General features: G+C 41.7%; 2 protein-coding genes, 1 long non-coding RNA gene and 1 other non-coding gene across 20 annotated transcripts; 1 reads left to right on the top strand and 3 right to left on the bottom strand.

Moving 5' to 3' along the window:
• Window positions 1-6,060: 6,060 nt before the first annotated feature.
• Window positions 6,061-47,849, bottom strand: EMSY (EMSY transcriptional repressor, BRCA2 interacting). Of its 16 annotated transcripts, none has more exons than XM_054628543.2 (21): window positions 47,694-47,849; window positions 46,621-46,729; window positions 43,186-43,285; window positions 42,474-42,548; window positions 40,111-40,286; window positions 38,721-38,873; window positions 34,021-34,151; window positions 29,287-29,554; window positions 26,958-27,239; window positions 24,650-24,799; window positions 22,702-22,902; window positions 20,172-20,308; window positions 18,484-18,657; window positions 17,385-17,583; window positions 15,923-16,087; window positions 15,510-15,668; window positions 13,761-13,820; window positions 12,572-12,723; window positions 10,560-11,123; window positions 9,206-9,574; window positions 6,061-7,604 (listed from the first exon to the last, which is right to left on the bottom strand). In XM_054628543.2, exons 2-21 carry the CDS (start codon window positions 46,688-46,690, stop codon window positions 7,410-7,412), a joined length of 3,780 nt encoding a protein of 1,259 aa, XP_054484518.2. In that variant the 5' UTR covers window positions 46,691-46,729; window positions 47,694-47,849; the 3' UTR covers window positions 6,061-7,409. The 16 variants fall into 16 exon arrangements, with proteins under 16 accessions (XP_054484518.2, XP_077030588.1, XP_054484517.2 ...); XM_077174473.1 differs by having other exon boundaries at window positions 15,510-15,665; window positions 22,729-22,902; window positions 33,892-34,151; XM_054628542.2 differs by having other exon boundaries at window positions 22,729-22,902; window positions 33,892-34,151.
• Window positions 47,850-52,012: 4,163 nt separating this feature from the next.
• On the bottom strand, window positions 52,013-56,255 carry LOC129134926 (uncharacterized). The gene is made up of 2 exons (XR_008536243.2): window positions 56,130-56,255; window positions 52,013-53,996 (listed from the first exon to the last, which is right to left on the bottom strand). It is a non-coding gene; the product is annotated as an uncharacterized LOC129134926 (long non-coding RNA).
• THAP12 (THAP domain containing 12) lies at window positions 55,581-70,300 on the top strand. 2 transcript variants are annotated; one of them, XM_054654674.2, is made up of 5 exons: window positions 55,581-55,957; window positions 64,418-64,538; window positions 66,045-66,152; window positions 67,083-67,119; window positions 67,403-70,300. In XM_054654674.2, the coding sequence occupies exons 1-5, from the start codon at window positions 55,869-55,871 to the stop codon at window positions 69,346-69,348; spliced, it is 2,301 nt and encodes a 766-aa protein (XP_054510649.2). In that variant the 5' UTR covers window positions 55,581-55,868; the 3' UTR covers window positions 69,349-70,300. The 2 variants fall into 2 exon arrangements, with proteins under 2 accessions (XP_054510649.2, XP_077030600.1); XM_077174485.1 differs by lacking the exon at window positions 55,581-55,957 and adding an exon at window positions 56,160-56,446.
• A 31,408-nt stretch (window positions 70,301-101,708) lies between these two features.
• Window positions 101,709-101,890, bottom strand: LOC129117726 (U2 spliceosomal RNA). The gene has a single exon (XR_008533891.2). It is a non-coding gene; the product is annotated as a U2 spliceosomal RNA (small nuclear RNA).
• Window positions 101,891-144,179: the final 42,289 nt, after the last annotated feature.

The following is a 144,179-nucleotide window of genomic DNA, read 5'->3' on the forward strand; positions in this document are numbered from 1 at the left end:
ACATGAGAAGTCACTGAGAAGGTATGGAACTTTTGTAATAAGATGACAACAGACACCCTTCCTGCCTGAACCAAGATCAAGAATGTGATTTGTAATGAAAATGAACCTCACTCTCCTAAAAAAGCTGTTGGACAGGAAAAGTGATTCCAGTAGCTTTAACAATGAAGTTGGGTAATTTAAACTTTTTTCTCTAGGTGTGGAAGGTAAGGAGAAAAGAGGCAATGGGGGCATAGCCCACCTCGGTCAGGAACTTGGTAATTTTTTGAGTTCTTTTAAGTTTTGCAAACAAGGGTACCACTACCAAATCAACCATCTAGGTGCAAACCATGGTTTGTGTCTCACTATAACAGGAGTTGCAGCTCTCTGTAGGGGATTTTTGTTGATCCCCTCCAGTTGTCCTGCTGGCATCTGTACATACCATGTACATCCAAATAAAACAATTTATCAGATCAACTCTTCCCCCCAACTTTTGCAATGGGACTGAAGCTCTGGGGCCAGAGTTGTTCTTATGCCATCTGCACCTTGATTGAAAGAATTCAAAGGATCCAGGTTATATTTATCTTTAAGTTTAAAGTTTGCAACCCCTGTTCCTCAACCTGTTTCTTTCAGCTTGAGGTTCTTATTTTATTTCCATACAATAAATTTCCATAAATGACCTGTGCTAACCCCAACCAAAAGTAACCCCAAGCCCTGGAGTACTTTCACAGTGGCTGATCAGACGAGGCCATTGCTCACTGAGTCCATGCCCTACTATCAGTTAAACTTCATAGCAATTATTTATAATACAGCCATTTGATAACAATTATTTGTAGCAAAGCTTTATCCTGTGTTCTCTGTACTTATCAAGCTCTGCTTTGCAGCATCTTCCTGGGTTAAGATGCTTTAGCAGATTTTTATTACGATTTTGGTCTCCTCAATTCTATTTATTACAGGAGAACTCATTCATGCCTCAGGACAAACTCAGAGGGGAACACAATCTGCAGCTAAATGAGTATGAGCATCTTCAAGGAATGGATCTAGCAAGGCTCCACCCTGACCAATATCCCTGCTTCACAGGGAAGGCAGCCCTCCAGTTCTCAAATTAGTAATGGTGGGCTTGAATATGTCATATTTACATGGTATATTTGAACAAAAGATGTAAATCAAGAGCTAAAACTGTGCTGTGGTCACCTAGAGATCTATATTATATATTTTCATGCAAAAACCAAGGCTGCACAATGCCCAGTAACAGCTATTGTATCCACCTGTAAATTGATGCAGATGGAAAACATTTTTAAGCATTCAAATCTTTCTCTGGACACCTTTTTAATATTAAGAGATACTGGAAAGTGACATCTGATGACAGTGTTTTGTTGGTAACCTGTGTCTCTGCAGTCCTGAAGTGGCCGCAGGGAGAATTGAACAAGCTGAAGTCTGGAGGGGAAAACAAATATCCCTCCTTCTGGGAACATTGCAGCTACAACACTTTGTTCTCACTAAATTTGTGCTTCTTCCCTGTGGTTTGCTCTTATGTCATTGTGAACCTCTTCTCAATACAGTATTTTTATTTCACATCCAAAACAAACCAAGAGAAAAACCAGAAAACATAGCACAGACCAGGAAAGAAGAAAAAATAATGCACAGGTGGTCACTGAAAAAGGTTGTTGAGTTTCCATCATGCTAGGATTCCAAAAACCCCCCAGGGACATGGTCCTGAGCAGTCTGACCCTGCTTTGAGCAAGAGGGTAGGACCAGATAATCTCCAGAGCTTCCTGCCAACCTCAGTGATGTGTGAGCACCAAGAACTGTTTCCCAGCTCTTTCCTGTATGCAGGGCTTGGGCAGCATCCTGAACAGTAAAAAAACCTGTGCAAAGAGACTTCCAGAGCCTTTAGCTGGCTTCTGGTAGAGCCTGACATGAAGGAAGTCGCAAAGTACTGGAGATCTATAATCCTCTGGGACAGTTCTAAGAGCTGTAACAAGCTGATTTTTTTTTTTTTTTACCATAAAAGACACTTTCTGAACAATGTTTGCTCTAATGAGTAATACATTAGGCTCTTAAAAGAAAGGACTATCAAAGTTTTACTAAAAGTGTCATCAAAAACGATTCTCGGTAGTTTGGGCATTCAAGTGACAGAATTAGATAAGCTTGGTTCCTTCCATCCAAGTCAAACCATTCTATGGAGTCTAAATCTCATATGTAGTCCATAAGAGACTGGTTGATATGCTTACCACTTCTGAAGGGTTCATTAATAGCCCCAAAAGCCCATGGTCCTAATCACCCACTCCCAGCTGGGTGACAAGAGTAGCTTTTCTGAATCCATCTAATAATGGCTACAGGAAATAGGATCACAGAAAATTTCAAAACTGCTAAAAACCTTACTGAGCTAGAAAGCTAATGAAAACACCGAGAAACCTAAAAAAACCTCAACCAAAAAACCCCAAGCAAACAAAAAACAACAAAAACCACAAAACAAAAAAAACCTCCAAGGCTTTTTTGTTTTTTTGAAGAGGCCAAATATTAAGCAAAACTAAAATCATAGGAACTTTTAAGAAGAACTAGGTCAGGAGTATTGGACATTTCTGACAGTTATCACGGAATGGTTTGAGCTGGAAAGGACCTTATAAATCATCCTGTTTCAATCCATTGCTAAGGGGGCAGTCCTGGGCTTCAAAAATGATTTAAGACCATTTGATTACTCTTCAATCCACAGTGCTTGAAAACTTCTTAATATCTTTTCTTTACCAAGTAAATTCAAAGGCCCTTTTCTCTAGCATTAATGAGCAATTTTCCAGGTACTGATTTTCCTATTTTAACACTTCAGCAACTTTTTACCAAAGTGCAGTAAAAACACCACCCCCCAAACCTATCCAAGATGATCAACTATCTCTGCATGCCAGTCATAGCTCTACATGCCTCAAGGTACCACCAAGTTCTCCTTTTTTTTCTCAGTTTAAATCCTTAGCATACTAATGCAACTCTCATTTGCCAATATTGGAGATACAAGGCCAGTAGATTTCAAACTGCAGCATCTGTGCTGATTGCAGAGAAAAGACTGCAAATGATAGAAAATACTATAGCCCTTGTCAACCCCAGTTTAACTATCCTCAATCTTACAACTGATTTTTTTTTTTCAAGATTTTTTTTTTCCTGTCAGTGTCAAGGTCCTGGCACAGCTTCCCCAGAGAAGCTGCCCCATCCCTGGAAGTGTTCAAGGCCAGGCTGGACAGAACTTGGAGCAACCTAGTAGAAGGTGTCCCTGCCCATGGCTGGAGTGTTGAACTGGATGAGTTTTAAGTCCCATTCCAACCCAAATCGTTTGATGATGATACTGTGCCTCTATACCAGACTGAAATGCCCCAACAACAATTTCTTCTTGCAACAGAACCCACAAATACACCTAAAGGTACCTCTTCCCTAACTTTCTCTTTGATAAGCTATGTTAACCTATAAATTTATCATAAGATGTTTCTTTTCTGCTGGAAGAAAACAGATTCAAAGATTCTCAGGACAGACTTGGAGTAGGGGAAAAAACTCAGTCCCACAGTTTGGATGGAAACCATGCACATGTAAACATTCTTCATGGTTTACTTCAAAACTTAGGGAAAGGAGCCAACCATAGACATGCAGGTGCTAAACATACTTTTTTTCCAATACAGGCAAAACCCAAAGCAGTATTTTTCTAGTTCATTATTCTATATTATGACCAGTTTTCTCTGGATTCAATGTTGCCAAGCTGAAATCATCTGCCTTTGTGGGGATGCACAACCACCTTCACCTGTGAAATCATTAGACTTCAGGAACTATTTCTGCATTAGAAACAAAAGCATATTGTCTCTATTCAAAATTTTTGATTTTTTAAAGAAGGTTTTAGATAGATGGTTTTGGTTTTTTTGTTTTTGTTTTTTTTTTTTTTAAATCCCATTGATTTAATAATTTATGCTGTTCAAAGGGTCCTAAGGGCCTTTTTTCTATTTTTCCCTGAAATTTCAAAAGCTCAGGGCTTTGTTTTGTAAATCGGAGAAAGACTGAGACTGAAAATACAGTTACCACAATGGTTTAACTTTTCCAGAAAAGATGCAGTCTTCTGTGATTCCCTGCATTTTTAAAGGACACATAAATTCCCCCTAGTTTCAGTACTTCCCCTAACTTGAGTTCACTTTCTTAGCATCCTTTTTTTGAAAATTCATGTGTGTTGCTGCAGCACCAGAGCACATTCATTTAACTGCTAAATTCCAAGCAACTCATTAATGCCATTTCACTTGCTCTACAATTTATCCACATTTTTCTGATAAGATACAAGCCTATTGCCTACTAATTCCCAGGACCAAAAATTATCACAACCATACCTACTCCTTCTTCCATTCTAAGAAAGGACATCAAATTAATTTCAGGAATGAAGATGCAGCTTATGAGGGACATGGGATATGCAAATATTGTTTTACATACTGATGGTTTATTTTCAGCAGTTTGATGATATTTATAGGGCTGTGAGAAGTGGATACATGGCTGCAGGGGGATGAAGTATCCCAAGGGCAGGTAGGAAAAAAGCTGCACATCTGGCAGGCAGGACAAAAGAACAGGCCTGGAGTTCATGCAAAGGAGAGAAGGCCAAATGCTCCAAGCACCTTACCTTACTGTCCTTGTAAAAATAATGTTTAAAAACACCCCAACTGTATCTACCCTACATTTTAGCTCATCTTGTCTATTTCTTATTTGTAAAGGTATTCATATGATGAAGTGCTGAAACACACAAATTCAATAAAAGAATCTGAAGAAAAACAAGTTGAAATTTGGGAAAGCAGCAAGAGAAGAATGTCAAGAATGAACACACTGATTACCAAAGTTCCTCCTTCTAAATTTCTCACATCACCCCTAGATATCCCCACCATATGCTTCAACTTGCCAACCTTTTATCAATCCCTTCTCATAGAAACATGAAAAGCTTTCAGATGTTAAACAATCTGCTGTCTTCACAGAACTGTCAAATAGTCCACTAGAGTTGACTATAGTGATGACTTTGCTCCAGTCATCACTAAAGAGGCAAACAAAAGTCTTACATAAAACATCAGGATAAATTGGACCACAACTCAACAACAGAGTGAATCCATTAGGTGTTCAATTCACCTTACACTATTTCTTGGTATCTATTTTTGGCTGGGGAGAGCATATGCCTTCACCTAAAACTGAAACTGTAACTTAGGGCAATGTTATTAGTTGTCAGTTGTAAGTGTTTAAGAAAGTCTTGCTCTCTCTTATATTCTCATGGCCTTCCAGTCCTACATATACCAGGGACACTCAAAGCACTGCAAGAACCCAGGTGACAATGAAAATTTGATCCAAGCCAGAAGAACTGTGTGTGTCACCTGCTTTGGACCCTTCACTACTGGGTATGGAAATACAGACCACTCCTTATGCTGACTTATGCAAAGCACAACAGACTGTCCACTGTCAATGACATCAGTATTAAGGCTCTTTTTGTCATCCTGTAGCAATGGGGAACTTTCACAACTTAAAGCATAACTTCTTCACTTTTGTTGATTGCTGTGGTTTCATTAAAACAAGAGTAAAATCTCCTGAATAGTTATCAAAACCCTAACTACCTACAATGACATACTGGCAGGGTTATTATTTAACTAAAGAAAGGAATGTGGAATGTTTCATTTAAACATATTATTCTCTTCAATCCTGAGCACTATGGACATCAGAATCCAAACCAATACTTATTTCAATACAAAGGTAACACAAAAATCGTTAGTTTCATAACCCATTATTCCAGTATTCCCATGTCAAATGTGTCAGGACATTTCTCCACAATTATATTCTACACTATTTTAGAACTAACACTGATGGAAAAAGAAGACAGAAGGAAAAAAGAAGTATATGAAGATCCCAGTGACTTAGTTTATAAGACAGCTGACGTTAGAGAAAACCAAGAGCCCCCTCTAGGGGTTACTGGAAGTTCTAACATTGGTGGATTCAGAACAGCTTAGATAATGGTTTTCAGGATTTGTATTTTTCAGTTTGAGTTACTTCAGTTGGAATTCCACCTTAACTATGATATCAACAGTAAAATGACAATTTAAAAAGAAAAGACTGACGCAAAAAGCTGTATTAGATTTTGGATGAAATCTACTTACAGTACTTCAGCACCAAAACGTGGGCAGTTAGGCTTATACATTTATATACAATTAAATGATGTCAAAGTCATAAAATGCTTAGTTATTTATAATGAAATCTATACAAAACAGTTAAAAACATGGTTTTATATACATTTTGAAAAGAAAAAAGTATTGTCTCGATTACCAGAATGTATTTAAAACTGGTTCTCTTGTCCCATCTGAACCCAAACTGCTCTCTGTGACTTGTAACTACCACAAAACCCCAATGTATTGCTTCAACAAGCCAAGGCATAAGGCTAATTTTGGAAACCCACCATTGTACACCCATTTAACCTTTTAAACTCCCCAAACGGTCAATTTTAAAAACAGCATGTAAGAGTAAAATATAAATTTTTAGAAGTCTTAGCTCACTTCTAAATTCTTAAGTTCAACTTGGAAAGATGTTGAACTATTGATCCCCAATTTTGAAAAACTGATTATAGCAAAATGCACCTCCTTCTCCCTGGTTTGTACTAGAATTAATACAACTGCCTGTTTCACAGGAACTTTTTTCAACAACTTGTCTCACTTTAAATTTCATATTTAAATAAATAATCAAAGGTTAACTAGAGTAGATGAGCATTTTGTATGCTTATGGCAGAAAGAAATGCCTCATCTACTATTACCCTACATCTTGTAAAGCATGAAAACAAAACTCCACTAGCAAATCCACTTTGCTACCAGTTAGCAGTTTTGCTTATTTCCAAACATTCACCAACAAGAATTTTAAAAAAATATTCTAAGCTTTTGAAAAAAATTTTTAAGTGAGCATGAGTGCAAGAAAGCCAACCAACTCCAAAATTCCTGGGGCTTTTCCAGCACTGTCAGAGACATTTTTTCTCTCACATGCTATTTGAAAATAAAAAAAATTATTGAATGTTTTCTTTTTTTTAATGGTGTTTTGCTCAACAGCTAAAAAGACACAGCAAAATAATGATCCCTTTTCACTTAAAGCTGTTTCAGTATCTGGGCAAGGGCTTCAATAGCACAAGCTGTAGAATTCATTACAGATTTGTTTCTGAACAGGAGTACATTCCACTGTCACAGGTTTACTAAATCTTGGTACCTACATCTTCTCTTCTTTTTTTTTCCAAAACCATTTTTAAGATTCAGCTTTTGCAATACTGTCTTGTTAAAACCTACTGATGCTTCAAGAGTCCAATGAACAATTCTAATAGGCAAAGTGCTCTAAGACATCACAATAGAAGGGCATCTTGGATGCTCAAAAATCCCAAGATATTTTAAAGTACACTCCAGTGTCTCTATTCTTTAGGATTGTTCAAGAGAACTTTGAGAGGGGCTGGGCTCAGTGCCATCCTCAGTGCTGCTGTCCACATCTTGCTCCATTGCTGTCTCCTCATCATCGAGGCGCTGACTGGTGAAGTTGTTGAGCTCCAGGAGCCCGCTGGGTTCCACCACCACATTGGAGCTGGAGTGACAAGGGATGGGATAGTGAGGGATAGTCTGAAAGAAAGAAAATATTTAAGTTTAATGAACAATATTGAAGGTAAAGGCATCTGTGCAAGCACAGATTTGTGGAAAAGGGATTATTTGGTCTCCAAGGGCAATTTTCCCTAGCTGAGGCTTCAAAGCAGCCTTTCACTGGACTGGGTTTTGAAAGGTAAAATTTGAATAATCTTGCTCTCCAGGCCTTTGATCTTCCCTAAAGGTCTGTGACAGCATAACCAATGCCCATCATCCACCATTCTGCAAACCCAAAGCAGAGATAATATTTTCTTCAGCCTGATCTTTTTTAGACAAGACATGGTGATAAGAGAATAACCTGAGTTAAAATGACTCACAAGGACCATCGAGTCCAACTCCTGGCCCTGCACAGGACAACTCCAAGAATCCCACCAGGCAGTGCATTGTCCAAGCACTCCAGGAGGATTCTGTTTCTTGTGTACAACAGAGTTCAAGCTCTGGCCCTGCTCAGAGCTGCAGCTCAGAGGCTGAGGAAACACAATTGCTATTGATTTCTATTATTTCTATTATGATTTCTATTATTATTATTATTATTATGTCTATTTTTACTTGTACTTTCACAGGTTAAAAAGCTAAATCTGTGACTTCATACAACTGAAATTCTGGGCAATAATTGACTTTTTAAACAGCTCATAGCATGCCACAATGATAAATAGCACCAATTCTCAAAAGATACAGGTTTGAAGTAAAACAGAAATCTATCTTTGTCTATATAAGGAGGACTAAAAATGAATACAGAACTGGTAATTGCTACAAAAGAGAAGTTAGCCCCAGTAAAGACTTCACAAAGTATCATGAAAAAATTGAAATCTTTGTACACAAATTGTTTCCCACATCAGAAGTATTTTCACTGTAACACAAGCATGATACCTATTAAAACAATTTCAGTCCACACTACTATTTGTGTGAACATAAGCCATACCAACTTGTCTACAAAAATTCACATTACAGCACTTGGAAGACTTACATACACTCCTCAGTTGACACTGTGACAACTTATTACAACATAAACCATCATATTTAAGGCAGCAGAATCAACGAAAATATCAAGCATAGCAGTTAGGAAATGATTCAAAGCATTTAGGCTAAAGATCAATAGGAATTTTATCTCAGAAGTGCTCTTACCCTAAGTGAAGTTAAAAAGTTTTCTTCTGATTTCAGACCTTATTTGCTGAACCTTTCCAGTAAGCAAAGCCTACAATGTCAATAATTTTACACTCAGAAGCAACTTTAATAGATAGTATAAAGGATTCTAGAACATAACTCCATACTAAGTGTTGAAGCAGTTTTAAGCATTGCAAATGAAAGTACTTTGTAAAATGGGATGAGTTTGGTTGTTTTCTTAGAAGAAGGAAGACACTGAGGACATAGTAAATGATACACAGTACTAGAGAAACCTGAGCCCTATTAAGAAGAATTACACTTCAATGTAGCAATTGATTACAAGCTAAGAGTAGAAACAGAACCAAAACCTGGGGAATAAACCCAGGAGTACTCAAACATCATTCAGTGACTATCATCGCATCAGACACGTGTTTGCTGTGCTCAATCTTTGCCTTATTTGCTCAGTCTTCTCTTACCTGGACAACAATTTCTGAAGAGCTCTCTTCAGCTTTCTTTTGTGATATATTCTGAATGTGTATAAACTGGTTTGTTGTAGGTATTCCTCGTGCCTCGAGTTTCCTCTCTGTTAAAGTAGGACCAACAGCAGGAGGACTTGAGCTGGATTCTGCATGTGTCTGTTGCTGGGGGATGGAAGGTGCCGTCATCCCTACTGCAGCCACCCTCGGGCCCTGGGTACAAGGTGACGACTCTGCTTCACTAGCAGCTGTACTAGTGGACGTGGCCTTGTTTGGGGGATCCACTACCGTGTGCTCTATGTTTGCATCAATCTGAGCTTCCACCATAGACACTCTCAATATATCTGCTACTGATGTCTCCGTGGATGCCTGCATGGGAAATAGGCTGGTAACCAGCAATGCCTGTTTGGGCACAGAACTGCCACCTGCTACCTTTGAAACAAAAGGAGGCTCGTGCCCCTCTAAAGTTAGCTCTGTAACAGTGGATCCTTGCATTACAGTTAGATGTTGCACCTGAAAATCAAATTTTTGTTGTGCATATTACAGTTAATATATTTTTTTATTGAAATCCTCATCAAAATTTCCAAGGAAAGAATAGCACAAACAACATACTTGCTATTAGGAAGACAATTGAAACTCAGTGTTTTAACAAAGGAATTAGCAATGATAGGGCAACAGTTAATTGAAGCCTGGGGAAAAGCAGCTTTTTAGGCTGCTAGATAAGGATTGTAGCAGTATAATACCACAGCAGCGTAATTTTCCTTTGGGATTTACAGCCCTCTGGTATGTTTGCTAGTTGTCACATCTATTCCTGAAAGGGCCAGAAAAATTGTACTTTTCTGGAGTTAGTCAAACTACATTTTTTCCCATGTTCCTCAGTCTCTGCCTTTTTCCCTCCCAAGGAAAATCAAAATACTCCTGTACGTGAAAGCCATATAACTTCAGGAAGATGTAAACTATAAAGGAAGAGGAACAATGGAGAGCCTTCGGAGACTGCAGTGTATTCACCTTTATTTCTACAGAAATAAAAAGTGCTACGGGAACGGAAATTACGAATGCATCATTATCTAAAAATTAAAAGAAAATAACTAGGGACAAATTCCGTGCACCAGTGGTGGCTGAAATTAAGAAAAACTGTCCAACAAAATACATTTGTGAGCTCTATGGATTTTTCCCCTATAACATGTGCTTCTCTCTCCTAGTGTCAACCTTCTGCTGGGCTAATTACTACCAGCGGAATGAGGGATTCTCTCTTGCCAGGACAAAACACTGCTAACAGCGACAGGGTCGGTGTTTTATTTTTTTTTTCCTTGAACAGCGACGTGTATTTTGCATGCTATCAATATTCCGTTACCTGGCTTGCTGGCTGTTTCTCTGAAGAGGCAGGTAGCTGCATTTGACTCTGGGGGGGCTGGGGTTGCACGTAGATTTTTTGTGCCGTTGGTGCCTGTTGCAGTTTGGGCAGCTGCTGCGTGGTTTTTACTGCAAGCACCTGTACTACAGTTTGCTGTGGCTGTGCCACTAAGGTAGGGAGTTGCCTTTCTTTGGCCATCATATGATGTGGGGGGTGCTGTGCATCTGGTTTGGTCTGTGCTTGCTCTTGCTGCAGGGGGGTTAGCTTTTGATGCCTTATGGAAAGTTGGGGCATTTGTGGGAGTTTGTGCTGGATTTGATCAGCCTGCAGGTGGATTGTCTGCTTCTGCTTAGTCTGGAAACACTGCAGAGTTTTCACTTGCAGTTGAGTCTGTTCCAGCTGTGGCTGACTCAGTTTTTGCTGCTTTTGTGTCTGCGATTGTGTCAGGGCAGATCTGTAAAACAGGCCAGTCTGAGGATCTAAGGTGTCCATCTCTTCCACTTCTCCCTCCTCAGTTCCAAGTTGTTCACTGTGTTTGGTAAATGCAGTGTGACTGCTTAAGGCCTTAAGAAGAAGAATTTAGAGCAAGTTAGTAAAGAGAAATATAAGAACAGAAATAGAAATAATAGAAATGTTATAGAATAATTTTTATAGAAATAAATCTTAATGTTTCAAATGGACTACTTCAACTTTTTTTACCATTACAGACTTCCAATGCATGTATAAAAAGATACTCTTACATGGGTATTTCACAATATATAAGCAATCAAGATCTATTATTATAATGTTAAACTGTGATACATCTCTATGTGAGAACATGAGCTTCACAACTAACCCTCTGTTGGATTATGTGGATCTTGCTTGTTTCAGACTGAGGCTCAAAGCTCCCTAAGGTTGCCTGGCAGTTGGATATGAAACAGCAGGGAGTAGCAGGTGGCTGAGTCAGCAGCTCCTCATTCAAGCTAGAGTCTCTCTGCAGAATAATTTTTTATTCTGCCTCTTGAAAGCCTAATCATCTTCTCTAGGGTCTCTTCTGCAGGGCCCCCCTACAGGCTGTCCTATTTTAGCAGAGATCCTCTCTTCTTCTTCCTTTCTCAAAATTGCATTGCAATTTTTCTTGGACATTACACAAACATTTGTCTTTTTGAAGGAACGAGCAACCTATGCTTTGTAAACCAAAATGTATAAATGCACTGAAAAATGGTGTTAGCAAGATCAAACAGCTTAATACACCTGTAAAAATATACTGCCTGACATGAGTTTTTAACTCTAATGCAGTACTGTTCTGGACTGCAGCTGAAGTTCCACAAGTTAAAGCACTGCAGAGTTGAGCAGGTCCTGATCAAAGTCATCCAAGTGGTTTCAGCAAGACTTCACCACAAGCTGCACTTCTTGTTTGAATAGTTTAGAATCCCCACAGTCCTGATCTAAATATGATCTGAGTTTTTGATTCAGAGAAGCTTTCCTATCCACAAACTAAAGACATCAAATGGAAAAGATACTACGTGCTCTGTATACTGACCAGTTTCCATTTCAGCCCTCTTCCCTCTACACTATCACCAATATAACCTAATGAGGTCAGGCCACTGCAATACTGCAACCACCCTCACCACCAAAACACAGCCACAGAATGGTTTGGCTTGGAAAAGACCTTAATGACCACCTAGTCCAACACCCCTGCCATGGGCAGGGACATCTTCCACTAGACCAGGTTGCTCCAAGTCCTGTCCAACCTGGCCCTGAACACTTCCAGGGATGTGGTATCCACAACTTCCCTAAGCAGCCCATGCCTATGCCTCACTAACCCTACAGTAAAGAATTTATTTCTAATATTTAATCTAAACCTCCTCTCCTTTGGCTACTGAAGTGATACTAAAATAATTTATTTGCCTGTATGCTGAACATTTTTGGTGGCAGCACCATGATACATCCATTCAGAATAAGCCCTGGTCCTAGGCAATTTATATGACCTAGTGGTGTTTATAGCCTTCTGGGAAAAGAAAGGATCCAACCTGCTGCATGATATGGGTAATGGCGCCAGTGGAGGATGCAGGAATAGATTTCACCACAACAGAAGTCTGCGTTGCTGTCTGGGACTGAGCCACGTGCTGCACCAGAGTCCTCTGGGGCTGAGATGACTGGTGGGGCTGGGACCGATGACTGACTGAAAGTAAAGAGGTCAGTGGCACTTCTCCAGAACTAACTGCAGGAACTTCAACTGTCTGCTTTGCAGTTAAGCTTCAACTGAAAGCATACATGAGTGAAAAAGATCTAAGCATGGAAAATGTTTTTTACTGTGGGCTAGTGTCAACCTTCATGATCTATTCTGAGAAACCTCTTAAACTGAGATTTTGCTTTTGTCTGTTTCCTAACGACACTTGGTCCAAACCTCCTCTGGCCACCCTTTCCCAATACATCAATTTTGCAAGCAGAGTTTATATGTGATGTTCAGCTGGGTTCTTTATACAGCACTAGAATATTGCTGTAGAACACAAGTTATTATGTCATTTTTACACTGTTAAAAGCACGTCCACAATTGACTGCAATTACGAACAGCAAGCCTTGCTCACCAGGTGAGCATAAACTAAATTTGGAAAATTAACAAGATTAGATTAGCAAAAGAAGATAGATTAGAAAATGTTTGGGTTTTATTAAAGCAAATGAGGCTGATCAGAAATGATAGATCAAAAAACGTAGACCTTGTTATGGGTCTATGTCACTTTTGAGAACAGATCTAACTTGAGTTACAGAGCTATAGTGATAGGCCTGTAATTAAACAGTGGATTGATAGAAAAATCATGTGCTGCTGAGGGAAAAAAAAAAAAAAAAAAAAAAAGAAAAATTCTATATTCCAGTCACTGACAGGATATGAATCCAAATCTCTTTATGTCTGTCCATACTAACATGCAAATATTTGTGCAATCTAATTTCTTAGTTACAAAGTATTTAATCACCGAAGGAGAACAAGCACAGTTTAAACTCAGTTGTAACGTAACTTAAAATTAAAAAGTTTCTAGTGACCTTCCCGAAATGTCTTTTTTAAAGAAAGGTCAAATTTTGAATTAATATAATTTTACTTTCTCACTCCAAGAAAGTTGGTTTACATCAATACTGGCCTGCATGCTGTGCCAGATTTATCCTGGATATCTCCCAACAATTCCTACACAATTGAAAACTTAATTTAAAAATAAAGTTTCTAACCTATATGGTTGTGTAGATATTCTTCCGAATGTGAACCAATACAGTGTTGTCTTCCTGAGTCTGCAGACAGACAAAAAACGGTGACACTAAGATGTGTGAATTGCTCCCTTCATCTCATGAGGAAGCACACTCTGAATCCCAGCTCCCAAATCCTTTGGTCTAGGCACATGCAGGACACTTCTCAACAGACTATAGGTTCTTTACTACCTTACTACTGAATTTTTAGCAGAAAATATAGCTATGTGGGTTACTGATAAATTCAGAGAAGCACGAATCAAACCAAAATGAAACTCAAGTTACTTGCATTCCTTGGCAATGTTCAGAGAAACTGGGGGAAGGGACAAAAACCTAAGTGCAAAATAACCAGTTTAGTGCTGCAGCAGAACCTGCTGCTGCCAGCCCATAGAGTCTGCACTTCTCTGGAAGATTGCCACATTTCAAGTCAATGTTTACAGAAATCCTAATACTTAAAACAGTATCTCCATATCTCCAGGAAATTTTTAGCCATTGCACTTTGTATGGTTTCTAAGAAAAAAGAAAAGTACTGAAGTCTACAAAGACACTGACTGTAATTTTCCATCCTCCCTGCAAAAGGCCCTCTTGTACATCAATTTTCACAGCAAGACCTATCAAAAACTGGAACCTTGAAGAGAAGCCCAATGCACAACATCTGCATCAGTGAAGATATTTGACTGCTAATTGGAAAGCACTGTAACGCCATTTATTATACTTTGGAGTTTGTTCTAAAGGAGATCCAAGGGAGCATGATTAAAATATTTGAAATTGAAGCCAGATACAGTAAGTGCTATTCAAAAGAAAAAATAATAACATCCCCCCAGCCCAAATTTCACACAACTTAAATTCAGGCCATTCAAGGGATGGGAGCAAGGGGAAGAGTACAGAACAAAATGAAAAAATCAGATTAGATATTTAGCACTAAAATCATGGAGCTACAGATATGTAGTAATACAGTTTAATACAATTAAGTTTTATTTCTCTTTTCCAATGTAGAATTTGTTTTTGCTTTCATTTTCCAAATAATATAGAGGCCAACAATATGGGTTGAGAAATGAAAATGGGAAACAGGTAATCTGATCCTTTCATGTATGTATGGGAAGTGTCTCATAGCTAGTGTTCTGGGGTAGTAGGGAACATCAGAGAGACAAGAGAAAGGACTTACACAAAATGGATGTCCAAATAGGAGTCAAGAATTTAAAGAGATGAATTTAAGTAACTTATATATTTTAGAAGGGCATATTTATTAGTTCAAGGCTTTCTTGAAAATGAAGAAACTGGGGCTACATTACCCTGTTATATGCACACCTTGCTTTAAGTCGGGACTAAATGGATTTTAACAAACTCAATCAATGTCTGACTCATTTCAGTAAGTACAAAATCTAGCCTATGGTTCCTCTAGCTTCATTTTCTACTTTCTTCTTACTGTACATTTTCCTTTCAGGGTGCTGGGACAGTCTGTCTTCTACGTCCAGGGAATGGAAAATCTACTCAAGTGGGCTATCTTGAAGCAACCACTCTGTTTCAGTTAGAAACATTCTCCCCTGTGGCCCAGCAAGGCAGATGCAATCTCTGTCCCCTGCACAGGGTCTCAGGAGTGGAAGAAAATACTCATTTCCTCTACAGAAAATTACAGCAAAAACACAAAAGTAAAACCTACTGTAAGAAAACTCTAAAATTAAGTCCTCAGACTTCAACTGCAAAGCCACCCTCACACTAACCTTAGACACTTACCAGTAGTGATATATTCAGCCACTAGTTCTGACTCTACAACAGCAATTGAAGGGCTTTCTGGAGAATGCCTCTTTTCTTGAGTCATCTGGATTGGAACAGCCATTTGGCTCAAGTCAATGGTAGGCTGCCTTGGCTTTGATTCCAACTTTTCCTTCACTGCTTTAGAAGAAAGGCAAAGCATAAAATCAACGCTAATATTTAAACCTTCACAATAAAATAAACCTATAATATAAATGTACTAGTTTAATTAAATATAGTGAACACTATAGATGCAAACAGATACAGGATAAAAAGGAAGGAATCAAGTTGATTCAAGATAAGTGCTTTTCAATTACAAAACTTATTACAAAAAGCCTGCTTAAGCAAAAAATGACCTCTGAATTTATCCTAAACAATCTTATGGGTTTTCAGACCTGTTGTCTGCTGAAGTTCCAGCAAAGCTTTTATTGTGGAAGTAGCTGACTGAGATTCACTGGATACATCCTGGTAAATTATTGTAGGGTTTGTGTCCACAGGAATTTCATGTTCTGACCAATCTTGACTTCTTGAGGCAATCACATGGACTACAGGCTGAGAATCTGTTTGCAAAAAAACCAAAGGCACATCATAAAATCATGGAATGGTTTGGGTTGGAAGAAACCTGAAAGCTCATCTCATTCCAACCCCCTGCCAAGGGCAGGGACACCTTTCACTAGACCTGGTTGCTCCAAGCCATGTCTGACCTGGCCTTGGACACTTTCAGGGATGGGGGGCAGCCACAGCTTCTCTGAGCAACCTGTGCCAGTTCAAGTCATCATACAACCATTTTGGGTTGGAGGGCTCTCATCCAACTTCTTGCTTTAAAGGAGGGTGATAATTCAAAATTATTCCAAATTACTCATTACTTATTAGTTTTGAACATTGCCAAGGATGCATACTCTCATTCTGCAACACTTTAGTTTCTATTTCAATTGATTCTTGAAGTAAAACACTGTTGATGTTATGAACAGTTTCCAGCAAAAAACCAAAAGTTCTCTATCTTAGTTTTTTGTAAAAGATTTTGTTTGAAAAATCAAGCAGGTTTGTTTGTATGTTGAATTTGCCTTGGATTAAACTTTTTTTCCAGAAGGTTTCAGCAGTTCAGGTGATCAGCATGTATTCAGTATTCTCAACTAACAGCACTAAATTTTGGTAAGTTGGTTGAATCTTCAGAACTTTTTTAAAACTTACTTAGATGGCCATATAGACCAACAGTTACAAAATTATATAGAAAAGGAACAAAGGTTTCACTGAGACACCTGCTTTAATTTTCTGTACTGATATGTGTCATGGTCACTCCCAAACACAGGTTGGATTTTGTTTATGCCCTATTATTTACTGCTCCTCTTACACACAAAGAGCTGGATCTGTATCATGGCTTGAAGCCAGGGCAGAATTCCCATCAGGATGTATGTCTGATATATGTCCTGATGCATGTACACATCTATAAAAGGACCAAGATCTGTGCTGGTCCCATGGCAGCTTTCAGACATGCAGCAGAGAGATGCTTTGATACAATCTGGAAAGGCAGTGGCAGAGCATGGACTGCCAAAATAACCTCCATAACTTGCTACCCTGCCCACCTCTGGCAGATTCTGCAGGAAGAGGCAACAGATTGCATTCTAACAGCAAGTTGGAGCCCAGCAAGACACCTTTATCACCACTCTTCAGGATTAATGAAAGCATATAGTAAGTAGCTCAAAAGAAAGAAAAATATAAAAGTACGGGAACAACGGTGCTTCACTGCAAACAGGTGGGGTGAAACCTGTGCTAAAAGGAGACACATAGAGCTCTCTGGAGCAAGCTGGCATGCTTGGAAGACAGTCCACTCATACATTATGTGACACCAACACAGACCTTGAGAGCTCTGGGAAGACTCTGTAGAAGAAGAACTACTGTCAGTGTAGGTTTGTGGTTCTTCTTTAACTTCCGGGAGAGATGAGTTTCCTGTCTCTGCTACCCTTGAAGCCTGCTGTAACGTTTCAGTCACCAGCTGTCTGGTTTGTTCACTCACAACTGTTGCTTGAAATGTCACTGGCTTTGGTTTTATGAGGACCTAATTAGAAAGGTAAATTTTGTTTATAGTAAAAGCACTCAAGAAAATAGATCTGAGCAATCAGAGTACAGGGTGCCATTCAGATCTATGTACACCACCTACATAATATTAATATTTTACTTAGAAAGTCTACCTCTAAATTCAGCGACTTTGATTATTAAACCAAAAAGTCCCAGTAAATGGCAATGCACAAGAATGTACTTCTCACTCAGTAATTCAGTGTTTAACACAATAAACCACTAAACAGTTATTTTTCAGGACTAGATAAAACCAGTGTGGTAAGAGAAAGCTATGCAAGTGAGCTGGAACATGCACTGCACTGATAAGGACAAGCACTTCCACAATAAATACAGTCTTGAACAACCAAAACACACAAAATGTTACATCTCATAAAAGCTTAGTTCTTCCAAATACTAAGTGCAGCCAGAGAAAGCTGAAACTGAAAGCATCCAGAAATAAGCCAGATTCTCTGTATACAGCCCCACCAACTACACAAGGTTGCAGGGACAGCCAGAACAGGTATTAAGCAGAAAATAAACTTCAATAAAACCTCAGATTTGATGAATGACCTGTGTCCAGATTCTGCATGTTTATTTCTAATGGTCTAACCATCAGCTGTAAGATGTAAACAAGTATCTGGAGCCATGGCCAGACAGTTTCAGCTCCAGAAAAGGCTTAGTAAATCTTTTTGGCTTGCTCTAGGCCTTCACAAAAAGCTAACAAATGCAGATACTGTGCTTGAGAAATCAGGATCGAGGCCACCTCATTACGCCACTAATTCTCATTCCCCACAGATATATATTAAACCTGGAACAAATGAGGAAACACATTGAAAAATTATTTACTTCCCATTAAAATTTAGGGGTACATTCCAAAAAATGAAAGGGGTCCTCACTGTACCTGTGTTTTCCCTTGTTGACCATAAACAATTTTAGTTGGGATGATTTTGGTGGCTGGCTGGACCGTGGACCCTATTCCTTTTGGCTGTGTAACAATCATTTTTGTGATGGGTCTTGTGGCAGTGATGATAGCAGGTTTTGCTCCTGCTGGCACTGCCTGAATAGTTTTCTCCCCCTGTAGAGAAGTCAAAGTTTACAGATTAACTTAATGGAATTGTTCAGTGAGACCCAATTTTCCAAAAAAAATATAGTTATATGTGAGTGTGTGTACCATGAAATAAATCTGCTGCTACAACTACATTTATTTGATAGAAAATACATTACACAATCAAGAACAAAAAACCCCTATGGTTTTGAATGGAAAAAGCTACCAAAATCCACTTTTCCATTACCTTATCTTTCAAGTAGCTCTGAAGGGGTGAATAAAAAGAAGTAACTAAAAGACATGGAAGTTTTTAAAATTGGAACTTTCTTCAAATCCTTCACAAATGTTTTTTAAAGACCACGAATTTCTGTTAACACTAAGTTTGGCAAGACATCTACAAAACTTGAACTGAGATTCTAAAAAAGATTTAAATTGAGATTCTAAAAAAATCATTTAAATATAGATTTTTGCATTGTCTGCAGGACCAAGATATTAATTATGCATGGACTTTTTTTCAATTAAAAGTTCACTTCAACAAAAAATCCAGATTCACAGCACTTTCACAGGAATCATTCAACTACAGAATAGTGTTTACATATGACTAGACTCCTGATAGCTTAAGAAGAGCAAAGACATTGAGCATGATTTTTTAAGCTCTGCATAGTACCAAACCAAGTGAGTAGCACAGTAGTAGCCAGTTCCTACCAACATCCATGAAATAGCTGGAAATCCCACCATACATGTTTCAAAAATACCATCCCATTTTGGTAGCTACTATTGTGTAACATCATAATATTTCCACTTGTCTGCAAATACACCTTTAATTCTAAAACTAGGGAAGTTCAAAACTTAAAAAAAAAACCCATAAAAGATTAAAAAAACCCCTTTCAGTAGTTCTGCTACTCAAGCAGCCTTTTAAATTTTTATAGGAATAAGGTATTGAATCCCACAGTTTTATCTAGGAACATTGATCATTTTTATTTGCTAGTACTTACAGATAAGCTCAGTTGATGCCAGAAACTTGATTTTATTCTTGGGTATACCTCAGGTTACCCAAAAAATAATTCACCACTATGCACTACCCAGGGCACAGGATGCCACAATGTTACACACCACATTAACTGAAAGTGGTTCCCCTACTGTGAGGACACAGTTTATTTCTGCCCTTTATACCCAAATGAAAAATGGCTGGAGATGCAAGTTATTAACACAGGACCCTGGTTCTCACTGGAGCAAACAGGCTAAATTATTCTAGTAATTTTCATCTACTTATTTGCTTCAGCAATACAAAATCATTATCCATGGGAAAAGAAGTTCTAAAATTTATATTTTCCTTTATCTTTGAAAACATCCCCAGTTTGCTTTAAGCATGTTCTGCAAACCACAGTCAGTTTTTAAAGATCCCTGACATCAAGGCATGCCAGATCTGTTAAGGAGCTCATGCACAGTTTGCTTTTAATTGAGTCTTTAGCAGAATGGAGGACAAGCAGCAGCCACCACACAGCTTGTCACCAGGCTCTTAATTTGAGACTTGAAACACTTACCCCAGCATTCAACAGTGTTGTGACAACATTTTTGCCTGGAAGCCCTTGAATTGTAGTTCCTTTTCCAGTAGTTTTTTGCACAACAATCACATTGGGTTTCGATGTCATTGGAATTGTAGTGATTTTGGTCGTAGTTCCTAAATTTTTGTGGGAAAAAAAATAATGTGCAATTTATCACATTTTGTATATTTCCTTTCACCACAGAAGCTGGTGAGCTATAGAAGAATCATTGTCTTTAAATCTGACAGCACATCAAGAAACCAGCAGCATCTGGAGGGGGAATTCATGTTACCCAACTCAGCATGGAAAGATTACATGCCAACTCAAGAAATCTTTCACCTACAGTAAAAACTGGTGTGCCCAGGGGAATGTAATGTATTCTACATTAGGACAGGCAACCCCTTCTCACAAGGTACAGAGCAGACTAACACAGCTTTCTCAGGCAAACATGTAGAACTTGTCAAAGGCTGGAGTTAGGGTGGGATAAGGACATCATTAATACTCAACTCAAGCTCCTATTTGCACAGACAAATACATCCTTGGTACATAGATTCTTCTACAGATGACCTCTGTATCTCCAGTCAAGAGAAACACCACCTCTTTCAGTTGTAATGTAAGTGATGAGTAGTGGATTGAAAGGAGAAAAAAAAAAAAAAAGCTATTGTTTCACAACCAGTCCATAAAAGATAAGTTTAGAAGTGTGTTGGTTTTGTGTTTTTTGCTGGTTTGTGTTTCTTTTTTCCTTTGTGATTTTTGGGGGTCTTTTCTTCTTTTTTGGTTAGTTGTTTTGGTTTTTTTTTTTTTTTTTGGTCCTGTTTTTTTTTTTTTTTTGTGTTTTGTTTGTTTCTTTGTTTTTTGAAGAGCTGACCTGGCTATAGCTGTTCCTATGTTAGTATTTAATTCGTTCCATTCCCTTTATCAGGTTTTCAGTTACCTGCACTGACAGGTAATTCTGGTCAGCCTTCCACAGTCTACAGAAGTCTATACACTGGAATCAGTCATCAGTGCTATCAGACTACCATTGCAGTAGCTACTGCAGTAGCTACAGTTGATGATACTGTTGATGATGTTGTAGCTACTCAATGATGAAAAGCTACAGCTTTTTATCAACAATTTCTCCTTTCTCCAGAGGAAAACACCATTCAGTCACAACAGAGCTGCAAACCCAAGGATTCCCTTTACTACCTTCTACTCACTAGTCATGCCTGTAAATTCTTCACAACCTATTTCAGATTAACAATTCTACCAATTCTGGGAAAGGGAAGGCATGTTGAGACAAGATTATGATTTATTTAATCCTACTGACTTCAGAGGCATCTAAAGACTGCTCCCTTAGCAAAAACAATCAGGCAAACAAAAAGAAAAAAGCAGGCATGATTTCCAAACTTGTGTTCTTTCAGGACAACCATTATTATCCTCATCAGGATCACTCACAGGTTTCCCCACATTAGCTGCTGCTCAGGAGAATACTTCCACTTGTGTATAATTTATTACAAGTGTATATTACAAGATATTGTCTTAATAATTCACCATACCCACAAAAGGCTAAAAAAATTTACTTGTTGCCAAAGAAGATGCTGTATCATCAGTAAATATAATTCTGTGGAAATCAAAAGCTGTAAAACTGCTCTACCAGGGTACAGCCCAAGAGTGCATTTACTGGATGGCTTGAGCAGCACCTTGACTGGAGCTGGCTGGTGCCATGTTGGGTCTTTGCTAAACAAAGTCCTAAATTATACAAGAAATTGTCACTGTTATCAGTGTGCTTGGGCCTGGTCCCAAAGAAACCCTATCTTCAGAGATGATAGAACCACCAAATGATTTGTGTTGGAAGGGACCTAGAAGCTCATCCAGTTCCACCCTTGTCAAGGGCAGGGACATCTTCCACTACACCAGTGCTCCAGGCCCCATCCAACTTGGCCTTGAACACTTCCAGGGTTGGGGCAGCCACAGCTTTTCTGGGAAACCTCCACCAGCACATAACCAGCAGGGAGACCAATGGCTAATCAGCAGACTAACAAAGGTAACCAGCACAGTCTGCACAAAGCTGGGAGGGAAAGCTTAAAGGAAACATGACCTAAAGGAAAGACAGGCTGCCACTGGTAAAATACCAAAATAAGGTGGAGACTGCATGGCTGAGTTTAACATACACAGTACATTTTTATTCCAGTTCTTTGGATATGCAGTGGAACAGAGAAGGGCAGCACTGAGATTATAAAATGTTTTGAATTTGGGCCAATAGTGTTTTCTGATCTTTCTGTCCTCTGTACAACATACCCCACCCCACATTTCTCCTTCCTCCCAGTTTTCCTTCACATTTGCTGTTTCCTTCTTAAACGTAAGAACTACCACAATCCTTAAGAACACTCCACCTTCCAACTTCTACCTATTACCTTCTTCTTCACGCTCAAGCTATTTTCCTTTTGAATTCTCCAATAAAGGTTCTAATAACTATTTGAGCATGTAACCCACAGAAAAGCCCTGAACAATTAAAGCAAGCCCAAAGTTACTTTTGAAATGAAAGTCTTACCAGTAACAACAGTACTCATATGCCTACCAGAAACAATATTACTGCTGATGATCTTTCCTCCTAGAGTAGCCAGGGATTTTGGTACTACAGTAATGATGCTACCACTTGTAGTTTTCACATAAGTAGCAGCCCCTGGAGTTCCAGCCATCCGAGCTCCCAGAGAGGGGCTCACTGTTGGCCGTGTATAAGTTGCTTGAGTTCCTGTTTTAAAGAGAGAGAAAAAAAGAGTTCACTGTTACAACACAATCCTCTACTAATGTTTGTGGAAAAATATGTTAGTTTAGGAGAAAAGTGTCAGATTTATTTGAAGATATCCCAGCCTGCAATCTACTACCACCCTTTAAAATTCTTCTAGTAATTTTTAAATCCACAGAGCAATATTCAAGTATATACTAAATTTAAATTGAACACAACAGTCTTCTGAGTATTTTAACAAATGTTCCATGACTGCCTTATTTTAATTCATGTCCTTGTGTGTAAGACTGTAATTTTTAATAGATGTGCAGATTCTGCCTGTAGGTTTGCCTCTTGCTCTCTTAGATGCCCAGGAGTCAGGCATCTGATGACACAAACAGAACTCATCCCTTCCTCTCAGGAATGACACTTCTCCTATATGATAGATTGCTTAAAAAGAGAACCACCAATGTTTAGTTTAAGTAACACCCTTAGAAAAAATATTTGCAACAATGATGCTATTTTATGGACTTAGCATACAGCAGCACAAAAGAAACCTCTCAACACAGTATAAATGCTGGTTTTTAGAACTAGTCCTTTTCTGAAATGCAAAGGGAACTGAGTCCACAAAAGAAACTTGTTAAAAAATAACAACAGCTACACAAACACTGAAATTCCATTTTGCTTGTAATGCTGGAGATAGTGCCCTTAATTGCTAAAGATCAAGGAGGAAAGCAGTTTTTTCATCCAGAAAGATGTGTTCACATCCAAGAGAGTACAATACAGATCTTACCAATGAAATGAAACTGCAAAACATTTGTTTTGTCTAATGCACTCAAAAATATATCTGTGGGCTACTTTAAAAGTTATAAACAGAGTATTAACCATTAGTTTATGCTAAGGACATGAGGAGATGGCCTCAAGTTGCACCAGGAGAGGTTCAGGTAGGATATTATGAAAAAATTGCTCATGGGTAGGGTGGTCAGACATTGGAACAAGCTGCCCAGGAAAGTGGTAGAATCAACATCCCTGGAAACATTCAAAAAGCCATGTGATGTGGCACTTGGGACAAGGTTTTTAGTGGTGAACACGGTGGTGCTGGGTTAATGGTCAGACTTGATGATTTTAGAGGGCTTTTCCAACCATAACAATTTCATGGTTCTAATATTCCCAGCCCATGCTAAAAAAAATAAGGAAATGAAGAGTTTTCTGAAAACCAGGATAAAGCTACCTTTCAAGTTTTCCTCATGCAAGTTTACCATCAGAACAGTCTGCATTATTATCTATTAGAAACACAAATACAACCAGATGCTCAGAAAAACACCGGGAGCTTAAATTTTAATTTACTGGTCTTTTTATAATTCACTTTAAATTCACTGCAGGACTATGAGCAAGTCACATTTCTTTTGAAGTCCATCTATGCAAAACAGGAATGGTGCTGACCTGTCTGCTTGAGTTAAATCAGTATAAATCATGTAATATAAGGTACTACAGAAGTGCAAAGTATCTGTATAGATTGCATAAAAACTTCCTTTAAAATAAACCCAGTGGGGAAGGAACATTGGTATTTTTGTGTACCAATTCCAACAGTGGAATAAAAGAGCACTCAGTGAAAAAATCCTGACCTAGAATAAAAAACAACAGGATTGTGAATGTGCTGTTGCGCCCACTGTTCAGAAGAGGTAAGTGCCTTTTTTTTAACCCTAGGAAACCATGCTTGATCACCTGTATGTCTGGATTTACCCTCCCTTCCCTTCTCAGAGCCATAACTTACCAGTGGGAGTAGTGACCAGTTTAGTTGTCATGATAGTCCCATTACTGCTAACCACCATAATGGGTGAATTGCTACTGCTGGGCAAGGTCGCTGTAACTGGTTTGGGAAGGATTTTACTGGGCTGCACCTGTTGAGTGATTATTTTAACACCTAGGAAAGGAGAAAGGTCACTGTTAAAATACAGGCACGATAAGTTACTTTCTGAAATGCTTTCTCAGACCACGGCCTAGTGGGCAAGTAGCCCCACAAGGCTTCAATTCTGAGCCCATATATTCTTGATAATGAAAAAAATTATTTACTTTTTGAGTTTGGTTTGGTTTTTTGTTTTTTTTTTTTTTTTGCTTAATTTTAGTTGGGTTTTGTTTGTTTTGCAATACCAAGAAAGTCATCATCTTTGCCTTTCATGTGCCTGTTTCAGTTCTTAGCTACTTTCACTGTCCGTTCCATCACTGATTTGTTGATGTTATTTTTTATTTTTCCTGGTACATGATACAAAAAAAACAGAACTTTCCCAGGAGCCAACAGGTTACAACCAAGACTGAATAGGTTCATATACTATGAACCATCTAGAAGCAAAGTAATTCTTCATCAATTCAGTCTATAAATCCTAATGTGTCATAAGCCTAGACAAACTTTACCATCCTGAATAAATTATAAAACATTTCTACAAGGAGTATTACTGACTATAAGGAAGCAACTGTGACACTGGCTAGGGAAGGTTACTTAAGTAAACTGCTCACTTTCCCCTTGATTTACTGGTCATCTTAAAGCCACAAAGAAATTTGGCTTAAGCTATGAGTAGATCAGTAAGAATGAAGGATGAGGGCACCTTAGTACCTCCAGGATTCTGCTCCCTTTCTCTTCATTTTATGTTGGGGAATGGTACCTCTGTGAGATTCACTTCTCAGATTCACTTCTCAGTTGCAAACCAGTGGATTCACAACATCTGTTCAAAAGTACATCCAGGAGATGTGCATCTTATGATCTGTTCCATGATGAGGTAAATGCATGGCATTGTGGTGGCCAAATGCCATGGAACATACAGCCTGAATGAATCCCATCTAGATGAAGCACTTAGGTTTGTACACAAGTATTCCTAGGTGAAAAGTCTTGTCCACTTGAGATGTGGAACATCCTCCACAGAGGTTTTCTTCTCTCTACACTGACTATAAAAGCAGTACAGAGCAAGTAAGCTCCAAACTGAAAGAGAAATTGAAGTCTCTGTATCATCCAAACTGGATAAAAAGTCTCGTCTCCATGAAAACTGATTCACATCTTCCATAAAGAATTGGTATCAGATGCTATTTACAAAGAAACTTTTAACTAAAAAGCACAATGAGCTGAAATTCATTGTAGAAGATGAGGAAATGAAGCTCACATTGATATTGTTCAGTGGCTGGAAGCCTTTTTTATGTCTTAATTAGTAGCTATTACTTTTCTTAAGCAATGGTCCTATAATCCAAAAGGTAGTTTTATCAAAGGACAGGAGTAGGTAGTTTTATCAAAGGACTAGGGGTTTTATCAAAGGAGTAGGGCTGTTTATTTTTTCATTCCATGGTCTATTTTCATTGTTTGATCTAAATAGTATGATATAAAATAAGATTTTTACTGACTGGATTAAAATAAAATACTGATTTTATATTAATATACATAAAAATACTTTGCACTTTTATAGCACTTATTTGAGAACTGGTTAACTTTGCAAACTTTATTTCTTACTACTTCTTGCTGAGATAAAAACTGTGTGCTACAGCAGAGAGAAGCCAAGAAAGAAAGATAATATGACTTGCCCAAAGTCAGCTGAATGAATCAATATCACAAAAAGAATCCAGTCTAACTTCCAGATCTAATTATTTGTTTTGACAAGTACCTCAAAAGTATGTTTTGATTTCTGGACCAAAGAAAATAATTAAAACATGGAGTAACTTCTTTTTCCAGGTGATATAGTTGAACAACTCTTGGATCTTCAGAAAACTGGTGTGTTTTAGGTTGCCCATCACATTATTTTTGAAGTTATTTACATACCTCTCAACCTCTAAGATAAAAACATATATACCTAAAGCATAGTCTGTAATACCTGAACCAAACAAGAAGAGTGAAAGAACCAAATTCTTTAATTACTCTTACTTGAAAACATTAAAACATCCTTCACTATCTACTTATATTCACGTTTGAAGCCAAATCCTCTACTCAAGAGATCATGCCTTCATGACCACTCCCCCATAAACATCTTGGGGCAGAATTCTGCCCTACTTTCCTGAGTTGCAGCCAGACCTCATCAATGTGACCCAAGATCAACTCCAACTACCTGATTCCTGTTTGATCTGAATGGTGGGCTTGATGCCAGCTGGCAGCTGAGACTGCTGTGGCTGCTGCTGGGCTGCAGAACACGGCACCAGCTGCTGCTGCTGCTGCGATTGCTGCGATTGCTGCTGCTGCTGCTGGGCCTGCTGGACTTGGTGCAGCTGCTGTTTGGGAGACTGCTGATGCTGTTTGGGAAACTGTGCTAAGATCTGAGTCGGATTCCCAACCAAACCTTTCGGGGAAGGTAGTCTGGTAGAGGCAACTTTAACTGCTGATGTAGATACACCTGTGAAAGAGTAAAGGGTTTAAGATTCACCAGTGCAATGAGAAAGAAAAATACTATTATTTCTAAACTAATCTTACATTTCAATTATCTTTACTACTGAAAAATACATATTGAAATATGTAAGGAAATAAAGCTCCCATGTAGCAGAAGTGCTCTGTTAGGAGGCAATGGAGCTTCATACAGATTTTCAATGTGGCAGCAGAACAGCAGCTAATGGAAAGATCACAAACCCAGTTTATTTCTGCACCTTTTGTAATATCCATAATTCAATAATATTTTCAAAGTCTCATCTTTAAGCTTCAAGATAGCAAAATACCTATAGAGAAAGTATTTTAAATATAGATATAGATATATTTGTATTTATAAATATTTATAACAATCTAGTTTAGTGGAAGGTGTTTTAGCCCCTGGCAGAGGGGCTGGAACTAGATCTTTAAGGTCCCTTTCAACCCAAAATATTCTGTGATTCAATGATTCTAAAATCACAATTGCAAGAAGTTGGCATTAGGACAATGTCAAATATCAAACCCATCCTCATTGGAAGGGAGTATGTGCTAGCTAAAGAGTTGTTTGGAATTAAAAAAAAAAATCAAGTGATTATATGTAAGTTATAAAACTGGGCAACCTGTTTTGGGCTGTTAGGTTAGGTGATCTTATAAGCAAAAGTAATTAAAAGAAGTCTGCAGTAAGATGGAAAGACAAAGTTCCCAAATAAATCTTATTACTGATTTCTGTCATTCCCTTACATAGATGTCACAGCATTTACAGCAAAATCTGGCTTTGTATATAATTGTAAACTACACATCCATAAACACCAAAACAGACAAATAAAGTCCATATCTTATGAAGTAATTTTTTAACTAAATCCCAGTTGCAGTGGCAAACAGAAACAGATGGCAGTGATAATGACCGAAATCATAGTAAAGATACAATTTTGGCAATCTAAATAAGCAACCCTTTTCTCACTGCATCATTTAAGGTGACTACACTAGTTCCTTGGGCAGCTCTTTTCATTCATGAGTTTAACTTTACATTTGAAGATATTACCAGTTCATGTCACACAACTTTTCACCAGCATCTTCTGCAATGCCACTGACAGTCTTGGAAAAAAAACTGGTGGAGAGATACTCCACCTAATGTACTTTAGAATTAAAGCCTCCTCCATGATCAAACCCAACTAAGAATCAACAGTTCAAACAATATGAAAGCCTGCTGTGAGCCCTTCTGCTCCACAGATTAACATCTGATTATATCAATATAAGCAATAGGGAAGGAAAATACCTCCTTAGCCTTGATATGGCAATCCAATGTTTTGTGGAATGGAGCAAGAATAGAAAATACAGACCAGGAAAAATTGTGATGTGACACTTGTAATTGTCAGGCAGTTTTTCTTTCAAGTGCTGCTCACTAAGACTCATTCATTCATTCATTCATTCATTCATTCACAGCTTCCCTTTTAAATGCTAGCTGGTGGCTGTGAAGCTGAAACAGTCAAGCTAGCATACACAGTTGGAATTTGAAATCAGAAACCTAAGAATTTTAATCAGGCCCACTCAGGTCTTAATTATAAGGAACTTTAAAACTGGCATACTGATAAAAGATACTGATAAAAAGGTGTAAACACTTCTACCTTTCAGAATTGTCATCTGGGCATGTTAGTAAGTTGTATTTACTTGATATTAACTTCACATGTTTTTGTAAATTGAGCTTTTAAAGATGCAATCACCTTGAAAATGTACATTTTTCTATGCACCAGACAAAGTTCTTGAAGCCAGTCATTTTGAGGTCATATTGTTTTAGAGCTAGGTCACACCACTGCATCACATCCTCTTTAAAAAGAGGATCTGCGCATTAACTATTGAAGTACAGAGGAAAACAGTTCAACAAGAACTTTTGTGAAGCCTCTTGGATCAGTTTCATCAGCAGATTTCTTTCACATGGCCTGTGCTTTACTCATATGTAAACAAAAAGTGCATCTCCCCAATGCTATTCTCAAAGCAAAGTCCAATTCCTCTGTGAAAGAGCCTTGGTAAGAGAATTGCCATACCTTGTGCTACTGTTGACATAACCACTGACGGTGTGGATGACACTACAGCAGTCACAGCAATGGTATTTGCAGTGCAGGAGGGAGTGGAGCAGCTGCTGCTGCTGCTGCCCACAGAGGACTGGGAAGCAGTGATAACCACGGGCTGCTTTTGAGTAGTTGAGGCAATGACTGATGTTGGGACAAGTTTTGTAACTGCTGCATAGTTGTGGGACTTGGAAAGGATGTTGGGTACAAAAGTTGAGCTTGGAGAGGTGGTTACTATTATGACCTAAAAAAAGAAAAAAAAAAAACAAGAAGAATTTCATTTGCTCCTTGTGTCTGTATTTCAGTAACATGTTCCTTAAAATTAGGATTTTTAAGCAAAACAATTACTATTGAATAAAGTAAAATTATCTCATGTCTGAAGGCAAACAGACAGGAATGAACTTGACTTCATTAAACTGGGCCAGGAAGCTTGAAATCCATTTTAAGAGAAATTGAATGGATTTCCAGCAAGTTTTAAGTGTCACTCTTCCAAACCTTGCAAAAATATCAAGAAACAGCAACGAGAGAAAATAGATTATTTTTTTTTCTTTAACAATTAACAAGCACTTGCTGAGTCAGTAATGAGAAATGCTTTTGATCTACAAGGCTGTAAATAATATTTCATCGGTGAAAGAAAAATGCTGTAGGTTTGAAGCAATTTCTGCTATTTACCTAGTGCTCTCAATAGCAAGAAATTACTTCATATTTGTCTGAAGAGAATAAACACCACCCCAGTGCAAAGTTACAACTACAACTCCACGAATCTGATCTGACATAGAAAAACACAGAATTCATGACAGCATTGGAAGAAGTCTGTCCTTGTGCAACTCACCTAGGAAACTAAACATTTATTAAGTATTGAATATGGGTACTATTTACATTAAAAAATCCTTTTTGTTCAACTTATATGTCTCTCCTTGTACTTACATAGTTAAAATAGAAAAAGAAGCACAAAAATACAACATTTTCAATTTATCATGCAAGAATATTGACAAATTACTTTAATAATGCTGTTGTCCCAAGAAATATTTTGTTTATTAAAACCTTGAAAATTTAAAATTATTAATGATTCAATGTAACAAAATCCAATAGAAAAAGAAGGCACAAAAGGGGCAAAGAAAACCTGTGTCAGCTCACACAAAGTGTTATGTTGCTAGTCAAGCACTACTGAAACCTTGCCTGATAAAGAAATAATATGATAATGGCACCAGAAACAGACTTAAGCAACAAATCAAGCATCAAGAGATTACAAGTTTATAATTTGCTTAAAGAAAAATAAGAAAAGAAAAAATAAATAAAAGGGAAATAGCCACATGGATGGAATAAAAGCAGCAAATTTCACCAATATGGCTGATTTGGCCTCTCCTTTTGCCTCAGCTCTTAGTTTGATGGTCTCTGCTGCTCAGATAAATATTTAATATCTTGATCTGAGGAAAATCAAAACCTTACTACCCTACAAGCTATAGCAGGTTGACCACAAATAATCTGTGTCTGAAGGACAAGGTTTCCACATTCTGCTGCTTTTCTACTTGGTTGCATTCTCCAGTGAGAACATTTTCTCTTCATCAGTCCTATTGTTGCATTCTGCCTAATTTTGATTTAATTAAAACACCTTTCTCAAATTGCTCTTAGGCTACAACCATGCAGATGAGCTGAACATGACACAGCTTGTTCTAGTGTGAGAATTGGAAGTGAAAGGATTCTATGATATGCCTCTGGACTTTTATCCTGTTTCTTAAACTGTCAGTTTTACACTAGGAATACTTCCAACTGTCTGAAGTTTAGGGTCAGCTCCATTCCACCCAGACTAACTAGTTTAGGAACACAGTCAAAGGACAACTTGCAGATTAAAAAGGCAGATTATAGGTTAGAGTGAATATGAACTATACTAAACAGGGCAAGTTCAGCATCAAAACTAATACAGATATGTACAATGAAACTGGGCATAATCACAACTCCTGTAGACAACTGCATTTCCTTAAGTCCATGATTATCATTTAAAAATACTTTATTTAATCAAGGAAGGAATAAAGCCTTTAAAGCATTACAGTTCAACAGTGACTGCTATACTGTGACTAAGCAGGTTTGTGTCTGTCTATTCTATCTCACCTTTCAAAATTAACAGAGCAGAGCAAAGTTCAGTACCTTCTGTGTTGTGGTGTTTGTTGTCTGTGTTGAGGGCTTAGTGAAGGTTATTTTCACATGCATGAAGTATATCCAGAAAACATAAAATCCAGGTAAAAAGGTAAGTTTTAAAGTTCAAATCACAACCACTGTATTTCTGAAATACTATTCTGTCATATATGTTGAAATGATCCAAATAATCTCAACATGGGTACCAAAACTGCATCCCATGTTTTACAGCAGAGAAACTGCCTGACTTTAAACATACACACACACACAAACAAATCAAGGTGGTAATTTTGTTGTTAATGGTTCTAGCTGTTACAGTAAAATCTAATTCCCAACATATACTGAATTTAGTCCTGTCAGCTCTATTTTGAGAGATGTCAAAACTCAGTCCCTGAAAAAATAAGGTTATTATAACTGCCAGAAACTTCACTAGCTAGATTCCTTCCATGTCCTACACAGGTGACTTTATTACAAGAGAACCCAGAAACTGGAGCTGTGACATTTTAGTTGTTATGACAGCTCTTCCTCCAACCTACTAAAATGTCGAAACAATTCAAAGAGGTTGCATGCAGAAATAAAGAATTTCATTCACATCTAACAAATTACACTCAAATTGGAAATGTCCTGTTGGATATGAATGAACAAAACTGACTTTTAATTTAAAACTACTAAAGGGGATTTCTTCCACCAAAATAATCCAGTTATATTTTTTGGCATATCTAAATCCAACAAAAGAGGGCACTGTGACAAGTTCAGATACAAACACTACTCTGGCTAACAAAACAAGCACTGATTTTCCTGTCGCTGCAGATTAGTAAGACAGTCAAATAACAAAATGCAAAGTGAACTCTCAAATTTCCATGTCAGAACAAGTGGAGAGGCATAACTGCAGGAAAGGTCCTATCAACAGTCCACTCTTCTGGAGACTTGGTACACTTCATCTTTAACTTCCATGATATAACACACCCATACTTAATACAACCCTACAGATGTTTAAAGGCAGAAAATTATTCCTGCACTAATTATAACCCTAATATGCAACAGGATGGATAGGTGAAGCCCTGCAGTAGCTGTGGACTTGCTGCACTGAATTTAATTTGATGGTTTATGCTCACACATGGATTTCTCTAATACACTCATGTATTCAGGGATGAAATTTGATTAAGGACACTGTTAAAGAAGAGTGAATCAAATGAAAGCATCTTCCCTGGAGTGGGAAGAGGTCAGAAAGCCAATATCTTTATTGCACATTACTTGGTTTTAAAGTTTCCAAAAATCAAGACACAGGAACTCTGGTGATCCGAAAAGAGTCATAAAGCAATTGAGAAGACTAGTAGGACAACTGCAAATGTTTGAGCTTAATAGTCAGACTCTCACTGTTGGAAAAAAAAAAAGCTTGTTAGTGGCCAGCCTAGCGTAAGTCTGTTGGTATTGAGGCAAAATTAATTCCACAGAGACTCTATGTCTCCCTGGAGTCTGCCGTACTTAACTGTACCAAGAATCAACTTGGTCTGAAACATTCATTTTTTTTTTTAATCTTAAAAATAGAAAAATAGACACAACTGAAGTGGTAATATAGTCATGCCATACATTAGGCACTTAAAAATCGAAGTCCAGTACAAAATTTAAACAAGGAAAACCTTTTCTGCACTTTGCATTGTGGTGAAAGCTAAGCACACTCAGCTGAAATAATGCAACTGATTTTGACCACTGTAACACTGTTAATGTAGAATGAGAAATGGCACACTAGTACTGAAAGGAAAATAAAGCCCCTGGACTTTGACCAGCTCCAAGAATAAGCATTATAGATCCCAAAACACTAGTCTCTAGATAAAAGGCTCGGCAAGAGAAAGCCCATGCCACCTCTCCTGGAATTCTACTACTGCAAAGAGTAATTATAAATAAGGAAAATAGAAATAAGAAAGATTACCTTTGACCAACAGTTGTTACCATCTGAAGGCTGTTCAGTGGCCTATGTGATCCAGTTCTCAGTGGACTAGTGTCCATATCACAAAACCCAACACCACAAATGGTACTAACTGGTAACCTTGTTGGCAGTCTCACCAGACAGGCCAAGAATTGAATGAGCATGGAGACTGAATCCCCTCTCATCCCTAGAAGTGGTCCCTTCAGGTCAGGGTTGAGGCACATTGGTGGGGCAGTCTGGGGGAAGCTTGCACTCCCGCTGCCTGTGCTGTACCTGTTCTGTGGATAAAAAGAGGGCTTCAGTCTCCACGGCTGTCAATCCAGGTCCTTTCACACACAGGTGAACTAAATTCATACAAGAGTTTGGTTTTCCCTTTGCTCGTTTTAAAGAGGGATTATCTTATCCCAAGCGCAATCCTTAAAAAACAGCTAGTCAGATCACAGAAAGGAAGAGTCAAACATCACATCTTATTCATTGATAAAACCAGAATAAAGGAACATTTGGCAGCTTCCCCCACATACCTTCTGTGTTGTGGTGTTTGTTGTCTGTGTTGAGGGCTTAGTGAAGGTTATTTTCACAGGCGACATGTGTGGTGGTAAGGAGTTGGCAATGCTCTGCATTATATTACTCATTTTGGGGCTCCCACTTACAGGCACTGTGATAGTTTTAGTGACAGGAGTCACTGCCTTCGGGACTTCTTTCAGGAGAACAGGGGAAGAACTAGAAGAATTCGTTCGCCGTCTTTTGCGGGGCTTTTCATCGTCATCTGAGCAGCTGACACCTGGAAAAGAAACACTCTCTCTAAATTGTGTTTCCCCTGTCTGCAGATCTCAGTGCCTTCTGAAACACTACATCCTCTTTGAGTCTTACACCCTCTTTCAAGTAAGATAAAAAGAAATAAAGGATAAATTACATCTTATGGTCACAAACAAGCTGTATCACACCTCAGATGCTCTTAGTCCTTGATATGGGCCACACTCAGTGCCATGAATCAGGGACAAATCACCCAAAACCCCAAGCTACTCAGTTACTGGGTTACTTCATTCAGTCTGAGAGATTAAAAGAACATAAGAGCCAGTACAAGGCTTTCATTCTGTCTGCAGAAGTTCGACTAGAAGCTACACACACAAGGGGATTGGGATCATGCCACACACATTTTAGTTTAAACTTTTACACTACTTCAGGTGTTTTTTTGGTGGTGGTTTTGTTTACAGCAACTGGACTATCGAAGTTTATCCTCCTATAGCTTCCTTAGACTTCAGCTTTGCACCTACTTTCGTGTCTTATTTACCCTTACAGTACTCTTCTGCCTTTCACCTTAATACAGCATCTTGATATATAATTCTTTTTTTTATTATATAGTTTAACTGTGAAGGTCGATCCTCACTTCATCAGCTTTTGCCTTCTTCGGTGCATTTTGTGCAACAGATATAAAATGGCACCTAGCACACAATAATGAAAACCAAAAGAAGTCCAGGTTCAAAAAGAGTTCTTTCTTCCTCACAATCATATACTACACACATAGAAAAAAAAAAATCTGCTGCAATATTCAGCTCAGGAAAGGATAACAGCATGATTAATGGATCTTAAATCCAAATGAAACTTGCCGAAGTAGGCAACAGATTCATAAATTACGGAAAGGCACACGTGTCACAGACATATTTTATGAAAAATCGTTTTGCTAGGATCTTTTCTCCTGAGAAGCTGAGAAGCCTCAGAGGAAAAGAAAAACAATAATTATCTTCTGCTGTGGAATGCAACAGGTGCATCTTTGATTGGTCTCATGTGGTTGTTTTTAATTAATGGCCAATCACAGTCTGGCTGTCTCGGACTCTCTGATCAGTCACAAGATTTTATTATCATTCCATTCTTTTCTATTCCTTGCTAGCCTTCTGATGAAATCCTTTCTTCTATTCTTTTAGTATAGTTTAAATATAATATCTTATCATAAAATAATAAATCAGCCTTCTGAAAGATGGAGTCAAGATTCTTGTCTCTCTTCTCTCGTCCTGGGACCCCTGTGAACACCAGCACACACAGGTTAGTGACTTTGCAAACCTCTCGCAGCTACTCAGTAGCATTGAAGGCAGGAAGGCTCTACAGAAGGATCTGAACAAGCTGAATCCATGGGCTGAGGTTCAGCAAGGCCAAGTGCCAGGTCCTGCCCTTGGACCACAACCATCTCATGCAGAGCTACAGGCTGGGGGCACAGTGGCTTAAGGGTGGCAAGGCAGGAAGGGACATGGGAATGCTGGCCAAAGCTGTCTGGATATGAGCCAGGTGTGCCCAGGTGGGCAAGGACAATGGCACCTGGGCTGTATCAGCACTGGTGTGGCAGCAGGACCAGGGCAGTGACCATTCCCTATGCTGGGAACTGCTGAAGTACCTCCAGTCCTGGGGTCACTTCTGGGCACTGCCTTACAAGAGAGACACTGAGGTGCTGGAGCGCTTCCAGAGAAGGGAACAGAGCTGGGGAAGGGTCTGGAGCAGCAGGAGCACCTGAGGAAGCTGGGGGGACTCAGACTGGAGAAAAGGAGGTTATGGGAGGACATTCTTGCTCTCAACAACTCCCTGACAGGAGGGTGTAGCCAGATGGGGGTTGGGCTCTTCTCCCAGGTAACAAGTGAGACGACAAGAGGAAATAGCATTAAATTGTGCCAGGGGAGGTCCAGAGTAGGTATTAGAAAAAAAAACAAAAACCTCACTGGAAGAGTAGTCAGGCATTGGAATAAGTTGCCTGGGGAGACAACAGTCTGGAAGTGTTCTGGAGGTATCTGAATGAGACACTTGAGGATGTAGTTTAGGGGTGACTATGATGGTGCTGGGTTGATGGTTGGACTAGATGATCTTAAAGGTCCCTTCCAATCTTGACAAATCTGCAATCCTGTTATTTATGTTTACCATGCTAACCTGTGTCAAACCGTTTAAAAAGAAAAACAATCAAGGAGAAGCTGAACAGATACAATCTTGCCTATGCAAATGATGATTGAAAATCTTGTTCCATGTGCATGGAGCTTAAAGACAAAGAACACCACCACAGCAAAAAGCAGTCTTGCTGGTAATCAAAGCAAACTTGGTTGGTAGTCAATCTCTAGTAAGGGCCAAGATCTAATTATGGCCAATCTCTAATTAAAATTAATATTCTGGCATTCAAAAAGTGAAGATGCAAGACCTAACATGGACAAGAAACTGCCCAGCACCACAACAGGCAATTGTAGAAAAATGGTATTCTCTCTCAGCAGGAGTAGCAGCTCATTTGCAGGTACCTGTCCAAAGGCTGGCAACTGTATCTACAGAGACAGCAAAATGAACTAGGGAAGAGAAGCAAACTTCAAAAATGTAGCTTTAGTTGGCTAGAGCAGTACAAGTGAAGTGTGGATCTATAAAACCAGATTTCAAATCAATATATTATATCTTATTCTCAATCAATCAAAATATTCTAATCAATAATTTACCCTATGCCCCTGAATAAGCCTATTGGTGATCTCCCTCTATAAAGCAGAGGTTTGATTACATAACTTTAAGGTTTATTATGGACAGGCTTCTAAGTATTACTGTGAGTGCACTATAGAAACTTGTAACTATGACTGCATTAATCATATTGAATGTGCACAGTCATTTTAAAATCTCAGAATCCATTTAAATCCAAAATCCACATGCAGCTAGCATGTTAGGACACAGTTGTTATTTTGGTGGGGCACCAAGAAATAGAGAAAACTTTGTTTGTGGTCCTCATCCACAAAAAAACCCCATCAACCAATCCATCAAGACATCAGAAATTAACATTAAACTAGCAGAGCATTATTTTATGTTAAGTACAGCTCATTTCACCTCCTGTTTTCACTGCTGGGGTTTTGCAAGAATATTATTCTTATCATTTCATGTTAGAAATTGCTGTACAAGGTTTTCCACTGACATTTAGCTAAAAGGTAATACAGCTTTGACTGTAACTCACACTTGATAAGTAAGGAAGCAGAGTCATGGAAAGGTTAATGGCTCAATCAGAGTGTGACTTGGAAGAGGTTACACCACAGACCAGTGGCAAAGTCCTGACTGTAACTCAGATCTCCCAAATCTGCTCCTAAGCAGGTTTGTTAAAATCAATGCGACTGGTGTAACATACTCTGAAAGACACACAATTCTTTAAAAAAAAATAATAAAAACAATAACAACAAAACAAAGCACATGAAGTAGGGGGAAAAAAATTAAATCTAGGGACAGACAATGAAAATTATCATCCCTGTATCATGTGCCTAGACTTATTTGATATTCATTATCATGTAGTAATTCAATAAAGCCTACATTAAAATTTTTAAGATGTTAAGAATGTTTTCCCCTGAATCTTCAAACTAAACCCAAGTGATTAGTGCATAGATCAGAAAAATGAAAACTCAATGGAATGGGTTTCATGGGTTGACAGAGCCATTAACAAGGGGTTTTTTTTGCAAGTAACATTAAATTTATGTACTAAGTGGCATTTCTGATTAGCTAGAAGCTTATACAGATGTATAGATATAGCATAAAGATAATAATTTTTAATAATTAAATATTTTTAAATATTAAAGGTACACAGAGCAAGCATAAAAATAGCATTTATCTACTTCTAAATAGCATTTATCTACTATTAATCTTTACTTGTTGTTTTGATAGAATCAAGTAAGAACTGAAGGAAACATTTGAATAGTAAAATAAAACTACCCATGATGGGGGCATATATATGAGAACATAATCTGCTTTTAGAACTAGCTGACTTGCTAGCCAAACAAAGATGGGGACACATACACCCTCTGAAGAAAAAAGACTGTTTCTAGATTCTATGTCCTGAATTTCCATATTTAATTACATGAAGATGGGTCTCTGGTAAGAATTCGTAAGAAGTTTCTGCAGCTGCCAAGGAACACAAGCTTCACTAAGACTGACTTCCAGGTAAATCACAAAATGGTCAGATACTGTATGTAAGCATAAACCCCTGCCAAACCGCATCCAAAAATAAAAAACTTCTATGTCAACTGTGGAAGTAGAAAAGAGGGACCTTTTCTAATTCAACTAAGTGACTACTATGCATAATTCTCAAAAAGATGGATCAGAAATTCACTGATATACAGAAATGTCTACATTTAATTTTCAAACTATTTTTCACTTGTCGTCCTTGCAGCATTTTGCAGTGAGTGGATTTATCCTGACCACTATTTATCTGAAAAAGGGAAGCAATAAATTCATTCTCTAGACTAAACGAAGGCACAAAGGCCTGAAATGACTTGCCCAATGTTGGAGTGTTTAATTTGGTCTATGCCTCAGCCATGTTCTCCCTTTCTTTCCCTTTTGTTAATCAGGTGCTAGTATCACTTACTTTTGACGTAAACAGTACTTCCACTTGGCAAGACGACTACATTGGAGGCTGGACTGGCAGGTCTGGGGGACTTCACTGTCGCTACACTGCCACTTGGAACAGGGGTAGATGTTGGGGTTGAAGTGGTACTTGTGTAGGAATAGCAAACCACCACTGAAGAGGAGAAAAGACACCTTCCATATAACTGAAGTGCAGAATCCCATTATTCTATCACTATTTTTACAACTGAAATGGAAGCCAAAGACTCACTGGGTTTACTATCTGTGGTTTTGCCTCTGCATTCCTGTTACTGCGGAATATTGCCCAGTTTGAGCTAAGCATGGCCATGAGATTAATGGTCTTCAAAGACAACACAAAAATCTAAACTCCTGTCCTCCCATCCCCAAAAATCTGTGCTGCCAATGTGAAAATTTTGTACTGATCTTTGCTTTACTTTATAATTTGTTATTTTTACTTTTAGCACTAATTCAATATCTTGATCTTTTTGCTTTTCTATAAGTGATCACATCTAGACAAGTAACTGACAGAAAAGTGTTATTGTCTCAACAGTACATCAGTTGAAAAAACCAAAATATTCGTTCTGTAGTGAAGAACTGATTGTGCTCATCAGCTTTTTTAAACCACTGCTTTTAAGTAATAACACAATGAAGCAGTACTTCTCACAATACCAGGGTAAAACAGCTTGTTTCAAGAAGTGCTACACATTCCCCAGTTGTATGAAGCCTAATTCAAGCCTGCTGAGCCAAGCTAGTTGGAATGTGTACTACCATTATTTAGAAAGCATAGGAAAAGCAGAAAGCAACCTTTTTACTTGTTCCCACAGTACATTTAATCTGAAGGAAAAAACCCAAAGTTGTATTTTCTTGATTTTAACCAAAACCTACTTGCACTCTTAAAACAAAACATTCTGAAACAGCTTTCATCACTTACAGAGCTTTACAAAATCTAGCCATTAGTCCAAGTTTTTAAAGTTTACAGAGCTGAAGAAGTTAATCAGTGAATGTCATTTCCTGACAAACTGGACTCTTTATATTTCAGTTGCTAGAGTGTCAGTAATACAAAGCAGTCAGATTAATGCTGCAGATACCACAAAGGTATCTTTGAAAAAGAGATATTTTATATTTCTGTGACTAATGTTTGGTAAGAAAGATTTGGATTTTTTTTTATAGGTTCATAGAATGGTTTGGGTTGGAAGGAACTTTAAAGCTCACCGAGTTCCAACCCCCTGCCATCAGCAGAGACTCCTTCCGCTAGACTGAGTTGCTCCAGGTCCTGTCCAACCTGGCCTCAAAAAAATATCTTTAACACTTAAAATCTAAGACACCAGTTTCTATTGTGACGTTGTTTTTACATTCCCATAGATTGAAGCAGAGCTCCATCTTTCTCTCACCTTCTTTGTTTCCGGTTTCTGCAGGAACTGGCAGAGACGCATTGTGCTGGATGGCTGCGTTGGCAACAGCGTTGGCGGTGACAGTGAAAGCTGTTTGTGGCACGAGCCGTGGCATCAGCGGCACCAGCCGACGACCTTCTATGGACCACTCAGAAGAGCTGTTTGGTCCAGACATACTAAACAGAAATGCATACTCTGTAAGTATTTTGGCTTTCGAGTACATTTCTTTTCAATAGTGCAAGTGTAAAAGGCAGTTTAAGACATACTAGAGCACTAATACTCAACTTTCTTTATTTCATGAAAGCCCTTCCATTTTTGTCACTTGATATAAAACCCTTCCCGTTTTAAATTGAAAAGTTGACTCTTCTTTTGTTGTTTTGTTTTACAGAGCTGTTCAAGGGCCAGAGGTGTGTGAATGCCATACTCAAATCTCCTACATTAGGTTAGCTACTATTCAGTTGCTGTACTCTCTACTTCTGGACTATGAAAATACCAAGAAACCAAACAGATATCATAAAATACTATTGAAATGGATTATGTTACAGGGAAAAACTCTCAGTTTCTAAGGCAAATTTTGTTTTACCTGAACAGAAGAGTTTCTGATGCTTGTAAAAGTAGTCCCAAACAAGGTGACAGAACATGAGATGATTTAAATGCACCCTCAGCATCTTTCTGAACAGAAAGCTGTCTTCTGCTCTAGTTTGCTCTTAATCTCAGTACTTACACCCACACTAGAATGCTTCATAAAAACACCATTCTTATCTAGATGGAGAAATATTTTTGACTGTTTTACATGAGTCATTTGTCAAATCAGCAAAACCAAAATGGCAAATTATTTTTCAATGCTATGATGTTTTTAAGCAAATCAACCCGTTTAATGTATTAATATATTCTAAAAGATAACTTCTCACATGAAATATTTCAAGCAAATTGCAGCAAGAGCTACTACAAAGTAGTTTGTAAAATGCAGAGTATCTGCTCTGTTATTAAATCTTGGTATGCTTCAGCATGCCTCATACATATGCATATTGTATAAAGAGAGCTACATAAGCTAAGGAAAAGATACATTTTAAAAACAAAAAATAAAGGGTACAAAAGGTAGCAAAGTAGCTTTCCTAATGAGTTAAGAGAATTATCTAAGTCAAATACTATATTACCAACCATCACTCATAAGGAATCACCATAGGAAAAATAAAGAAAATCAGCAGTTCAAAACTGCACCTTGTCTGGATTATAATATTTCATTGAAGTGCAAGACCTCAGGACAAACTATTCATGCTTTGCAAAATGCTAAGACTAGAAGTACTACCTAAAAGGAAAACTTGATTCAGGAGAAGAATCCTTATTTGATAACTACATGCTTTTCACTATTCCCCCCCCTTTATTTAAAGGGGTGTAAGGACGTTGGTGGCTTTTGTTTGGTGAACAGCATACTTCTAAATCTTTAAACTTGAAAATTAAAACTTAAAGTCTTTCCACAGCACTAAACCAGTTTGCTGATTTTGACTAGACTTGGATCAAACAATTGCTAACTACAAGTGTCCTGCTATTCATATTATTTCCTTTCTTTTCTCTTCACAACACCAAAGCTACAACAGTCAAACATAAAAAAGTCAACGGCTGTAACACAGAATAAGAAAAATATACAGACACAATGCAGCTCTGTTTAAAGACAGTCCTTAACAGTAAGACTATTAAGTAATTACCAAAAATACAAAGCCACCTGGTCTACTGCTCCTCCACCTCTCAAAATCGTGTGGAGCTTGTGAAAGCAAATGCAAGGAGGAACCAGCCCAGCTGATGCCAGCACAGCAGCTGCATCGCTGAGAGTGGTGGACACTGATGTCATCAGCTTGCTGCAGCTTTTTCTACTCTGATCATTTTTTCCTTTCTATGCTGATACTCTGTTTTACACTAATCTGCCACCTTTCTTCCTCTCTTTGTCTTTCTTATGTAGTTTTCTCTTTCTTCTTAATACAGCCTTTCCAAACTGATTAAAATAAAACTAAAAGCAAAACAAACAAACAAACAAAAGCAAATATGTTCATCCTACTTAGGAGTATCTGTATTTTCTCCATTCTCTGTTTATTCTGGTCTATCTTACAGAATGGTCTCCATGCCAAAAAACTGTTTCTTACATTGCACTTGCACAGTGAATGGGATAGCCTTGGATCCAAAATGTAATGGTACAATGTAAATGTAAATAACTGTTTAGGTCCTTGTATATCTTCATCCATACAGTGTTTTAACTACTGGTTCTTTAAACCACCATCAAGCCTCAAAATTCTACCATTCAGTTAAGGCATAATGGATTTCCCAAAAGGTACTTTTGCAAATCAGTGACAAAATTACTTGGAACTTACTTGTGTGCAATTGTTGTTAATCGTTCATCATTTACTGCTCTCCGAACTTCGGCACGATGTCGCTCTGTTGAAATACTATTAAAAAAACAAGTGTATTTTAATCAGAGGAAAATATGAGCATTCATCTAAAAATTCCAGCTAAAATTAAACTTATGAATAATTTATCTAAGAGAAGAAAGGGGACAGCACTTTACACTTAAGAGACTGTCACTTAACCCTTGCTGTCACAGAGAGAATTAATCGTATTATTGCTCAAAAATATTACTGAAGAATGAAAAGAACATTACTGTTCAAAGGGTATCCTTGAAAAACAGCTAGAATCCAACCTCCTAATGAGATCAATACATTTAAAGGATAAGGCAGAAAAGTTCACACAGGACACACAGCATTCTTTCTTGAGGTACCTTGGGTTCAAAGACCTAGGAGTTCCACCTAGACAAAACCCCAAGCCAGTGTACATTCACAACCTGGCTGTAACCCTTTTAACATTCAATATCCCAAAAAGTACCAACGAACCAGTAAGGCTTCTACCACTGAAGGATGGTTGTTTTCCTAATTAAAAACTCCAAGGAGAACAGGAATGAAACCTTGGCAACATGGAGAATTACTTCTCCAAATTTGGATTTACGTTGTGATCCCAGTGAAAGAAAAAGCATGTAACACCTTAAAAGAAAACAGGTCATAGTTCTTAGTTTGAAAAGACCAGGTTTACCTAAGCACTTTAGAGAGTTCTCCAAGAAGATCCTTCTTCTCTTTTGTAAGGTCTCCCTGTGCACGTAAGGCACTGATGACACCTGCATAGGCCTCCAGCTCTGAAGAATTAGAGTGAATAATATTTCCATTTAATGCTCACAGCAAAGGGGAAAAAATATTGTTTTTCATATTACTGACAGCATTCTAATAATTTTCAAAATCATTAAGTGTAACATGTCTTTCAATTATTTAGTGCTATTTCAAAAGAGATTGATGATTTGGAACTCTCTCGGTCAATTACTCTGCAGCATAAAACATTTCTATGAAACAACTGTCTCATCACAGAGGATTATCCAGTTTACAAACCCAAATGAATGTGTCAAGCTCTCTCTGACCTGACAATTCAGGCAAAAAGCTTGAAGAAATTGTTTGGAGAGTAGTTCAGAATTCTCTTCACACGTATCATTATTACGAGTTCTATGGAAAAGCTTGGCTTGAGATAAAAATACACTATCAAAAGAGCAACTGGTTTTCTTGGAATGCCTTTCCCTAATCAGCATGGAGAACATCAGCTCTAGTTTGTTAAATACGATCATCATAATCTTTTTTGCCTATTTACTTGATATGGTACAACTGCTTGAATCTGAAAGAAACGCAACACAATGAATTAAACCTGCTCAACACAAAGTAAACAATCCAGCTATTCTTAAACACAGAACTACCACAAAGACTAACTCACAAAAATACAGCGCTGATTTACCAGAAATGTGTAATTCCAGGTGACTGAGATGTCATGTCAACAGCACTTTAAAAAAATCAAAACGTAAAAGGCTACTGATATTTTTGAAATTTTTCCTACTAGCCAGGGTGAGGCTACATCTAATGCAAATAATGAATCCTGCTAATTTGGCAAAGAATGACTCGCTATTCTCAGCTTCACACTGTTTAGGGAAACCCAAAACAAAAATTCTCTTGATCCTTACACAGGTGCCTTTCATTTGACACTTCCATTTCAGCAGCTAACCCCAACAACCCCACAACAGATCCCAGTTACCCAAAACCAAGAATAAAAGGTGCAGGCCAAAACCTAACATTGCTGAAATTTGCTGCAAAAAAAAAAGACTGATGCTTTTCTGAAAAGTTTCGTTTTAGGATTCCAAAGAGCTAATTTCCAAATGAAATCAAGGAATTGTGCTGAAAAGAAGTTCTACTCTCCTGTCCCAATTAAGCAGATAAAACAAAAAGCAGAGTAATTTTGGTTAACTATGCAGCCTGCACAGGGATGCTGAGTGACCTACAGAAGCATTTACAGCTTCAGTTATAAAACATTCACTAATTAATGCAATGGTTATTACTAATATCAATATTTATTTAGACAACCATGGTACAATATTCATGATACTTATTATTTTCCTCTGTTAACAACTCGAAGTAATTCTCAGATGCAACCATATAATTATTTATCGAGGGCAGACTTTTTTTTCTTTTTGCATTATAAATAAAGAGCCTCTACACTATAGCTATAAAAATGCACATTCTGGTCTTTTGGAAGCTAGCAAGGATTACAGAACAGCTGTAACTTCCTCTCTTTTGTGTTTATGCAGCAACACAAAACACATGAACTAGCTAAAATGGGTTTGGCAAGTAAACATCATTATTGCTAGTGTTAGGTGCTACAATCATCACCTCGTTCAGTAATAAACCACAACGAACACCAGGTCCTGCATTCCTCAAGATGCATTTCAGCCTCACCTACATCCCTGCTTCACTCTTTACAGAGCATTCCCACTACTGCTGTGCCATTAGCCAAATTAGGTGTTGGGCTGTGAGCTGGAAAAGCAGGACCCTCTAAAGTAGATGGCTATTGCTGCATGTGACTGTCACACAGCTACCGCTGCCACTGCCTGTGCTCCTTCACCCCCAGTCCCGCGGTGTGCCTCCTCTCAGCCCACAGAGGCAGGGCCCCCTTGTGGGGACACAGCTCATGCCAGCAAAACAAAAATTAGTATTTTTGAATTTTTTTCCCTTTCTTTCAGCGTAGGTTATGTAATAGAAGGAGGTGTAGCTGCAGTTCTGCTTGGCTCAGCTGCACCAGCAAGGTTCTGCCAGCACACCACTGTTAGCTCGGGTGAAAGTTTTTTTTCCAGGCTTCCAGCCAGCACAGCTACGTTAATGAAACTTAGTAGCACAAATCTGGTCAAAAGCTTTTGGCACTCTGAGCTTTCTCCTAGTTTCTGTACTTCTTGAGCCTTGCTTAAGACTTAGGGTTGTCACTTTAACAGACAGTACAGCTTGTTGCAACCTTGTGTGCAACATGTATCACTGTTCCGACAGCATGCATACCCCACATTGCCAACAAATTAAATAAAAAGGGCAAAGGGAGGGAAAATAAATTCTCAACTCTCAAAAAATAAAGTGGATGGCTCCACCATGTATGAGAACCTTGGTACAGTTAAGAAATACAGCACACCATCTCTTAGCAGTCAAACAAAATGAGAGCACGAAAAGCTGTCACTTGACAGTCACAGGAAGTTAGAGGGAGCCTCAACTTTCTTCTTGACATCATCTCCTAGATTATGGTCCTCAGAAGAAACTGAAAAATATAAGGCTTTTTTCTTTTCTCATCTAGTATCATTTAACTGGCAAAACTCTAAACCCTTAATTACACAAATTCAGCCATAAGAACTCAAAACCAACTATGCTGGATCAGAGCAAAGGTCTAACAAAGGATTCTCTCCCCTGCAGTAGCCAAAAGCAGGTAAGTGAGGAAAGAGCAAATGTTTTTAGTACTTTCCAAAACACAGAAGCATCTCCCTCATACACTTAGATCTACAAGGACAGAGCACAAAAATATCTTCCAGTGTCTTGGGGAGGGGCCTCAAATACTGAGCTACATTTGAAACAATGAAAAAGATTCCTGTGGTTATGGCTGTTGAGTGAGGACATCATTTTCCCACTTCCCTGACAACCTGTGTAACTGCAAATCACAAACAGCATTTTTTTAAATCCTGTTTTATGTCTTCACAATAATAACTTCAATACTTGATTCATCCCTACAGGGACAGTTAAACCAGGATTCCACTATGTTTTTTTGGGGTACAAAAAGGTGTCTAATACAGAACTGGGGGAAAAAAAAACCAACCCCAAAGGTTCTCTTTGAAAATTTTGCTGCATGTTAATAGTGACAGAAAAACCCAGCCCTGCAACACAGCAACTAGGACATCCAGGAGAGATTCAACCACATCAAAACAATTCTTCTCTACTCATTTTGCCAGGGCTGAGAGTGTCAGCCAAACATAACTTTAAGCCAGGGCTGTCAAACCAATGACACATGGAAAACACAGGAGATAACTTGCAAGTTGCCTGTAGACATATTAAAATATTTCATGCAAGCAGCATGAAGGCAAATCTTAAAAGGGCAAAATACAGACCCACAAATTGTATCTTACTGTACCCAGTTTGCGAAGGATCCTCTTGCACTCATCCCTACTGAGGTCCAGAAGAGTAGGCCACACCACAGGCATCCTTCCCTTGTGTCTGTGCTCCCACAGAGCTCAGCCTCGCTGCAAAAGGAATATAAACGCTCAAGCCCATCATTTATTGATTTCCCAAGCCGATTAATGTGAACTCCTCAGCCTGCTCACAACTCCACCGACACATTCGCTCCCATCCCCGCCACAATCTTTGTAGTGGCATGAAGGAATTCGGCAGTTTCACAAGAGCATGCACTTCCTATGCTCTCTAGCTCAAATGCATCACACAAGCCTTTTTACAGTGTCCTATCTCCTTCTGAAGCCTATTTTTTTTCAGGCTGAAACGCTCTCCGAAATGATGTTTAAGTCTCCTCCCTCTCTTTATGCAGAGTACCTATTAAAAGAATTCTTCCAGCGAACCGCACGCTCCCCTTCCCCCCGGAGAACGCGTTTTGCGCCAGCCTATATTATATGACAGGATAGCAAAAACATGATGTGTGAAAATTTGCTCTCCACATACCAACACCAGCCCCCTCCCCCAAAAAATCAGCCAAACACGGGAACCCCTCGATCCCAACGAAGCGAGATTTCGTGGGTGGCGGGGAGAGAGGGCGCATCTCCGCGATGCGACGAGGATAATAAAGGGAAAAGCGCAGCCGGAGGCGAGTTGGGCAAGGGGGGCTTGGGCCGGGCAAGGAGCGGGGGTGGGAGGGCTGGGCACCGGGAACAAAAGCCCCGACGCCGTCGCAGCTTCCAGCGTGGGCTCGGAAGGGGGGAGGGTCTCCTACAAGGACGCCCGAAGGCAGCCGCCACCGAGGCATCCCCGCCCGCCCTGCCCGGCCCAGGGCCCTGGCCGGAGCCAGCGACGCTGCGTTCCCGCCGAGATCGGGGAAAGAGAGAGAGGGAGCGGGCGGCGGCTGGCGCTGCTTCCCGGCATCGGCCGGGGCGCTGCCCTGGGCCCGTAAGGGGGCGGCGGGTCCCCGCCGTCCCGGAAACGGAGCTGCCCCTCTCCCTGAGGCGGACCGCCCCGGGTGTGGCGGGGAGCAGGACCCACCTGCCCGGCCGTGCCCAGCACATCGAAGGCTCCGCAGCAGCCGCACCCCTCCCCCCCGCCGCTCGCCAGTGCCGGGCTCGGGTTTGTTTAGTGGCGGCGGCGACGGCGTTTACTCGGGCCAAGATGGCGGACGGGAGCGCTACGCATGCGCAGGCGCCCCGAGGTACGCTAGGAATTGTAGTCTCTGCCGCCCCTCTGCCGTGAGGAGCTGGAGGAAACGGGTGCCAAGATGGACGCTCGAATGAACACTGCGCATGCGCATTGACGAGGAGCATGCTGGGAACGATAGTTCTCTCGGTGTTAATGCGTAGGAAGCGGCGCCCACCGTCCCGCCGTGGCTCGGCGGGCGGGTACGGGCAGCCGGAAGGGACAAAACACGTTGCGCGTTCTCTGCCGGGCTGGGGCGCGCTGGGGCGGTTCGAACGCAGCCGCGTATCGCAGAAGTCTAGGAAATAACAGCTGGCCACCACTCCTGGAACGAAATATGGCAGGGGAGAACATCATCCCGACGCCATTGGGCTATCTGCAGTTTTCTAACTTGAAACGGATGCAGGTGGCGCGCGGGGCTGCAGCAAAGCGCTTGTAGGGAACAATAAGGGAATAAATTCCGCACCTACAGCCCCGTCACAGCCGCTCCGGGTGTTTCTGTTCCCCCAAGAAGAGCAACCACCTGTGAAAAATGCGTATTTTATGATTGGCTTTCGCAAATATTAAAATGAATATTATATGTGTTATGTTAGAAAGTTATGCTGTATTAATTTCTTAAGTAGTGTCTTAAACATAGTTTTAGGTTATAAAAAATGTTAAAATAGAAACTATGCTATGTAAGATACTTTTTTAAAAGAAAGGACTTGCAACGAGATAGCAGCCACAGGACACCTAAATCTTTCAGAGAAAGAGAATTTATTGCCCCATTATCAAGAGAAACGAACTTCTTTCCGCCTTGCTCAGGATTAGAGATGCCGTCAGGATTCAGAGGAAGAAGTTGACACTGACCAGACAGAATCCTGTGTTTGAATGGAATTTATGCATCATGTATGAGGTGTATGAATATGCAACAGGCTGTTGCTTTTAAGGGTTAATCCTCTGTTAATGGGTGTACTTTTTCGGGCTTATTTTGCCCAGAAAAAGGTCCCTGGACGTCCGTAACTCTTTGTTTTTATTGTCTCATATTATCCTAATCCAAATTTTCCAAAATTTTATTACTCTAATTATATTGCTATTTTTATAACCAAATGATCAAATTTTTTGTAACTCAAATGATCAAATATTATGGTGACCTGATGAGCAACACTCTTCAAGTTGTTGTGATCTCTCTTGTGCCTTCATTTCAAATTTTTATAATGCACTTTAAAAACTAACAACAGACAATGATATATAACAGCTAGGCATTATGTGCAGGGTGCTGAGGCCCTGGCACAGGTTGCCCAGGGAAGCTGTGGCTGCCCCATCCCTGGAAGTGTTCAAGGCCAGGTTGATGGGGCTTGGAGCAACCTGGTCTAGTGGAAGGTGTCCCTGCCCATGGTAGGGGGCTGTAACCAGGACATCTTTCAGGCCCCTTCCAATCAAAATCACTCCAGGATTCCATGATTAATTTTATAAAAGCATGCTGCTGGGTATTCTTTTTAAGAATTTGCTCAATTATATACATTTAAACAAAATCTCTTCCTCCTTTCAGAAGGGGAAAGAAATGACCATCAATCTCTACTTCTTTTTAATATGTTCTCTACAACCCAACAATTTCAGATTCCCCATTGGCTTAAGCAATATGAATCTCATAAGTAACTGGTCTAATTAATCACACTTTTTGGGTGCTAAGAATATTCTGTCTCACCACACTTATTTTTGTCCTCAAAGACAATGGAAGAGAGAAGGAAGCAAGCTTGGAAGCCTCAGCTGTGAGATGGCCCAAGGAAGAGCTCTGATTTTCCCAGAGAGGTGATTTGTATGCAGCTCAGGTCACCGGGACAAAGCTGTGTTTCTCAGCTCTTTAGGGGCTCATAGGAAATGAGTGGAGCAGCCTCTCCGTACTTCTCACTGGGTTATTAACTGCATCTCCCCTGCATCACTGCAGCCTGATTGATACAGGCTCTGCAACAATCCCTTTTCTTCAGAACAGCTTCTCATGGATTGAAGAGAGGTGCTTCAGCTTGGTACTGTATGGGAACCAGGCACAGCTACGACAGCTGCTGCTTTTATTAGGTAAACAGTGAATTTCCAGCTTCCAAGAGACTTATGCTAGTAATTTTAAAAGTATAATTGGAAAATCAAAGGAAAAACTGTATTGGTTTCAGTATGCCAGCAATTGAGAAAGAAGTAGAAAAAATCCACTATGCTTTTGATACTAAGATGAACGTAACACGATAGATAATTTCAAATATTAGGGAATTTAAGGATAGTTTAAAGTATCTTCCATGTCTTGCATAAGAGAGAAATAGACTAGATTCTAATATGAGTTTAATTGACCTTTGTTTCCCAGTGGCTTAATCAATGGAGTTTCCACTTACCCTAATAGGTTATTCAGTGACTCAATACATTTTCCTAACATGAGCATCTCTGTTTTAATGGCATTCTTCTTCCCTCAAACCACTGGTAATCTCTCTTCCTCCTCAAACACTTTCCCATCACATTTTTCCTCCTGGCTAAGAGAAAAGCAGAAGCCACAACAATACCTCGGTGCTGGCAGCTTACAGAGGAGCTTTTTATACACAGCCTTGTAAGACAGATTGTCAGCCAGGACTATTTGTATTTAAAATCACAAAGATATTTCAACTACTTTTACTAAAGATAACTTTGTGTTGCCAATCAATAGATATTTCCCCCCCTATTGTAAGCATATTCTATTCATCAAATGCTTTGTTTTAAAAATCCTAAGAGCTTCTGAGCTGTAAGTATCTTAATTCAGCAAACATTAAAAAATGCATCAAAATGCCACTGTGTATAGAGTTAAGCATCTATTTAAACAGTTTGCTACACTGAGGCAAACTCAACAACGGAACCTCAGCTAATGAAAAAATCACTTGTGACATTTTGTGACATATCAAAGCAGGAATTAAACCTGGTACCCTCTGCAATCTTGGGAGGCAGATAAAAACCTCAGTCCTCTTTGTGGCTTGCTGTATTGGCAAAGAACATATAAATTTGCCTGCTCAGAACAGGAAATTAAGGAATGAAGCAAAGTATTGAAGTTATTGCTCCACTGAGCCACTTGAGTCCTTATCTATGGCCACATATGTGTTACACAAACACTGGGTATCTCTAACAAGCTTCTGCCATTCAAAGAATATATATATATTCCAGATATATATCCCAGACCAGCAATTAGCAGAATTCAGTCACACTGGGAGCCAATTTGCCCTGTATTCTAGGGAAGCTTGCATTTTCTTTTTCAAGTTGCACTTTGAACCCATCCACAGAGTGTCTATTGCTTTAAAGTTCAAATCAACTCACCAACAAATTACTTGCTGGTGAGGGGCTTGGAACACAAGCCCTGTGTGGAATGATTGAGGCAGCTGGGGCTGTTTAGCCTGGAGAAAAGGAGACTCAGGGTGACCTTATCACTCTCTACAACTTCCTGAAGGGTGGCTGCAGCCAGGTGAGGGTTTGTCTCTTTCTCCAGGCGGCAACTGACAGAATGAGAGGACACAGTCTCAAGCTGCATCAAGGGAAATATGGATTAGATATTAGGAAAAAGTTTTTTACAGGAAGAGTGATAAAGTACTGGAATGGTCTGCCTGGGGAGGTGGTGGAGTCACCATCCCTGGATGTGTTTAAAAAAGACTGGATGTGGCACCCGGTGCCATGGTTCAGTTGAGGTGTTAGGGCTGGGTTGGACCCAATCTTGAAGGTCTCTTCCAACCTCCTGGTTCTGTGATTCTGTGAACCCTGTGGACAAAGTTATCTTGGGGTTCACAGAGTTATTGTGCATAGATACTTCTGGATACAAATCTACAAAACTAGCTCTGTGGGATTAACCTGATGTCCATTTAGGTCTTACACCCGGGTTATCCCAATAGGGCTGTAAGGCTTGGAAAAGAAATGTAGCAGTAACAAGAATCATGGAAGCATTTCAGACTCTAAATATTCTCTTGCAAATAAATTTTTCATAGAAGGAAACCTGCAGGTGTACTCTGTCACACTAACAGTACTCTCAGAAAATTAAGGCATATGAACATTCACCTTGGGAAAGAAATACAGTCCATTTCCAGAAGCAAACAGAAAAAGTTATTTTATACCCACTATTATGTGAAAGGGAATCCTGTATTTAAGATACAACTAACCTTTGAAAACACAGAGAAAAGCAACACTAACACACAAAATTCCTTTAAGAATAGTTTATTAGAATACAGCTTATATGTTCAACACTAATACAGTATATAATCCCTGTTAAATGTTCTATAGACACACTTGGAAACATACTGTGAATAAGACTTGAATAATCAAGAGGATTATTTAAAATATATATGTACACTTCAGAGGCTACTGTGCAAGAAGAACAGTTCCATGGATTTCTGCACTCTACAACAGAAGATAATTTTTGAAATTTCCAAATAAGTAGTAATGTAAACTAAATTTTATTTTTAAAGAAAGTGCTTCTAGTATCACTACTGGGTTTTGAAAACTATTAGGTCTATTTTCTTTCCATTATGTAGAAAGCACTTAAGAATAATGTCCACATAAAAACCACCATCAAGCAGTCCTCAGTAAGTCCACTTTATAAACAAGTCCTTGCCTTAATTTCATTTAATTTAATTTCATTTCATTTCGATAGCTCCTATGCAAATATACACATATCTAGAGGGTAACAGCCACAACATACTTGTATAGTCCTTCAAATGATACAACCAATATCAATGGAGACTTTGGTCAGAAGTGGCAGCTCAGAAATATATGCAATGGCTAATTTAATTTTAATATTGCCATTCTGGTCTGGCTTGCTCAGAGCCCCAGAAAGGAGTTTAGCATGCCAGTACTTCTGTTTCATGAAGCAATTTGGAGGTGAAAAGGTCTTTCAATATTGGCAGAACATACAATTTTCTTATTAGTTATGAGAGAAGTAATTTTTTCCTACTGAAACAAATTTTCAGTATTTTAAAATTCACTCTAACATTATGCAATCATGCTCCTATACTATTGCTACAATTGAAAATGATCCTGCTCTCTTTTTTATTGTGTTTCCTTGTATCAGCATGAACATTTATGCAACCTGCACCACAGATCAGATGGCAGTTATCTGGACTAAATCTAACCTGAGTTTATTTTAAAAAAGATTACTTATCTGATTAACACATTTATACAGTTCAGTGTCCATGAATGTTGGTGACTGCCAAGTAAAGTCAAACCAACGGGGTGCAGCAGTTTTCTTTAGTATTAGCTTAAATGACTACTCAAAACTACTTCAGCTACATATCCAAGGTAGAATTCAGGCAAACAATTCAAGCAGATGTTATTATGATAGGTCAGGACTACTTGATGACAAGACTTCCTCATGTAAAAGACAACTTTAATCCTGCTCATACTAAACAAAGAAAGCTTAAAATATTTGAAGCTCAAAAGGAATCAAATAAGTAGGGGTTTTTTGTTATTTTTCCTTTATGCACTTTTTTGAAAACTTATACACCCAGCACATCTCCAGGACAGTAGGACTTTTTATGTGAAGATACATAAAGGGTGTATCACAGCTGAATTCTTAAAACTACAGCAGTATTACACCTGAAACAATCATCACTTGCCATCAGCATTTTTAATTTCACAGGTGCTCTACCTACTTTTAAACAGGACGTATTTGGTGAGGGAGCCCTTACCCACTTCCTACCATCCAGTTTTCTGTATCCTGTTTTTTTTCTAAGCTTTATTTTATTTTTACCTAATAATGTCTTCTGACCAGTACAACCTCTATTAATTATTTCCTTACTTGAAAAGCTTGTGGCTTTCACCATTATTTCTTCAACTACCTGAAAGGAGGTTTAGCCAGGTGGGGATTAGCCTCTTCTCCCAGGCAACCAGCGACAGGATGAGAAGACAGGGTCTTAAGCTGTGCCAGGGAAGGTTTAGGTTGTACATCAGGAGGAATTTTTTTTCACAGAAAGGGTGATTAGATATTGGAAGGGCCTGCCAAGGGAGGTGGTAGAGTCACCATCCCTGGAGATATTTAAGGAAAGCCTGGATATGCTGTGGTCTAGTTGACAAGGTTATGATCCATCATGGGCTGGACTCAAGTGATTGCAGAAGTCTTTTCCAACCTAATTGATTCACTGGGTCTGTGTGGGATCATCCATCAGGCTGCAGCGTGACAACATCCTCCTAGAAGCAAACAAAAGAAAGTAAGACAAAAGAACACCATTACCACCTCGATGTCCACCCTATGCCTGGTGTTAAAGCAGACACAGTGTAGCTCATATACAGATAGGAAGCAGCCCTAGGCAAAGGCACACCAGCCCTAGGAAAAGGCACACCAGCCCTGCCCTGCTCCATTCACCCCTCTCTGAGTTTCCTCAGGGAAGGAAACTAAGGGAAACTTAGTCCCAAATGATCAGAACTGTAACAATGAGGTCAGCTGGAGGGCTGGAGACCTGTGGCTGGTGACCAGGAGCTGTGAGCAAAGAGAGGGGAGAAACCAGTCATGGAATTAATGGGGGAATGGGAGGTACTTGGAGAGTGGGGGTTAGATGAGAAAACTATGTAGGGCTGCAAATACATGAATGAAGAAAAAGGGATAATATGGAAGAAGAGAGCAGGGAGACCAGGCTGGCATGAATAAGCTGGACTGGAGAAGAAAAAGCTGTAGAGGAGAGAAAAGTGCTTGTCTGTACAAAAAATGTTATGATCCCCCCTCCTACACTGGGTTTGGAGTGGTCACGGTGTAACACACGCACGCTGTAGCATGTGCACGCACACTTGGCATCACACACGAGCACATGGCATCACATGTACAGTGCAACACATGCATGTGCTGTAACACACATGTGGGCGTTACACCCCCGCTGTAACAAGTAGGCACACAGCGTAACACACACAAAGTGTAACATACACACTCTAACATGTGCACACACACTTGGTGTCACACACGAGCATGTGGCATCACATGTACGGCGCAACACATGCACGTGGTGTTACATGCATGGTGTAAAAAGTATGCACATGCTGTAACACACACACACACACACACACACACACATGGCGTAATGCCTAGCGGTGTCACACAGCCACACACATGGGGTGGCACGCACGGTGTGACAAATATGCAGACACTGTAAACACGCACGCATGGTGTGATGGACCCACGCACGGTGTGATGGACACATGCATGGTGTGTGACGGACACACACAGTTAACACACACACACGGTGTGATGGACACGCACGGTGTGATAGACACATGCAGTTAACACATGCACAGTGTGATGGTGAAACACACGGTGTGATGGACACATGCACGGTGTGTGATGGACACACTTGGTTTAACACACTCAGGGTGTGACAGACACACACAGTTAACACACACACACAGTGTGATGAACACACACGGTGTGATGGACACACACGGTGTGATAGACACATGCGGTTAACACATGCACAGTGTGATGGTCATATACACGGTGTGACGGGCACACGCGTGGTGTGATGGACACACTGGGTTTAACACACACATGGTGAGACGGACACACACACGGAGTGTGACAGACACACACTTGGTTTAACACACGCACGGTGTGATGGACACTCGCACGGTGTGTGACAGACACACACCTGGTTTCACACACGCACGGTGTGATGGACACTCGCACGGTGTGTGACAGACACACACCTGGTTTAACACACGCACGGAGTGTGACAGACAAGCGCGGTTTCACACACGCACGGTGCAATTCACACGCAGACCCCGACACCTCGCGCATGCGCGCCCCCGCCGTGCCCGCTCCTCGCGCGCACGCGCAGGGCCGTGCCCGCCGCGGGCGCGCGCGGTGCAGTGTGGGAAGGAGGTGGCCCCGGCCCGGCGGAGCGCGGCGCTGAATCCTCCCGGCCGCTCACAGCACTGTGGAGCCGCTTCCCGCCCTGCCTCCCCTCCGGCCGCCGCCACCTCCTCCTCCTCCACCCCACACACGCACCCTCCCCCCCCGCCCCCCTCCCGCCGGCCCGCCGATTTAAAGGGGCAGCGGCGCCGGCCGGGGGAACCATGCCGAACTTCTGCGCGGCGCCCAACTGCACCCGCAAGAGCACCCAGTCCGACCTGGCCTTCTTCCGCTTCCCCCGCGATCCGGCCAGGTGAGACCACCGCGGGAGGGGCGGGCTGGGGGAGGCGCGCCCGGCTCTCCCCCTCAGGCCCCGCCGGCGCACAGCGCTGCCTGTCTGAGGAGACATCGTGCGGAGAGCCGGCTCCCTTCCCCCTGCCCGCTCTGCCTGCCCCGCGCCTCCCTCACCGCTCCTGCCTCCTTACCCGCGGGGCCGGCGGGCGCCCGGACCTCCGATGGTGCCTGCGGAGGCCGCGCTCGCTGCGGCGGGGCGGGGCCGGGGGACCCTCCGGGCGGTGGCGGCGGGAGGCGGGCGGGCGGCTGCGCCTGCGCCGGGGCGGCGGCGGCTGCGGCTGCCGCCCCTCGGGGGAGTGGTGGGGACGGCGGCGGCGCCGCTCCGCGATGCGGAGGGAAGAGAGCACCTGGCCGAGAGTGGGGTGGGGCCGTCAGTGGGGTGGTGCCATGGCATGTACGGCTGTGAGAGATGTGGGGAACTGGAGGGGTGCCGGAGCTGTGGGCTCAGGTAGGGAGCCCTGCACTGTGGGAGCCCGCGCAGGCTCAGCGCTGGCTCAGGCAGTGAAGGTCCATCAGTCCTGCTATCAGTCCTGCTGTGTGTATTAGGCGATGTGGTGTGTGCGTGGCAAATGGGGCACTCCTGCGACGGGAGGAACTGTCACGGGATTACTGGGATGGTGGCAAAGCGTCATGACCGACCGCAGAGGTGATGGGAGAAATTCCCAATGGGTGAAAAGCAGGGCTGGTGTACTGGTAGAGTAAAAAGTGTGTGAGTGAGAGACAGTGGAAAATACTACGAAAAATAAATAGTGTACACAGACATAGAAACCCCCATGTAAAGGTTCACCCTTAAATTGAGATGACACTCTTAAAATCACTTGATTTAACATGATGCTCACAATATTGAAGGGGGCATAGGGCAATACCAGTTACCTCTTTTCTAACAGTCGATAGTTAAGGCTGGACTTTTCATGATTTATACATGATATTTACTTCCTTCCTTCCTTGAAGCTGCTTGACCTGAGTTTTGGAAAAATCAAAACCCCATGGGAATTATGCAGATGTAGTATTTTCTAAGGAAACAGACCCTCCAAGCAATTTCAAATGAAGATGCAAAAAGCTTATATTGGTAGAAGCTGCTCTCTAAAGTTGTGATTTTGGATATGTTATGAAGTTCTCCTGGATGAATGCAAGGCCTTGCTGTAAAGGCTATCCAGACCTCTTGATGTCTAGTACATGCAAGATATTGTAATACAATCCATATTCTATATACTTTTGCTTTAATAAGAACTGAAATAAAAGTGCTTGCTTACCTACTCTTATTATTTCATTTTCATGATTTGTTCTTACTGTTGTCTCTTTCTGCCATCTGTCCTGTGAGCCCCTTAAGATCTCACACAAAGAAATGTCTGCAGTTTGTGTTGGCAATGTCTGAGCTTCAGTCTTAATTTGTAAGAGGTCCATGCTGTAAAATGTGAGTCACATCAAGCTGTACAGAATTCCTCAGTAGTTTGCTGTATGAAGAAAATACCCTCTGCAGTTTATAATTTTTTTTTTATTAAAGGACATTTTGAATGAGTGTTTTCTGTGGTAGCAGTGCAGAGAGGTAGTTCAAGGTGTGCGACTAAATGATTACATTTTAAATATTAATTTTTTTAAAACTATTTTATAAACTTTAGGATAGTTTAGGTTGGAAGGAACCTTAAGGCTCATCTCATTCCAAGCCGTGGGCAGGTACACCTTCCACTACATCACTTTTCTCCCAGCCAACCCTTGAAACACTTCCAGGAATGGGGCAACCTCAGCTTCTCTTGGCAACCCATGCCAGGGCCTCCAAACCCTCACTGTAAAAAAATTTCCTTTGTGTATCTAACCTAAATTTCCCCTCTTAACAGTTTGAAGGCATTTCTCCATGTCCTGTCACTACAGTTCCTGATGCAGAGTTCCTCTCCTCTGTAAGGCCCCTTCAGACACTGGAAGGCGCTGTGAGGTCTCCACACAACCAGGCTGAACAGCCACCAACTACTTCCTCATCCTGTCTCCATACGGGAGATGCTCCAGTCCTCTTGCCAACTTTGTGGACCTGGTCCAACATCTCCATGTCTGTCTTTATATTGGGGCAGACTATACACAGTATTTCAGATGGGGTCTCACAAGATGGGCAGGAGAAGGAGAAACTATACATAAACTGTTTATAGCACCTTTGTACTCTTAAAAGCAGTCAGTGACAAAGATGGTGTTCTAAGTTCTCTATAAGTTTCCCCCTTAATATTTTACAACTTTCTGTCCAAATTTGATCATGTATTCTATTTTACCAAGAGCATTTAGAGACTGATAAATTTGTGCATCCTTTTGGTTTTACAGACTTGAGGGTGTTTTATTCTGTGGGTTGGTCTACAGATGGAAATGAAAATATGTTCCTTGTACTGCTTGCTCTCACTTTTGTAGGTCAGATTGGGATGGTGAGCAAAGTGCATTGTCTCAAAATGTTATTTGCACTTGGCAGCTTACAGTGGGAAAGCTGAAAATAAAGTTGTTAGAATACATCTTAAAATAAATTTTAATTAAAAAAAATCATTGATGGAAAATGTGCAGTCTGGGTAAATTGTTTCTGCTACTTTACTGTTTTCAGTGTTTTCCATAATAGCTGGGTAATTTCATTTAATGTTTTCTCAGCTCAGTGCTAAGCAGTTCCAGTTAGACATTCCAAGTCTGATCTTTCAGGTGTTAGGAAGTCAGTGAGAGCTAACCTGCTAAGACTACCTTCTTTCATTTTGGCTTCTTGAGAAGATAAAGGGTTCAGAGATTAGCCTTTGGAGAAGAACCACCAGTATTTAATGGGTGGTATATTGTCTTTTCATATCAAACTAGTGTAAGTAGCCTCTGCTACCTCCATAAGGTTTACAGTTTTATGCAGTCTAGGCAGTGATCCTCACAGTAAGATATGTTTGTTTAACTCTCATCTGTGATTGTGGCTCTGCTCATCATGTTTGCTCAAGTTGCAGTTGAGGTATGAGTGTTTGTTTAGAACAAAATACTTCTTAAGCAAAGAGATGCTGTTCTGCTGCAGTTGACCAGTAGTGAGGTAATGTATACTCTAGCAGCAACTCAGTAAAATGCCATTTCAGCTTCCATGAGATGTCAGCAGATCTCTAAAAATAGAAAGTTTGTGACTGAAGAAAACTTTCTTAAAAGCTAATGAGCAATGCCTAAGAGGTATGAAGGAAACTTTCCTGCCTGACCATTCAGGAGCCACACTGGGCGTCCCTTTGCACAGCCCAGTGCCTTTAATTGCTATGAGCAAAGCCCCTCCAGGGCAGGTGGCTCCGGTGAAACAGAGTGCCCTGGATATGTCTCATGGTGGCAGACAAGTTTCCCTTTCAGCCTCCACCCTGGGTTCTGGGTTTTCTGTAGCAGTCTCAGATGTTTGGTTCCTTTCAGCACTTTAATCATAACGTGGTAACAGCTTGAGCTGATGACTCTGGGGATTGACCCTGAACCAAGAAATCCCTGGGCTTTTATATCCCTACAGACTCTGCACCCAGTCTGTGAGTGCTGCCCTTATGTACAGCATCATTCCAAGTACAAATGTAACAAAACTAACAGGATTACCATAAGGTACAGTATAACATTAGAGATTCCTGTGCACAAATACTTAAATGATTACCAATAAAAAATCACAATCAACTGGTTGATCATCCACTACTTGTTTGATGTGAGTATGGTGTATCCAGTTTCCTTACCTAAAACTTACAGCAAATAGTAAATGGCAGTATATGGTCCTTCTTATTTAACTTCCAATTTGGATTTTACTGAAAATACCTTAGTTAATCCTTCTTCTCCAGATTGTATGTCATGTAGCTGTATTTTGTTTTATTTATTTTTTATTATTTTGTATGAAGTTGTCTCCAACCATTTATTTTCTAAGAGGCTGGTCCTGGATATAATTCTCTGCCAAGCACTATTCCTGTTGATGACCACTCTAGAGGTTGGTGAGAGTTATTTCCAATATCTTGCTATCCCATAGTACTGCTCCTAAACTCCAGGCCTTTTACAATCTACCTGACTACAAGTTTGAGCAGTTTTATTATTTCTTTGTTTAACAGGAGCCTTTGGTATGAGCTGGACAGTGTACTAAAGTGGTTTCTCTTGTAGCTTCCAGCAGCACTTGTATTTCAGTTCCATTAGATACATTCTTTTCAGTAAAGAACTGTGGTTCCTTCAGTAGTGTAGATGTATGACACTCTCCAAAAGCTTATTTAGAATTAGTATAGTCACTCATTAATTACATCTCCACCAATTACATCTCTCTTCCTAATGCAAGTTAATTCAGCCTCTTGGGCATTCACCAAGGGTTGTAGAGGTTCTGCTTTATGCACTGCAAGTTTCTCATTCCTGTGTAGCCTGTGTGTCATTTGCCATTCATGTATGAGGATCCATTGGAGAATGGGATTAGATCCAAGTTCTCTAGAGACTGATCATGCATATTTCTGCGTGGGTGGCTGAAGTGAAACACTACCTGAGCACATCATGATGCAGCTCACTGTTGAAGGGAATGGGAAATGTTCTGGATTAAAAAAAAATCTCAAAATAATATGTGTATTTAAAACAATTTATTCACAACTATATGCTCTTTGTGGGGATGATGCTTGTGAAGCATGTTCAAGAATCAGGTTCATTTCATGTATACATGGTTGTTGAGTGACTTGGACCTAAGTTTGCTCCTTTTCATGGTAATTGCTGTTGCTGCTATTGCTTTTAACATAGGAATTATTCCCTGCTGCTACAGCATCCCATTGAGTTGAGTAGTAAGACTCAGGGCAGTCTTGTGGATGTAGGTTTTGCATAAGGAGTTCACAAGCTCCATAAGCCTGTTTTCTCATGCAGAAATAGCTGAATACTGAAAGATTTGATAAAAGTTAATACATAATTTTATTCAAAGATCTTTCTAGTTGCTTCTTGGATAATACCATGCAGAGCTATAAGTGGGTGATCTCAGGGGTCTGACTTCCTTTTGCTTTGTTATTCCATTCCTCAGAGAGTGTGTTGTATTTGGAACCAAACTCACAGTGAGACTGAAGGGCTGAATTCAGACTCAGATGGAGTTTTCATGTTTGAGTTCAGTCATATAACCTGTCATCTCCTTTTAGTCCTGTAGCTACCTGAGAGAATGTCAACATTTCAGCCTTTGCCATTAGAGCTTCCTAAATTTCTAGAACTCTGGTTGCTGATATGCTGCTCCAGTGGGTTGAGAAGCTTGGTGCCCATGTCTGATCCATGATATGAAAGAGGGGAAGTTTAGATTAGGTATTGGGAAGAAATTCCTCCCTGTGAGGATGGCGAGGCCCTGGCACAGGTTGCCCAGAGAAGCTGTGGCTGTCCCATCCCTGGGAGTGTTCAAGGCCAGGCTGGATGGGGCTTGGAGCAGCCAGGTCTAGTGGAAGGTGTCCCTGCCTATGGCAGGGCCTGGAACAAGATGGGCTGTAAGGTTCTTTCCAACCCAAACCTCTAGGATTGTGTAGTTATGATCCTCAGATGAGGGCTCTGAATACCGAGGGCTTCTTTTTATCATGTGCTCAGGTGATGTCTTAAAGAACCTAGAAATAAAACAACATAACCCTGAGATAATATTAGTATAGGAGGTAACACAAAGGCTGGTCTTCATTGGAGGCCTCCAGGGGCAGATATGGAAAAATGTCCACAAAATGCCTTCCCCCCATGGGGTGAATACAGTCTTAAAAGTTTAGCAAATCAGTATAATTGAAAAAAATCACCAACTAGAGATTTAAGAGGTGATGCCATTTCCCTCAGTAAAACCCTCTCTGAATCCTGCCCATGCCCTCCCCCCATCTTCCTGAGATGGGAACTAAACGTTGTTTGTGAAAATGTGTCTTGAAGAGCTGTTTTTTGCCTTGGTTCCCAGACAGAGCCAAGATAGGATAGGAGGCCTTGGAATGTGGGGCTTTTTCTGCCTAGGGAAAAGGTAGTGTAAAGTACTGGGAAAACTAGCTGCAAATAGAACAATAGGCTACAAAGTTACAAATATATGTGTAAGAATACAGAGATTATATAAAAGATAACAGGCAAAAATAATTTGGCATCACAGGTAGTGTTTACTTCAGCACAAAAGGCAGCAGTCACAGGCAGTTTTTGTGCAACTCTTGAAGAACTTTGTAAGGAAATGATGCCTTGAGAGGCTACCTAGAACAGAGGTTACACAGTGTTAAAGGAATAAAGTAGATATTTAATTAAAAGGCCTTCAAAGGGTACACCTTGGGCAGTACAAGAGCCTGGCCGAGGCTACACTCATGTTGGACAAGAGGTCACATTTTCACACTTTTGTAAGTTTTGGCCCATTTGCATATTAGGGTTACTTGTCCAATTGCAGCTTAAGGTTATGAAGTCCCATCCTCCCAGATTGCTCTCCTCATTTTGCCGTTGTTTATACTTTTTGGGCCTGAAGCTGCAATGGTGTCCTTGGTTCTCGGGCTGGAAAGGGATTGTTTTGTCTAACTAAACTGTGAGGAGAACTTGCTAACACTTTATATGAAGTTCAGTTATATACTAATGCAGTACAGAATCTGGAAAATATGAAAGCTAAAACTTACGGCATCAGGAAAGGAGTATTGGGTGGTTAATGAAATCTGTGTGAGATCATTTTTGAGTAAGCCCCCTCTGAAGAGCTGGTGGTATCTCTTGCTGTCACTGATCTGATCCTTGACTATTACTGAGTAGTACTTACTAAGTACCTACTGAGGTTCTTCGGTTGGCCAAAGAATTCAGGCTGATGTTTGCCTGCCCTTGACAACTGTGTGCCAGTTCTGAATGCACCATTCTTGCCACCAGTTTGTGTCCCTGTGATTGCCAGGAGGTGATTCAGGGGAGTTAACATGATGGGAGGAACTCTGGCTTTGCTCTCTCTCAGTGTTTGTCAGCCTCCCTGAATCACTGAGAGAAGCAGGTAGGACCATGGGGTCAGGCCCTTTCTGTGGACTGAAACCCACCCCACTAACTATAGAGGAGGCTGATCAGCCTCTGTGATCACATTTAATAAGTTGTTTAGTAGTCAACACCCACTGAGAAAGTCTGAGACCCAGAGTCAATATAATTTACATGCTACAGGTCTCCCACTTTAAAAGAGTGTTTATATCATTTGATTAAGTGAAGAAAGCTCCCCTGTTCTCTTTTTGGGGTGATTGCACTGCCAAGCAAAAGTGCAAGATCTGTTGTGCTAAAAAATCAGATTTTTTAATACATTGTTTTCTTTCCTTATTTTAAGTCGTCACTTAGCATACTCTGGATGGATCTCCAAGAGCAATATTAGAAATTATTTTGATTTATGGCATTTGCCATCACTGTTATTTTAATATTTTGCATGAGCAAAAAATTGAGATTTGCAAATGGTTCAGCCAGCAGAGATCAGAATCAAAGATTCCCCTCTTTCATCTGCACAATTGCCCTTTACTGAGCTAAAGTAGAGGTGAATCCACTCAGACCTGGGATTTCCTCATCTGGGCTGCCCACCAAAACATCTGACAAGACAGCCTTTGTTCTTATATTGTTGAGTAATCACTAGTTGTTTTTCTCCCTCCCTACTGCTATAAACCATGATTTCATGTTTGCAGTCAAAAGTAATAGTAAAATTGCTTTATTCTAACTTCTAGCAACAGAAGAAGTTACTTTGTTGCTCAGAGAGTGATGGCGTGTACCCCATTAGGGGAAGTTGAAGCTGACTACTGTATTTGCATCAATTACTGCAAGTGGTTTACTCACCAGAAGAGACTGTCTCTTGTATACCTAAATGGAGTTCTGTCAGTAAAGGAAATATTTCTTTATTCTTGTGGTATATCTTGGAGAACTAATCCAAAGGAAAAGTAAATACATGTAAAAATAGAAATCTAAGGAGAACTTTCTTTGGGCATGGAAGCACTGTCTGTGGAATGGTTGCTTTTCTATTGTTATTATTTCACTTTCATAAATCTACTCTAAACTCCCCCAGTGAGCACAGTAAATAAGAAGAATACTGTATTTTGGAGGGAGGTGGAAAAGACAGCTATCTTAAAAACTGCCTAGAAAACGTTATGACTTCAGACTACAAGCACATCTCTTTGGTTTTTAATTTTTCTTTTTTAAGAGCAAATTCTTTAGAATTAAATAGTTAAGTTTCATGAGCAACTGTGCTACAGTCTTCTCTGTGTGTGTGTGTGTGTGTGTGTGTGTGCATGACAAAGGCAAGAATATATAAATTAAAGGAAAAGACTCCTGAATTTGATGGGGTGATGTTGAGTGGTGAGCAAAAGCAGAAAAAGTGATTTTGCAAAAATTTGATGGGATGTTCCAAAGGAAGTTGTAAAGAACTTTCCTGAGCCTTGTATCAAGGTCACTTGCACTCACTTGTGTGCCAGTTTTGAGTATGGTTTGAAATTGTAAGGGATTTTGTTTTATCCTAAGATTATCTAATTCTTCTCCTTACATGCAGATGTCAGAGATGGGTAGAGAACTGCCGAAGGGCAGATTTAGAAGATAAAACTCCAGATCAACTCAACAAGCATTACAGATTGTGTGCTAAACATTTTGAGACTTCTATGATATGCAGAAGTGTAAGTAAAAGCCAGCATTTTTTTACTGCCTCTTGCAAAGTGTGACTGACATTTTTCACCAGAATGCTGCCTTTTAATCTTTCAGCTCCTGGGTAATTCATCCCTAGGAAAATTAATTTCTCAGTCTTAATTGGGATCACTGCCATTGTCTGGGGCTCCACACAGGCTCTCAGCCATTGAGAATGGTAATGAAGATGAGCAGTCAGAGGAGAGAGAAAAGTGCTGCTCCTGGCAGTTTGATGTGTTTGTTGAACACTGTCCCTCACTGCAGTGCTTTCCTTGTTTCACTAGAGATTACAATGTTATATAAGTTTATTTGGTGTAATTTTGCATATCTCTAATTATTTAAACTTATTAATGTTCTGTTCCTGAAGTGTGTACATGGTGTGATTTAGTTAAATTACACTCTGTTGTGGCCACAAGATTTAAACACTCTTTACATCTGTCAAGCTATAATTTCCTGTTACATTTTCATCCAGCTAAAGTCAAGGCACTGTTTTCTGTTAATGAAGTAATCGCTTTCAGTTCTTTTTGTCAACAATATGATTTTAACAGCTTGCCTAAGAGTAGGAAAGGGTGGGAATTTGTATGAAGTTTTCATTTCTAGGCTGAATTTCACTCTGGTACATAAGCAAAACAGATCTTTTAGTTATGAAGGATAATTAAAATATGCAGGTCAAACTCTGAAGTCCTAGTGGTATTACACGTGATGAGGTCTCCAATTAGCCAGCATCCCTGAAACAGGTGAAAATTGGAAGTAATTATGACTCTGAAAGGAAACACTATGAAACTGGGTTTGTTTGAAATGTATTTCAATCTAATGACAAGATGACATCAGTTACAATTTTGTACTCAGTAGAAATTAGCCAGTATAGGCAACACAGTATATCCAAATATAGCATTTTACTTTAAATGTTTTTTTTTTAACTGGGAGCACTTACATGATCATCTAGAAGTCTTTTCTTTCTTCTTTTTTTTTATTCACAGATAAATTTTCCCTCAATATGATCTTTCACAGTAGTGCTTGGTGGACTTCATAGTTCTACAAAAAGAAGCAATTGAACATTTTTGCAATGAAATGTTTCTAGAATTGTGAAAAAAGTGATTAAAACCAAAACACAATAGTAACAAAATGTTTCCGTTTCCTTTCTGATGCATAAATGTCTTTTTATCCAGAATGTTTATTTAAAAAAAAAATCATAATATTGCAGTAAATTAAAATTATTGCATCCAGGGTCTTTGATATAAAGATAATGGGAACCAAAAAAAAAAAAAGGATTTGTAGTTTGGATTGGAGTTTTCCTTAGTATGTCTTCCTATTTTCAGTGTTCTCTTGATATCCCTGAAATGTAAATTGCATAGCTTAGCTTTCTCTTTGGTAACATGAAAAAGTCAAAGTACTTTAGAATAATAACATAAACAAGAAAAGAAGGAGGGGAATAAAAAGGGCACAATGTGTGAAATTTCTCGAAGAATTCCCTAGTGGCGATGTCTGTTTTCTTACAGAGCCCATACAGAACAGTTTTACGGGATAACGCTGTGCCAACTATATTTGACCTTACAAGTCACCTGAACAATCCCCACAGCAGACATAGGAAAAGGATAAAAGAGCTGGTAAGTTTTTAATGTAAAATTATTGGTTTCTTACTAAAAGAAAACATGACAAGTAAGTTAATGTGAAACTTTTACACAAAAATGTTTAAAATTATAAAAATATTTAGCCACTTGAGTGTTTGTATTTTCTATGCTGCCTATTCCTATATCTTTTTTGTTGATTATGAGTTAAATGCATGATAAAAATTTTATCTAAGGAAATCTTGAAGAAATGATCTGGAAAATTAAATGTGTTGGTCCAGAGCTGATTCTTTCATCCAAATCAAATGTACAGTTTTCTTTTCCTTGTTACTGCAGTGCCAACTGAACACAACTGAAGCTTGATATCCCAAAATTCTTGCTGCATGTTGATTGTGATCTTTGGTTCACCCATTTAACTTCTGAAATCTGAATCAATTTAGACGTGCTTGTTTTAGCTTATTGTTGTGAAAAAAGGATCCATGGATAAAACCAAGATTGAGAATTTTTTTTGTGGGATTGTGTCTTGTGTGTCATTTAGGGGAGAAAGTGTCCCCATGGTTATAAGTATACTGACAATTAAGAGGAACTCCACTCCTAATCTCTGTTTATACTTGAAATTTCAGACAATTTCTTTGTGAGTTTGGTTGCATCTGTTGACTGAAAATGGAGTTAAAGATAGTTCCGTCTACTGGCAGCACATTATCAAATTGCAATAGAATCTATTTACTAATAATTACACATATTGAAGAACCTCCTAATACAACTGTTCTCATGTGGTTGGTGGATACATGTCATGGCTGTAATAAACTACCTCAAGAAACCTCCTGGTGTTAGAATTGCTAGCACTTTTTGGCAAATGTTAACTGGTCTCATCTACAGTATTTGTATCTCATCTTGATATGTTCATATTTTAAGGTCACATGTTAGACATTGTCATCAATATAAGTTCTTTTTGTTTGTTTTTTTAAGAGTGAAGATGAAATAAGAACATTGAAGCAGCAAAAGAGTAAGTGATAAAAATAATTGAGGTAATAACTTTATTTCCTAAGGCTGATGAGGTAATGCAGGACTCATAACTATTAGTTTATATATAACTATTAGTTTATATTAGTTTAAAAGGAGGATAATTGAGTTCCTTCTTGATTCAGCCAGCCAGTCTAAATTGTTTCCAAAATACTCATTCACTTTTAAACTGGAAACATTCTTCTCTGGACTCTGGTAACTTAAATGTAATGGGCAAGTAAATGTTATATTTTATTTTTGACACTTACAGTATTTTCATTTTGTAGTTGATGATGCTTTTGAACGGAAACAGGCCACTCAAGAATCAAATGAAAACAATGAGCAAAACACTGTCTCAGAGGAAGGAGGGGAAGAACAAGAGGAAAAAACCGTCCCCTTAACACTGGAAGAAAGAGAAAACAAAGATTACCTTAAATCATTATTTGAAATTTTGATCTTAATGGGTAAACAAAATATTCCATTGGATGGCCATAATATTGATGAACTTCCAGAAGGCATTTTTACTTCAGACAACTTTCAGGCTCTACTGGAATACAGAATAAATGGTGGCGATGAAGTTCTGAGGAAGCGATTTGAGATGACTGCAGTGAACCTCGAGTATTGTTCAAAAACTCAGCAGAAACAAATGCTTGAGATCTGTGAAAACTGTGTTAGAGAGGAGACACTGAGGGAAGTAAGAGACTCACACTTCTTTTCTATTGTCACCGATGAAGTAGTGGACATAGCAGGAGAGGAGCATTTGCCGGTGCTGGTGAGGTTCGTTGATGAGTCTCACAATCTAAGAGAAGAATTCATAGGGTTTTTACCATATGAGGCTGATCCTGAAATTTTAGCTGTTAAGTTCCACGCAACTATTACCGAAAAGTGGGGTCTAAACATGGAGTACTGTCGGGGTCAAGCCTACATTGTCTCCAGTGGATTTGCTTCTAAAATGAAAGTTGTGGCTACAAGACTCTTGGAAAAGTATCCACAAGCTGTGTATACGCTGTGTTCCTCATGTGCCTTAAATGTTTGGCTGGCAAAATCTGTTCCTGTTGTGGGTGTTTCCATTGCATTAGGAACAATTGAAGAAGTTTGCTGTCTTTTTAATCAGTCTCCACAATTACTAGTAGAACTTGACAACACAATTTCTGCTCTTTTTCAGGACAATAATGAAAAAGGTAATGAGTTGAAGAAGATCTGCCGTTCTCAGTGGACAGGCAGGCATGATACTTTTGAGGTATTAGTGGACCTCCTGCAAGCACTGGTGCTGTGCTTGGATGCTGTGAGCAGTGACTTTTCTGTCAGGTGGAACAACTTCATTGTTGGTCGAGCATTTGTACTTTCAAGTGCATTAACAGATTTTGATTTCATTGTCACTATTGTAATTATGAAAAATGTTCTGTCTTTTACAAGAGCATTTGGAAAAAATCTCCAGGGACAAACATCAGATGTGTTCTTTGCAGCTGGCAGCTTAACAGCAGTATTGCACTCTCTGAATGAAGTGATGGAGAATATTGAAGTTTACCATGAATTTTGGTTTGAGGAAGCCACAAACTTGGCTACAAAACTGGATGTACAAATTAAACTCCCAGGAAAATTTCTCAGGGCACAACAGGGGAACTTCGACCCTGATATGACATCAGAAAATTACTACAAAGAAATCCTAAGTGTCCCAACAGTAGAGCATATTATTCAAGAACTAAAAGATATTTTCTCAGAACAACATTTAAAAGCTCTTAAATGTTTATCATTAGTGCCCTCAGTCATGGGACAGCTCAAATTCAATACATCTGAGGAGCATCATGCTGACATGTTCAAAAATGACTTGCCCAATCCAGACACACTTTCTGCTGAGCTTCACTGTTGGAGAATCAAGTGGAAGCACAGAGGAAAAGATATTGAACTTCCAGCTACTATTTATGAAGCACTTCACTTGCCTGATATAAAGTTTTTCCCTAATGTTTATGCATTGCTTAAAGTCTTGTGCTTACTTCCAGTGATGAAGGTGGAGAATGAAAAATACGGACTAGGACGAAAGCGCTTAAAGGCATACCTGAAAAACACCTTGACAGGGCAAAGGTCAAGCAACCTTGCTTTGCTCAACATAAACATTGACATAAAATATGACTTAGATTTGATGGTGGACACTTACATTAAACTCTACCCAGATAAAGTGGAATTTCAAGACTGTATTCCTTCAAACAATTCTGAAGTAACAGATAATGCCTAACTTTTTAAGCTCTAACCAATCTGTAAACAGCTTCTTCTTAATTAAGTTTCAAAGCTGGGGAGAAAAACCGGTGAAATCTTTAAAAATCACTGCAATTGTGTTTTCATTTTAAGCCCTGGGCTGAACAAGCTGTGGTCAAAGACCTAAATTATGTGGTGTTAGTCCATACTAAATGTGTTTGGCAAACAAAATCAAGCCTGACACAAGCCCATGCTCTTGGCGGAGGTGCTTTCTACATCTGATTGGCTTAACTAGGTGCTCTTTTACTTTATTGCATCGTGGAAAAAGTACATTATGATTGTAGATCTGATGGGGCTGTTTCATATTCACTGAGTAATTAGGATAAGAAAGAAATTCAAACTATTAAAAAGAGTATAATCTATTTCAGTTCTGTTACTTAGGATTTTTTTTAAAAACCCAAACTTTCAAGAAAGTCTTTGATGTATATTTAAGTGGCATTTTGGAGAATGGATTCAGCTATTGCACGATCCCCATGCTGTGGACAGGTCTCGGTGTAAAGTGAATGTCAGTGATATAGGGGTACATTTACGGTTTTGTTGGAAGAGTCAACCTCTTTAATCTCTTGATGACTGTTTACATTCCTTTGTGTCAGACACAAAACTTTTTTCTTTAGGCTTAACAGGCATGGCAGGAGTATTTAAGTTCTTAAAAGACACTAAAAAGTTAACATTTATTTCACAAAAGTTTAAATCTGTTTGCTCTGCCCCAACTTTGACGCAAACACCATCCATCTTACAGTACGTTTATTTGTAAACTCACTCTGGAAAGATTAAAATAAGAGTTTGTTGTTTGTCTAGAAGTAAGATTGGAAATATTGCTGTTATTTTTGGTGAGAATGAAACTTTTTTGTACAGTTTATGGAAATTTAAAATAAAATGTGAATTGCTTTTTACATAGCATTGGATTTCCTAGTAAAGCTGTGCCTCTGGAAGTATGTTCTGTAAAGGTGCCTTTTTATTTTAGCAATTTTTTCTTCATTGTTTTTGCAATTCTAATGAGTGGCATTTTCTGAAGACAGAGGAAACTGTGTGATAGTACCACTGATCTGCATGTTCTGCAAGGTTTTTTAAAGTATTTTGAGATAGCACTAACTACAGTGCTTTTACTGATAGAAGTTCTGACAATCAGGCAGAAAGAGATGAAATTTGAAATGGTTCAAAAGTAAAGTTTTGGAGCTATCCTGATGCATGACAGGTTTATAACTTATTTATCGAATCAAACATTAAAAATCAAATGGCTTAGGTTGAAAGGAACTTTAAAGCTCATCCATTTCCAACCCCCTGCCATGGGCAGGGACACCTTTCACTAGACCAGGTTGCTCCAAGCTCCCTCCAATTAAGCCACACTTCCAGGCATGGGGCAGTGGAAGTGGGCAACCTGTCCCAGGGCCTCACTGCCCTCACAACCAAGGATTTCCTCTGCTATCTAATGTAAATTTCCTCTCTTTTAGCTAAAAGCCACTCCCCCTTGTCCTGTCACTACAGTTCTGGATGCAGAGTCCTTCTCCAGCTTCCCTGTAGCCCCATCAAATACTGGAAGGCTCTGTGAGGTCTCCATACAACCTTCTCTTCTCCAGGCTGAACAGCCCTGACTTTCTTGTCCTGTCTCCATATGGGAGATGCTCCAGTCCCATTACCAAGTTCATGTCCTTCTTATGTTGGGGGTAGGTGGGAAATTGCAGTACTTTTATGCACCTTGCAGTTGCAGTGAGAAAGGCCCCCAGCAACAGCAAATTGAACGATTCCAATCATACAGCTCTGGTATAGTAAAAACAAAAAGATCAAATTTGGAAAAACCCCACCTTTTCTAAACATTATCTCTTCTTTCCAGTAGTATTTGTATATGCTTTCTGACGTACTTTCATGTTATTACAGTTCTTGTCTTAATAGTAAGTGTTTTAGCTAATAGCTTTCTCTGTTCCTCTCGTATGTGAAAATAGCTCCCAAATCTTGGTTAATGCTATTAAAAAACATTTTAAAATTAAAAGTCATATGGAAAATTGGCTCTTTTTAACAATGATCTCAATTACAATTTAAATAAAATAAATTTAAAAATATTTCCCATCTTGGAGTTGTGAGTTCCCCTGCTAAACAGAGCAACATGGTGTTCATGACATCAGAAGTCATGAGCCCTGTGTCAGTAAAGTGAGGTTGAATGAGCCTGGGCTTACAGGTGCAATCAGAGAAGGAAAATTGAAATCCAGTACCATAGAATTGGCCAAAAGAGCTGAAGACTGCTTTCTGACTGGGTAAATGAGGCCTTTCTAACCAGTGCACTGAGACAAATTGAAGAGGGGAAGTGCAGTAAAACTCTGCTTAAGTTACTTAGTGTCTACTGGAGCTCAGCTGAAGGCACATGCTTGTGATAAGTGTTGCAAATTAACTGGCTCAGTCTTTTGGTTTTTAACTGCCTTTCACAGAGATATTTAGCTTGTCTGTAATAAATTGGGAGCTCCTGATTTATTACAATTTGATTTGTCCTGTTGGTGAGGAATCTCTTGATTTTTTGATACCCATAGGAGTTAATCTGAATGGTGATGATTTGGTAGGATGCTGAAAGCTAAAAGAAGGGTGATTAAGATTAGATGTTGGGGAAAATTCTTGTCTCTGTGGGTGGTAAAACACTGGCACAGGTTACCCAGAGAAGCTGTGGCTGCCCCGTCCCTGGAAGTGTCCAAGGCCAGGTTGGACATGGCTTGGAGCAACCTGGTCTAATGGAAAGTGTCCCTGCCCATGGCAGGGGGGTGGATTGAGATGGTCTGTAAGGTCCTTTCCTACCCAGGTCATTGTGGGATTCTATGATTGGTCTGCGATGTGGAGGAGCAAAGGCATAGCAGGTTGCAATGATAGGTGCCTCTTCAAAGGAGAGGTTTCTGTGGAGGAAAACAATTTACTGAAACTGCAGTGTTTCCCATCTGATTTCTAGGGGTGCACAGAGAGAATGCAACTGCAGTGTAATCCATTTACACAGTTTTGCTACAGCAGGTCTGAGACTGAGACAATCACTGAAGATAAACTTGGATTCTGTTTTGTTGAACAGATTCTGGAGAGGGAATTACAGTTTTTAAATAGTCTGTCAATTCAGGGCAGCATATATTTCCAAGGTGTATGTGAGGTAGTTACCTTAGTTTGACCTGGCATTTTGGCACATTCTATGTAATGAAGTAATTGGTCTCTTACAATTAGTGTAAGTATTGCTGCTCAGATATAATTTTTGGTGAAAGTAGACTTCCATAGCTGCTCAGCCTATCGCGGTCTGCAAAAGCAATGCTTGTTTTAATACACAAAATGTATTTCCTTTTCCCATGCACAGAATTCCTGCTAGAAACCAGTATTGATACTTGGAAAAAGAGCATGTATCATTTTGTCTCCTGTAGTGTTATTTCTGTCATTGTCTTCAGAAATCCTATATCCACTTGTTCAGGTGCCAAGGTTGTGCTGTAAAGAAGTGGAGGAGCAGAACCACTTAAGGATTCTAGATGCAACTATTCTGTCTTCCACAATCACTTTCTGTGCACCACTGCAACATCTCAGAGTGGCCAGAAACATCCCAATTACTCTTAAGCAGAGGAAAATAAATCTCTTTAATGTATGTTTCAAGAAACAGCCACTAACCTAGAATAAAAATAGTTGTTATCACAAAGGAGCTTAACATTCCGTCATCTCCAGACCTGTAGTGCTCTCTCCTTTCCCTAAGGAAAACAGTTCCAACAAGGAATAGGAATCTCCCCAACATTTTGCCTAAATGTAATTACTGAGACATCAGCAAAAAAAAAAAAAAAAAAAAAAAAATTGGAAGTTTTAGAAGTTTTAAACACATCTGCATCTGCATCAGTTTCAAAACATGTGCATGCTCTTTACAATCTTTCTTTACTTTGAAAAATAACACTGTTAATCAAATAGAATTCAATGTGCATGTTCTGCGACACAGTAATTGTTCATTTGACATTGTGCAGTGTTTCTAATTATTTATTTTCCTGCAGCAAACTTGCTTTTTTTCTAAAAACCATGCCTGTGGGTCTTCTGTTTAAGCTGGCAAGAGTTATCCCTGAAAGTGTCCTTGCAGTCAATGTGAGTACTAGTGCAGTTTGTTCAGGGAGATTGAGAAGCAGCAGTGACAGAGCAGATGTCCCTGTAATCCCCTATTCCTCTGTTTTGTGGTGTCCCAAAGTTAAATATATCAGTGAGTAAACTGGCCATGTGACTGCTCATGTGTTCTTAAGAGAAAAGAATACTCTTGTGTTGCTCCCAATGCCCCCTGCCCTCCCATGCATGTTAGCTGACATAAATATCCTAGGAAGAAATTTGTTTTCTAGTTGTAGAATTTGAGGTGCAGAGTAGATGATGGTTGTTACTGTCCCCCAAGGCCACCCAAGCAATCTACAGACCTTCCTCAAACCCTCATGACCACAGGCTCCAAAGAGCAACACTATAATAAAAGGATGTTTTTTAAGATAGTTATTTTATATAGGTGCCTACTTGGGTTCTTGCTATGATACCATGCTCTGAGCCTGGCACATGGAGTCCCAGCTGGAGCCCAGGCTTCCCTTAGAGCACCCAAGAGAGGGGCCTGTGGCAGCTTCAGCTTTTTAAAAGGTGCTAAGAAACACTGATTTACATTTAAAAATGGAGATCCCTGTGAAAGCCCGTGCTGGAGGCAGCTCAGCACATCTGCCAATAGTTTCAGGTGTCTCATGGCATCTTTTTCACTGAGAGGGGACCACAGAGTCTCTCATCATCTGTGGCAGGCTACATTTGGAGCTGTAGACTGCTGGGACCACACACACCACTGTTAAGAGTGAAATTCAGCTTGTCACCTCTTCAGCCAGCAAACATCTGAGGATCTTGGCAAAGGAGGGTCTTTCTTTGCCCCTGGAAGAACCTACAGATCAGCAAGAGAATACCTTTTACATGATCCTCAAACCTCAGGGTGATTTCTTAGCAAGCAGATTCTGGCAGCCAGGAGTCTGCAGAATCTCTTCTCACCAGGACACAGAGATTGAAGAAAAGAACTCACCAGGACCTTGGATTTTTTTGTTCTGTCTTACTCCTGGAACACCACTTCAGTCTTCATAGCTGTTCCTAGTTATGCATTTCCTGGAAGCTCCTACTGTACACAGACACTTCTGTACAGTAAGCACTTGCTGTCTTGGTGAAGGAAAGATAGCGGAGAACTGCTGAAAATGGATTTGGGTCATTAGGGAATTGGGAGAGGGATGGGGAAATATGTGAGAGAGGTCAAGGGCACCATTTCATTGGTAGTGTGATGCTGGAAACTGGTGTAAATTCTGTACCAGAACCAAAATGGAGTCCTGCTCTTTTCCATCTCCACCTGCAGTGGTGTCAGTCCTGATGGTTTGCACCCTTCAGGCAGGACAAGACAGTAGAACGTGGATGCAGTTTTCCATCTGAGAGTGCAACATTCCTCTTGAGAAACTTCAAGGAAAAAAAAAAGTACTGAAAATGCAGACACAGCCATTTTCTCTCCTATTTACTTCTCCAAGGTATGCCTAAGCTCCTGAACACCTTGCTGGTGTGGTCCTTCAAGTCTCACTGATCTTCTTTTCTTCCACAGCTGACTGATATGCAGAGAGCTGCAAGGAGGACAGGTCTTTTTCACATCTAGGTGCTAGTTTTCTGTGCCTGCATGCCCCATTGTTTTGTGCCCAACTTGCTGCCCTCTGAAGTCATGTGTTTTGAATGTCAGTGTTCTCAGCTGCCTGTGTTTTACATTTCCCATTTTGGAGACCTATTGAAAGGCTGTGGGTTTTGGAAATTGTTTAGCACTACCGCTCTCTGGAGCTTGAAAGGAGCTTGAAAAGTGCAAGCTGGAAAAAAGGAGCTTGACTGCAATGTACAGTCAAAGGCAGGAAAAAGCCCAGGAGGATGAAAATCTCCATCTCAGGAACAAACTTCAGCATCTGAATAGAGCACTGGGGCTATCCTTGTTTAGCTACCTTGGTGTTTAATTTCATTCCCCTGGTGGCTTTCTGTAGATACTGGGAAACTTTAATCTTTCCAAACAATTTCAAAATTTGCCTTTTTGATTATCCACTCATTTTAATGGTGGACTGGAGAATAGAAAAATCAGACTGTACTACATTTCAGCTATTAGATACTACATGTGCTACATTTTTTCCTACTTTACACCTTTTCATTTCCCCTTCCCAAATTCAGGCCAACAGTTCTCCATTTTATTTGTCTACAAAGTAACCTTTGCTTCTCAGTTTCAGTTCACATGTTGATCAGTCATTGCTTCTGACAAATGGGGATACAATTCAGCATCATAAAGTCACCTCTGGCTATTTCCTGAGTTTATTTACTTTTTACTTTTAGAAATAAACTGTGCCTGTATCCCATTATGGATGAAAAATTACTGGTGATTCTCATCGTTTTTTTTGCAAAATGCCCCTTTGTGACTGTGATCGCACAGGATTGAGGTAGGAAGTGGGAGCAGAGGTGGGGACTGCTGGTGTGACAGAAGAATTATGTTGCTTTGGGATTAGCAGAGCCAAAGCAGCTTCATTTAATCTTTATTTGTGCTTCCAAGGGGAGCTCACCTGTGTTGTGTCTCTGTCTGATAAAGGGTAAGACCATATCCAGCTGTGTGCTCTAGCAAGGTGAACTTCAGAGTCTCTGTCTCTGGTGGCTCTGCAGGACCCATCTTTCCTCCCCATTTTTGTATGAAGCTGGCCAGTTGGTTCAAAGATTCTAGTGGAAGCTTGATAAGTTCACACAAATAGCCCAAGACATTTACAGGGTTTAAAAAATTGTTTTCCTTTTAGAAGCTGGGCTGAAAATACAAAGTTGGAGAACAGTATATGTAAAAGCATGCACTGTTGTCACCATTTCTGTCTGGAAATGTAGTATTCTATTCATTTCTGTCTGGAAATGTAATATTCTAGCAGACAAGCAGTGTAATTAATTTACTTTTGTTTCCTATTAGGATTATTTTGGCTTTTAAATATGTTGCATATGCTAGGACTAAATACCTTTCTGAAGGCTAGATCACTAGACTTGCTGATTCCCAATAAGCAGCTGAAATTGATTTTATTCTGAAGAATTCAGTCTTGCAGCCCAGTCATGTAAGGACTCATTGGAGTGTGACCAGTGTGATTCTGGTGCAGGGGTTTCGTCCCTGCATGATTCCTTTAGAGTCATTCTTGACACTGGCAGCCCTAAAGGACCCTCAGGCTGCTGATGACATTTATCAAGAGCAGCTGCTGAGGAAGGATGCTGAATGTACACAGCCCATAGTATGTCAGGGAGAAAACATTTCCTCCTTCTGTGCTTTCCAGGTCACTGAGGTCCTTCTGTGCAAACAGAGACAACACTAAATTGCTGCTTGGCAGCCTTCAGGATGGCCCCATGGAGTTATCTGCAGAGAGCCACCTGCATTTAAATAACAGCCACCTTCTTTGTGTTAATCCGAATGTCCCAGCGATGTCTCATTGTCAAGGAAACTGTGGGAAAACCAAGCAACTCTCCAAAAACATTTTCAGTGTTAGAGAATCAAGGCATTACTTCATTCTGGCCAGGATGTGCAACAGAAATAATTTAATCCACACAGTGCTCGGGTAGTGCAGAGAAAATCATTTCATCACACATGGATTTTATCAGATTTTTCACATATTTCACACAGTCAAATCCTGTAGAAATTCATTGGTTCATTGGTCATTGGTCCCAAGTTGTGCAATTCTTAGTATTTGGTTTCCTATTCGATATGGATTTCTTCACCTCTGATGCCAATTAGGTTCTCATTCCTATCTTTTTTTTTCCCAGACTAGGTGTCTCCAACCATGCCAGGGGAGATGTTTGGAGTTGATGTTAGTGGTCAGTAATGGTTGTTATCTTTTGTGTATCTTCTGTACTACTCCCAGTCTGTTGGGATGTTAAGCTCATTAGATTTCACCCAGCAGAATAGTCTCCTGAAAAGAAACTTCAATTCCCTTCCCCCAGGGCAAAAGGGAATAAAAGTGAATAAAGTTACATAAATTTTTTTCAACTTTGTATAATTTCCAGCATTGTCACTTCCCTCCATCTGGTCTTCTTGGTGGTGAGGGTCCCCCACACCAAAGAGTATAGAATCCCATGGATTCATACATGTTTGGGCAGGTGGGAACATCCAGGTGCCTCCCCTGAGGGGGCCAGGCTTGAAACTGTCCCTTGCAAGAGTCTGGATCTGTTGCATCATTTTGCATTACATGCAGTGCTCTGGTGCAGGGTCTGGGAACCCCTTTGTGTGGGGGGGCTTTGATGGGCCATGACACCCCCTCTGCTCTCCTGTAGATGAGGCTTTCCCAGAGTGGTGGCCCCCACAGCTGAGCTGCTCTGCACAATGGAGGATGGGGATTCACTACCTTGGACAAGATGCTTTTTCCCCACACACCCAAAACCTCTCTTCCTCCCCTCTTTGGTGTGAGGGTCTGTGCAAACTGGGCAGCAGATAAGCCTGTGGCTGTCATCTCCACCCCAAAATGCTAGGCTTGGTCTTCCTGTGATCTCCCACAGCCCAGACCTGAGTAATTTTATCTTATCTCCATCAAACTTGCAGTCCAGAGCCTCAGTCAGAAGGCAGACTCAGGGTGTGGTGGTCTTCCAGGCAGCTTTTGTTATACAGCTTTGCTATAATAGGCAAAAGTCTTTCATAAAAATGTTTAAGCCATGTGAGAAATAGCTACTCACTTTTCATAGTTTAGGAAGGTTTATTAAATCTTATCAAAAATACAACAGAAGACTGAATAAAGAAAAAAGGTTATGGCACTGGGAGCAAAAGACTTTCCCCGCCATGCGCTCAGCCCCCTCACAATGGCAGTTTTCCCTTTTAACCCTTTAACCCCTCCCAAAGTTCTGTCCATCAACCCCTTCTTTACTGTCCAGTGGTGGAGATCTCTTCCTCAGACCCTGATTGGAGGTCAGATGTCACCATAGTGACAAGCCAACCCTCCTGAATGTCCCAACCCCAGCTGTCCCTCAATAACAACGTGAGGGGGTACAACATAACTATAAATCTATAAAACTTTTCTTAACCTATATACACGATATTTGTCTGTTAATTGTGAGAGTCAATCATTGCATTACTCATCTATCACAGCCATAAATCATAACATTTCAGGCTCTGACAGAAGGACTCCAGGAGTTAACAGGCTTGGAGACAAGGATTTGACAGGGAAGGCAGGAATGTTCAGGGTGGAAGATGGTTGCTGTCAACAGAGTGATTAATTAGCACTAGAGCAGGTCATTAGAAAGTAAGATGGATTCTTTATCATGTGAAGGCTCCAGAGTGAAATTAGATATTTTTCTATAGCACAGTACTCCATCTGGGTGCAGAGGCATTAGTGGATGCGAGGCTGTAGCTCACTCCAGCAGTGTCCTGCCTAGAGGTCCCTGCAGGCCCAGGGAGAGTGGGTGCTGTTTGCTGCTCTCTGCAGGATTTGCAGTCTGTCTTGCACAGGAGATCAGGAGAGGGAACAACAGCAGCCGCTTCTAAGGTGAATATCCTCCCCAGATTCTTCTGGGTGATACCCCCTTTTCCCTGTGAGAGGTGGTTCTCTTTTGCTAGCACAGCTGATGTTTGGCAGACTCTCTGTGTCTCCTTGTCTGCAGTTGTGGTTGGAGGTGGAGGAGACTTTCTCTACTGGATGTGACAAGTCAAAATGAGAGGAAGAGGAATGATAGTGAGAGGACCAAGGTATTCAGCAGAGTATCTATGTGCACAGCTGAAAGGTTGCAGACAATTTAAAAGTGGTCTTCGTTGGTTTGCTTAATGGATTTGATGTGGACACTACTAGTAAAAGTGGTCTTTCTCTTTGCAACTTAAAACGTTGGAATTACTCCTGCAGAAAACATGACTACCACAAAAAAAATCATTACTAAAAAGTCATTACTTAAGTTGAAAGGGTAATTTAAAAGCCCCTTCATATTTCTATTTCTATTGGTTCCTCTAAACTTTTTAATGCTCCACAACTGACATGGAATCACATTAAATATCTGATTCCAAATGTTTTGAAGATCCCTGGCTGTCTCTTTAGCCCAACTAGCAGGTGATTAAGTGTTTCAGTGTTTTACTTTGTGATGCCTAATTGACTTCAAAGCTTAAATTTGATTTTTCCAAACTGAGCCAGCAGTTTACTGGTTTTCAGTTGCAAATGAGTTGGGGGAGGACCGTGGATGTAGTTGGGTACTACAGACCCAGAGGTGATGAGTAGAGATTTGCTTACGTTAGGCATAGCAGTACTGAACATTGTTAAATACCCATTATAATTTGGGCCACATCTCACTCTTGTTTGAGCAACTGTCCTGCTATTGCAGCAACAATCTCTCATTATTGCCCAAAGGTCTTTTGGGAACCATGTAAAGTCATAAAAGTGAGAATTCCTACCTAGAGTTAGACTACCTAGTCCTAGACAGTGTTCACATCTTTCATTTCCAGCATTCAATGGATTTACCATTGTCTGTGACTGTAGAATAAATGCAGAGTAAGCACTACAGATTTTAATGAAGGTAAGTTAAATTATAAACCTGATAGGACAAGAGGAAATGACTTTAAACTGGAGGAGGGTAGATTGAAATTAGGAAGAAATGCTTGGCTGTGAGGATGGTGAGGCCCTGGCACAGGTTGCCCAGAGAAGCTGTGGCTGCTCCATCCCTGGAAGTGTGCCTGGCCAGGGCTTGGAGAAAACTAGTCTAGTGAAAGGTGTCCCTACTTATGGTAAGGGGTAGAAAAAGATGATCTTTAAGGTCCCTTCCAAACCTTTCTGTGATTCACCACAGGTAAAATGGCAGTATTTCCTGCTCCACTAAGAAATTTAATTTTGCCATTGCAAAGACTGGGGGGTTTTCGTTTCATTTTTTTTTTTTTTTTGTTGTTTTTTTTTTTTTTTAAGCAGCTGCCAGAGCTGAATAGTGACTGGTTTGTGTCCAGTGAAGAACAAACTTGGACTAAATGGAACAGCTGCAAAAAGCTGCAAAAAGATGTTCAACATAATAGGGAATGTGAGTCTTTAAACAAAATCCAGTGCCATCAAAGCCAAAATACAAAAAGCTCTTAAAATTTTTTTTTGGAAAGAACAGATGGAAAAAAAAAATCTTATGAGCTGTATAACAGGATCACATCAATCAGCCCAGCAGCAATGGCATCTAGAACCCTTCACAGGTGGGCAAAAAACATAAGCAGAACCAGGCACAATAGTGATATGTCCAACTCCTCAAAAAGGAGAGTCAGGGTGAACAGTGGCTTGGTAGGCTGAGGAAGGCAGGAAGCACAGTAGTTATAGTGGTGTTTCATCTCCGTAAAGCTGGAGTTTGGAAGATACAGGAAAGCATAATTTCAACACATTTTTTCAACTGATCAGTTCAAAATATATAATTGAGCTCTCAACCAGTCCAGTTATGTGTGGTAGAAAGAAGGTGATAATTGAGCTGTCCAGAAAATGAAGCAAACCTTCAGAGTCCAGTATTTTCACCTGTGTATTTCAATGTTATTCTGCCACTAGATGTCCTGCTGACCTCACAGAGTAGGGGATGAGCTGCTTTCCCTGGTGAACAGCAGAGAGCAATGTAGAAATCAAGCTGTGACAAAACCTGCTTGTAACTTTTAATTCCTTAGGGATTCTTTTTGCTTAATAATACGTCTTAACACAAAGAGTCACTGAGAACCTTCTCATCTGCCTCCTTTTTTCAAGTGTCACAGTGGGAATAAGAGTCTTGCTGTCATCTATCACTGATCCTATTTTGGAGCACTTGTTTTCTACTTTAATATTTTAATTATCTTCCATAGCCCACCTCCCTGGTGGTCTCTTTGCTCATTTCCAGGGAATTTGTTTTCCTTGTATCTCATATGCATGGGTGATGAAGACTAAGAGCAGCTCACCACTCTTTGTTTCCATTCATTCTCAACAAAACTGAGAATCTTTTAACACCAAATGGCACCTTCCCAATCTCAGTATGTTTCCCACTACAGTTCGGGACAGTGTCCAAATGCAAGGAAATTCCAGGGATGCTCAGTAGCCTATTGCAAGGGAGGAGCTTGGGAGAAAATATCAGAGTTCATGTTGTAACTTTCCTCAAGACAATGGTGAGAGTTTTCTCCCCTTTCCATTAAGCAGCTCTGTATCTCAGTAGCAATTATCAGAAAGGAAGTGCTGTGCAGGATAGGTGGGGCTTTGACAAACAACTGTGTGATATAAATTCTAGGACTGACAAAAATGGTCAACATATCTTCTGAACAAATATGACAGCACACTCAGCCTAAGGGTAATACCAGTAGCTGCTGGACTAGAAGATGGGATCCAGAGCTTGGGCTGCTCCCCAAGCCTGATATGGCATCCCAAATAACAGAGCTGAGAATGGGAGGATGTGTGGATGTCTCCTCTCTTTACGTGCTCCCACTAAGGGAAAAGCTGTGCCTAAAACTGATGTGTGTTTGAGTGCAAATCCTTTTTCTGCCTTTCACAGTTATTCTCCTTGCCTTCTTTATTATGACTTGGGTCAGTGGCAAAACTTGGCATAGGACTGGGTACTGTTCTGAATTGCAAAGGAATACTTTCCCATTATGCAGGTAAGGTAATTGAAATAAAAACATTGAAAACATTCCCACTCTGCAGGTAAGGTAATTGAAACATAAACTGAACATTTCCACTTCTCAGTTTCACCGTCTTAAAGCAGAGAATAGCAATAGTGACCCAAAGAGTTTGTGGCATTGAAATGCTTGACAAGTCCCAGGGGACAGAGATGACACTGCGAAGCATGAGCTCCTGTGGCACACCAAGTAAAAAACTAGTAAGGTTTTATGTGCAAATCATGCTGCAGCATTGAGAGTATTTTCAGGAATCAAATAGTCAAACACCATACAAAACCCTTAAATCTCTGATTTTATCCGCAGAATTAAATGGCTTTATCTGTGCTTTTTCCTAGAAAACTGATAATGCCCTTAGCACTTAAGAGGAGTTACATGCGGATTTTTCCTTTATTTGAAGTCTGGTTGAGTCTAGCTTAATTATCTAATTTGATCTAATTCATTGTCCAGCTCATTGACTTTCATTTAGTGGTTCTTACAACATGCTCCAAAGCCTGTGGTGCCTGGACTCCTTTGATCATGGATAGAGGCAGGATGTTACAGCCATAGGCATGAAGACACTGAATTGGCTCATTGCTTCATTAAATTCGAGCAAAGAGCTGGAACTCAAATGGGAATGTGACATACTTTTCTAGTCCCTGTCAGCTCATCCATTCTGAAGCTGATTCCAGACAGATGCTGATAGGCATTGTGCAGGATATTTGAATGCCTGCTATATTGACAGAGAAGGCCATAAGCACAATATAAAAAGACACAAAACTGAGGATTTTTTAAAAAACATCTTCATTCTTCTCCTCATAAATAATAATACCAATTAGGTTTTCATTTCTCTCTTTGTCTCTCTTTGCTTCTAGGCAATATCTTGGGCTCAGTCTGACCCCTTGACCCTCATTCCTGTAGTAAGATCTGACAAGTGTTCACTGATGAGGCTGTGGCACCATTGTTCTTTCAAGTAAATAAAACTCCCTGGCTACATCCATACTAATAACCAGCACAGGTTGCAGCTGACTGTACAGTTATTTTATGCAAGGTCTCTGGAAGAGCTTTGGACAGTCCCAGACAGTCCTGTAGTTCCACAGGCCAAACAGCCTTCCTGGTGATGAGAGTGGACATGACCAGCCTGTTCTGTAAAGAAACAGAGATTAATAATAAAGGTATAGAACTGTGCATTTCATCTGACCATCAGACTAGAGGGCAGACCTTAGCAATGTCTATTTTTGCTGGACAATTGTGATGCTTAAATGCCTGTCTTAGAAGATGTTCTGCTAAGATGAGCTGCAGAGGTCACAGTTTTTATGTGTTTGTTCATGTCTTAATTTGGAAAGACAGGTGTGTGCTAAGGAAGGCAGGAGCCTCCCCTGAAAAGGAAAATGTAAACCCCCTCCCTCCAAATTGTTATAAATTTGAAATTAAGGGAGACTCTCAGGCAAAAATATGGGAGCAGGAATAACAGTTCTTTACTAGGGAAGAAAACAAAAAGAATAAAATAGACAATGCAGTAAGCTGAAACAACACTGACAGAGTCAGAACACAGCCTGACACCCTGTTGGTCAGGGTGTTGGTAGCAGTCCAGCTGGAATTGTGGCTGCAGCCCTCCCGGAGTGTCAGGTGTGGTTCTGTTGGAGCAGGGATCCTGTAGAAGGGTGTAGTTTTCCTCTGAAGATCCAGTGGAAGAGGCAGCTGCTCCTCTGGGAATCCAGTGGAGAAGCCGTGCTGGTGTTCCAGAATCTCAGATTATATCTGGGTAGGAATGCTTGGCTCCTCCCTCTTGGCAGAGCATCTCACAATGGGATGCTGTAATTCTTATCAGTCATGCAGTGACATTCAATAGCCTGTTATCAGCAGGTGTCTCTCCAGAGGAAGGATTGGGTGTGGGAGAGTTAAGGAAAACTGCCCAATGAACAGAAGGCAACTGCCATAACGATGGCAAATAGAATACAATTTCCTTGACAATCCAGGACAGCTCAGTTCTCTTGCTTCATGCATATTAAGTGTGTTTAGGAACTTAATCCTAAAGCTGCCAAGGAAGGAGTGAAGAAAAAGCAGGGCAGTATTTATTGGATCACTTTTACTTGATGTTCCCAACTTTCCAAGGACACCTTGCATATCATGACTTTACTCAAAGCATGAAGTCAAGGAGTTTGGCAGCAGGTGAGCAGTCAGTCACTCCTATCTGCTTTACAACTGTCCCTAGTTCATCATTCCAGGAGGAACCACGGAATTCAAAGTGGGAGATTGTATCCATGGTGGATGGTAAAGGCAAGGATGCAAAAAAGATTTTGAGTAAAGTTCACAAATGGCTTCTCAAATATCCTGAAATAGGTTCCTTTGGTGGTATTTCAGTTGTTTCGCCAACCAGTTCCTCCTTTGCCTTCTGAAGAGTTTGTACACAGGGACAGCTACATTTATGCTTTGGAAGTGTTCTGTTCACATTTTCTGTATTGTATTTGGGTCAAACCAGAGAAGAGATTTCCAAACTGCAAGTAACCCACTCTTTTGATAAATTGACTTGATCCGAAGAACTTACCTGGTGATTCCTGGGACAGCATTTCCAAACAAAGCAGGTAAAATCTCTCTCCCAAAGCTGAATTTTGCTTCTGTAAGAGCAGCTGTCCCCCTCAGGCAGCTCTAACATGACATCAGAGCCCAGCATTCAGCTCCCACTGAACAGTAGTGCTTGTTGAGCCTGGTAAGTACCAGGAGAAAAAGAGAGCCCCCAACATCAGACAGATGGGGAGCTGCAGGAGAAAGTGCAGAGGAAGCTATGAAGATGCTCCAAGGGCTGGAGACAGGCTGGGAGAGCTGGGGGTGTTCAGCCTGGAGTAGAGAAGCCTCCAGGGAGACCTCAGAGCCCCTGCCACAGCCTAAAGGGGCTGCAGGAGAGCTGGAGAGGGACTCTGGACAAGGACCTGCAGGGACAGGATGAGAGGGAATGGATTCCCACTGCCAGAGGGAGCCATTAGGTGGGATTTTGTGAAGATTAGGTGGGATATCGTGAAGAAATCCCTGACTGAAAAGGTGGTGAGGCTCTGGCATAAGTTTCCCACAGAAGCTGTGGCTGTCCTAACCCTGGAAGTGTTCAAGGCCAGGTTGGTGTCTTGTTCAAAGACAAATTTAGGAGAAAACCAGTCTGAAATGAGTGTTTATTCACTACAGTGAATAAAGCTGCTACACAGAGGCGGCTGTGAAGATGCTTCTGAGCAAACATGAGTCACACCATAAACACCCAGCTTTGGACTGACTGTGGGATCCATGGGGTGGCGCAGTTACCCTGGATGTCAGCTCACAGCTAGCTACACACTGGCTACGTATCCTCCCAAAATATGTGTCCACTCCCCAGGTGCATAACTACAACCACATGTTAAGGAGCTGCTGCTTCATACATGATTTAGCTGCATCACCTTTATGTTTTGCCTTCCAGGGGGTCAGTGGGATACCATGGGAGAAGAAAATGCAGTCAAGCATGTTGTGCTCTCATGTTAGCAACTATGCCTCTTGCAGGGATTCCTTTCCTCTCCTTTTCTTAAACAGGACTTAAAAAAATAAACTAACTCCAAATGCATTTTATGCCTCATCCCCCAGGAAAGCACTTCAAGGATATTGGTTGTTTTATTAGTGAGGCAGCAGGATGCAAGCTAACAGATACAGACCATGTGGCAGAAGATGGTGGTGGTGGCTGCCCTCCCCCTGCATGCCCCATCTCCACTAGTGGGAAGAAAAGGTTGGAGAGCTGTCTGCTGTTTGTGAGTAGCATTCTTTGCTCTCTGTCTTTGGGTCTCTTTTGGGCTTGCAGAGGTGTGATAGGTCCAGGGCCCTGGCTGACTTCCAGGGAGGTGGAATGCACTGAATATCCTCAGGTTCCTCCTTGGTTTGAAGTGGGGCTGGTTTTGTTTTTTTTATTGCTTCTTCTCCCCAGTGATTGCAGTGCTTTGCTGTGTTCTCACTGACTGCCATAGAGGGGGTGCATTCCAGTGGAAAATCTGCATCTGCTCATGAACAGGGACACTGCACATGCAGAGAGGACAGCTTGGATCTTGTGTTTCACATGAGTTCTATCCTGGGATTAAAAATATTTTGGGATACAAAAAGCATTTCTACCCTGGGATGCCATATTTGCTCATGCAATGGCTGCAGCTCCACTCAACCTAGAGTTTGCCTTCCTGTGGTGAAGCTGAGGCAGATGGATCCTCTCCTGCTGCTGGCAGTCAGCATGGCCATGGTGTTACATGCACAGGTGCTCTGTGCTGCCATGCAAGCTCTATGTGCAAAACACACCCTACCAGGAAGTTGTGGTATTCCTTCCCAAGAGCGTCACAGATCTCAGGTGTGATATGACTTGAACTCACCCTCCTACCTCACAGGCATGTTTTGCTTTGTCTATAAAGGCCCTTCCAGTATTGTGGGATGCTGATTCTTATCACCCTGTACACTTGAGAGATCAAAACAGCCTTGAAAAGCACCTCCAGACTCTGCCCTGCAGCCTGCCTGGTCTGGCCACATTCCAGCACAGGAGAGGAGCTGCACACTCTCCTCTGAAAGCACCACACCAACACCATCTCCTCTCTTGGCCACGGGTACAGATCTCCAGAATGTGACACAGACCTCTGCTGTCCATAACAACCAATGGCTGCAGATGCTGCCTTTGGCTCCAAGTGCCCCATGTGGAGCAAGAACCACAGGGGCTGTTTGTCTGGCCAGATCTGTCTCTGCTGAAGTTCTTTGCAGCTGCCTTCCAAGATCAGTACAATGGTCATCGTGACAATGGTCATCTCAAGCAGCACCAGTTTTTTGGCAAGGGTTAGACCAGTAGGGTCCTTTCATGACCCTGCTTCACCTGACAATCACTGCACTGAAGCCACCATCTAAGCCATGAACCTAGCATTCCTCTGGGCATCTCAGAAGTCCAACTAAATCCGTGTGAGACCTAAATCTCCCTTCAGAGGTGCCTTCCTCCACTGATCAGGTGCCCAGAGCTCCTGAAAGAACATGCTTCAAGATGCAGTTAATTGTTTTAACATTTAATATTTAACGTTTTTTTTCCCCTTCCAAAATTGCTTCCCACCTTCCCTCAGCAATTCATATGATGCTGGTTCCAGGACCAGTTAGCCAAAACCTAGCAGGTCTCCCACTTGGGTGTGCTGAGATGTGGAGATATCACACCTCCACTCCCCTGCTTCATCTCTGGCCTTGAGACAGTGCCTTGGGATCAAGGATGGGGGCATCTGCTACAGCAGGAACCTGACCACCCTTGACACTGGGTGTCACTGCTGGGGTGCACTCAGCTGCCCCCAGCACCCTTGGTGCCTGACTCAGGCACCACGTCTGCTTCTGCTGTCAGCTCCTGGTTGTGAGATAAGCCCTGCAAACTTACACATTCCTCCTTGCTTACACATCATAAGCTTTATTTGTTTTAATCAAAGGGAGCCCTGATAATTATTAACATATTTAATTATTTTTACTCTGAGTCACTCAGCTCAGGCTGAGTGGAGTGATTACAAGGATTGCTTTACTGCACAGTCCCAGCCCTGGAGCATTTGCACCACCAAGTAATGACTCTTTGCAGACAGAGCTCCCATTGATGCTGCTCTCACACCCTGCCTTTCCTACCAGTTTAAGCTGCTTTTTGCTTTGCTCAGAAGTGCCAGTCTTCACAGGAGTAAAATCGGGCACATTCAGACAATTTTCAGGGCTAAGGCTTTGCATGCTGAGGTTGCTCACTCTGGGACAGCACTGGCAGGGAATGATGTTCATCTGAGCTGCGCTCCAGCCCTGTACCTCAGGAGGGGTGTTAGTCCATCTGCACTCCTCAGAAACTGCATCAGCCCATCCAGGACCTCCCCTCCCCTCCAGGCTTGCCAGGGATTGCATGGCCTCCCACCAGCAATGACAGCAGACTGCAATAGGTGGTCTCTGTCTGAGGAAACTCATAACTCTGCATTTCCATGTGATTTATGTGGTTCTCCAGCCTGGGCTGGCCCATGAGTTGCAATCATTCCTGGTCTCATGGTGACATTACCTGGAACTGTCTGTGTGGTTTCCTCCTTTGCTGTCCATCAGGGCTTTGGAAGGAGGTGCTGCCCTTGGAAAATACTCACCATCACTTTGGAAGGTCTGGGCAGTTTGGATGGGGACCAAACCCATGTTTCTGGGGTGCCTTTGCATTGGGGTGCATCTACACCATCCTGAGTGACCTGGAACTTTCTCCCTAAAATACAACAGGGCACTGTGGTCACGGATTTACATTTGGACAATGCTCTTGGGCACGTGGTGTGACTCTTAGGGGTGGTGCTATGCAGGGCTGGGAGTTGGACTTGATGATCCTTGTCACTCCTATCCAACTCAATTTATTCTATGATCTGGGATGCTGTGATCCCACGGGACTGCCTTGGTGCTAAGCATTCAGGAGAATTAACGTGGCTTGTGAACCGCCAGTGATGTGAGATTGCCAAATATGTAGGTATAAGGAAATTGTGGAGAGTCTCAAGGATGCACAGAGGAAGCCTTGGCAGAGCTGGGAATAGAGAAAAAAAAGCAGACTCATACAGAAGATGCTGGCCCTTGCTGAAATACAGCACTTCTTTTGTCTTGGTTGATTTTACTGCAGACTCCAGGAAACAGAGCTGGTGTCCTGGCCTGTAAAGGCTTGTACCTATCAAAGCCTGTTTCTAATCTTGATCAGGAATTTGCATGGGCAGCAATCATCCCAAAGTCCTCGTATTTTTGGTGTCATGTCATTGCTCTAAAATTTCTGTGTGTGTCTTGAAGCAGTCCCCAAAAGCCACGGGGCCACAAGCTGCACATGAGACCCTACAAACACGAGGTGCAGGGGAGGGGGCAGAACATGTGCTTGGAGCTGATATTAGCTCCTGCACCTTAAGTACATCCTGGCCCCTGCGATGGCCATGCAGCTCTTCTGGGGTTATTTTAATCCAGATGGGCTGCCTGAGCTAATTCCCAGCTTCCAGGAGTGACTGTTCTGGCAGAATTAAGTGAAAGACCATGAATGGTGGCTCTCTCCATGCTGCTGCTGCTGAGGCCTGTACCAACACTGCATCCTCCCCCCACCACTGCTCTCCATCCCCTCCACAAACAACCACACAAAGCTCCTTTATTGAAGAGCCAGAGCAGGCAGGGGGAAAAAACAGAGCAATTAAAGCTGAGACTATATTAAGGCAGAGAAAAACACAAAAATCAGTGCCTGCAATCCCAGCAGTGCTAAACCCATCTGCTGACTTCCCTTCCAAAAGCAATCTTGACCCCACCTGGGTGGGAAAACGGCTGTAGTTGTAACCACCCTGTCACAAAAACACAAAATGAGGTATTTGTCTGAGCATTTGATTGCAGAGCTTGGCACTCAGTTCATTCCCTTCTACAAAATAACAAAGCCAAGATGCTTCAGGTAACAGGGTAACAGTCAGGCCAAGAAGTCTGGGAGTTTCACTTCCTACAAGTCAGTTTTGGCACAGTAGCTGCCTCACACATAATTAATTACATCAGCACCAGATTATAGTTGCAGGCTCAAAAAGAAGTGATAATAGGAACCAATTAAATTAATCTATATTTACTTTGTAAGCATATTTCCCTGTGGTAAGTCTTTGCTTTAATTTGACAGATTGGACTCCAGCATTTTGTTTTTATTAAGAGATACAACCCTAAAACCAGAGGATGAAATCCAAACCTGTAAAGCTAAGAAATCCCTGCCTTTCATGTTCAAATGCATGTATGACATGCAGTTAAAAAAAAAACCCAAAAACCAAAGCAGAAGGTATGCACGTACCCGGACTAATAAAAGCAAACCATGAAATATGTGGTGAAGTGCCAGCATGCTTTGCTGGAAACACACGAACATGAGCTGGGCTGGAGCTGGTGTTTGACACAATGTTCACACCAGAGCTTGAAACTGAGACAGACTTTGGTGTCACAGTGGGCAGGCTCACAAAACAGTTTGCATGGGAGAGAGCCACGGTTCAATGTCATCTGCTGGCAGGGAAATTGTTTGCTAAGTGCAGCAGCTTAAAATGGGATGGTCCCATTTTATGCCATTATATTTTGGCATAAATCATAAATGGTTAAATACTTTTGTCTCCCAGTAACACTGTGCTTCTTTTTCACTCAGTTTGGATGTTTCAGCATACATCTAGGAACAGCTGAAGGCCTTTGTGTCTTTTGAAAGCTCCATAACACAGTGACTCAGAAGTGAAAGATTTATAAACCATTGCATTACCATATCCACGATTCAGGGAACAACCCTAATAACACCAGTCAACTAAACAGCGACCTGCCATAGACAGAGAAAGCCATGAAGCCTGTGCCCCTGTATGGGATGCATTTTTATAGGTTTTTATACCTGTTCGCCCTCCCTATCTCTCTGGCAGCCCTTCCTTCCTTGCCTTTCTGCTCCAGCACGGTCCTCACAAGCTTCTAAGGATTCATGAAGTCTTTCTTGTCATCTAATCACACTGTTCCTGAGATGTTTGAGAATCCTGTCCCTTCCTGTCGGAAGCCAGGACATCCCTCTGGCTGCCCTGGATGGCTCGAGCCCTGGGCTGGGGGCTCAGAGACCTTGGCACGTGGCCAAAGACACCTGTGCCTTCGATTTTAACCCATGGAAAAAATTACCAACTCTGTATGAGGATTAACAAGCCATGAGATTTTAAGTAGAATGATAGTTTGTCACAAGGTAGAAAAATAGAATTTTAGGGTTTTTAGAATGGGGGTTCAGAAGCCAAGATGGAAGGATTTGGGCGTGCCTTGTCCTTCTTTCTTCTTCTGGGTGATGGTGGCACTTTTGGATTGGTTTAGAGTAGAAACACACTGTCTAACACAGGTGATAGGTATTGGAAAATTATTGTAAATAATGTACATGTAGTTTTTAATATAAAAAGATAACATAACCCTGGGCGCAGTCAGTGTGCCACTGACCGACTTGCTAGACAGACCTCAGCAGGTCAGAAAAGACATGTTATAGGTAACAGAGAATAAACAACCTTGAAAACCACAGCTGAAGAACCCTGACTCCTTCTTCGATCTCGGGGCTGGGAGAAAGAGACTCTCTAACACCTCGGGGTCATCTTGACCACTGAAACCCAGAGACCGTTGGCAATGCCTTTTCTTTCCCTTGGGTACCCGGGAGTTATTGTTCCTTGGCAACAAAAATGGGGATAAATCTCCTAAGAGAAAAGAAAAACAAAAGGAAAAACCCTAACCTCCAACAACAGCAATAAATGCAGCAGAGCTAGGGATGCCCAAGATGATAGTGTGACTCTGACTAAGAGACCAGGAGAGAAATTTATTTGCACTGATAATGGTGGCCTGGACATTGGCAGCAAATTAGCAAATTTATGTCCTCAGGGACTGTCACCTTTACTTCATGAGGAGGAGCTGGGCAGAAGCCTCTGCCTTCCTCTGAGCTGACAGGAATGGGGGGACACAATGGGGAAAACTTGCCTCTTTCTTTCCCTGAGGTGTGATAGGAAGCTTGCTAAAGTTGCCAAGGACGCCTTGCAGACACTTTAAAACCTTTAGAAAGCCATTGAGTTTCTTTTGGGCTCTGAAAATCTACTATTTCCACTGTTGCTCTTTTGTCAGCCTAGCGCAGTGTGTGGATTTTACAGCCATAGAATTGCTACTCAATTTTCACTCTCTCAGTGATGATTTATGGATTCTGTAACAAAGGTTAGAGCCTCTTCCTCTCCTTATTAGTGCTGTTTTACACACTTCAGATAGATCAGTGCCACAGCACTCGGAAGAGTTTGTTGGCCACAGTCCCATAAAATCCAAATTTCTCTTCATTTTGGATCTGCCCTGCTTTAAATCAGGGAAATGTGTGGCAATCTCATCTCAGCAGACCCAAAAACAGAAAGTGGAGAAGGAGTAAAAGAAAAAGAATCTGCAGGACAGCACAAGGACACTTCTCTGGTGTATCCCAGAGAGACAATACCATCAGGCCGTCACAACATGCTGGATAGGTCCCTGTTTTCTTTGCCCATGCAAAGATATGTTGCTCACTCAACAGAATACTTGAGTGTTGCATGGAGAAGATAGAGATAAAATCATACAATCATAGACTATCCTCAGTTGGAAGGACCCCACAAGGATCATTGAGTCATTGAGGCCCTGAACAAGACACCCAAGAATCACAACACATGCATTTGTTTGTGGCTGACCTGTTGCAGGTCAGCAACATTGTTTGCTCCCCTCCAGTGCTCCAAAAACCTCCCAAACCACGGAGACAAAACCACTGTTAAGTGAAGGACATGCTGCATCTTTGCAGTCTAGACTTCCCCTGACCTATTTGAGCTGATTTCCCTCTCTGACTAATAGTTTTCCCTTTTAGGGCTCAGCTTGTTTTCTGGTGGTGATTGTGATGAAGAAGCTCCTGGGAATGGTCTCTCTGACATTAGCTGTTGTATTCCCATCCACAGGGCTGGGCTGTGGATGGGTCAGATACTGAGAGCCAGAGCTGGGCAAAAGGCACCAGTACTGATCTGTGTGTCCCGTGATCCATCTGCTGGTGACTGTGATGGAGGAAGCTGTTGTGGGTGGTCAGTGTCCTGAATCTAGAGGAAGGCTCCAATATGTGGTTCCTCATCCACAATGAGACATTTTGCTGCTTTACCACCACACCCTAAGAGCCATTGTTATATTTGGCTTATTCTTCCACCAGATGTAGGTTTTCTGTTTTAAAGCAGAACTTAAAAATTAAAACTATGCAAGGAGTGATTTACAGTCTGTGTTAACACTGGGCCAGGAAGTGAGGGCCTGAAGAGATGAATTTAGTCTCCACAAATAATCCACTTCTGTTTTTCACCTTCCATGAACTCCATCAGATTGATTGTGCATAGCCTCTGTGCACTCTTTTCTACTGCAGTTGAATTTGGACATCCTTTAGAGCAGGAGATCTTGCCAGGCTGTGCCAGAAGAACTCCAGAAGTGAAACTTCCAGTGTGAGCCACCATTGCTGGGACATGCTCAGCAAGCCATGAGAATATCACATAATCATATCTGTGCCCTCAACCCTTCTCCATCGTTATTGTAAGCCTCTTGTGAGCCTTGAATGAGCTTCTTCCTCTGTCTCCCTTTGAAAACTAATTTCTGACTTAATAATTTTAGGAGAGGAGATATGCTTATCAAAACACATGAACACTTTAACACTGTCAAATGTCCCCACCAGACAGAGGAATTAAACTCCTGGGTTGTTTCCATTCTTGTCTCTTCACCCCTCACCCTTTTCCCTCATGTGCATTGTCTGCATCAATAAAAGTCTACTTTGTAATTTGTCCAAGCTATTATTACGTCAACATATTCTGAAAGGCCTTTCAAAAAGGTAAAAAGTCACAAAAAGTTTCAAAAGCTTGGGAAAAAACAAATCTCATGGTAGATCCTCACCTGCTTCACTTACCAAGGAAAGGGCAAGAGGAGGCTCAGAAAGGGAAGTTTGTCCTCAGGAGAAAAAGAGCCAGAGGCAACAGAGCCTTGTAGTCTATCAGAGGTCCAAGGCTGGAGCCCAAAAGCAGACACATTTCATTTCAAAAAGAGCTTTAACAGTGGGAATGATTAGGTGTTGAAACAAAATACCAATGAAAGTAGTAGAGTGTTCCTCCTCAGATACTTTCAAATTGTGAGCAGATGCCTGCTGGAACACAGGTTTCAGCCAAGCACAAGTTATTGCGTTCCTTATTGGAGTATGCAATTTTATAGTCCATATTATATGGAGCTCAGACTAGATGATCTTATGGCCCACTATGACTTTAAAATCTAAGAAATAGGTAGTTCTGGATCAAAAGGAGCCAGGTTTCCTCTGGATTTGTATTTTGAGGCTGGCTAACTCTGCTGCCTAAGAAGACACAAAATCCGATTGAAGGCTTTCTCATTTTATAGCTGTGCTTTTAAAAAAGCAGACTCTATTTTCAGGTTGTGTTTGTCTGGCTTCAAATGTGGTTATGGGTCTGCCTCTCTGCTTGACTGACTAGAAAGCCTTTGCTCTCAGGAGGATACCAGACAAAAAATCTTTTTGGCCTCTGATCTCCTGCAAGAGTGGTTGAACTTGGCCAACAGGGTCAGATGCTGTTAGAGTGGGAGTGGACAGACATGAGCACACACATTCTCGCAGTCTGACAGAGAGAAGTTTGCAGTGGCTTCCTTCCTCCAGACTTAAACCAGAGAATGGTAAAAGTTAACACTTTCTCTTCAGATGGAGGCTGATATGTTTGAACACATTCTTTGTCAAAGCAGTTGCCTCTGATAGCAATCAGATGACCCTGAAGATCTTGTCTGTTAGGGTTATATACTAAATATTCATGTTAGCCTGACTTTATTTATTCTTGGCTTTGTAAAATACGAGAGCCAATCAGTGCAGAAATCTGGTCTCTACTCAGTTTTCATGAGAGGTTGGCAGCTCACCCCCTTGAAATAAAAGCTAAAGTGGAATTCATTGTCCACCTCATGTAACCCAGTTAGGATTCAATTAAGAGCATTTCTGGGCTGTATTTTAGGAGTTAGTGTCTGTCAGGATTTTACCTTGCTTTAAACCCTTCCTGTCTCCGTGTCATGCTGTGTGGAAAAGCTTCACTCTTTGAAGGAATCGCTCTCCCGTATCTTTTGCCCCCCACCCTCCCCAGACATGAGGGTGAGCTGATTTTTGTTAGGTAGCAATAACAACTTCTCAGGATGCCAAGTTCAAAGCTCCTAACCTACTGCCAGTGTGAAGCCCAAGAGTGAGGTCAGGGCTAATCTCAGACTTCTGACCTTCCAGTCACATCCACCATTCCTAGATCAGAGAGCAAAAGTGGAAGAGATTATTTTGAAAGGTTTTAGATTTCAGGTGAGGTCAACAAAAGATTTGCCCAGATGGAAGAAATCAAGAGGATAATATGGCACATATTAGAGGACATGAAAGGCATTGTGTAAAACAATCTCCTCCTTAGCCTAGAAAGGAAAGTCTAACTACCAGGGTAATCTTCCGGCAATGGCAAGTAAGCCCAAACCATCAGAAAATGTAGCAGAAACCAGGAAAAAGCAATGCAAGCTTAGAAAATTCAGAGTGGCATTGCTGGGATTTATAAAATCTTCCAAATAGAGTATGCTCCAATCTCTTAAACTGGTGGGATTTAGGTGTCTTGGTAATTCTGATAATTCCATGAGGTGTCTTTTTGCATTTTAAGCAGTATGAATATCTTGGTAACCCCACTGTGGGAGCTTGATTTGCCACATTTTGAAAAATTTTGAAAAATAAGGGTCATGTGGAAATGAGAAATATTTGGGCACTTCAGCCAGAAGAACCACACAGAAAGACATTTATGCAGCATCCAGCCCACTTCAGCTCAAGAGACATCCACACACCTGGTATTGCCATGCCATTTTGTGTGTTCCCAGCTGTACTGGGAGCCTCTGAAGGGACTGGGAATTAAAACCACATTTCCTGACTACTAGCTCTGAGACATTGATTAAATGGAAAAAGCATCAAAAAATAGATTTCAATTTCTGAAACCCCTTTTGGGAAAATGACAGGATTTTTTGTGAAATCTATTTTTCTTTAGAGGAAAGAAGGGAAACCCCATAGAGATGTGACTAGAGTCCTCCCCTCTCCAGGTTTCTCAGATATGCCCTCTTGCAGTTTTTCTTACACCTGAATTTGCCTCAGTGATGATGCCCTGGAGGAACAGGAGCACTAGTGAGTCCCTTGCTGGGGATACAGCACTTGGACTAGCAGTGGGATGTGTTAGCAATCAGGGCTGCATTTCATCTGCACACAGGACTGCAGCACTAGAAGACCATGTACTAGGGTAAAATGATAAATTACACAAAAAATTTTAAAGAATAATACAGAAGTTTTGCTAATCTGAGGTGACAGATACATAAGCAGTGGTGGACACACAGATCTCGTGGGCATTCGGAGGGAAATCCAGTCTCAAAGGGTGTTTGTTGCTCTATTCAATGCACTCTAAAAGGTCTTGTACAAGAGACCTCATTTTCCATTCCTTGGACACTTTTGTTAGTGTTTTGGATGAAGACAAATAACAGAAGATGCTGCTGTCAGTCTCTGTGCCCAGGATTTTATCTGGGGTTGGCTGGGCTATTTTCAGCTCAGAGTGGATAACCACACTGTATGGGATTACCATTTATGCATTGCATTTATTAGTATAAACATAAATGTTGTTACAGTATAAATCAAATTAAAATTTAGACTTTTCCATGTAAGTTCAAATGTGTATCTGTCTAAACCTCTCTCTTACATTTGTTAGAAGCCACTCCTGGAGAGAAAGGGTCCTGGCTCTCTCACAAATGCCTGCTTGATACCCACCTCCAGGGCAAGGACCCCAAAAACCTTGCTTTGGTACCATCAAGTTGTACACCTGCACCCCTGAGGTCCCAAACCTGAGTCAATCAGGTGAGGGCAGCCTTGCCCACCCGTGGTGTCACATCTTTTCAGAGACTGCAGAAGCTGTCAAATGACAGGGACTCCGTGATGATCTTGTGCTCCTCTGCTGCTTGTGAGGGCCCTTGTACCTGATGGGTTTCATGCTTCCTCCTCTGCCCAGGGGCGACTGCTGCTGGCTGTGGCTGCCCTTGTGGTGTAGCTGGAACCTGGATGGTTGTAATATCTGTTGGTTCTGTGGCTGTGCTATCCACCTGTCCCTCAGTGGGAAAGGTGGTACTGCTGGGCAGTGCCTACAGCCTCTGTAGAAGGTTTCTGGGCAGCATTCCTAGTCCCTGGGGCAGATTTTGAAGCAACTTCATGCTGTCTTTAAATGCTGAACGGACTGTATTGAATAAACTTAGCAAAACATCAGCAAGAATATGGTATCTTTAGCATGTAGAGGGAATTTAAACCCTTCAAAAGCTGTTGTGGTAGGCCTGAAGAAGTGTTGGCAGAAAACACCCCTCTGCATTCCTCCCCCACAATAGGTACTGTCATTAGTGAAACCCCAGCTTAGGCTGTGGTAGTTGGACAGCCATGTGCACACATTCGAAAAGAGGTTTACAAGAACTTAATTCCTCACCTAACTGACTCATTCTAGAAACTTGGTAACAGTCACAATGGCCTTAGCTGTAGGGCCTATGTTTAGATAATGACCTGCAAATGGAAAAAAACCTGAACCTAGGTAAGCTGGATCACATGGTGATGCCTAATAGGGTTTCTATATCCAATACACAAATGGGTCACCAAAGAACTGTTATTCTTTTTTCATCCTTTCCTCTCAAAGCCTTACATTGGGTGCCAATTATTGTCTTGGTTCAAAAGACAGATGTCTGCCAAGGAAGGCAGGAGCCTTCCTGGAATGGAAGACTCCTTCTTCCAAATTATTATAACTCCAAAAATTATAGGGCTTTCAGGCAAAAATGTAGCAAAAGGAATAACAGATCTTTAATATAAAACATATAGATATCTGAACAGAGCAAACAACAAAACACAAACAGAAAGTTTCCCACTCTCTAAGCAGTGTTTCCCCTTGGTCGAATCATGACCATGGTGGCAGCTTTTGTTTCATGCACTGCATATTAACCTAGAAAGCCACTCCCTTCCCCCTTTCCAGTGTCTCCCTGATGACAATGGGAAGAAATTCCCCAAGAAGCCTAACACACAGCAGTATCAGAGCCAGCACGGTACTTCATTCAAGTGCTTTGTGGTGTTTTTTCAGGCTTGGGCTAGAAAATAAATCAAATTCTGTTGCAGACAGAGTGAGACATGTGAAGGCTGCAGACATCTCCCAGATATCCCTGTGAAATCTGATCTCAGCACCTTTTCCCCTGACTTCTGGTGGAGCAGCCTCCAGGTAGGAGGTATGATGTCTCTTGTGTGAAAATGACCATCCATCAGCAAGGAGTATCACAAGTGGTTTGTGTACAACTCCTACTCTAATGAGGGCATTCTCCTGGATAGATGAGCTCACCATGTCTCAGGCAGATGACCACTGGACTTCCAAATGAGCAAGATAAACAGAATTTTTTCAGTTGCAATCCAAAGAACCTTCAATCTGCTGTAGAAATGGCACTATAAATTATAGTGGAAACGAGTCTTAGCCGGAAATGTGCTGTATCCAAAAATGACAGCATTTAAGATTTAACTTGGAATATAGACAGAGTGAGGAATGCTTTACCACTGGGAGCAGCGTGAAGTCCTGAATCATCAGGGAACAGATGGACATTCCATTGAGACATTGCTCTCTGGGCTGATCAGAGTAAGCATCTTGCCAAAGAAATGAACACAAAACTTTGGGGACAATTCATTCTTTATATAATCCAAATGTGTTTGTTTTTTGGTTGGTTTTTTTTTTTTTTTTTATTTTGGTTTGGTTTGGGTTTTTTTTTGCCTTACAACCTGTTACATTTCTCTGCATTTCAGTCCAAATGCATGGGGACCCATTTGCTGTAGCCTGTTTTGTCTGGTTGTTCTTAGAACTTTTCCCAGTAGTGGCACAGACTCATCTTTCTTTCAGATGTGATATTAACTACAAAAAAGGCACATAGTTAGATGTGGCAAATTCTAGTATATTACCTGAATTTCTTTCTTAGGAGAAAATTGTGTCCTTTATGTATATGGAGGGCAATATATGGACAGTTCCATCTCTGTGGCATCCTGTTGCATTCAAATTCACATCACTATTATTTAACAGCAAGTGGTCTTTAGTCTCCCCCTGTTGCCAAGTTGTTTTTTGCCAAAATGCTGTCTGCCTTTGAAATGGCAATCATAATGTTAGGAAAATTAATCCACAAACACCAGAGGTTTATGTCCAAAAAGGAGACAGAGGAGTCCTGTAACTTTATTTGAATAAAGGGGGAGGCCATGGCGCTTGCCCCTGGAGTGTCGCAAAGTTTTGGAGGACGCAGCCTCCTTTTTATCCTAATTTCCTGGGCACGTTTCCCTTCTGTCTTTCCCCATTGGCTGAGGTACTTGAGAGGTACAGACTTCCCAATACGCTTGATCCTGAAGATTTCCCTCTAATGTATAACCCTCCCTTTTAATTTTTAATTCTTACGGAATGTAGGGATTTTCCCCGTTGTTTCTTTCATCTCTCAATGTCTAATTTCATTTATCAGTAAACCTAAAGTTTATTTGTAAAAGCAAATATCTTTTTCCATTCATCAGTCAGTGGAATCCTTCCCATTGTTTCTTTTATCTCCCAGCGCTAGTTATATCTACCAGCAGACCCACAGCTTGTTTGTAAAGACAAATCTGCCACTCCTCTCAATAATATTTTCATGAGATAGATGAGAGAAAAGTCCTATTACAGACAATTAGTACAAAGACATATTCTAATGAAAATCCTCGTGCAGGGGAAAAGCAGTGGGTGGTGTTCCCACAAAGCTATGATTGAAATCTTCACTTGTCCTTCTTCTTTCCCCAGTTCTTTGATCATTGAAGCCACTTACAATATTAATATTTTATTTATAATTTTTTGTTCATATTTGCTCAAATGAAAAGGAAGGATACAATCTCCTCCATTACAAATGTGTATTTCTGGATTGATTTTCCTCAGAAAATAATATGAGCTCTTTTTAGAAAGGCAAGCAGAAAGGGATTTGGATTTCTGCATCGACAAAAGAAATGTGAGGTACTGAGTTGTTATGAATAAGCCTAATTTGATTTAAGCAGAACAGATTTAAAAGTGGAAATTAGGACTTGGCATCTTTTTTCTTCCTGAGATGTAAAGTAAGATGGAAATGATAAATATTAAAAAAGATCTGATATGATACAACAGAGATGCTGACAGAATTGTTCTTCAGTCATGCTGCTTATTATTATTCATGGCTTTAATATCACAGGAAAAAAACCCTCCTACTTATTTTACTAATTTTTCAAGTTCCAGAAAATGAACCTGTTTTTATTCAACCAGTTTCTCTTCATGGGAAACTTGAGCACTTCAATCAATTTTCTTCAAGCACCAGTTTTTAAATCTGCAAAAATACATTTCTCTGCATCAGAGCAAAGAGCTCGTCTTAGGAAAGATCACCTCCCCAGCTCCGAAAATATTATTTTGGGAATTTTATTTTCTTTTTAAATTCTGGGCAGTGTTTAAAATTAAATTGCTTGGAGCAATATTATCAACAAGACCACTACAGAGATACCAGAGTGGGAAGGACTGGGAGAACTGTGTTAGTATCTGCCTAACTCCTGTGATGACTGGCACAATTACTCATCCCACAGCACTACCTTTGGCACACGAACAAGGAATTCATGCTTCTGTGACCAAATGCACTAGTGAGCAGCAGAGGCATTGGGAAGGCTGGTCTGAGTGGTTTTTGCCTGGCTTCACTTTGGCACCCATCTCCAGCTCCTGCTGAGCCCATATTAAATGGTGCAAAAAAATCAAACTGTTTCATACTGATTTCAAAGGAGGTGAGTTTTCACAGCTCCCTGGTCATTTCTAACAAGCTGTGTCCACAGCAAGTCCCTTCTGGGTCTGGCACAGCTACTGTCAGCCCTTTACCAAAAACTAGTAGCCCGTGACTGACGATGTATAAAATGAAATTTTACTCTTTTTTCTTTTCTTGGTTTTCCTTGCCTGATGCAAAGCCCACTGTAGGTCCCTTTGTTCTACACAAGGATGGAGATTAATACTTTTTATAATGTAAGACAGGCTTGAATGACCTCCCTCTGAGATGAGCAGAAGTGACTGCAGAGGGGGCTGCAGGAGTGCTGGGCAAGTGGTCTGGGTTTTTTCTCCTTGCTATTTGCTTTTATATTATGAAGGACAAATTTGGACTGTGCATGGCAAATCTCAGCCAGGCTGAAATCTGTGCTCTCACCTACTGAATATCGAATTGCCTCTGCTGAGGATCAGCATTCAGCACTGCCACCAGGCATTTCACAGCACATTAATTAATCTGGAGATCCAATTACTACACCTCATGATCCTGACAATGCTGCAGTGCCATGCTTTGTGCCATCTCATCCTGAATGCAGCCTGACCTTTCATGCCAACACACCAAGAACCCAGACCTCCTGCAGTGCTGATGGATAATGCAGGACCCAGTACAGCCTGCTGTGACCAGGACAACTCCTTGTGGAACCTCAGAAAGCCTTTTGTAAATGAGGTCTGCAGTTCCTGCCAGCTTTCTTCCTGTTGCCTGGTTGGCTTTAGCTGCTGCCCAAGTGCAAAGAATCCAGCACAGCTTGTCAGGGAGCAGCTAAAGGTGTTTTCTGTATTTGCCATGCATGTGCATTCCTTGGGGTCACAGAATGCTGTGGGTTGGAAGGGACTTTAGAGTCCACGTGATTCCAACCCCCCTTCCATAGGCAGGGATGTGTTCCACTAGAACCAGGCTTCTCCAAGCCCTGTCCAACCTGGCCTTCAACACTTACAAGGATGGGGCCGCCACAGCTTCCCTGGGCAACCTGTGCCAGGTTCTCACCAGCAGGGAAGAATTTCTTCCTAACATTTAATCCAAATTTACTCTTTTTTAGTTTAAAATAATTTCCCCTTTTTCTATGACTATATGCTTATACAAGAAAGCTGTTCTCCCTCTATTGAAAGCCCCCTTTGGTCACTGAAAGCTCCAAGCTCTCCCTGGAGCCTTCTCTTCTCCAGGCTGAACACCCCCAGCTCTCCCAGCCTATCTCCAGAGCAGAGGGGCTCCAGCTCTTGTAGCTTCCCTGTGTTCCTACTCTGGATCTGCTCTAACATGTCCATGTCATTCTTATGTTGGGACCCCAGAGCTGGATGCAGAACTCCAGGTAGAGTCTCATGAGGGCAGAGCAAAGAGAAAGATTCACCTTCTTTGACCTTGTGACCCACCTCTCTCATGGTGCAGCTCAGACCTATCAGTGCACCATTCCCAGAGTCACTGCAATGCTGGGGCAATGCATGAAGCAGAGACACCAAGCTCCAGGTCCAGCTCCCATGCCCCAAAGTCTGTTTAATATAAAACCCTCTCATCAAGGGCATATCAGATATTAAACTCTTAAGATCTGATACGACACTTGGCCAACACCTGTAGCAAATCTGTCCTTTCTTTTTGCATGGTTCCTTCAAAGGAATGGATGCATGTAGATGACCCAGCTGGTGTCTTGGTGACACCAAAGCCGGTGACTTGTTATTTCTTATCCTGGAGCTTGTGAAAGGAAAAAGCTACAGTAAAGCCACTTCAGTTCTCCTTCTGCTCATCTCTGGGGCTTTTCATAAAAGATCAAGCTCCATCCCTTGCTGGGGGATTCATGGGGAATTTTGGATGCAACATAAGCAGCGTTTTGGCCTTTTTTGTCCCAGGCTAAGATGTTTCCATGGCAGGAACATCAGCTGCCTGAAACCAACTCCCCACCTCCAACACCCTGCAACACAAACCGAAGCAAGTCCCTGGTGCCAACAACATTTGAAGACTCTTTCAGAACTGTACTAATTTCTGATAAAGTACTGCATTATCAGCTGCAAGGCACATGTCATCACCCAAGGTCTGCAGTAGGGTAATCAAGATCCAAGCTTAGGGGCAGATCTTTCACATTCTGTGTGTCAATGACCTTGAGAAATGTGAAGTTTTTAACAGCAGGTAGCAGCTAGTGGAGATTTTTCCGTTAACATGGAAAATAAAAACGTACAGGAGGAGTGAAATTATTGTTCTGAAATGGACTGCCTCCATTCACGTAGTGGCTGATTGCATACATCCATCTTCTGCAGTGCCAACTCCTTCTCCTCATACAGTTGTATTTTTGGCTTTGTTCCCCAGTGTAAATCAGCCAGAGTCTCCACAGTGATGGTGTCAGGTATCAGCCTGGTGCTTGGTTTCAGCCCAGCTCCTCAAAGTGTACCATAAATAAAGACATAGAGAGGCAGCAGGTGGGTGTCATTTCTTCCCCAGACCCTTGGCAGCTACTTGGGAATCTTGTGAGAGGGTCTTCAAATAGTGTTGGAAAAAATCCTCCATATAACTACAATAATTTAAATAAGTAACTAGCCTGGAAAATGTCAGAAGACACACAATCAAGATAGCAATGCTCAAAGGTAATCTAAACCACAATTTAAATGCATTAGAGTTTCTGTGTTTTGGTTGTTTTGTTCTGTGACAGTTTGGGATTGGATGGCAGGCTTATTCCATAGGGGAAACCCAGAGTATGACTCAAGTCCGGGAGGTCAGAAAGCAAATGATGAGTTTCTCTTTCTGCTCTCGCTTCTTCACAATGTTTTTTTCATTAAGAAATAAAAGAGCCAGAGGAACAACACCTCTTTCCTTCTCCATAAAGCTATCATGCTTTCCATTTCCCACCAGCGATAAACTCTCTTTTTTTTTCCCCATAGGAAATTAGAAGAGAAAGAATGGTTGAATAGAAGCAAACAAAAAAGAGTAAATTTTCTTTTTCCTTTGAAAATATGTTTTAATGCCCCCTATAAAGGTCTGGTAACTATTTTAACAGTGTATTTGCAATTAACTCCTTTTTTTCTTTGAGTTAATCAACACTTCATTCAAATCTGAGTATTTCCTAGCAGGGTATAACCACCAGATAATTTTGTTGCTCCTGTTCCAAACATGCAGAAGACCTGGTGTGGTGGAAATCTTACCTGCTAATCAGTAGCAGATTAGTGTGTAAGGAAAGTTATCCCCACCACAAACCTAGCCTGTCGGGAGCCGCCCTTACAGCAGGGCTGGGTGTGAAGATTTCTGTCCTGCTTTGTGCCTCAAATGGGGCAGCACATGTGGAGAACCTCTGTGGCTCATCACCACAGAGATGCACCTGCAAGGTCATTTGACTCCTCATGTCTGGGTGTCATGTGTACGGTCTCTGCTCCATCACCCTGTCCATCCTGCTCGGGTTTTTTGTTGCTGAAATGGCTCCCAAGGTATTAAAGAATCTTTTTTCCCAGCCCCTCGACCAAAGAAGTAGTCGAGATTCTTTGGTTCTGCTTTTCAAGGTTGTTTATTTTCTCTTATCTATGACATTCTTTCTCTGACCTGCTGAGGTCTGTCTGGCAGGTTGGTTTGTGGCACACTGACCACCCTTGGGGCGGTGTTGTCTTTTTATACTAAAAACTACATGTACTTTATTTACAATTACTTCCCAATACCTATCACCTATGTTAGACAGTCTGTCTCTACTCTAAACCAATCCAAAAGTGTCACCATCACAGCAGAAGATGGAGGACAAGAAGAAGGATAGGACATGCCCTGATTCCTCCATCTTGCCTCTTGAACCCCCATTCTAAATCCCCAAAATTCTACTTTTTCACCCTGTGATAAATTCACTATCATTCTACTCAAACACTTGTGGTTTGTAAATCCTCACATAAAGTTAGTAATTGTTTCCATGGTTTAAAATCAAAGGCACATTTTTTTTCACTCCATGCCAAGGTCTCAGAGCCCTTTGCCAGGGTCTCGAGTCCTCCAGGGCAGCCAGAGCAATGTCCTGGGTTCCAACACATCCTCTCCAGGAGAACTGCATGGTTTAGAAGAAGACCTGTGCCTTCTTCTGTGCATTCACCCAGGATCATTGTTCACCAGTACCTCCATCCACCCATCAGTAATCCCCTGACTGGTCCTGGGGACAACCACCAGGGATGTGCTGCAGGGAAAAGTAGCAATGCTGTTTCCATGGAATCAGCAAATGGTTTGGCTACAAAGAGATCTTCAAGAGCATCTTTGCTCTTGTTCTAAGCCCCCTGCCATGGGCAGGGACACCTTTCACTCTCCTAGGTTTCTCCAAGCCACATCCAACCTGGCCTTGAACACTTCCATGCATGGGGCAGTCACAGCTTCTCTGGGAAACCTGTGCCAGAGCCTCACCACCCTCACAGCCAGGAATTTCTTCCCAATATCCCACCTAATCTTGCCCTCTGTCAATGGGAAGCCATTCTCCCTCCTTCTGTCACTCCAGACCTTTGTCCAAAGTCCCTCTCCAGTTGTCATGGAGCCCCTTTGGACACTGCCAGGAGCTCTAAAGTCTGCCTGGAGCCTTCTCTTCTTCAGGCTGAGCAGCCCCAGATCTCCCAGTGTTTTAGTGTCATCCCAGTGTCTCTACAGGGGTAAGGGAAGGCTGCTGGTGACAGTGATTTTCTCACCTACCAGAAAGTGTATTGGAGATTAATTTCCCACCAAACAACACTGTGATCCCGTGGCCATTTTTGGATACAGATATACAGGTTGATAATCTTTAGTTTGAGCCATAGGAGTGAAACACACATCACAGCATCCTGCAGATGGTAATTTATTTGAAGTGTGATGTGGAGCAAGGGATGGGGCAGAAGATGACAGCTGCCTGGCATTCTCAGGCAAGGGTGGGTGCAGGGAAGGTAAACAAGAGGCAAAACTCATTTCCTAGCAGTAGCTGAGGGATAGGAGAACTGAATAGCCATAAGAGGATGACTTTGCCAGCCACAGGTTTGTATTGTTAACTCTTCTGCAGTTGAACATTCTGGTGATATATGTGGTTGTCACAGATGTAAAAGTTATTGGTTAATCCCACTAAACTCCCCTCTCTATTTCAGCCTTTTTTTTGATGTACTTCAAGAATTTATTTTGCCTTGCTCTGTTTATTCAGCCAGCTTCAGTTACGGATAAGTTTTCTCTGTTTCTTGTCACAAATATGTCCCTGTTTAAATGTCAAGACTGACTATTCAGGAGATTATCAGCCTCAGGAAAAAAATCAGCACAGTGTAATAATATGCCATGACCCTGGCACGTTCTCACCGTGGCAGTGCATGTTTATGCAGATAACAAGAGCATCAGGAAATAAAATAATTATCTTTTACAAAACCAAGAAAAACAGAGGTTCTGAAAGGAGGTAAATCTTCAGTCTCCGGTACAAATCTGATGTAAAACTCCAATTGCCTTTTTTACTTTTTTCTTTTTAATGTGTCATGTTTTCTCTCTGAGGGAGGTGGAAGGATTTCTGAACAGAGAGACCAAAAATTAAAATACTTGAGCTTTTCTTTCAGAAGTGAAAAACTCAGAACAGTTGAATAGAAACAAATAAAGAAGAGTAGATTTTCTTTTTCCATTGAAAAGACATTTTAATCCCTCCAAAAGGTCTGATGAGACAATATTTGTCCATGTCTGCTCTCGGAGTTTAAGTCAATATTTGGTGGAAGTTAGAAAGAGATTCCTGCTATTGATCCACATTTGATTATTCTGGGTTTTTTGCAGTTTTCCCAACACATTTGTTCTTTGTCAGCGTCTGAGACAGGACATGGGATTGCTGAAGGCTCTGATCCATTCCTGGCAGCCCCTCTCACTTTAGCTCAGTTTGCATGGCACAGTCAGGAGGTCAAAGCAGGGTCCTGCTCTGGGGAAGGGTTAAAATGTGGAGGAGGGCTCTGGATGTGCCCAGCTGAGAGCAGAGCTCAGCCCACACAGCTCTTGGGTGGAGGGTAAAGTGTTGAAGTGTTGCACCCAGTTCAAAGCACCTGGCTGGACCTGAAGGCTGGACTGGGCACTGAATGGCCCATCTGCATCCTCCCAGGCCCACAAACCTCATGGCAAGGCAATAATTTATAAACACTTGCCAGGAAGGAGTTCAACATTTTTAACACCCTCATCCAGGGATTATTTCTTTAAACTTCCACATCTTTTGGCATCATTCTCTTCCATCCCGTTGGTGCTTAGAAACTCCAGAACACAAACACAACTATAAGAGTTGGAAAGAAGAATTTTGCTGATCCCTCTGCAGAGTACAGGCTTGAGACATCTGCCTAGAAAGTCTTTTGAGGAAAATATCCACCACCTATGCCTTTGTTTAATACTCTTCATCTGGATAAAATAAAGTCCTAACTCTTTCTCATAAAACAAGCATTCAGCAGTTCACAGAAAGTCAAAATTAATTTATCTGTGAGGAAATAATATGTCTTACATGTATGACCAGTTTACATACCAGAGTTTGTGAGCTCATTGGACTGTGCTTAGGTGTGGGATGCAGCTCCTTCCTGTGTTTGCACAGAAATGTGTGAATATGGATTGACACACATTAAAACACCTTTATTTCCTCTTTATCTTCAAGCATCCCCATGCCCTGTGGTAGTGAAATACACAGTTTAACCTGGTGACCTAGAGATTTGGGGATCTTGGTACAAAACAGCTTGATCTGGCATGAGTAGAGGCAGGTGAGTGTAGCACAGAAATCAGGGAGCTCCTCAAGTTGGGAGCAAATATCAGTGTAAGAACATGATGAGTCCCTCTTCTCTCCCTGGCTGCATTCAGTACAACTCAGTGTCATCCAATTCCAACCAAGTGCCCTCTTTGGTACAACCACTGTAAATCTTTGACTGATGTAGACTGTGAGGCTCTGCAATATTTCAGAATAATCAAATGATCTTTATGGTGTCTCTCAGCATAACCCATGTAAAGCAAGGCTTGTCCTCTTTGAGATTTCAAAGAAGGAGGATAAGCCCTATTGGAAAAGGTACTGGGCTGAGACAGAAAGGGAAGTATAAACAAAGGTGTGTGTGAAGAAAATATGTCCAATTTGGTAAATTATCTGGAACTGTCACTATAGGACACAAAATAACACAACGTGGACGCGCTGCTCTTTCAAGGTGAAAAGAGAGTTTTTTGTTTTCTGACTCCAACATTTATAGATTTCCAAAAGTGACAGTGGATTGGAAGGTGACAGTGCCACCTCTCCAATGACACTGGACAAACCAATAGCCCATCAAATTTCTCCTCCCCCATAAAGGAATGCAAAACAATGAGTTATTTACATAAAGTGTGTGAGAAAGTTCACTACAAGAATGTCAACATCAGAAGGCTTAGAAAATCTTAAAAAATCAGGGCAACATGGAACCTCCTTCATTGTCTTAAAGTGTGTCTTGGATCTGGCTTCAATGGCTGCTCCTGGGGATAACATTTAGGGTTTGCACATGGGATGACTGACACTGGGATGTGATGGGCTGGCAGTGCACACCTGGTTCTACAGCAGAGTCACACTCAGAGGATTGAGGAAATGCTTAGTGGGGCAATGCCTGGCACAGAATGAATCAGGAGCAGAGGTAGGAAGAGAAAGAAACCCACGCCATATTTGCTGCATGTAAGGCAGGGTTTTTAGTTGGTGAGTATCTCAAAAGCTTCACTTTGTTCAATTTCCTTATAAAAAAGAGGATTGAAGCATTTATTTATGCAATGGATTTTTGCAACTCACATTGTAGAATTAGGGGTGATCTGATTGTCAATATTGTCTCCCCACATATTGTTTTTCACATTTGGCTTTCCTGTCTCTTCAGCTTTGGGGATAGCTAAAGAAATTCCCACTACAAGTCAATGCATGAGGTGTGTACCCTTCCTGCTGCTGTTGTGGGCCTCATATATGCACCACCAACACTTACCCCAGGAAAAAAATAAGACTGAGAAAGATGCAGAAAGATTTTAATGAGGACTATAAAATGGGGGAGACCTCGCCATCCCAAAAAGCAAGGGATTGCTGTGACCCACTCACCTGTGGTGACACCAATGAGTTGTGAAGTGCTTTAGAGGACATTCTTCTCAGTCAACTTCAACACAAGGTCCAAACCTTCAGCCAGGGTAAATGTCTGTGACTCCATGGCATGGGAGGCATTGGGAGCTATAAAGCATCTGGGGTCTAGGCTCAAGTCCCTCAGGAGTGAGAGCTGGAAAAGACCTGGGAGAATTTTGATCCATTTGTCTTGCTGAGGCAGAATTTCTACTCACAGTGTATTTTCTGTTGGTCCTATTTTAAAACCAAGGGGTTGTTCCCCAAGGTGCTTTTGGGGGATTCTTTACAGCTTGTCTTGTCAAAGCTTTTGAAACAGATGAACACAGGTAAAGGCAATGACTGGGAAACCAATCAAGCTCCTTATGTATGGAAACATGAAATTGGACCCACCATGAATGATCCTTTCAGAGACCAAATCCCATTGCCTCCCCATATCCATGCTGGGTTTGAAACTAGTAATTTTCTTTAATTGTTTTTGTGCATGGTCCAACTGTCCCATGTCTCCTGTTTCTTCCTCTTACAGCTTGGCATTGAGTGCTCCAAGGTCCAGGCTGCAGAAGGAAAGACAGACTTTATTGGTTTTTAAGCATTATAAAGACAAATGTGGCCATGAACATGGTTCCACTCAGCACTGCTAACCTTTCTGAGTGGATGCAGTGGTGACCATGGAAAGGCTCTGCAGTCAGTGAGCAAAGAAGCCCTCTTTTCTTCTCTGCATTAAAATTTGCACTGCAGATCTATGGCATTCATGGCAAAATCTGTGCCAGGCTGTGTTGACTTTGGGCAGTAGGGATTTCAGCCTCCAGTCCTTGTTGTTATTGCTGCATTAGACTCCAGAAGTTGGATGCAGGTTGTGTTGGGGTGGAGGACTGAGATTTGTGGTGGTTCACATTGACTGGAAGAAAACATATGGGGATGCCAACCAAAAAACCCCAAACCCTAAACAAACAAAAACACCCCCAAACAAACAACTTCCCTCCTCCTCCCCCCACTTCCCAAATTGTTGTAGGAGGTCTGCAAATGAAAACATGACAGGGAAAAAATGACCATCATGTGGGTTTGTTAAGGAATGCAATGGAAAACCAGGGGGATTTGAAAGGACTCTGGGTTTGGCTCCATCATATTAATCAATAGCTAGTTTGGCCTCCTGTAGCCTCCTTGACTCCAAAACAACCCAAAGGGGTTTCCTCTCATGCACAAATGTCACTTTGGTCATCAGTCAAAGGCAACTTTCTGTTGTACACAGCACAGCAAAGCAGATCTAGGGAGGAGACCAAAATAAGAAATAAAGAAATGGACAGCAAGAATGGGAAGCAGCTAAATGTTTCTCCCCCTGGAAATACTCTGAAGGACCAGTCTGAGGCCGACTTTTCATAGGGCCATGTGAGCTGGCAGTCTGCATTGGAGCTGCTTTTCAAAGGTTAAAATGAAAGTTTTGAAACCATCAGAAGACAAGCATTGAGTTTGTGCCAAAATAGTGGTGGAAAATTGTGGCATAACTGTTCCTAAAATACCCTGATTTTTAATTTTCTTTTTAAACTAACTTGGATGGATCATTTGGAGAGGCAGACGTATTTTTAGGTACTTGTCAGCTCTTGAAAGGCATGACACAATTCTTTGCAATCTGGTTTTCTTTCAAAGGCTTGCATGGGAAAGTTATAAACGAAAGTGTAATTCCAGATCAATGAGTTTCTGCTGCTCTTGTGAATGTATTACTTTGTGTGTCCTCTACTCATGTGGATATATGACTGCTTTTTTATGTTTCTTCAGATCCAGTTTCTGCTGAAATTTCGTGAGTGTGTCTGAAAAGATATTTTGGGGGCAGAAGACCTGGGGATAAAGCCCTTCCTGCAGGAACAGCAAACAGTTATGCTGGTGATTGAATGCATAGCACATGGGTACACTCAGTTTTGGGATCTCCACTCCATCACTAACTGCTGCCCTGTTGATGTGATTCAAAGCTGAAGCCTTGGCTGCTCCCAGGGGCCACAGCAGGGTCCTGATGAAATCAAAAACCGGGCAATGAAAATTTTGGAAGCCACAAAATTTTGCTCCTGTAGACCCAGCTGAGCCTGGGCCCGAGCTGCTGGAGCCAGGACTGCATCCCACTGGAGCAGCCATGGCTTTCTAAGCCCCAGTGTGCAGGTACATGCAGGGGTGTGCCAAATGACCCCCTGCACCATGAATGTGCCAGACTGTTCAAATATGTGGTTGGTGCCCCACCAGTGGCACATAACAGCTGGTTGGGGTGACACATCAGCCTGATCAGGGTCTCTTGCATATTAGTGATTTCTGTAGAAATTTCAAAATTTCTACCCCATCACCTTTCACAGTCTGGGTCACCCAGATCCTCTTTGCTGCCCCCACCTGCTCTGTGCTCCATCACCTCTCCAATTCTGTGCTGGGGAGACACCACCACATGGTGAGCCCGGGGTGGTGTGTCCTGTGGGGCTTTCCTGGCACCTTCTGATGTTTAAATGTTTTCCTCCATTTCTTTTGCTTCCAGCTGAGGGATTATCTGAGTTTTGGGGCCGGGTTAATGGGGTATGTGAAATAGCCAGGAGTAGGTGTTTGTGGCTTGCATGTTTTAGCAATCATACTTGATGATCAAAGCATGAGGAGGCAGGCATGGTGGGATTTATATACAGCAGGGTCCTTGCTGACTTCTCCAAACTGAGCCATATAAGGTATTACTACCTCCCAGCTTTATTATACCTTTACTAACCTTGAGTGCTTGTTTTTCCCTTCTCCTCCTTCTCCTTTCTCCTTTCTCCTTTCTCCTTTCTCCTTTCTCCTTTCTCCTTTCTCCTTCTTCCCTCTCTCCCTTTCCCTTTCCTTCTCCCTCTTTTCTTCCCTCTTCTCCCTTCTCCCTCTCCCCTACCCACTGGTGGCAAAAAATGCAAGGTAAAAGCAAGCCATGCAGAGGAGACAGAGCTCTGTTCTCAAAGCCACACTTTAAAGCAGGTGACAGGTGTCACTGAGGTGTAAATCAGGGTTTTCTGTCACTAGGGCTGTACAGGTTTGTAGCAGCTCACCATCTTCCCTGTTTCAATGCAATAATGCTCAGGAGTGCTGCAATATCTCTGAGTATTACAAGAGTGAGGATTGAGATGGTGGGATGAACCTTTCTGTCTCTGAAGCTGGCCAGGACGGTGAGATTACTTTTTCTGGGAAGGATACATTAGGGTTCCTTTCATGGCACTTGAGGCAAGGGTGAATAAATCAATGGCAATTCTTGAGGCTTGGACAGAGAAGCTCAGTTTAATCTCTACCTCTGAATGGAAATAATGCCTCATTGGAAGAAGCCTCTAAGTGCTCCAGGGCTGGACATATCCTTTCACATATCATAGCACAAGCCCTAGCAAGGGATGCTTAATCATAACCTAAATAAAACTAAATAATGTAATAATGTAGGGAAGTCTTGAAGCATAGATAACCAGATTCTGGGGCAGATGAGCAGCTGGCTGGGTAGGATCCCATCCATCCAGCTCTTTTGTGCGTATTCTGCAAGGCTTCTTTATCTTTCCAAAAATTGGTGTTGTGTGTGGAAGAGGCAGGTCTAGAGTCCCAAGTGCCTGGCATCTGTGCTGGGAAGACAATTTTCTGACTCTGATGGCTGTTCAAGTGGAAAAGCATGGCATCTCAATATACTTCAAGCCTTGGGGACTCATTTCATGGCTGGAGTAGAAAGGCTGAGGTGAATTCTCAACCCCTACTAGCAAATTTCTTATCTCTTACCCATTATTTTTTTGTTTACCTAATTGTTAAAAATAGAAACTGTTGTAAAATAGTTGATGATTGTTAAGCATGTACTGTTAGTTTGGTTATTATATTGTAAAAGGGGTTAAAAGGGTTGTTAAAGGAAATACAGTACTTAATGTACAATATTACACCTAAGTAAACCACCCCCCAAGCGAAACGAGCCAGCCTGGACAGAACTGTAATGGGCCAATAAAGCACCTTAAACCTCCATGCAAATGAAGGATCCAAAAAGAAACCCATCCAGAGGGACAGAAAACAGGATAAAAAGAGGCATCTGACCCACTGAATCCGTGCTGCTCCACCTGGGACATCGGGGACATCGTTGCTGAAAATCCAGCACTGGCACTGCAGCATCCTCGACGGGAACGCTCCTGCTCGGCCCCCTTGCTTTAGGCCTTTCTTTTATTATAATAAATGCTGAAATCACATTAGTACCAGGAGTCTGGTCCTGTTTTTAACACCTAGGTATCACTGGTTGGCTCTGAACCAAGAGAAGCAAAGGATGATAGGGTCAGTTTTAAAAGGGCCAGGCATAAAAGGAGCCCTTATCTCCAGCTAGGCCTTATCAGACAAGCAGGCAAGCCTTATTCCAGCAGGGTAATCCCCACTTCTGGAGGCTCTTGAATGCCAGCAAGAACAAGAATGTGCTGTGTAGTTACTGTTGCCTGAGGAAATGTGAAACATCACATGAGGGCTCCCCCCCTCCCAGGCACACCATCCCCCTTGGCCATTGTCACATTTGGTCAGCAGATAATCCCTCACTTTGCAGTAGTTCCTTAGGAAAAGCTGAAGCATCTTCTTCCTTCATCTGGCTCACTGTCTGCAGGGGATGGGTGGATTATCCTACTGGTAGCCTCCTTGAAAGAGCTTGTTAATGTCATCAGAGAGTGTTTCTGCTATAATAATGCTGGTGGTGTTTCAAGCCTGGCCATCTTTGTAACGTTTTACTTCAGATCAGGTGCTGGAAGTATTTGATGTGGTGACAGCCAAATACCAAAATGTATTCTGCTGAGGGGCAGGCTGGAAAAGATAAATCCTACCATGAGATGAGGGTTCTGAATTGAAAATTGTCTTGGGGTGATTAATGATGATTAGTCTCTTTGCTGATTGCTTGCTTTATGCCCAAAAATTAGTGCTGTATCTTTCAGGGGGGTGGGGGGGATGGAGAGCCATGGGCTTTTCTCAAAGCCTCACTCTCCAGGTGTTATAGATGGATATTGAGATGATTGACCCTCACAATTAAAAGATAACTATTGTGTGAATATTAAGAAAAGCTTTAGTGATGTATAGTTATGTTATTGTGGTTTAGATGTCCTCTGTTCTCCCCACAGTTCCCTTTCCCCCCTATATTGCTGCCATCAGACAGCCTGGGCTGTCTAGGACAGGTACAAAGAAGGCTGCACATGTGTCCCTGGCATGGGGCAGTGGGGAATGGAAAAGCTCAGGGGGTTGCTCAGGGGGTGCAGCACGGCAACACCTGACCCCCAATCAAGTCACAAGAGAGCAATCTCCACTGATAAATGGCAAAGAAGAGCTGAGTGACAGACTCTGGGAGGGCTGGGCTGGCTGATGCAACCCCCAGGGGTATAAAAGACTGAGCATCCATCCTGAAGATGAACTGGCCATGTGGTATCCATGACGGGCAGTTCCCAGCGCTGCAGCTTTTTCCTTATGTAGTCCTATGTTGTATTTTTGTCAAGGTTTAATACATTACCAGTTATCCTTTCCAAAGGGCAAATCAGTTATGGGGAAAGCTGCTTCCCTCTGCTATGGCTGAGCTCCCTGGGTCTTCCTTTCCTGGTGGTCTTGGGGTGACGAAACAACCTCATATCTGGGGAGACTTCTCTAGATTAATTCCACTGTTCATGCTTTGAATGTGATCTTCAGTGTATGACTGGTGTGTCCTGAGAGGAGGAGGAGTGCAGGAGCTCCCACATCCTGCAGAATGAAAGGTGAATTGCTTTTCTCTGTCCCAGGCCCTGGGTGTTGGACCTGAGCACCAAAATCTGCAGGTAAGAGATTCACAAAGACCTCCATTCCCAGAGACTGTGTCTGTGCTAGGTGTTTGGGTGGCAAACCTGCAGGCATGGAGTAGGAAAAAAGTCAGTAGTAATCCAGATAAGCTGGTTTACTGACAGACCCAGATGGCTGCAGGAAGACCAGCTGTGTTTGATCTGGAAGAGCACATTCTTCCACCATCACACCTCCTGGAAGAGTCTGTCCCATGGCTGGGGTTGTGTAGTACAATGACCATGCTGATGAAATGCTTTTAGGGTAGAAAAATGACAGCTTACCCACATGGAAATGAATCCACATTGAGAATGCTACCAAAGACAAAGCTTGACTGGCTTCACCTGCCAGCAATGGGTCTGGAATTCTAAGCAGTAGGCTGCATTCTGTCCCCTCACCCATGCTACAGCAAATCCCATCTCCCCATGCAAGGCAGGCAGGAGGGGTCTTCTGCTCTTTGCTGATGCCTTTGTTCAGTCTGCAGCAACTTCTGCTGTTTCCCTGCTTGTTCTGGCAACCTCTGCAACAGCACCTGCTTTCCCCCTAACTTTACACTACCTCTGGGTTTAGCAACAGCTGGAAAGATAATTAAAATCTCTTTTGCCCACCTCCACCTTCCCAGGTCAGTAATAAGCAGCTGTTTAAGCCCCAGGTTTATCCTTCCCTTCAAGAAAGCGAAGCACAAGCAGGCAGCATCACAGGGGGGAAAAGCTGATTTCTTAAATGGCCAGACAAGATGTGCCCCTCTCTTGCATCCCCCCTCAAGCACAGCCTGAATCAGTGTGTGAGAGAGAGGACACTGGGTATAAATGGTCGTGGAATCAATCTGAGCTGGTCCAGGGAGGAGTTTCTGGTCCAGGGAGCCTGGCAAGCAGTGACATCCTTTCCATCAGCATTGGCCCTGTGGTGCTGCAGTTCATCAGGCACCTTGATGGGACAGTGGTGCATTCTGTGCAAGACAAAGCTCAGGGAATACCTGAGTTGCAGTAGTAAACAATATAAGTTACTGTTCACAGTTCTTTATGATCTGTATCTAATGCAAATGCTGACTGCCTCCAGGCATCACCCCCAGAGGAAATAATAATAATTACCTTATCTGTAACAGTTGCCTTAGCAATTTCCTGTAGCCTCGGTACAGCTTAATATTTAAGGAACTATATAATAGGTGTGCATTTATAAACCAGATTCTCAACACTTACATAAGACCTTTCTAAATGTTAATCCATCAATACTCAACACTTGAAAAAGGCTTAATTGAGTGGCAAATAATGAGAATTATCTTTATAACTCTGAGGATGGCCACAGAGGTCATCATTATTTTTAGCAAAGGGGCTGGAACTTAGGCACTTGATTCTTATGCCACAAGATCTCCTTGCAGTCACAGGTTTGGTATGTGTAGGTAGGCACATATGCACCTATATTTAATCTATTATATATTATATATTTAATATAACCAACATTGAAATGGGTTGAGTGCACCATGATGTGCAGATGTGGGTCTGACATGAAGTAACAGAAGTTTGAGGGAATGGATAATCTCCAGACATGCATATGTGTTCATACATATGTGAGGCTGGAGATAAACCTTATCATTTTTCACATCTCACTGGGAACGTAGAAACTGCTCTTTGTGAGCAGGTTTGTAAAATTCAGGAGAAAATACGGACTTTCCCTTGCATCAGAGGCTTGGAGGCAATGTCAGAGCCATGACTGCAGTGGAAACACAGAAGCAAAACTGATTTAAAAAAACAAATAAGTGCAGGTGATTGTGTCCAATTAATTTCACGTGCAGTTGTCTTGAAAACAAACAAGAACAGGTCAGAGCCATTCTGCCTGTAACAGATGTTGAGATTTCTTAACTAGCAGTCAAATCTCCTTGCTGATTGGTGGTCTTAGCCTATTGCTTGTAGGACAGATGCTAGGCAAAATCCTCTCCTCACTTATGGCCGGGGGGAGAAAGGAAAAAGCAGTGGAGGTCATGGGTGCTTGGAAGGCACAGCCCAGCAGTGTCTGAGCACATCCTTGCTCTGGATTGCTCATCTGTGGAGCAGCAGAGCAGTGCTGGAAAAGGGGAGGCTACATCTAACCAACATGACATTTTCCAAGCTGGTTGAAAACCAGACATAAATGGCCCTCATGCCTCTACATTTTGCTTTTCAGAGCAGGTCTTGAAGAAAAAGACAGGGTTTGGAAGAGCACATTTTACTCCTCTGGTTAACAGATTAAATAAATAATAAATTCCTGGAGGAAATGCTTTACTAATTAAGGCCAAATTGGAAATTGCTGGTTTACATTGAAAAGAGCTGCTCCAAAAAAAGCTGGACTGCTCTATAATCACTCACATGAGTAAGCACAGCAAAAACAGTTTAGCCTGGAAGGAGCTAAAATGTGCACAGATAAAATCTTACTTTGAAAGCAGCAACAAAGGACACATAATTTATATCTCAGTCGGTGACTTCATATGTATTGCAGAGTTTCTCCAAAATGTATTGGAAATCATAATTCATTTTTGCAATAATGAAAATAAAATAATAAATTTCGGGATTTTTTTTGAGAGAAAGAAAACTCTTTAAGCAGCACTGGGGGATCAAAAGAGATTTTGTCAAGGAGAGACTTCTGTTGACTTGAGGGCTTTGGATCAGGCTGGAGATTGGCAGCTAGATGGACAACAGAATACAAGCATGTCTGTTAGACAGGGGGTGGTTGAGTAAGTTGGAGCAGATCAGAAGCTGACTGCACTGGCTCAACATGGAGCTGGTTCTCAAGGGGCTGGGTGCTGGCTGGAGCCTTGCCAGTGCTTGTGATGGGAGCATGGCAGCAGCCAAGGATGAGTAATGGAATCCTGGAACAGAGTCACAGAATGGCTTGTGTGGGAGGGATTGACAAGAGCGTCTCATTCCAGCCCCTCTGCCATGGCAGGAACATCTTCTGCTAGGCCAGGTTGCTCCAAGCTCTGTCCAGCCTGGCCTTGAACACTTCCAAGGATGGGACAGCCACAGCTTCTCTGGACAACCTGTGCCAGGGCATCATCACTCTTGCAGCCAAGAATTTCTTCCCAATATCCCATCTAACCCTGCTTCTGGCAGTGTGAAGCCATTCCCCCTTGTCCTGTCACTCCAGGCCATTGTCCAGAGTCCCTCTCCAGCCCTCTCTGTTAGGCCCTGGCAGGGGCTCTAAGGTCTGCCTGGAGCCTTCTCTTCTCCAGAATGAACACCCCCATCTCCCCCAGCCTGTCTGCAGAGCAGAGGGGCTCCAGTTCTTGGAACATCTTTGTGGCCTCCTGGATTTGCTCCATGTCCCTTTTTTTTTCCTTCTGCTACTCGCCTGGCTTCAGCAAGCACTGCTGTTCAGTGGGAGCTGAATGCTGGGCTCTGATGTCACCTTAGAGCTGCCTGGGGGGAGACAGCTGCTCTTAGAGAAACAAAATTCAGCTTTTGGGAAAGGGGTTTTACCTGCCTTGTTTGGAAATACTGTCCCAGGAATCACCAGGTAAGAAGCTCTTTGTATCAGGCAGCTGATATGAAAAATGTACTAAAATATGTGACTTTCTTTCAGTTTGGAAATCTCATCTCTAGTATGACTCAAAATGTGATACAAAACTACAGCAAAATACTTAAAAAGTATAAATGGTCCATGTCCTGACAAGTCAAGACAAAGAAAGTGAGAGTAGAGGTGGAGGAGAGAGCAGGGATTAGTGATTAAAGGAAAAACAGTTTTTAAGGGTCAAAACCATTCCCAAACCTACATTTATCCAAAGAAAAGATCTGTTGCATTAAGAAGCTGTATATAATTTCTGGAGTTACTAATTTCTTTCATATAGGAAGAGTTACTATCTCTGTGTGGTTCTGATCTTTTCCTTTATGCTGGAATATATTCTGTGTTTCTCCTCTAGGGCAGCATTTAATTTTTTCATGAACACTAGGAAAGTCACAGGACAAAGCCAAGGAGGTAACTATGGTCATCTTGTCCAGAACACAGCAGCTTCAGACATTTGCTGGACTTAGGAGCCATCAGTGGAGTTGGGCAATGTTGTCCCTGTCTGTACGTGCAGGAGATGGGTTCTGCTGAAAGATGCCAGTTGTAGGTGGGAGGCAAGGAGTGCTTCTGTTGAACCAGGGCTGGAGGCACTTGCAGCTTCAGGTGTAGGATTTTACTTGACCCCTTTGTAATTTAATTTAATTACACAAGTCATTGCCTGTAATTTAATGACACGAGTCATTGCCTGTCTACAACTGTCACCGCCATAAAGCCCTCTAATACAAAAACCTCCAAAAACAACAACAACAACAAAAACCCCCACAAAAACCCCCACAAAAACAAAAACAAAAACAAAAACAACCCAGCACACCTATCTGTTAAATAAATATCCTCCCTTTTGGTGCTGTTTAGACAAGAGACCACCTGTATCCTGTTTGGTGGTCTCAACCTTTCGTCAGGCTGAGACCACCAAAGGACGACAAGCTTTCTTTGACACCTCTTTTTCAAAATACCTATTCCTTTGTCTTTCATAACTGTGTGCTGTACCCAGAATAGATCTCAGTAGAAAGGAAGAGTGAGATTCTTCAGCCTGCTGGTTGCTCTGTGGATGTGATCATCCTGTGCTGCATAGGCACAGTGCTGGCATGTGGGCACCTCAGAGTCCACTGGGACCCTTGGGTTTATTCAGCTGACCCCAGCCAACATGAAACTTTACATTTCCCTATGTTAAATCTCTTGAGGTCTGAAGGCTTCTTGGGAGCCTAGCCAGTCTTATTTTCTAAGAACTGGTTGAGTTGAATGACAGCATCCTTTGGCAATGTTCAGTACCTCCTATTTGATCAGCTGCTCTTCCCTGAAGGACTCTTTGCCAGCTCTCAGATGTCATTCAACCTGCTGCAAGATCTAAAAGCCTCTGTGGAGCTTTAATGTCTTGATGATTTATGGCTGGGATTGAGACTTTGTCCAAACTGTTGCTCTATTTGTATAAACCTTTCAGGCTGATGGAGGACTCTGCAAATTAAGTCTCTGACTTTTATTTAGACTCTGTGAAAATTGGGTTGTTCCCAAGTGACTTTACATCTCACCTCAGAGTGAGGAAAATGCAGTCATGCAGTAAGGATTCATGCAGATCAAGGGCTCACTTTGTAGATCTGAATCAAAGATTTTCAAAATGTTTTTTCCAGGGGCAAGTCATAGGTGGGTGATAGAATTTAACCAGTTTAATGTACTCATAGAATTGAACCAGTTTAATGTACATATCTTACTGCACTTGCTCAGTGTCTGTTTATGATGAATGTAAAGCAGACCCAATGTTTAGGCAAATGGGCTCCCCTTTATGTGCTGGGATTTCATGTCTACCATGGCCTGTTAGGCTTTTGAAAAGGAAAAAACAAAAAAATGTGCCTAGTTTTTAAATAATGCATCAGTGCATCACTCTTCATGTTATAAACCATTGAAAAAAGTGGAATTATTTATATTATTTGTATGACATTAAGCCTCAGGAAGAGCAGATATAACCCATTTACTACTGTACAAACAAATACAGTTTGTGTTGCACTGAACAGTCCAAGAAGGTGGCGTTATTCTCTTCTGAGAACTTCTGAGTTCAATGTCTTGCTAAAGCTCATGTACAAAATCTGTGGCAGAGCTGGAGCTGTAGGACTTGCTTCTGCCCGAAAACCCAAGGCTGGATCAGCTGGCTGGTGGGTACCTTGGAGGTATGAAGGGCAAACAGAGGGCTGTGAAAAGGTTTCTGAGAAGGGACCATGGTGGTTTGCTGGGCCAGCACTCCCTTGGTGCTTGGAACTTCCTGCTGTTGATGTTCCAGGAGAGAGAAACTGGACAGAGATGACATTTCCTCATTTTTGAGGGCTGGCTTTGCAGCCTGGGCCATTTTTTCTGGAAGCATTTAATAGTCATAGCTGATCCCCAGATGTGTGGCTAAAAATAGTATTTTTTTCCTCTCTCACTAATATTTGGATATTAAAAGCTAGAAATAAACTAATGTTTATAAAGACGTTCTGGGCAGGTTATTCCATGTTTTCTTGCCTCTTCCCATGAAAATGCTTGTGCTGGACCTAGTCAAAGGCAGGCTCCTGGATGTGACACCCATATTGGGTCAGGATGGCATTGCTGACCTTTGCCTGGGCCATGAACATCTCTTGGAGCAATTTGCCATTTGTCAGAAAGAAATGGGAGACAAAACTGCTCTATCTCCTCCTGCAGGTGTGTCCCAGAGGTAGGGGGAACTGAATTAAATATCCCCTATCCAAAACCCTGAATGCCACTCTCTCCTTAATAATAAAGAGATTTACTCCAAGCCTTTTCCAATAAAACTCTGAGTTTACATCTCTGTTGTAGGATGAAGGAAAACATCCTTTTGAAACCTAAAAGCAGAGCAAGAGGTAAAACCTTACAAGTTTGACTTGGATAATTTGTAATCTCAACACTAGCTGTCTAATCTCAGTGATTTAATGCATTTTGAACCAACTGCATCTGAGTTTGGGATTTCAAATAAGGCCCAGGTTTTGACTGTGCCTGTGCAAAGGGGACAGAAGACCACATGGAGAGCTGGTCCATGGGTCTAGGTACAACCTCAAGCTGAGAAAGTCTGAAGGAAAGCTGGGGGGAGGGTCCCTGATTTCTAATACCCTTTTCCTCAACAGGGGCCAACGTCAGAAGTGAGTTACCAGGACAGATGGCCCCTTTGATCTGTCCCAGAAAGGTCATTCCTGCATTCTTATTCTCATCAGTGTTTGTTGCAAGTAACACTACATCCAAGAACTGTACAGATGTAAAATGAAGACCTGGGAAATGCCAGTATAAAAAAATCTTTTATTTCTCATGATGAAGCTTACACTGATATAAAAATAATTCAGCTTCAGGCTCAGCTTCCTCATGGACTATTTTAACCAGATTAGATTGACAGACTTTATTAGAAAGTGGTATTTTCAGAAATGTGCTGCAAAAGAAGGAAAATGGAGCGCAGCAGTAATGTGTATGGTCAGCATTTCCAAAGGAAACTATGTTTATTGATCATATAATGTGTGAGTGTACTTGTATCCCTCTGCAGGGCTTTGAAATCCTGAAATCCAATTTGTTCCAACTCTGGCAGAGCAAAAAAGGAGTCAGAGAGAGGAAGTTTGAAAATTCTGCAAAATCTGATGGAAGGGAGAGAATCCACCATTTCCTGCAGCAAAGTTACTGTGTCACTAAGCACCAGATAATCCCCATTTAAAAAGTTATTTTGGATACACTGATGATGGGAAAACTTTCAGCCAGAGCTTGAGATTTATGACACATGCAATAGGCCCAGCTTCCAAGCATGGGTTCTGCAGCTCAGGCAGCAGCTCCTTTTGTCAGGGCAGCAGTTTCAAGGAATGTGTTTCATCATGTCCATCTGCAGTTGCCTAAGAGTGGATGTGAGCCAGGCCAGGTTCTTGGTGATGGGGATGATTTGCAGCACCAGGTTGCACGTGCTGCCAGTCCTGTCTTCCCTCCCTGCTGCCCTTCAGCCTCTCTCAAACCAATGCTTCCCAGTGCAGGGGAGCTGCCTTGCCCCTGTCCTCCCTGCTCAGCTGCTTCAAGGCAGCTGCTGGGTTTGAAAGCTGGTCTTTCTTCTCTTTTTTGGAGACACTTGTTCTTTAATTTCATGCCCAGGCACCCATGCCAGTAGTATCTCACCTGTGCTCATGGCAGCCCATGGCAGTTCAGTCTCTCATTTACAAGGGTCAGCAGTGGGGGGACTCCACAGGGCTGTCTTTGTAAGCACCAGTGGAAGAGGGAGGGCAGCATTTACCTGCATCTGTCTGTGGGGTCTTCTCCTGCCCCCACAGCTGCCCGAGCCCAGCAGAGTGATGCCTGCTGAAACACAGGGAAGAATTATCCAGCAGAGCCAGGGCTGGGGGCTTGCAAGGGCTGTCCCAGCCTGGCAGGGAGGCTGGGGTGTTTCACAGGCAGAGCACGACAGCAGATGAACACAATGATAGTCTCAGCATCACAGGACACATTTTACTAACTGAGACCATGAAAGACCCTGGGGGAGTAGGAGAAAAAGAGAGGATGGAGCAAGCGAGATGCTGGCACCAGCAGTGGCTGCCTGCTCTCAGTTTACTCCAAGGAGTCCTCTAATAATTCTGGTGGAGGCCATTCATGCTTTACTGGGATCTTCAGAAGTGTTTATGGGATGATTTCTGTGGAATGGTTGTGCTGGAAGCAGTTTAAGGGAGGTATGCTGTTATTAGAAGATTTTTTTAAGCTCAATTTGGACACTTCTTGCTGTTATATAACAGCAAGGAATGAGCCCCAGCAGCTGTTTGCTATTTATTGGAGTCCACAGAGGAGTAGTGAGGAGGGAAGCAGCAGGAAGGGCTTCAGCAACGTGGAGAGTTCTTCCTTCTCCTTTTCCACAGGTTTTCTGCAGGGCTTTATTGAATATTTATAATTTCCTGCCCCACACAGATGTCACAGCTGAAGAATAAAGTCCTGAAGAGCACCCCATGAAGCCAGCACTGTGTGAGCTGGTACTGCTCAACCCTCAAACTGCAGACTCAGAAATCATCACTACACTGTTTATACCCTTTGTGTTTTCATGTTCATCTTTTATTGTAAATAAAGGCTCCAGTTTGTTCCTTCAGACATTACATCGTCCTGCCCTCTCTCCTGTATGGCAAATGGAGACAGAGCAGATTTATGCCCCAAGAGACAACAATTTCTAGTGTACTTCTGCACACACAGTCCTGGTTCAAGCTGCCATAAAAACCTTTCTTTTGCCCCATATATAACTCCATGTAAAGTTCTCCAGACACATTTATGGGACTGATTATGGCTTTTGACCAAACTGTAGGGAGTAAAAGTGGTTGGCAAAGCCAGTAAGACTCCAGGAATCTCAGCCCATCAGTGGAGGATCCCTTTTGGTGCCACAAGGCCACTGCAAGGAAAGTGAGAAAACTCAGTTGTGAATCACTCTTTATGAGAGATGTAATTTTCTGCATGGGGAATCTATTCAATCTGTTCAAACCCCTGTTCAATCTGGGAATATTTTTGGTGCAGGGAGAAGGCCATTTGGGGAAGGTTGGCCTCGGAGTCTGCTATGTCACTGCAGTCCTGCAAAAGCTCACTCAGCAGAGGCAGCTTTTAAAATACCTTCTCCTTTCTGATGAAAGATTCTGCAGTGTCTCTAAACACAGCATTTGAAATCTCACTCATCTCTCTTCTCTTCCCCGCCTCCTTGATGATCCCTCCTTCAAGCTGTCAGGGTTTAACAGCCCTGCTCTGCTACATTATCGACACATACAGCAACTCACAGGTGACCTTTGCTCTTTCTAGCACTGCAGGAAAGCTGCAGGAAAGGGAACAGGATCCCATTCTGGTTCATTCATCAGCCACAAAACCATCTGCTGTGTGTGGAGCACAGGAGTTTTATTAGCCGTGTGATACAGCAAGCAGAAAGGGCTCTGCTCTGCTGCCATATGCCCAGGAATAGGATAAAACCTTTTCCTTCCCTCAGAGGAATTTGAGCAAGCTCCATCACACTCCCTGTACTGAATTTCATTCCTTCTCTTCTTTTTGCTGCAGGATCACTGACAAGCTCTTTCACCCCAAAAGATCTAGGTCCCACTTGGAAAGCAGTGGGAACCATACAGAAAACTTCAAAGAAAAGTGTCAGACAAAGTCCTGGCCTCTCTTAAGGCGATGAGAATTTCGCCACTTCTTCCTGTGAGCCCTTTCACTCCAGTAAGCCGTGCTACTTTAGTGTGTGAGCAGAGCTTTTATTTTCCCTGGAGCCTTTATTTTCCATGCAGATGGAAAACAGAGGTGCAGAAGGGCTGCGAAGCTGAGAGGCAGGTATTCTGCAGTTTCAAATCCCCAGTGCCGTGTATTTTACAAATCCCCCGACCTAATTTTTATCACTAAGGAGGTCTATTACACTTTCAGCTGGGGCACAAAGGAGTGTGAAGAGTGGTATCATTGGACCAAAGACAAATCCTTCCCACAAGGACTTATATCAGGATAGTCAAGTGAAAGGTAGGAGAAAGGAATAGCACTTGAAAGCCATTGACTTGGCCTCTTGCCTACTCTTTCCCCCCCCACCTTGCAGCACTTGCTGATGTTTTCAGGGGTTTCTGTTCATGTCCAGTTCTTTCCTCTGCTCCTTCCCACTATTGCTCTACCTCTGGTGGCATCTTGGTACACAGGCATCTCCTGAAGGGCTGGTTTAAGAACTACACAGGGGTGCACAGGAACAGTGACTGGGACTAGTAGAAAGGAAAAACGATCAATAAACACTTAGCACCTGTTTGGAGGGACCCAATCCAGGCTATTCCAGCCTAAATTGTTCTATAATTCTGTTTGCAACCATGACCCTTTTCTTTTTACCTCTTTTGCCCGTTCTGTCCTCTGGCTGTTCTCCTCTGGTCCTCACTGTGCTGTCTCAGAGCACCCAGGCTGCACAGGATGGATGTCACCAGCCCATAAGACACCCAAGGGTTCAGCATCCTCTCTCCAGCACTCCCTGAATTTCCCACTCTCTAGCCCTACCCTGACTTTACTCTTCCACAGACTAATTGAAGCCAGACCTTGTTCAGATTTTCAGCTCTGCTCAGATCCTTTCAAGTATTTATTTTTCTAACCTTCCAAAGGTGTCAGACACTAGTCAGGACCTGGACCATGAAAAGGGAAAAGGACAACATAATTTCAGGTGAAACAAGAGCCTCAGAAGATTCTTCTGAAGCCGCCACAGGGAGTCCAGGCAGGTGCTCTCTCTAGAAACCAAGTCCCCTGGGAGAGGGGGTGGTTTACTACCTGAAATTTGTATTCCTTCTAGGAAAAGTCTGTGTGAAAGAAGAAGTCTAGATACTGAGATCAGGACTGCAAGAAAAGCATGTATAAAGCTACATGAGCATGTACTAGGGGTGGTAGAGAAATAATCCTCCCTGAGAGTTGTCTGCTGAAGGAAACCACCCCACCACCTTCTCAGCAGCTGGTTGGGACAGGGTGCTATGGACTGGGCAGTGAGGGACCCAGTCCTCCCCTAGGATCACCCCAAACTTCTTGGGGACCAGGCCTTTTTGGACACTTCAGGTATTTGGAGCTGGCTCATGTGAAACTTAAGCACCCCCATTTCTGGATTTCAGGAGCCATCACTAAGGTGGTGAGTGGGCCCCCTTTTCCCTGGGCCAGAACCACAAGACTGACTCTAATTCACATCTGTGTTCAAAATAAAACTGCTGTGAATTGTCCTTGATGCAGAGACTGCATTTTCCCTTTTCTACAGTAATTCCTTCTCCCCCCCCCATTAACCCTTGCCAAGTTTGACTGCCACAACTCTATGTATCTACTTCCCCCGTTTGTAACTTGAGGTTCACAGGACTGCTCAGGTTCAACCATTACCTTCCAGGACCTGCACATCCCTGTTGGAATTGCTGACTTCCAGAGTGTCAGATTGTGTCCCTTACCCCAGCCCTGTAAATCATGACCCTGTGTATAATTTTTAAGCATGCTGGTTTACATTTGGTCATGTGAAAGTACCACTAGTTTATTAGTGCTTGCATATCAGCTACAGTGAATTGCCTCCTGTTAGCAACCTGTCTTGGTTTTTATTGCTCTTGCCATTCCCAGAGTCATCTGCTGCATTATTTATCCATTACAATTTTCGTGCTTCTTCTTAGCCTTTGACAAAAATTTTATATAATGAAAGTCTACAGACAAATCCACCTGAAGTACAGCTATGAAATGTATTAGGACAAAGATGTGCATAAGCATTTAAACCCTCATTTCAGACATATCTGACACTTTTATCCCTTCAAATGTATGTTATCTGGTGGCTCCAATTTCATAGGAGAAATGTTCTGGTGTAATTTAGAGTATTCCTGTGTAAATATGCTACATCTATACTGTCATTTTTGCCTGTCAAAACTTTTGTGAGATTGGCTTGATGTGATTTGTTTTCTATGTGGATCAGTGTTATTTTTCTCAGTGATGTCATTAACTACATTAATTTTTTCCATGACTGGAGTTAGGCTGATAGCCCAAATTTACTGAGGTTATTTTGTTTCTCTGTCTCAGAAGGACTCTTTCCATTCTCAGGATGCAAGTTACTCCTTAAACTCAACAGCACATGTAGGTCCTTGGTTAGTTTTTCTGTAAATCTGGGCTGCCAGTTACACAGATAGCTAATACCTGTGTATCTGATATCATTAGCTATTCTTTCAAGTGTTTTCCTCTTCTAATGTAAAGTAGTTAATCATCACGATGTAATATAAATATATTTCCCTCCAAACTGGAATAAAATTGTTTTCTGAAGACGGTCATTGCTTCTGAATGATGTTATTAAGTCTGTTCTTTCTATATTCATCTGTCTATCCATGAGCCAATATTGCACTTAGGATTCATTCTGATTTTGATTTATTAAGATGTCCTACTTATTGTGCCAGCTTTCCTTTCTCCACCCAAAAATAGCTACAATTTGTAGATTTTAATTTTTGCTTTTAAACTCCCTTGGGTATTGCATACTGGAGTTTTATGATTTTTTCATAGGTGCATTCACTGCCCTTGTGTCTCTGATTGGAAATGGATGTGTGTATTCTATTCCTACCTGATGGGGCTATTATCTTCTGTTAATTGGGCAGTTTTTCTTTATCTTTTTCACAACCATTCCTCCCTCTGGTGAGACATCTGCTGTTAATGGGCCATTGAATGTCACTGCATGACTGATAAAATTACAGCATCCCATTGTGAGATGCTCGACCCAGGGGATGAGCCAAGCATTCCTACCTGGATATAATCAGAGACCTAGTAGACTACAGCCAGCATTTTTCACTGGATTCCCAGAGGAGCAGCTGTTTTCTCCACTGGATTCCCAGAGGAAGACCAGGTCCATCTACACCACCCCTGGACCTTCAGAGGAAAACTACACCCTTCTACAGGATCCCTGCTCCAACAGAACCACACCTGACACTGCAGGAGCTCTGCAGCCACCATTGAATCAGACTGCTACCAACACCCTGACCCACAGGGTGTCGGGTCGTATTCTGACTCTGTCAGTGTTGCTTTGTATTACTGCATATTTTATTGTATTTTATTTATTTTATTGTATTTTATTTATTTTATTTATTTTATTTTTGTTTAATTTTAATTTTAATGTAATTTTATTTTAATTTTATTTTATTTTTTATTTTATTTATTTTATTTTTGATTTTTAATTTTATTTTTAATTTTATTTCTTTTTAAATTTTATTTTACTTGCCTAATAAAGAACTGTTATTCCTGCTCTCATATCTTTGCTTGAGAGCCCCCTTAACTAAAAATTATATCAATACGGAGGGAGGGGGTTTACATTTTCCATTTCAGGGGAGGCTCCTGCCTTCCTTAGCACACACCTATCTTTCTAAACTAGGACACCTTGTAGAGGAGTTTTTAAAAAAAAAAACTAGTTTACTCTTCTCTTTCAGCTGTGGGCCTTTGTTTCTTTAAATATTTATAGTAAAGTATTCTTTACCAGTTTCCAATTTTCATTTAAATTTTAAAATTCCTTTTCTTTGCTAACCAGTTTTTCATTTGTTTTTGAATCAATAGAATAGACCTAAAAAACTTTTTAGACTTTCTTTCCTGTATTATAAGGAAAAGCAAAGATGGGGGACCTGAGATACATATCTGAAGTCTGGGGATTTTAGAACGTGATAAAGGTCCAGCTAAAATGATAAGAATTGGAAGCACTTTAGTATTGCATTTGTCTGACTGTGTTCCCTGGCAGGAACCTAATAACATATTATCATAATTTTTTAATAGATGAAAATAATTATTTCATCATTATTTTGAAGGATGAAATCCAGAGAAAGTATTTATTATTTGAGCATTTACAGCAATAGAAAAGATGATTTTCAAGCTTGCAGTGGTCTATCTAGGAGATGGTGCTGACACTTGTCACCTGTGAAAACCCTAGCAGTTTAAATTCAGGCTGTGTGGATTTGGCACAGTCTGATTTTTAGTAGTGAGGGAGGGCCACCCCACAGCATAGGGATGGGTTCTGTGAGAAGGTGCTAGAAGCTTCCACTGTGTCCAACAGAGCTGATCTCTGATGGCTCTGAAGGTGGACATGGTGCTGGCCCAATCAGAGAGTTTGATAATGCCTCTGTGATGACATATTTAAGAAGAAAATCAAAACAGTGTGTCACATTCACATTTTCTGAAAAACCCCTTCACCCAGATTTTTCTCCTGGGAGGCTGAGAAGCCTCAGATAAAAATGAAAACAATAATTATCTCATTTGCTTCTGAAAACAATAATTATCTCTGTTTTGCTCGTGTGGAATGTGTTTGGAGATTGTTTACTACAGGTGATTGTTTCATTGGGTTTCTGGTGTGAGTTGTTTTGTCTCATTGGCCAGTCAATGCCAAGCTGTGTTGGGACTCTGGAGAGTCACGAGTTTCCATTCTTATCTTTTTAGCCTTCTGGAAGTACCCTTTCTGTATTCTTTAGCATAGTTTAGTATAGCATTCTTTAATATAATATAGTATCATAAAATAATAAATTAGCCTTCTGAGAACATGGAGTCAGATCCATCATTCCTTCCCTTGTCTGGGGGCAACGCAACTACCTCCAGGGGTGGGGAGGCACCGTGGTTCCAGCACGATCTGTGGAGAGCCTTGCCAGCCTGGCCACCCCTGGCCAGCCACTGTGGGCAGAAGGACAGGGATGGCAGTGGCAGTGTCCCCTTCCCAGACCCACATGAGGAGAGGCGTTAAATAGTGCCAGCACCACGGCGACCACCACTGCCCACACGATGGTGGCGGGGCCGCACGGCCAGCGGAGAAAACATGGTGAGCAATTCCCCAACATAAAACCTAAGTGAGATAAACTTGTCAGCGCTGTGGAATCTTGCAAGAATATTCAAATTAGTGGAACTTGTTGACAATGGTACTTACAAAGCTGCAGTTTTTCTTCTAGTAAGAGGAGGAGGCGAGGATGTGTAAGAGAAAACAGTATGGTGGCACCAAGGTCAGTGGAAAAGAAAGAGGGGGAGGAGGTGCTCCAAGCATCAGAGCCCAAATTCCTCTGCAGGCTGTGGTGAGGACTATGGTGAAACAAACTGTCCCCCTGTAATGCATGAAGTCTACAGGGGGTGCAGAGATTCGCTTGGAGCCCATGGGAAAAGTGCTCATGCCGGAGCAGGTGGATGCCAAGGAAAGCTGTGATCCAGTGGGAGACCCAAACACAGAGAGAGAGCCCTTGCTGCCAAACTAGAGGAGCCTATCCTTAAAACACCCCAGACAAATGACCCATGCCACAACAATTTTGGCATGATAGTTTGCCCATGGGACGGGCCCCACAGCACAGGAAAAAAAGACTCCTCTCCTTGAGTGAACAGAAGAAGATCTTGAGTGATGAACTGACCAAAATCCCCATGCCTTGTCTCTCTGAACTGTTGGTGGGAAGGAGGGAGGGGCTGGGGGGGGGGGGGGGGGGAAAGGTGTTTAAAATGCTTATTTTATTTTACTTCTCACTATCCTCCTCTGACTCTCTTAATAATAATTTTACTTTATATCTTTAAATTTGAACCTGTTTTGCCCTTAGAGCATTTTTTTCCTCCTTAGCTCACGAGCCCTTCATTAACCTTTTCTTTCCCTCTCCTCTGCCCAGCTGTAACAGAAGAGGTGTACAAACAACTTTTGTGGGTATCTGGTGTTTGCCCAGTATTAAGCCATGACACAGCCCAAATTAAAAATACTGGCCTTATACTGGCCTTATATTCCTTGGCCAGTGACTCACCATCTGTGGCACTGTCATACAAACAAAATATGTTGTTTAGTTCATTGGTGGGTGAAATTCATCCCATAGATGAGATATGCACAAAGTGGGGTTGGCTTTTTGTTTGCCATCAAGAAACAGAGTGAACAGAAGTATAACAAGGGGTAGCTCTGAATGCTGATGGCAATTCCTCACTGGCATGTCATGGTGACATTAAGCTACTAATTTTATGAAAAATAACTCACTTGTGCTTCTAGTGTCTTCATTTCAATCATGACTTTCCAAATCCATCTTCTTCTTTATGAAAATCTGAAGGTTTTATGAGCTTATGGACTTCCAAGGGAGAAAAGCAAGGAAAAGGGAAGGAGTAGCAAGGAAAAGAAGGGAAGAGAAGGGGAAAGGAGAAGAGGGGAGGGAAGGGGAGAAGGGGGCAGAGGAGAGAAGATTACTAAATTGCAGTAATTTAGGATCTAGCTACTTGTACTCTCATATTAGAACTGTTACCTTGTGGAGTTTGTTTCTTTCATTTCTGGCTTTTCAAAATTCATAATGAACTTCAAAGTGCAATTCCAATGTGCTTTTGCCTCCTGCCCTGAATCCAGGAGACATTTGCAGAAGGAAATGTGTTGTGGCATGGGATGGATAGCTGCAATTTACCAGCTGTACCCTGAGGCCACAAATCACCACCTACAGCTAACACTGCCCAAGAAATGCTTTTTGTATTTTCTGGCACACAGAGGATTCCAGCATGGATGAAAGAAATCTCCTGGGTCAAGAGAAGCACAAGAGGAAATATACGAGTGATACCTCATATTCACCTTCAGGAGCAGTATTTTGTGGGTTTTTGTATTTACTGCTCAGGGAAATGAGAGGGTCTTGTAAGATTATCTCCTCCAGGCCTGGGGGTCATGTCTGTGAATGAGTCATTCAGACCAAGCAGGTAAAGGGAAGTGCCAGGTCATGGATGGAAGATTGAGAACATGTCATCCAAGGGGAAGCTGAAGAACTTGGCTTTTTTAGCTCAGCACAAAAGCAGTTGAGAGGGGAAATGAGTGCTGTTGCACATTAAAGTTAAAACAGCCAGAAGCAAAAAGAAACATTGGAATGAAGAAAAAAAAAAGTTGGCACAAGAACAAGTAGGTTTTAATTGGCCTGAAGTAAATTTAGTCTGGAAATTAGAAGAAATTTCCTAAGCATTGGATCAGCAAAGTCCTGGAACAGGCATCAAGGGGCTGTGAAAACAGACCTTGCTCATATAACAAATAGGTTTAGTTACAAGAACAGAATGCTCTGCTTGGTGAGCCAGCAGGGTCACACCCTGTGCACCCATGATTTTAGGGAGAGTGTAGTGGAGACAGAGTCCATGAGAACCATCTTTCAGTCAGAGGATTGGTAGTGCTTGGATCATAGCAGCAAGGTACAACTGTAAGGCACCAGAAGACAATTTGCAGATGAAGAAATATTCCATCAGGCAGAAATCTTTGTTGCCTCTTCCTTGAAAGCTTGTGCTGGGGTTTTAGGAATTCTCCTTTTGTTTTTTCCTCTTTAGGAATTTTCCCATAAACATGTTGCTAGGAGACAGAAGGATAATTAAGAAAGAGAAAAGAAGGTGCCTCAGCTCAGGGGAGGGGTGCAGCTGGCTACTCTCCTTCTTTACATGGGGTTTCCTGTGAAGGGCAGAGATACCACAAGATTGGGACTGGGTAAAGGGGTTGGGTGCAGCCCCCAGCTCTTGTGTGCTCTCAGCATTTGGAGGGGGGAGAGGCTGTGGTCATTGTGGGGAGAATTTGTCACCACTGTGGTATTCCATCTCCTGTTGTCTTTCTTCTACTGTGAGTGTAGCTCTGCTTCTAAGAGCAGCCATTGCACTGGGACATTTTCACCATCTGCTTGTTATAGATGGATAATGAGATGATTGGCTCTCACAATTAAAAGATAACTATTGTGTGAACATTAAGAAAAGCTTTAGTGATGTATAGTTATGTTATTGTAGTTTAGATGTCCTCTGTTCTCCCCACAGTTCCCTTTCCCCCCTGTATTGCTGCCATCAGACAGCCTGGGCTGTCTAGGACAGGTACAAAGAAGGCTGCACATGTGTCCCTGGCATGGGGCAGTGGGGAATGGAAAAGCTCAGGGGGTTGCTCAGGGGGTGCAGCACGGCAACACCTGACCCCCAATCAAGTCACAAGAGAGCAATCTCCACTGATAAATGGCAAAGAGGAGCTGAGTGACAGACTCTGGGAGGGCTGGGCTGCTGATGCAACCCCCAGGGGTATAAAAGACTGAGCATCCATCCTGAAGATGAACTGGCCATGTGGTATCCATGAGGGGCAGTTCCCAGCGCTGCAGCTTTTCCTTATGTAGTCCTTTGGTGTATTTTTGTCAAGGTTTAATAAACCTTTTTAAATTTTCAAAGCGAGCAGTTGTTTCTCACATGTTTGGGTGCCTCAGGGGAAAAACCCTAGGATCCTGAGCTTGCCTTTCCCTGTCCTGCTCAGAGCAGGGTCACCGCTGTCCTGTCCCCCTCACTTACTGGACACTGCTCCAAGCTGTCACTGCACTGCACCCCCTGCCTGGTGAGACCTTCAGTGGTTCCAGCTACAGCTGTGGAGCTTCTGATGCCCTGGGATTTTTGCTCAGTCCTGCTGTTTCAGTTTGCTTCTTCTGAGAGAACTGCTGAGCACTGGCATCAGCAACCCCTGTGGGTTTGTAGAGGAGGCCTCTCTTCCATCCCTTCCCCAGGGTTTGTGGATCAAAGCCTCTCTTCCAGCCCTTCCCCAGGGTTTGTGGATCAAAGATGCTCTTCCAGCCCTTCCCCAGGGTTTGTGGATCTAACTTCCCCATCTGTTCTTTCATCCCTGCTCAGCCTGCCTAACAGGTGAGCAGTCTATCTTCTGGGAAAGAAACTAAGACCAGGAGAATCATCTCCTTGGACTGCTAAATTCATATATGATCAACTGATTTTTTTGTTCCTTGTGATTTGGACCTGCAACGTTAAGGGTTTAGTGGCAACACTGGCACAAGTAAAAATGTGTCTGTGTCCCGACCTATTCCAGAATTAGCACCAAGAGCAGAGGGATGCTCTAGAGTTTGCTGGGGACTAGCCAGTGTGAGGTTTTGTTATGAGTCCATCTCCTCTGTGTGCTCACTGTCCAGGTAATCCCCCTTTATACCTGCTTGATGTGTACATGACAATTCAAGAGATTCTAAATGCATGTTGAGAAAAGTCTTTGATATGCATAATTTTGATGCCACGTCAGATGGACTGAAGGCTGTCCTCTCACCATGGCTCAGGGCACATGTCTTACCATTGGAGGGGCAGCCAAATGACCTTCCCAGCTTCTTGGAGGAATGTCATAAAATGGCTTAGATTGGAAGAGGCCTTAAAGATCACCTGGTTCCAAAGCTGACCAGCTGAAGTGCTCTCCCTCATTATCATGCCTGATAAGGGTTGCCAAAAGTGTGTTTGTGGTAACCATAGTAGGAATATCCTAATCCTGTGACCCAGTTTGCTCCCCTCCCTTGGAAGTCTTCAGCAAACACAATGAAGATTAAGGCTATGAACATGTGTTCTGCTATGAGATTCTCACTCCTTCTTCAGGAGGGAAATACCAGAAAAGACCCCAGATGACACTTTCCCAACATCAGAGAGAAAAAACCTCAAACTCCCTGGGCAAAAGCTGTAACAAATGCTGACATCAGTATAAATGCAGGTACAATCCATCCAACTTTCTCTAAGGAATATTGAGATGAATTTTGCAGAAGAGTCTTTAAATGCCTTTATTGCACAGACACTGATGGGATCCCTACTGCTCACTGAGGCAGTGCATTTCACTCTCTTGTGAAGACACCAAAGGTGGTTTATTCTGCTCTCAGGCTGTTGCTTTATTATGAGATTTCTCCCCCTTTGCACTGCAGCCAACAAATCCAAATTCTTCAATAAAGTTTGGTCCACTGTGCTGTCTGGAAGGGGTAAAAAGTTGTCATAAATCATTTTCAGGGAGCATGGGGATGGAAGATGAATTGAACAGAAGCAAAGATGCTGTTGTAACACCAAATCTCAATCAATGTCTAACTGCCCAATCTTTACAGCTGCCATTCAAGCCACTCTTCCCTTTGCAGGACCTGGGTGATACCATCTGAGCTGGGCCTTGGTCGTAGCATCCTGCCCTACCTCATCTCCCCCAGCCAGGTGGGTTTGAATCCTTCCAGAGCTGCTGAGCAAGGAGGATTTATCCTGATTTATTCAGATTTCATGCAGAATAAAGATGTGAAGTATTCTGTTTTTCAGTGATTTTGTAGCCATGTCTCTGCCTGTGTTTGATGTAACTCAATCTCTGTGAGCTTCCTGCACCATCATTTGACCAGGAGGCTCACAGAACTGTTTCCAGAGTTTTCTCCCCTTTATCCTGTGCAGGCTAGAGCAACAGGTCCCTGGAAAAGCCATGGGAAAACAAACCTTCTCTGGTGCCTACTATGAAATTTGGTTCTGTTCAGATTACCTCTGAATTCTAGACATTCAAAACCAATGCAAATGGTTTAAAAACCATTCATCTGCACAGTGATGAAAGGACAAAATTCCTTGGCAAAGTTGGAGACTTTCTTTCATATCTCATATACTTTAACTACCACATTTACAATGCCTTTAGTACCTTATGTTTTACATTCTGCACTTGCTGTTTTTCACTTCTGCTCCAGCAGCAGAGCACAGGAACCAACTTTCACCTTCATGAGAGAGGTGAGATATCATTCTGTATTTAGAGATCTGTGTTCTGGATGAATGAGCAACATCCATTCGGGCACTTATCCATCCCCCCTATTGCACACACAGATTGGCATTCACACTCTGACTACATTTCAGCTCCTATTCAGCAAAAGAGATATTCCTAATGCATTACCACTGGCTTTTTAAAAACGCTGCTTGAATACTGGTTGGGCTGCCACTACAATGAAACTGAGGACAGCCCCTGCATTGAAGAGCTTGCTCAGCTATGGACTGGTGTATCTCCAAACAAAAGACTGTCCTTGCAAAGCAAATTGGTCTTGGCATTTAACATTAAAAAACTCTTTCATTTGTTTCTTCTGGACTCTGAAGAAAAATAAAAAGGAAACCATCCTAGAGTGCAAGGTAATGTGTATTCTATTTGCCATCTGTTAGAGGTGTGGGGGTTACCTTCTGTTAATTGGGCAGTTTTCTTTATCTCTTCCATAAACCAATCCTCCCTCCAGGGAGACATCTGCTGTTAATGGGCTATCAAATGTCACTGCATGACTGATAAAATTACATCACCCCACTGTGAGAAGCTCCACCCAGAGGGAGGAGCCAAGCATTCCTAACTGGATATAATCTGAGATTTTGGGATAGCCAGAACAGCCTTTCCACTGGATTCCTAGAGGAAGAGCTGCCTCTTCCACTGGATCTTCAGAGGAAGACTACACCCTTCTACAGGATCCCTGCTTCAACAGAACCACACCCGACACTCTAGGAGGGCTGCAGCCACAGTTCCAATCAGACTGCTACCAACACCCTGACCCACGGGGTGTCAGGTTGTGCTCTGACTCTGTCAGTGTTGTTTTGTATTACTGCATATTTTATTTTATTTTATTTTATTTTATTTTATTTTATTTTATTTTATTTTATTTTATTTTATTTTATTTTATTTTTCTTAACTAATAAAGAATTGTTATTCCTGCTCCCATATCTTTGCCTGAGAGACCCCTTAATTTCAAATTTATAGCAATTCGGAGGGAGAGGGTTTACATTTTCCTTTTCAGGGGAGCTCCTGCCTTCCTTAGCACACACCTGTCTCTTCAAACCAAGGCAGAAACACAGAGGAAATGAAGAGGTTGAATGAGAGCCAAATACCAGGAATGAGATATTTTTCTCTCTAATTCTATTGCAAATTAAGCAATAAGCAGAACCAAAAATGAGTGGGTAGTTTCCTTTTCAGCACTTTTTTCAGAACTGCTGTGCTAAGAGGCAGCAGCCACCCACGTGTGAGCTGAGAAGATGTTCATTGCAGGCAAGGGGTTTACATCCTGATCTGTGTGCTGGAAATCCTCCTGTCCAAGGTGGGAATGTAACAGATAAAAAAACTTCCAGGTTTGAGAATGACTCATTACTGACCCCTCTCTCCCACCCATCTGGGATAGTAGTTCATCTATAATTGGGATGCTGTCATGGGTCTTGCTCAATTTCTAGCCTCAGTTTTCCTACCTATAAAACTGACTTTTTAGGGAACTTCTGAGGAGAGGAGATTCAGCTTCATACTGAAATTGTTAAGAAATCCAACACAACTTTTGCTCTGATTGACCAGACCAGATATTTTGCAGTAGAGCACAAGCTGTCCCTGAATAAATATTTCCCTCAGGAAATAAGATGCTCAGATTGGAGACCACTGAGAATCAGTTATTCCTCAAAACTCTAGGCTTATTTTATCTCTGGTTTAAAAAAAAAAAAATAGATAGAGTGTAAAGCTCTGCAGAAGTGCTCCAAATCCTGTCCAAGTTTACTGTCACAAAATAAAAGGTACAGGACAAAGCTGGAGATATATAAAAAGAAAGGGCCACTCCTAAAAACTTGACTCTCTACCTGAGTTTTGTTTAGTGTTAAATGGCAATCTTTAATTTCTTTGTAAAAGGTTCTACAAAGAAGTCACACCTCTGTTCCAACATGTAAATCAAGACAAATTGAATTTTGACCCTTTTTATTTTGTTAAGGCACTTAGCATTGAATCAAGTTCCTCTCAAAGTCTTCTGTAGACAATGAAGAATGTGCCTGCTGTGCAGAGTCCTGTCTGTTCCAGATCTCAGGAGCTGCTTTTCAATGTCAGAAGTGAGATGGTTTTCAGTATCAGCAGTTGATTTTAATCATCACAGAAACATGGAATGGTTTGGGCTGGAAGGGACCTTTAAAAGTCATCTCATTCCATCCCCTACCATGACCAGGGACACCTTCCACTAGACCAGCTTGCTCCAAGCCTCATCCAGCCTGGCCTTGGACACTCCCAGAGATGGGGCAGCCACAGCTTTTCTGGGCAGCCTGTGCCAGTGTTTTACCACCCTCACAGTAAAAACATTATTCCTTATATCTAACCTAAAGATCTTTTATGGTAGGAGCATGTCGGGCTCAGTGAACCCTGCTGACCTCTTTAGGTGCTGCTCTGCCATCCAAATGCCCCTGGGGTGTGAGTCTGCTGCAGCAGCAGGTGTGCTGGCTTGGAAGATGAGGGAGCAGCCTGCAGCTTATAGGATAACCTCTGGGTCCTTCCATGCTCCTGCATCCCAGACAAACATAACACCCTCACTCATTGCTGCGAGCCCCAAAGGAGACAGCATTGACCTTGGAGAGGTGCACAGTGTGTGTGTTTATGACTGCCTCCTGAAATGCATGGGTTTAAAAATGCCAAATGGACTTGATGAGGTTTTTAAGTTTGTTTTTTTAATTATTGCAGGGCTCTGTATTACTACAATAATTTTTCCCCTGATACATCACATAAAACTGCCTTAGCAGTCCTCAAACAACATTAAATGTCCCTTTGACATTTCTAGTGTGCACTTTGAGGGCAGTTTTTAAGAATTAAAGGTAAAACTTGGAGAAAACTTCCATGTAAAAATAGTTCAGATAAACCTCAAAAGATTTAACAAATATAGAATGACCAGGGAAGTAAAATGGATACATGTGAGTGAACCTAAAGGGGTTTTATTTTTCTTAATTCCAGTTGAATAGCCCATTATGTCTTTTCCTGGAGCCTGTAGACTTGAAAACCAGTCTCAAGCTGAACTGAAGTGGTTGGGATATGTGATCTATAAATATTAGGATAGCTAAAGCATGAAAGCAGATGATGTGAGGTTGGGTTTATGATACTGATGCTATCTCCTTTTCTTTCAGAATTGCCTGGAGTTATGAGATGGAGCCTTCTGGATTGTATAAATGTTACATAGTTTAGTGAGTGTATGAAAGAGGAGTCAGTCTTGAGAGCATGTGGGCATTGGCTGCTGCTCCTCCTGAGTGCCTGGGACTGCAGATTTGTGAAGTGAGTGAAAGGGGAATGTTTTGTTTTGGTTTTTGTTTTATTTTGTTGTGTTTTTGAATGATCCAGCCATTCCTCTGATATTGCCCAGGTGTGGATTTGAAGCCCTAATGCTGTGGACAGCAGGAGTTTTGTCAGAGACTGCAGGGAAACTTGAGACCCTAAATCACCAATTGCTTTTAACTAGGGACACGTGGATTGTTTTCCTATTTAGTGAAGCAAACCCTTGTAGTAGGTTTACAGTTCAGCTGATGATCCTCTGGGTATGAAAGGAACATGATCTGCTAACCCACAAAGAAAGGCCCCCAAGGAGCCTCCAGCTGATGGAAACAGATGAAGGTTGAGTGTAAATCAGCAGATCACCAGAGTCATGCTGATTACCAGCAGCTCCAGATCTGATGGCAGCCAAGTCTCTTCACCTCTGGATGATTGAGTGCTGTCCCCATTCCCAGAGGCTCAGATCTGGATCTCATTGTGCTGGATCTAGGTCAAGTACTGAGGGCATCTTGTGACCCAGCATTCCCTGTTGTCTCCTTCTGCACCTTCATTAACTTTCAACATTGCAGGTATGCTATTGCTGGGGGGTATTGCTGCTGTCCTGGGCAGAGAAGATGAGTCAGCCAGAGAGCTGAGTAGAATTGGAGTCCTCAAGAAAATGACTGAGGGCTATGTCTGTGACTGCATGTGCATGGACATGTGTGTGCTCTCCTAGCTTTGCTCTGAGAACCATCTTCAACCACTCTTCTACTCAACAGCCATCATCCTTAAATGAACTCATTTCTTACACTTCTGCTTTTCTCTTATAATTGCTCTTCCACATTTGGGTCCAGCCTTGCATGGAGTTCTCCCCCACCACCGCATCCAAGGCTACCCCCACCATCCTCCCTGTCTCTGAGACTTGTTGGCCTGGAGACTTGGAACAGGAATTTTTCTCATCTCTTCTGCGGTTCATGCAGTGATCTCCCCCTCCCCATGTTCCAGGTCCTCCCACCTAATCCAACTCCCTTCTGCACATTAAGCTTCCTCCAGAAGACTCAGCAGTGCTGACCCTTCATCCATTAAATGCCTTCCCTGTCCCAGCAACACGAAGTGTGGAATGATAGATTAAAATCATGCTAAATGAATACCTGATGTGGGCTTCCCAGAGTGCCACTCCTTGTAAAACCAGAGAACTCAGCTGCTGAACTCTTTGGATCAGGATCTGTTTTGTATTTATATCCTGTTAATTTTCAAATCCATTGCTGGTGCTAACAAATAAATAGTTATGATTAATCACCTATCATTTTGGGCCTGATCCAGCTTTGATTACATCAGTGGGAACCTTTCCATGTGCTGCATGGGAGTTGGATCAGACCCACAATCCAGCCTATTTTTTTAGCTCAGTGCTGTCCTTGAGGGGACTTTATCTTGTCTGGTTTAAGGTGTTTGCATTTGGGCAGTTTCCCCTGCTTTTGAGAAGGTAACATAAAGCAACACATCAAATCTGGAGATGTGACCACCAGGGACCTCCAGAAACTGGTGCTTGGGATCTGAGAGATTGTCATATTTCACATCTTTATTCAGCCCATGAATTTTAGCAACATGAGGCTGGTGAAATAATGCAGACTGTGAAATAAAACCTCCTCAGGACAAGGATGGAAAATTCAAATATCATAAAGCCAGCCTGCGCAGTGCTCTTGTGATGTGGTACTGCAGCTCAGAGAAGGTGACCGAATGGAAGATGCCAATGTGCCTTTTTTTTGTCCCCTGATCCCATGAGGATTTTAATTAGTATCAAAAATCACAACTCTTAATCCTTTTATATACAGCAGAAAGCAATGAAAAAGGAACTGCAGGCACAAATGGCTCTCAGGTGGTGCAGCTCAAGCAACTAAAAACTTAGTACATGATCAGGTGGCAGAGTTTACATGCATGCTCCTAGAGCACGTCATCCCTTCTGTCATTTGGTTCAAGGACACTGTCCTTGAACCTTATAAGGAAAATACAATAAGGAATCCAGCAGACAACTGAAGAATAAATCACTGTTTTATGTGCATGGAGCAGATCCAGAACATCATCCAATCCTCTGAGACACCTCTGTCCCTCTGGTAACATGGCAAAAGGGTTCCCTCTGTAACAAGATACTCTCTCCATCACCACACCAGCAATGAAGCAGCATCACACATTCTGCCAGACACCTGGCCAAATTCTTCCACCTCTGATCCCTTGATGAGCACCCCTATCTTCAGTGAGAAATACTTTCTGAGATTTTCACATGGGGCAGAATTGTTCCTCATTGAGTATAAATCCTGCTGCTGCAGGAAATGTCTGTAAATTAAATACTTTCCTAAAATGGATCAACTGCCTGGGAAAGTGCAGGCACAGCTTATGAGCTAGCCTCAAATGTTTATATATAAGAGATAGTAGATGGAATATTTACTATCTCCACCCATGTTAGGAAGAATCTATCTGAATATGCTCATATGGCTTATGTTGGTGTCTAATCACTCCTTCAGCATTGAAGATCTCAGCAGATCATCCATGTGAAGGAAGGTGTGAGGTATTATCACCATTATGTGGATGAGCAGCTGATGAATACAGAGATTGTCCTGCCAAAAATGTCTCTTCTTGCCCAGTAAATGGATTCATTCCCAGAGGTGCTGGCCCCTGCACTGGAGTCCTGGGAAGCAATTGTAAGGCAATTGTTGTTAACACAGCTTTGACAAGGGCCACCTTCATCCCTGCCCCTCTCAAAGCTGACACAGAACACTGATGGTGCTCATACCCAAATTTGGAAGCATTTTTCTGATTGGCACCTAAGCTGGGAGGGATGGAGATGCTGCCACCTTGGACCTTGGCTGTTCAGAGTGTGAGGTTGTGAGGTCCAGCACGAAAATCGTCCAGGAAACAGAGAGTCCTGTGTGCCACAACTCCTGGCCATGCCAGAGAACCTTCTCAAGATAGATTCTGTTCCTGTTAAGAGCCTCTCAGAGAATTTGTCAGTTCCTGCTTATTGAAATCATGTAAAAAGCAAGGCTTAATCCCATAAACAAACAGAGGGATGTTTTTTTTTTTTTTCATGAGTCTTATAAGGCAGCACAGTAAACTTGAAATTTGAATTCCAGTGTGTCAGAAACCAGGAAGGCAGTGATGACTGCCTCATATGAAGGGAAGCAGCTCCCAGTCAGAAGTTGTAGAAATGCATCTTTCGTCTGCTGATTTTCAGTGCCAGCAGTCTGCAGGCAACACTCAGAAATGCTGTGCAGCTTTTAATCCCAGTTTCAGCTTTGTATTTCTGTGGAATCATAGAATCAGAGTTTGTGTTGGAACTTTTGCAGGTCATCCTTCGTCCAGCCTTCTCCTCTGACCAGGGCTAATTAGACCAGATTTCTCAGGACTTGACCAGTCCAGTTTTGAAGAACTTAAAGGATGGAGATTCAGTTGGGAAAAACTCCATCCTTTAGGTTAGTCCATTCAAGGGGATAATATTTGGATTTCTTCAGGCAGTTCAAGGAAAAGGAAAGGTGTTTTGTAGGCAGATGCTGTGTTATCTGGGCCTGGAAGTCCTGGGGGTCAAGACTCAGGTCAGGTCAGGTCTAGTTCCAGCAGAAACCAACACTGTATCCCAGTGAGACCAAAACCATTCCCCTTACCCGGGTTTGTCAGCACACGTAGCTGTGGCAGAAGGTTTTTAATGGTCTTACAACCACTTTTTGAGGGTAAATTATTGCAGATTCTAGATCAGGCAAGATGTTTGCTCCTCATAGATATGTATTACTTCTTCAAGAGTTCCAGACATTTTGGTTGGCAAGTCAGATGAGGAACAAGCAGTTTCTGGGGTGCTCTTTTCCCCTGGTTCTTCTCTGGTACCATGAAATCATCCTCTGGAACCTGCAGAATGAATGAACCAGCTAAAGACCTGAAAGGTATTTACAAAGGTATTGTCAAATCCTTTCACTCAGCTTTGAGATGAAAAAAGAAACAAAAGTTATAAGAAAGATTCCTCTATAAACAGTTCAAAATTGTAGGTGCTTAACAACCCATTGCTCTGAGTGCTAAAGGGCTGTTTTCTTGTCTCTCCTCTGAAGACAAGAGAAATCTGTCTCAGCACTTTTTCTTGTCTTCTGGGCAACTGAAGAGCAATTCAGTTACTATGTCTTGAAGAGTGGAATCTCTTTAAGTCAACCTCTTCCTCATGAGAAACCATTGTCATTAGCCCAGCAGCTGATCTGGGTGTTTGGAAAGGAGATTGAGTCCACACAGAGTGCAAAATTATATTTTACCCTGAAATAAATGTGTGCCAATGCATCTACCTATGTATTTTCTTTTTGCTCTGACACTGTGCAGTCCAGTTCATGGAAAACACTTTTTTGCTCCTTCTTGACATCTCCAGGGAGGCTTTTTGCACAGATTTTTCATGGCTTTGTTTTTTGTTTCCCCTGAAAGGATACATGCTAAACCTCGAGAGTCAAACACGTGTTTTTCTTGAGACTCAATATGCTCATTAACTAATTGTGCTGGCATGGGAATGCTTCAAGATAACAAAAGGCAGCCTGGATCATGGCTGGATGGAAACAGGATATACTATCATGCAGAAGGGGAATTTTCAGGACAGACACACTCTCCCATCTCACAACTCAGTGTTGGAGCAGACACTGGGAAATTATTGCAGTGCTCATGTCAAGCCATGATGTGTCTTTAGATCGTGCTGAAATGGAAATTCTTGGCAGCCTGCAGTGGGCACAGTGGTTTGAACACTGGCAATCACTGTGAGAAGGAGGAAGGTAACAAAGCCCCAGGATGGAAAAACATGAAGGCAGGTGTGATTCAGAGGAACCAGGCTTTGCAGAATCTGGAGGAGTTTGTTTCTCACTGCTTGTTTTCAACACACCTGGTGTCTCCATTGGGAACACAATTTTAGGGGCAGGGTCTTCAAAGGGGTGTGAAGTCACTTGGCTTCTTGATGTGTTTTGGTAAAAGACAAGCGTATGCTCCTTATCAGGCTTGGTCTAGTTGATCAGAGCATTGCCAAAATCTCTAAGGAAATTAAGTGGTGAAAACCAGTTCAGTTGGGAGAAAATCAAGTTAGTTTTGATGGCCTGGCTCGCTTGCTTGCTTCCTTTCTCCATTAGATGCTCTTATATTACTTTCTCCGTGGAATAAACTGAGCTGTGCAGAGCTCAAATGTTGTGAGAGCCAGGCAGAGAATGATTACTTCACTGCTGGGGAGGAATTGTTATCCCAGAATTTGATATTACTCCTGATTTCATATGGAAAAGGAAAGTATTAGAACTTGGTTTCAGAGAAGCAAACCAACAACCAGAGGATGCCCTGTCTAGCTCTGCCCTGGAGCCAGAAGCTTTGTGCCAGCCAATCTCAAGAACTTCTTGGGGATGTCAGCTGGGGAAGTGATGGGCAACCCTCAAAGTGAGGGAGTCTGGAGATCAGATAGGAAGCGTTTCTGAAGTGTGCATTCCCCAGAAGCCCACCTAGCCCAGCAGGTAGGAAAGTTTTCTCAGGCCCCATTCTCAGAAGAATTCCAGCCAAGCTGAATGCCCATCCCCAAAAGATTGCTCAGAGTTAGTTTTTGTGGCTGCCCCATCTCTGGAAGTGTTCAAGGCCAGGTAGGACAGGGCTTGGAGCAACCAAGTGTAGTGGAAGACATCACTTATCCATGGCAGGGTGGATGATCACTAAGGTGCCTTCCAACCCAAACCATTCCATGATTCTTATATGCTTTGATTTCAGCAATTTCTAACAAGAACAGGCTCTGCTGATGTGTTCCAGCTCTCTCTATGCTGCTTTTCCATTGCACACACGTGCTATTGGGATGTTGTGAACCCTCCTGAAAGTTTTGAGTTGGGAGGGGTGAGAGAGAAGATGAGATGAACATGTTTACTTGAGAAATAATGAGAATGCTGCATGTGATCCAGATGTCTTCTTTCACTTTCCTTGCTGGACACACAATTTCATAATGGAAAACACAGGGGTTTCCCCTCCCCTAGTCAATGATCCAATTTTCCTCCTCTTTTTTAAACATATCCTCTGCTCATCCCCAGGCTATGGCACCAGTACACAAGGAAATACATGCTGAGAGGGGGTCTGTCCTGGAAAATTCAGGACCACTTTATAGACCTTCATAAACATTAAAAGTGCTGCAGGGCGAAAAAAATCCCCAAATCCTTGAAAATTAAAACCTTCTCCTAAGATTCTTCTTCTACAGGCAATTTATTTCACAATAAGAAATTATCTGGGGCTGGTTGCTTGCAGAAACGAATTAAGGAGTACTTTCAAGGATCTGGAACCCATTATTGAGGTGTAAGAAATCAAATCATTGTAATCAGGACATAAATA

The sequence above is a fragment of the Agelaius phoeniceus genome, chromosome 2 (assembly GCF_051311805.1).
Source record: "Agelaius phoeniceus isolate bAgePho1 chromosome 2, bAgePho1.hap1, whole genome shotgun sequence".
In the NCBI taxonomy this organism is placed as follows: domain Eukaryota; kingdom Metazoa; phylum Chordata; class Aves; order Passeriformes; family Icteridae; genus Agelaius; species Agelaius phoeniceus.

Bases quoted from the DNA above. Each gene is read 5' to 3' on its own strand.
- EMSY (XM_077174469.1), bottom strand. From the start codon at position 46,690: ATGCCTGTGGTGTGGCCTACTCTTCTGGACCTCAGTAGGGATGAGTGC. The intron at 15,669-15,922 runs GTCTGAAAACCC...TTTCTTCTAAAG, and splicing joins GGAACTTCAGCAGACAACAG to CAGTGAAGGAAAAGTTGGAA. The intron at 11,124-12,571 runs GTTGGATCCTTT...CTTCTTCTTAAG, and splicing joins TTACCCATATCATGCAGCAG to GCCTTAAGCAGTCACACTGC.
- THAP12 (XM_077174485.1), top strand. From the start codon at position 56,160: ATGGTGCCTGCGGAGGCCGCGCTCGCTGCGGCGGGGCGGGGCCGGGGG. The intron at 64,539-66,044 runs GTAAGTAAAAGC...GTTTTCTTACAG, and splicing joins CTTCTATGATATGCAGAAGT to AGCCCATACAGAACAGTTTT. The intron at 66,153-67,082 runs GTAAGTTTTTAA...TGTTTTTTTAAG, and splicing joins GGAAAAGGATAAAAGAGCTG to AGTGAAGATGAAATAAGAAC.